Source organism: Macaca fascicularis, chromosome 19, assembly GCF_037993035.2.
Source record: "Macaca fascicularis isolate 582-1 chromosome 19, T2T-MFA8v1.1".
Lineage (NCBI taxonomy): Eukaryota > Metazoa > Chordata > Mammalia > Primates > Cercopithecidae > Macaca > Macaca fascicularis.
In genome coordinates, this window is record NC_088393.1 from 24,171,412 (window position 1) to 24,315,590 (window position 144,179).

The 144,179-nt window shown below is 41.8% G+C and overlaps 1 protein-coding gene, 1 long non-coding RNA gene and 2 pseudogenes across 2 annotated transcripts; 3 read left to right on the forward strand and 1 right to left on the reverse strand.

Moving 5' to 3' along the window:
* Positions 1-29,209: 29,209 nt before the first annotated feature.
* LOC135968416 (epithelial membrane protein 2-like) lies at positions 29,210-46,900 on the forward strand (annotated as a pseudogene).
* Positions 46,901-65,240: 18,340 nt separating this feature from the next.
* On the forward strand, positions 65,241-65,628 carry LOC102118188 (non-histone chromosomal protein HMG-17 pseudogene; annotated as a pseudogene).
* Positions 65,629-72,465: 6,837 nt separating this feature from the next.
* LOC102117820 (uncharacterized) lies at positions 72,466-108,895 on the reverse strand. The gene is given in 9 exon segments (XM_074025081.1): positions 72,466-84,882; positions 84,884-84,989; positions 84,992-85,153; positions 85,156-85,221; positions 85,224-85,347; positions 85,349-86,982; positions 102,876-102,971; positions 103,752-103,878; positions 108,784-108,895. Coding segments are annotated over 9 exon segments (2,457 nt in total). The 5' UTR covers positions 108,787-108,895; the 3' UTR covers positions 72,466-84,743.
* A 1,343-nt stretch (positions 108,896-110,238) lies between these two features.
* On the forward strand, positions 110,239-115,042 carry LOC135968655 (uncharacterized). Its single transcript, XR_010583575.2, has 2 exons — positions 110,239-110,761; positions 113,946-115,042. It is a non-coding gene; the product is annotated as an uncharacterized lncRNA (long non-coding RNA).
* Positions 115,043-144,179: the final 29,137 nt, after the last annotated feature.

The window sequence follows — 144,179 nt, forward strand, 5'->3', positions numbered from 1 at the left end:
GAAATCACACACCTTCTCCATCGATCTCGCTGGGAGTTGCAGACCAGAGCTGTTCCTAATTGGCCATCTTGCCAGCCCCTCTGCTAAAGATGTTTAGCAGCTTAAGAAGCTTTGGGACTGAGACTATGAGATTTTCTAGATATAGGATCATAGCATCTGCTATCCAGCATAGTTTAACTTCCTCTGTTTCTATTTGAATGCTTTTTATTTTTTTCTCTTGCCTTATTGCACTAGCCAGGACTTCCAATACTATATTAAAAAGAAGTGGTGAGAGAGGGCATCCTTGTCGTGTGCCAGTTTTAACAGTGAATGCTTTCAGCTTTTGCCCTTTCCGTATGATGTCATCTGTGGGTTTGTGATGTATGGCTCTTATTATTTTGTGGTATGTTTTTTCAATACCTAGTGTATTGAGAGTTTTTAACATAAATGGTGTTCAATTTTATTGAAAGCTATTTCTGCATCTATTGAGATAATCATGTGGTTTTTGTCTTTAGTTCTCTATATATGATGAATCACATATTGATTTGTGTAAGTTGAACCAACCCTGCAACCCATTGATGAAGCCTACTTGATTATAGTGGAAAAGCTTTTTAATGTGCTGCTGGATTTTGTGTGCCAGTATTTTGTTGAGAATTTTTGCATCAATGTTCATCAAGAATATTAGCCTGAAGTTTTCTTTTTTTGGGTGCCCCTGCCAGGTTTTGGTACCACTATGGTGCTGGCCTCATAGAAAGAGTTAGGAAGAAGTCCCTCTGTTTCAATTCTTTGAAATAGTTTCAGTAGGAATTTCACTAGCTGTTCTTTGTAAATCTGGTATCATTCAGCTGTTAATCTTCCTGCTCCTGGGTTGTTTATTATTGGCAGACTATTTATTATTGCCTCAATTTCAGAGCCTGTTATTTGTCTTTGCAGGGGTTCAATTTCCTCCTAGTTTAGTCTTGGGAGGGTGTATGTGTCCAGGAATTTATACATTTTTACTAGATTTCCTATTTTATATGCACAGAGAGGTTTACAGTATTCTCTGATGGTTACTTTTATTTCTGTGGAGTCAGTGGTAATATCTCCCTTATTATTTCTGATTGTGTTTGTTTGAATTTTGTATCTTTTCTTCCTTATTAGTCTATCTAGTAGTATATCTATATCATTAGTTTTTTCAAAAAAACAGCACCTGAATTTGTTGATATTTGCATGGTTTCTCTTGTCTCTATCTCTTTCAGTTCAGCTCTGATTCTGGTGTTTTCTTGCCTTCTGCTAGCTCTAGAACTTCTTTGCTCTTGTTTCTCTAGTTATTATAGTTGTTGTGTTAGGTTGACAACTTGAGATCTTTCTAGCTTTTTAATATAAGCATTTAGTGCTATAAATTTTCCTATTAACACTGCTTTAGCTGTGTCCCAGAGATTCTGGTATGTTTTGTCTTTGTTCTCATGGGTTTCAAACAATTTCTTGATATATGCCTTAATTTCATTATTTATCCAAAAGTCATTCAGGAGGAGATTATTCAACTTCCATGTAACTGCATGGTTTTCAGTTAATTTTTTAGTCTTGAGTTCTAATTTGATTGTGCTGTGGTCTGTGACACAGTTTATTATGATTTCAGTTCTTTTGCATTTGCTGAGGAGTGTTTTACCTCAGACTATGTGACCAATTTAGAGAAAGTGGCATGTGGTGATGAGAAGAAAGTGTATTCTGCTGTTTTGGGATAGAGAGTTCTGTAAATATCTATCACATCCATTTGATCCAGAGTGAAGTTCAGATCCTGAATATCTTTATTAATTTTCTGTCTCAGTGATCTGTCTAATATTATCAGTGGGGTGTTAAAGTTTCCCACTATTATTGTGTGGGGGTCTAAGCCTCTTGAAGACCACTAGAAACTTGTTATATAAATCTGGCTGCTCCTGTGTTAGGTGCATATATATTTAGGTAGTTAGTTCTTGTGTAATTGAACACTTTGCCATTATATAATGCCTCTATTTGTCTTTTTTTGATCTTTGTTTGTTTAAAGTCTGTTTTGTTGGAAACTAGGATTGCGACCCCTGCTTTTTTCTGTTTTCCATTTGCTTGGTAAAATTGCCTCCACTTCTTTATTTTGAGCCTATGTGTGTCATTGATTGTGAGATGGGAGTCTTGAAGACAGCATACCAATGGTTCTTGGTTCTTTATCCACTTGTCACTCTGTGTCTTAACTGGGGCATTTAGTCCATTTATATTTAAGGTTAGTATTGTTATATGTAGACTTCATCCTCTCATCTTGATGCTAGCTGGTTATTTTGAAGACTTGTTTATGTGGTTGATTGATTTATGATGTCGTTGGTCTGTGTACTTCAGTGTGTTTTTGTAATGGCTGGTAATAATTTTTTCTTTCCAAATTAGTGCTTTCTTCAGGAGCTCTTGAAAGGCAGATCTGGTGGCAATGAATTACCTCAGCATTTTCTTGTCTAAAAAGAATGCTATTTCTCCTTGGCTTAGGCTTAGTTTGGCAAGATATAAAATTCTGGGTTAAAATTTCTTTTCTTTAAGAATGTTAAATATTGCCCCACAATCTCTTTTGGCTTATAGGGTTTAAACTGAGAGGTCTGCTGTTAGTCTGATGGGCTTTCCTTTGAAGGTTACCTGGCCTTTCTCTCTGGCTGCCCTTAACATTTTTTTTTTTTTTTTTCATTTCAACTTTGGAGAATCTGACGTTTATATGTCTTGGGTATGATCTTTTTATGGTGTATTCTACTGGGGTTTTCCGCATTTTCTAAATTTGAATGTTGGCCTATATATCAAAGTTGGTGATGTTCTCATGGGTGAGATTCTGAAATATGTTCTCCAAATTTGTTACCATCTCCCCAACTCTTTCAGGCACACCAAACAATTATAGATTTGGTCTCTTTACATAATCCCATTTTTCTCAGAGGTTTTAAAATTTCTTTTTATTCTTTTTTCTCTATTATTGTCTGCCTTTCTTACTTCAGAAAGTCAGTCTACAAGCTCCAAGATCCTTTCCTCTGCTTCATCTATTTCTTCTATTAATACTTGCAATTGCTTTATGAAATTCTTGTATTGTGTTTTTCAGCTATACCAGGTTGGTTTGGTTGTTCTCTATCCTGGCTAAGTTGTTTGTCAGCTCCTGCAATGTTTTATTATAATGTTTAGCTTTCTTGCATTGAGTTAGAACATGCTCTTTTAGCTCAGTGAAGTTCATTTATATCCATATTGTGGGGTCTACTTCTGTTATTTCAGCTATCTCAACTTCAGCCCCATTCTGAATCCTTGCTGGAGAAGTAATGTGATCATTTGGAGAGGAGAGGGCACTTTGGCTTTTTGAGTTTTTAATATTCTTGTGCTGATTCTTTCTTACTTTTGTGTGCCTATCTACCTTTAATCTTTGAGGTTGCTGACCTTTGAATGGGGGTTTTTGCTTGCTTGTTTTCTTTTTAACTGTTTGGCCATTTTTTGTAGAACTGCTACAGTTTATGGGGCATCCTCCCCAGTTTCTAGTTCTCAGATTTTTCAGTATCTGTAAGTTCACCAGCAAAGGCTGTGAAACAACAGATATAGCAGCCCACTCTTTCCCCGGAGAGCTCCATCCCAGGGGAGGTGCAGACATGTTGCTCATCCAAGCACATCTGTAGGAGGTGACTAGAGATCCTGGTTAGGATGTCTCACCCATTCAGAGGAACAGGAATGAAGACCCACTTAAAGAAGCAGTCTAGCCCCACTTTCACAGAGCAGCTATGCTGTACTGGGGTACCATTTCTGCCCCTCTCCATGTTGGGCTCCCCAGGGCCTGGAGGCTGAAACAACTAAGTTGCTGAAACAGCAAAGATGGTGGCCCACCCCTCTCTCTGGGAATTCTGTCACAAAAAGTTTTCAAGCCTCTGTTGGCCAGAAAATATCAGTGGGAGTAGCTGGAGGCCCTGGTTGAAAATTACCATTCAGAGAATAAGACTCTGATATGCAGGGTCCCACTTAAAAAAGCAGTCTGGTCACATTATGGTAGAGCCACTGTGCTGTGCTGCGCTGAGAGATTCCTTCTGTCCCTTGATCGTTTGCACTCTCTTAAGTCCACAGGCTGGAATGGCTGAGTTGTCCAAACACCAAATGTGATGGCACACTCCTCCCAGTGGGCCCTGCATCCTAGGGAGAAATCAAAATTCTGTTTGCCAGGGAATATTGGTGGGGGCGGTGGCTGGCTAGAGGCCCTGATGGGAGGCCCCACCCTGAGTTGAAAACTGTGTCAGGGTTCCACTTAAAGAAGCAGCCTGGCCACATTTTGTAGAACCACTGTGCTGTGCTGGGGGCTTCCTTCCACCTACTGTCAGTTTTGTTTGGAGTTTCCTAAACCCACAGGCTGAAATGGCTGAGTCATCCAAACAGCAAATATGGCAGGCTGCCCCTACCTCCAGGAACTCTGTCCCATTTCAGGTAGGTGCAACGTTGTTGCTAGGGAGTGGCTGGAATTCCAAGCCAGTGGGTCTTATCCTGTGAAGTGCCATGAAAGTGGGGCCCACAGACTGATGCTGCTCAGCCCCATGGATTCATCTCCCTTCCTAGGGTTGTTTATTTAGGTCCAGACTCCCACATTTTCTGAGTTGCTCTCACCTTTGCCAGAGATCCCAAAGCCAGAGTATCTAAGGCTCTTGAGATTCTGTTTGTGCCTGAGCAGTTGCTCTGCCAAGACCATGCAGCTCTGTGTGTCAGACCAAAGGCCCTTGTGGAAGGGGTTCAGGAGAAAATCTCCTGACCTGAGGGTTTCAAAGATCCACAGGAGAAGTGTGGTTTTTCAGGGTCACACATTCACTCATCACTTCCCTGAGCACAGTAGGTTCCCTTGGCTCTGTGTCACTCCTGAGTGGTCAGTGGCCCTGCCTGCTTTCCTCCATTCTCCATGGGTTGAGCTGTTTCATTCATGAGTCCCAATGCAAATACCTGGGTGTTTCAGTTAAAGGTGCTGCATTTACTCTCCTCTTTTGTTTCTTTCCATGACATCATAGCTGCTTCTAGTCAGGCATCTTGACACCCTTCTCTGCTACAATATATTGGTAGATGGTTTTTATCCTGTAGGCTGCCTCATAGCCCAAGATGGCTGTAGGAGCACCAGTCTACACCAACAACCATGTGCATTTCAAAGAGCAAGGAGGAAGAAAGATGCAAAGTCAAAGTGCCTCACACAGCTGTGTTAGTTCCATCTAAGGAGTCTCCCCAAGGTTCCATCAATACTTCTGGTTACATCCAATTGTCCTGAACGGCCTCTAGTCATTGTTAGCTTCAATAGGGGTCAGGAACTATAACCTTTGTGTTGGTAACTTGCTGTTTGAATGAAACCAAATCTCTGATTTTAAGAGTGAAAGAAAAATTACAACTGTGGCAATGACCAGCGCTCTTCTGCTACACTAAATTCAAAGATAAAGAGAAGAAGATGGCGTTACATAAAGAGAAGAAGATGGCGTTATTCTCAGGTGAAGTGGGCACTTATTCTCTAAACAAAGCCTCTTTTGGTGTTTATTTATTTTTAGATTAGATGGGGAAAAATCTTTGTTCTGACAAGCACTCCCTTTATGACCAAATGTTAGTCCAGCTTAACCGAACCCTCTTTTTGACTAAGCCAACCTTATCTTACTACTGTACCTTCTGATTTCAGAAGCTCATTTTCAGAAATCCTGATAAGATTGCTTAGTAAATATCCACACATTCTTTACATTGACTGCAGGTGCACACCTGTAGTCGGTATTTCTGCTAGTCTTGGCGAAACATTGCTGAGGTTACTTTCCTGATAGATAAATATGTTCTAGCACATTTATATTTCCCTGGGTTCACTAGAAAGACCAAGAGGTCAGGCCATAATTTGTAAACCTATTTAAGCCTAAACTAAAATATGAACACGTTCTAAGAATTTTTTAAAATAGCCTGTTTATTTGTAAACACTATTGAAAGAATTAAAATGATTATTTAATTTCTAATTTGGACAAAATAAAACACCAAACACTGTTTTTTAATTAAGGTGGTAAGAAAAGTTTATTGATGTCTTTCAAACTTGGTCTTAAATTTACTTGTGTCTTAAAATGGAAACTTACTTTGAAAATTATATATTCTGGTAATAAGCTCACTGCCCATGCATGAAAAGTTATTAACTCTTCCCCAATGAGGAAGGAGCTTCTTAAATGGGGCTAAAATACTTGAAATAAATGGTTTCCAACAACTCCTGCAGCTTTGCCAAGTCCATGTCAAAAAATTACATGTATGAGTTTATTTACTGACCCCTAATTCTATTCCAGTACTGTGTATGTGTTGATCTTGTATCCTACAACTTTGCACAATTTGATTATTAGCGTTAACAGTTTTGTGATTATTAATTAGGATTTTAATTATATATATAAAATTCTAACATCTATATATAGAAATAAGCTTATTTCTTTTCCAATTGAAGTGTTGCTTTTCTTGCATTGCCCAATTATTCTGGCGTGATTTCTATTACAAAGTTGATCAGAAATGATGAATGCAAGTATCCTTGTCTTGTTCCCAATCACAGGCAGAAAGCTTTTAGTCTTTCATTATTGCATATAATGGAGTTTTGAGGTTTTTATATGTATTTTTTGTTATGTTGAGGAAGTTTTAGTCTATATCTAGTATACTAGATAAGTGTTCTTATCAAGAAAGAGTTTTGGATTATGTCAAATTTTTTTTCTATCAATTGAGATGATTATGTTGTTTTCTAAAATTCATTCTATTGAATGGGTGTATTGCATTGATTGATTTCAATTTTTGAGGACTTTCAGAAAAATTGGAGTTACAACTTTAAATGTTTAAAACAATTCATGAGTGAAGCCACCTGGTTCTGGACTTTTCTTTGTTAGTATGTTTTTGATAGCTTTTATGCAGTCTTTTACTTGTTATAGGTTGGATTAGAAGTATTCAGAGAAATAGAAGCAATAGAATGAATGTCTACATCTATATCTATATCGTGTGTGTATGTGTGTGTGTGTATCAACATAGATGTTAATATATAGAACAAGCCCTTTTGAGTCGCCATAGTGGTGTCTGGCCAACGGGCCTTCCTCAGGCATCTGTGGCCTCTGCTTTGGAGAAACTTCTGCTCTTCCACTCACCTCATTTAATGGTGGCCCTTGTTGGCAGCAGCAAGCTTCTGCCCCTCAGCAGAGGAAACAGAGTGTTATTCCATCAACACCTTTTTGCCAATCTCCTGTGTGGAGCTTTGCAATGACAGTAACTTGCTGAAAGGTCTGGAAGCCTCAGAGCTGTTCCTGGCCATCACTGCTGCCCCTTACATCCCATGCAACCTTCTGCTCCCCATATCAGACACAGAATTATGTCTGCACAGACCTCCAGCCTGGGATGGCACCAGATAACAGCTCTAGAGCTCAGAACAGTCATTGGAGTGTATGGGTAGTACACCAGCACTTGCCTCCCTACCTTGCCAGCCCTAACCTGGTGTGTAAACACAATGAGCCCACCAGGATTCTAACCTCCCAACAATCTGATCCTGCTCAGAATGGGCCAGCCCAATCTGGATACAGAAAAATACATATATATGTATAAATATGTGTGTGGTGAGGTATAATTTGTAGAATTATGTTATCCATAATTCTAAAGCAACAATATTGGAAAATTGTACTTTAAGAAATGTAGAAACAATATTAAGTATAACAATGTCAAACTGCATTAATCTTAATGTCTATTTTATCTAACATATTACCATCTTTATAATTAATTTGTTAAAGTTACATAAAATGTATTTTTAATTTTTATACATTAATATTTATCTTTTAGTTTTGCATCTTGTAAAAATATCCAATTGAGTAAAGTTAAACAATATTTGACTTTAACAGGAAAAATGAAGCTATATGTTTAATATTATAATGGATATATTTTGAATTGGATTTACCAACCCGTGTGTTTTTCAGAAGACCTATTTTCTGATTCTTTCTATTTTAATTTCTTCTGTTAAAATTGTTTAGAAATCTATAACTTACTCTACATTTTGGAGATTGTATACCATTATGTTTCAGTTTTTAACCTAGAAGTTACAGCAGGCTTTTAAAAATTGATCACAGTGTAAAGATATTTAATACCTTCAACCTCCACTTTTACATCTTAAGACATTAAATTACTAATTTATTCACACTCTCCAAACTATTAGTTGATGATATGTATTTTTTATAAATTCTGGGATGCTTCCAGAAGTGCACAAGTGAATTAAATTTTAAAACCTGAACACATCTCTGAATGTAGTTCTTAGATTAGAAAACAGAGGCTTGGAGCGGTGACTCATGCCTGTAATCCCAGCACTTTGGGAGGCGGAGGCCCGCAGATCACTTGAGCTCCGGAGTTCCAGACAAACTTGGCCAACGTGTCATAAACCCATCTCTACTAAAAATACAGAAATTAGCCGAGGTTGGTGGCAAACACCTGTAGTCCCAGCTACTCGGGAGACTGAGGCATGAGAATCGCTTGAACCCGGGATGCGGAGGTTGCAGTGAACCGAGTTCACGTCACTACACTCCAGCCCGAGTGACAGGGCAAGACGCTCTCTCGAAAAGAAAAGATGAAAAGAAAAGAAAAGAAAAGAAAAGAAAAGAAAAGAAAAGAAAAGAAAGAAAAGAGAAAGGAAAGGAAAGAAAAGGAAACAGAACATTGTCAAACCACCAGTGAGCTCCTTGTGCCCTTCTCAGGCAAAAGTCCTAGGAGAAACCACTAGCCTGACTTCTAACAGTATAGGTCACCTGTATTTCAACTGCTTTGTAGTTTATATACGTGAAATCATGGATTATTTTGTATGCAGATTTTAAATTCTATGTTTAATAAAATTAGTATTATTGCATGTTGTTGTGGCTCATTAAATTGGTGATCATATTCCATTATTTTACCATCAAACAATTAATTTAATCATTCAACTTCAAAGACTCATGTGAGTAGTATTTATTTTGGAACTATTAGGAATAATAATTGTGTGTAAATTATACAGTGTGCTTCAATGACTTATGAGCAAATTTCTGTGGGCTATATACCCAGTAATCAAGTCATTGGGTCATATGTTTACATTTGTTAAACTTTGAAAGGCAGTGCAAGTTTCAAAAATGCACAAATGTTTACACCACAAGCAGTGTATATGATGTTTGACTTATTCACACCATTGTTAACTATTGATATTTCTTTTCATTTTTATTTTAGCCTTTTGGTTGGTATGTGGATTGTAATAGGTAACAACTTTACTTGAATGTTCTTAGTTTCTACAGGTTGACTATCTTTTCACCTGTTTATTAGTCATTACATATCTTCTGTTGATTTTACTCATTTGTTTTTATTGTGTTTTCCATTATTTTCTTATCAATTAGTAGAAGTTACATGTGCTGGATACTAGATTTTTTCTCATAATTACATACACATATGTTTGTGTATTTTTGTCTCATTTTTACTGTCTATTCATTGATCATATAGGCATCCTTGATGAGAATGACCTCTTAACTTTAATATATAATTAAATTTTGCCATTATCTCTTTTATAGTAAAATGTTTTTCCTGATGAAGAAATATTTTGTTATTATAAAAATGGAGAGGTCTTATTTCTTTGTTTTATTCTAATAAAATCATTTTTATTGTGGTAAAAGCACATAACATAAAATTTACCATTTTAATCATTCTCATTGTACTATTCAATAGCAGTAAGTACATTCATAATGTTATACAATGTTCACCACTATGCATTTCCAAACTTTTTATCATTCCAAACAGTCCATTAAGCAGCATTTTTCAATTTCACCCTCCTTTCAGCCATTAATATTCCCTGTTCTACTTTCTCTATCTTTGAACTTTCTAAGTATGTATCTCATATTAGTGGAATTATCCAATATTTATCCTTTTGTACATGGCTTACTTTACATAATATAATGTCTTCAAGGTTCATCCGTATTGTAGCATGTATCAGCATTATATTTTTTTGAGACAGTCTCATTCTGTCACCCAGGCTGGAATCATCACTAACTGAAGCCTCAACCTACCCGGGCTCAGGAGATTCTTCTGTCTCGGGTGATCCTCCCCTGTGGTTAGGACTACAGGCACACACCATCAAGCCAAGCAAAGTTTTGTATTTTTTTGTAGAGATGGGATTTTGCTGTGTTGCCCAGGCTGGTCTCAAATTCCTAGACTCAAGAGATCCTCTTACCTTGGCCTCCCAAGTTTCTAGGACAAGAAGCATGAGACACCATGCCCATCAGCATTGTATTTGTTTTAAGGCTAAATAATATTCCATTCTGTGTATATACCATATTTTCTTTATCTGTTTATCTCTTAGAAGATATCTGGGTTTGTTTCCACATTTTGTGCTGTAAATGATGCTGTTATAAAGGCTGGTGTGAAAGTATCAGCTTAAGTCTCTGCTTTCAATTATTTTGGATAGACACCTGTGGTGAAATTGCTGGAACACATTGTACTTCTATTTAGAACTTTCTGGTAAATTGCCAAACAATTTTCCACAGTTGAGAATCCATTTTATATTCTCACTAGTAATGCACCAGTGTTCCACTTCCTCCACATCCTATCCAATAGTTACTTTTCATTTTTGTTGTTTTGGGTTTTTTTATATAGCCAGCCTAATAGGTGTAAAGTGGCGTTTCATTGTGGTTTTGATTTGTATTTCTGTAATGACAGGTAATGCTGCACATTTTTCCTTATACTTATTGACCCAATGTAGATTCAAATCCTCTTCCCTTTTATAAATGCTGTTGTTATTTTATTGTTGAGTTTTAGGAGTTGTTTATATCCTCTGCTTATACCTTATGTACCTAATCAGATACATGATATGCAAATCTTTTTTCCCATTCAGTGGCTGTCTTTTCACTCTGCTTTTCTTGTTTTTGATACAGAAAAGTTTCACATTTTGATTAAGTCCAATGTATCTGCTTATTTTGTTGCATTTGCTTTTGGTGTCACAGTCAAGAAACCATCACCAAATTTAATGTCATACGATTTTTGCTTATGCTTTTTTCTAAGAGTTTTCAAAGTTTTAATGTTTTTAACTTTTATTTTAGGTTCAGGGTTACATGTGAAGCTTTGTTACATAGGTAAACATGTGTCACAGGGATTTGCTGTACAGATTATTTCATCACCCAGGTATTAAGCCCAATACCCAAAAATAGTTATCTTTTCTGCTTATCTCCCTTCTCCCACCCTCTACCCTTAAATGGGCCCCAGTGTCTGCTGTTTCCTTCTTTGTGTTCATAAGTTTTTATCATTTAACTCCCACTTGTAAGTGAGGACATGCAATATTTGGTTTTCTGTTCCTCAGTTAGTTTGCTGAAGATAATAGCCTCCAGCTCCATCCATGTTCCCACAAAAAACAAAATCTTATTCTTTTTTTATGGTTGCATAGTGGTGTATATGTTCCACATTTTCTTTATCCAATCTGTCATTGGTGGCATTTAGGTTGACCATGTCTTTGCTATTGTGAATAGTGCTGCAATGAACATATTGTATGCATGGGTCTTTATGGTAGAATAATTTATATTCCTCTGGGTGTATATACAGTAATGGGAAGGCTAGTAGAACTATCAAATGGTAGTTCTGCTTTTAGCTCTTTGAGGAATCACCTAACTGCTTTTCACAATGGTTGAACTAATTTACACTTCCTCTAACAGTGTATAAGAGTTGCCTTTTCTCCACAGAATTTATTCTCCAGCAGAATTTATTTTTTGACCCTTTAATTATAGCCATTCTGACTGGTATGAGGTGGAATCTCGTGGTTTTGATTTTCATTTCTCTAATGATCAGTGATGTTGAGCTTTCTTCGGTATGCTTGTTGACCGCATGTACACCTTCTTTTAAGAAGTGTCTGTTCATGTTTTTTTGCCCACTTTTTAATGGAGTTGTTTGTTTTTCTCTTGTCATTGCCAGGGACGCAGCTGCTGGGTGGGGGCTTACCCAGTGGCCGTGTGTATTGTGTGTGCTGCGCATGTTGGGTTCTGTGCTGTGGGCGGTGTGCACACCCATGTGGTGAAACTTTCCAACCCCTCTGAGAGTCTGGTCTCCTTACTCTCCCACTGGCTAGCCGGAGGCAACGCCTCTGGGGATGTGCTGCGCCAGGAGGGCCTCCCTGTGTTGGGCAGCCCTCACCAAGAAACCTTGTACAATTCTTAGTGTTGGATCACTCAGCTTGTGCATTGATGAGGAACGCAGCCAGCTGTGAGAATTAATGTGAATTACAGGACACACTGATTATCCCTTCCAATGCGCTTGCAGCTCCCTGTTTCTCCCAGGGCTATGCCTGTCTAAGTCGTCACTTGCTGATCTGTCACCACCAGGGGTGCTTCTGGCCTCCCGGGAGTTCATGGCAGGGGGTTCCCTGGCAGGGCCGGTTGGGCCCTCTGTCCGCCCAAGTGCAGACCTGGTGGTGCCCGCCTCCTCTTCCATCCACACCTTTCCCTCCCCAACCCTCCATGCAAGCCCTTGGAGGGACAACGTGGTAGGGGAAGGGGCCTTGGTTAGGAGGGAGCCCACTGCCTGTGAGAGGGAATGAAAAGAGAGCCAGCTGTGGCCAAGTTCCTGTGGCTGCCACAGTCTGGGGTCTTCTCGGGAGCTCCCTTGTGCTGCAAGTGGTCCAGGGTTCGCCTGGGCCTGGGTAAAATGTTCCGTGCTGTCGTGCACTAGTTGGTGGGGATGGGGGATGATTGTGGGGGTGGAAAGTGAGATTGCTTCCTGGTCACCACAGTTCACCACCCGCCTCCAGTGGCAGCCTGCTGTCCCACCTTACTGCTGCTTCTCCCTGCACCCTCCCCTCTCCCGCCCAGCCTGCTGTGCGCTCCCGGGGCCAGAAATCTGTCCCGAGTGAACTTCCGGTCGGGGTCGGGGCCCAGCCACGTGCTTGACCCTGCCCCCAGCGGTGACCCATGGGAATCTGTGGCGCTGTCCGCCATTGTGTGCTTGCCTCTGGTTCATCGCTGTGCCCTGCCTTGTGGCCCCCCTGAGCTTCCGCACTGGGGCAGGGTGGAGCCACATTCTCAGCCCCGGTCCTCTGGATGTTCAGGGCACTGTGTCTCCCCTGCCCCCAGTTCTTGCTCCTCCCTTCCATGGTCCAGCTCTGGTGCCATCAGCCGCGGCTCTTCTCTCTCACCCCGGGTTCCCTCCCTGGGCCCATCTCCCGACGGAGTGCCCAGTCTCGCGTCCTCTTTTCCCACCGTTCCTTCCTCCCCTCCTAGACGTGACCTCAGTCTAGACTTGGCGACCCACTGAATTTAAGCATATTAGTCAGTGGAAGAAAAAAACTAACCAAGATTCCTTTAGTAAATGTGAGTCAACCAGGAGCCCAGTGCCAAATCCCTGCCGCTTGATGGGATGTGGGAAATGTGGCGGTAAGAAAGACTCACTCCCCAGCGCCACTTGTGGGGGCCCAAGTCCTTCTGATTGAGGTCCAGCCAGCCTGTAGACGGTGTGAGGTTATTAGCAGCCCTCAGCTGCCAGGCCTGAGTCTTCCCAGAGTCGAGTTGCTTGGGAATGCAACCTAAGGAGGGTGGTAAACTCTATCTAAGGTTAAATACTGGCACGAGACCACAATTGTCGAGTACTGTAAGAGAAAGCTGAAAAGAACTTTGAAGATGCAGTTCAAGAGGACGTGAAACAGTTAAGACTTAAATGAGTAGGGTCCATGCAGTTTGATGGAGGATTCAAACGGGCAGCGGGTGGGGCTGTGCCAGTGGTCTGGCAGATCTTTCCTACCTCCCGTTCCTCCCAAATCCTCCAATCACCGTCCCTCCCCGGCCACCCCTCCTCCTCCTTAGAGGTGGTAGGTCCCAGCCTGTGGGGGGGGGGAGGGATGAATGGGTGGGCTGGTGGAGAGAGTTGGTGGGGGACTGTCCCCCAGTCGGCGACTGACCACCGCTGGGTGCATTTCCACAGTGGTGCTGCGCCCTGACTGACTTTGGTACGACTGGGAAGGCCGGGCAGGGAAGGTGGCATAGGGGGCCCTGTTCTCCCCGTCCCTCGGGAGAGGGGGTGGGGTGGGCTCTCCCGAGTGTTACACACCCCCAGCAGCAGCACTCCCTGAATCCCATGGATGAGAGAGTGAGACCCGTTGCCGTGCTCGCCCCTTTCTGGCACCCACTCTAATGGGGGCTACCCATGAAGGGTTCCCCAGTGGGGGTGTGACAGCGTCCCTCTAGGGGGCTGGGTCACTCCTCCCACGGTATAACTGCTCTTCTGCCCCTTCCCTGCCCCCAGCGAGGAGGCCGCATAGGAGGGGGTGGGGCTGACGGTGGTGTGCCCCAGGCTGGTTGTCCTGTCGGACCTGCGAGGTTTCTTCCACCATGCACTCCTCCCAAAAGAACAGTGGAACGAGTTGGAATCCCGAGGCCTCTCCAGTTTGCCGAGGGTGTATCACAGGCCAGTCTTGTCGGTCGCACTGCAGAGGTGGAGCAAGAGAACATGTTGTTAGGCACCAAGAGATGATGAACTATGCCTGGGCAGCAGGAAGCCAGAGGAAACGCCGGTGGAGGTCTGTAGCGGTCCTGACGTGTAAATCGGTCGTCTGATCTGGGTATGGGGCAAAAGACTAATCGAAACATCTAGTAGATGGTTCCCTTTGAAGTAATTCCTAAGGATAGCTGGCGCTTTGGCAAAAACCCCATGCCACGCAGTTATCCGGCAAAGCGAATTGATTAGTCTTGGGGCGGAAACAATCTTAACCTATTCTCAAACTTTCAATGGGTAAGAAGCCCGGTTTGCTGGTGTGGAGCCGGTCATGGAATGCTGGTGCCTAGAGGGCCACTTTTGGTCAGCAGAACTGGTGCTATGGGATGAACTCAACGTGGTGTTAAGGTGCCTGATGCTGATGTTCATCATACCCCAGAAAACAGTGGACAGCAGGACAGTGGCCATGGAAGTCAGAATACACTAAGGAGTGTTTAACAACGAATCAACTAGCCCTGAAAAATGAATGGTACTGAAGCATTGGACCCATATCTGGCCGTTGCCAATGGTTAAGAGTGGACGGGAGTGGTGAGGGTTGTTGCCCCCGCTTATGCTACTATGAGTAGGAGGGCCTCTGTGGCGAGACTTGAAGCCTAGGGCCTGAGCCTGGGTGGAGCTGCCTCAGGTGCAGATCTTGGTGGTAGTAGCAAATATTCAAATGAGAACTTTGAAGGATGAAGTGGAGAAGGATTCCAATTGAACATGGGTCAGTCGGTCCGGAGAAATGGGCGTGTGCCCTTCCGAAGGGATGGATGATGACTTCCGTTGCCCTCACCGATGGAAAGGGAGTCAAGTTCAGATTTCTGAATCCAGAGTGACAGAGATGGGCGCCAGTGAGGGGTTCAGGGAGGTAATGCAACTGATCCTGGAGAAGCTGGTGGGAGTCCAGGGGAGAGTTCTTTTGTGAAGGGCAGGGCACCCTGGAATGGGCTTGCCCTGAGAGGGGCCTGTGCGTTGGAAAGCAAGGTGGTTCAGGCCCTTGAAAATCTAGGGGAGAGGGTATAAATCTCACACCGGGCTGTAACCATATCCACAGCAGATCTCCAAGGTGAACACTGTCTGGCATGTTGGAACAATGTAGGTAAGGGAAATTGGCAAGCGGGATCGGTAAATTCAGGACAAGGATTTGTTTGCTCCGAGGGCTTCGCTGGTCCTGCTGGGGTGTGAAGCGGGGATGGGTGCAGCCCTTGGCTGGATGAGGCAGTGCTGCTCCTCCTCAGCACTAGGGGCACCCCTCTGCAGCCATCCCCCACCCCACCCCACCTATCTGCCTCTCCCCCATCCCTCCCCCTTGCTATTGCCAGTGCCTAGCAGCCAACTTAGAATTGGTGCAGACCAGGGGAATCCGACTATTTAAAACAAAGCATGATGAAGGCCAGTGGTGGCTGTTGACACTATGTGAATTCCGCCCAGTGCTCTGAATGTCAAAGTGAAGAAATTCAGTGAAGCCACTGGTAAAGGACAGCAGTAACTATGACTTTCTTAAGGTGTAGTCAAATGCTTCCTCATCTAATTAGTGAGGCATATGAATGGATGAACGAGATTCTCACTGTCCCTACCTGCTATCCAGTGAAACCACAGCCAAAGGAATGCGTTTGACTGAATCAGCAGGGAAAGAAGACCCTGTTGAGACTGACTTCAGTCTGGCACGGTGAAGAGACATGAGAGGTGCAGAATAAGTGAAAAGCCCCCAGCAGCCTTCTGTCACTGTGAGGGGATGGGGTGGGGTCCACCCGCCTTGTGGGCTGCAGGTGAAATGCCACTACCCTCATCATTTTTTCACTGACCTGGTGAGGGGGAAGGGGATGAGCTACAAGGAACTCTCGCTTTTGGCGCCAAGCACTTGGCCACGTGCTGGCTTGGTGTGACCTGCTCCAGGAATAGTATCAGGTGCAGAGTTGGACTGGGGCGGTACACCTGTTGAATGGTAATGCAGGTGTATGAAGGTGAGTACAGGGAATACAGAAACCTCCCGTGGAACCGAAGGGCAGAAGCTCGCTTGCTCTTGATTTTCAGTACAAATACAGATGAGAAAGTCAGAGCCTCACCATTCTTCTAAACTTTGGGTTTTAAGCAGGGCATGTCAAAAAAGATACCACAGGGATAACTGCTTTGTAGCGGCCAAGAGTTCATAGCGACATCCCTTTTTGATCCCTCAATGTTGGCTCTTCCTATTGTGAAGCAGAATTCACCAAGCATTGGATGGTTCATCCAATAATAGGGAACCTGAGCTGGGTTTAGAACATCATGAGACAGGATAGTTTTACACAAGGTTCTTTTAGACAAGGGTCTTCCCATCTTGGCCTCACAAGTACCTGGGACTACTGGGACCTTCTTTTTCTTTTTCTTTTCTAACCACAATTTCAGTTTGTTTCCACAATACTTAGAGTAACTTGCTATAATTTTTCTTTGTTCTTTTCTCTCTCTATTCTCATATGCTCCTTCTTACACGCTGAAGTTGACCTTTGGTTTATTTTTTGTCACAATTCACACTGGTTGTAACAAACACACACACATACAGAGAAGTTCTTAATTGTGATATTAATTACCTTTTATTATTGTTCACTCCCACTTAATTATTTCATCTTTAACATTGTTGTTATTTGTTTGATATTGTTACATACTTACTGTTGGTTTATTTATTTTGATACAGTTGTTGGCCACAAGACTTGGACTTAGCCACCAGCTTTACATGATTAAGGTCAGCCAGATGGCTCTTGCCTTGCCATGTCTAAGGTCAGCCAGATGGCTCTTGCCTCCTATGCGTTAGGTCAACATGATGGCTCTCACCTTGCCATGTCTGCGGTGGTCAAGATGGCTCTTGCCATGTCATGTCTAAGGTCGACAAGACGACTTTTGCATTACCATGTCTGAGGTCTTCCTGATGCCTCTCACCTTGCCATGCCTGAGGTCGATGAGATGACTCTCACCTTGCCATGTTTGAGGTTGACCACGTGGTTTTCACCTTGACATGTTTCAGGTATACCAGATGGCTCTTGCCTTGCCATTTCTAAGGTTGACAATATGGCTCTCACCTTCTCATGTTTGATGTCAACCAGATGGTTCTTGCCTTGCCATGTCCGAGGCTGACTAGATGGCTCTCACCTTGCCATGTATGAGGCCAACCAGATGCCTCTCTGACATGTCTGAGGTTGACCAGATGGCTCTCGCCTTTTCACATCTGAGGTTGACCAGATGGTTCTCCTCTTGCCATGTCTGTGGTTGACCAGAAGGCTCTCACCTGGTCATGTGTGAAGTTGACAAGAATGCTCCCATCTTTCCATGTCTAAGGTCAACGAGATGGTGGTTATCTTGCCATGTGTGAGGATGACCAGATGGCTCTTACCTTGCCATGTCTAAGGAGGACCAGATGGTTCTCCTTTTGCCATGTCTGAGGTCGATCAGATGACCCTGACATTGCTATTTCTCAGGTTGACCAGGTTGTTCTTGCCTTCCCCTGTCTCAGGTTGACAAAATGGCTCTTATGTTACCATGTCTGAGGTTGACTATACTGCTTTCACCTTGCCATGTATGAGTTTGACTGGATGGCTCTCACCTTGCCATGTCTGAGGACAATGAGATGGCTCTCACCTCGCCATGTTTAAGGTGACCAGATGGCTCGCACTAGTGCAATACTGTTCAGGTCCAGCAGAGGGATGCAATCATGATTCACTGTGGCCTAGATCTTTAGGGTCTCACTGAGGTGATCTTCCCATCTGAGACTCCCAAGTACCTGGGACGACATGAACCTTCTTCCTTTTTTTTTTTTCCTAAGCCCAATTTCAGTTTGTTTCCACAATACTTAGAATGACTTCCTGTTGTTTTTCAACTTCCTTCTTTTCTCTCTGTATTCTCATATGCTGCTTCCTGCATGTGAAGTTGACCATTTGGTTTATTTTTTGCCACAGTTCACCCTGGTTGTGACAGAGAGAGAGAGAGAGAGAGAGAGAAAGAGAGAGAGAGAGAAAGACCTTTTATTATTGTTCACTCCTACTTATTTATTTGGTTTTTACTATTGTTTGTTATTATTTATTATTGTTATATATTTACTGTTTTTTTTTTTAAATTTATTTTGAGACAGATGTCAGCTGTGAGAGTTGGATCTAGCCCCTAGCTTGCCTTGTCTAATATCGACCATATGCCTCTTGCCTTGCTATGTCTTAGGTGGACCAGATGTCTCTTTCCTTGCCATGTCTAAGGTCAACCAGATGGTTCTCGCCTTGCCATATCTGATGTCAACCAGATGGCCCTCGCCTTGCCATGTCTAAACTGGACCTTGTGTCTCTCACCCATGGCTCTCGCATTGCCATGTCAAAGGTTGACCAGATGGCTCGCACCAGGGTCAGTAGTCTTCAGGTCCAGCAGATATACTGCTTCCTTGATCTTCCCAGTCTCACCCAGGTCATCTTCCCATATTGGCCTCCTGACTACCTGGGACTACTCAGACCTTCTTCCTCTGTATTTTCTCTAACACCAATTTCAGTTTGTTTCCACAATACTTAAGGTGAATTGCTGTTGTTTTTCTTCCTGTTCTTTTCTCTCTATATTCTTATATGCTCCTTCCTGCAAAGTAAAGTTGACCTTTTGGTTTGTATTTTGTCACACTTCAACCTGGGTTTGACAATAAGAGAGAGAAAGAGAGAGAGAAAAAAAGAATGAGAGAGAGAGATGAGTTCTTAATTTTAATATTAATTACATTTTACCATTTTTCTCTCCCACTTATTTATGTATTAGTCTTTAATATTGTTATTATATCATTTTTATTGTTATATATTTACTGTTTTTTATTAATTTTGAGAACGATGTTGCTGGAAGTGTTGGACTTAGCCACCAGCTTGCCATGTCTAAGGTCGACAAGATGGTTCTCACCTTCCCATGTCTGAAGTCAACCAGGTGGTTCACCCCTTGCCATGCCTGAGGTAGACAAGATGGCTGTCATCTTACCATGTCTGAGGTCAACCAGATGGCTCTCCGCTTGTTATGTCTGAGGTCGACCTTGTTATGTCTGAGATTATGTCAAGGTTCTTGCCTTGCCATGTCTAAGGTTGATAACAGGGCCCTCACCTTGCCGTGTCTGAGGTGGACAAATGGCTCTTCCCTTTTCATGTCTAAGATCGACCAAATGGCTCACACTGGTGGCAGTACTATTCAAGTCCAACAGAGAGATAGGATCGTCATTCACTGCAGTCTTGATCTTTCCAGTCTTGCCTAGGAGATCTTCCTATCTTGGCCAGAAGCATTAGAAAGAGTCCCCAGTTTGCATGCCTAAGATCAACCAGATGGCTCTCACCTTCCCATGTCTAAGGTCGACCAGATAGATGGCTGTCACCTTGCTATGTCTGAGGTTGGACAGAAGTTTCTTGCCTTCCCATGTCTAAGGTCATTCAGGTGGTTCTCATTGGTGGCAGGATCATTCATGTCCATCAGAAAGATGCGATTATGATTCACTGTGGCCTTGATCTCCCTGGTCTCACCTGGCTGGTCTTTCCAATTGGACCACCCAAGTACCTGAGAATACTCCGACCTTCTTCCTGTGTTGTTTTTCTAACCCCAATTTCAGTTTATTTCTACAATATTTAGTGTGACTTGCTGTTGTTTTCCTTCATCGTTCTTTTCTCTCTCTATTCTCCTATGCTTTTTCCATGCTGAAGTTGACGTTCTCATTTATTTTTGGTCACACCGCAGCCTGAATGTGACAAATGGAAAGAGAGAGAGATATCTTAATTGTGATATTATTTTTTATTATTGTTCACTCCCACTTATTTATATATTTGGTCTTTAATATTGTTTGTTATTATTTCTTTGTTATATACAGATATAAGATATGTAGATAGATAAATATATTCAAACACATGGGGTTATATAAACATATCTATGTATAGCCTATCTATGAGTTCATCTTGTAAAAAACGTCCCAAAATATAAGTAAATATAACTAAATCAAATATAAGTAAACCAGTCCCAAAATGTAAGTAAATCAGTCCTACACAGCCCCCTCAGGATAGGTGAATACAATCAGCAAATTAGCTCAGTCCATGTATTTCCAATCAGTAAACTACCTCAGCCCACGTGATTCCAACCAGCCAATTAGCTCAGCCCAGATGATTTCAACCAGCACATTTGCTTTGTTCACATGGATTCAATCAGCCAATGATGTATGTGGTGACTAAGTATTCATCAACGCAAGCCCAGGAAGGTAGATGTGAGTGGCACATGCATACAACAAGAAGAAAATAAGTGTTCTTAAATTCTAATGTGGACAGAAAGTATTACATGGGTTTACTGTCAGCTCACTTCCCAGTTCTTGACCCTAAAGATGAAGCATTGCTTATGTTTATACAAAAACGTTTTATAACTCTGCTCCATTATGGCATTCTACTGAGCGAAAGAGAAGAGAATTCTACATATGCATTCTTAGAATATGCTATGAGATTGAAAATGTCTTTTGGAGTACAATTTTTTGTATACATAAATAATTACATAGACATATTTATATAATTCTGTGAGTGTTTTTGTATCTGCCTATGTATGTCTGTATACAGATGTATTAATCTTTGTATCTATATTTATACAGTATAAATTTATAGAAAGTGAAAGTATTGATAGGTATTGATACTAACAGGAATGGAAGAAACTTACATACAAGTATAAACTTTTTTGGCTTATAAAGTGTATCTACAAGAGTAAAAAATAAAGATGATAGTCTTGCAAACATTCTGCTACATTTATCATATACAAAGAAAGCAATGGTCTTTGTTGCTCGCTTCTGAGAGATGAAAATGTCATTCATTGCCATTTCCAGTTTGACTTTTTGCTTTATCTTGTACATAGGGACAGAGTTGAACCAGCCCCAGTCCGAAGGTCCTCACCTCAATTTGAGAATACTGATTATTTCTCATTATGGCTTCAGTCAAGACAGGGGCTGTTTTTGTTTTTTCCAATGTATGTGTGATGTAAAAGTACACTTTTGTCTTATCATCTCTGAGGCTGAAGTAGGGTTTTTGTGTAAGAGAGAGAAAGTTTAGGTCACATTTTAGAAAATAGATTGTGAAACTGAAAGCAAATATAATGGTACATGGTACCCGGCCACATTTTAATCAGGAAATAGTGAACATTCACTGAAGTGCCAAAGGTAATTCTTATTGGCTAGGCCAAAGCTTCTTTGTGAGGAAAGCTAGGTGACTGGTGTAGAGTATTTCTAGATATTTCTAGCTGGATGTACAGAACCACTTTGGGTTGGCTTAATGAGACCCAGTATGAAAAACCTCCATGTGCCAGGTAACAAAAAACATTTTCACATTTATTTTTAAAACATGATGTGGTGAGTAGCTTGAATTGAATACATCATCACTGAACTAATTGGTTGATTGCATTCAAATGGCCTGAGAAAAATGAATATAACCTCTGACCATACTTACTTTGTGATCATTTTTCTACATACATATATATTGATATAAGTGAGGAAATATATATATATATATGCACACACAGTGTGGACCCCATGAATATGGCTATTTAATGTCCATTTGTGCATGTGTCTAGTCAAACAGATCAGAAAATTCTAGATCAGAAGTCATCTTCATTCACGAGCACATCTTCATTCACTAGTTTCCTTAGCACAGTTCAGGGTTATCTTTCACTGTGAGATGGTATGGAGCTATACAGGTGAGAAGTAAGTCTTCATCTGTGTTTCTAAGATAGGCTGGGAAGTTGACAATGTCTCCTGATGAACATCTTTTGCATATACAATTATTTACATAGATAAACTCATATAATCCTGTAGGTACATGTTTATCTACTTATATATAAGAAACATGGCTGTGCTGTAACCAAGCAGGCATAGGGCAGCAGGCATAGGCTGAGGTAAACAGCCTGGATGACTCAGCAGGTTTGTGGCACAGGTGCACAGTCTTGTATAATCGTAGCCATGTAGACATAACACAGAGAAGCTCCCCACCTGGCTCTCAGCCACTGTTGTTTGTGTAGTGTATAAATATAACACTGACCCTGTGAAGGGGCTGCTGAATAAAGCCATGTCTCATTTACCTGCTGTCTCTCGAGTGTTCTTCCAGCTCCCTGCCCCATGTCCACCCCTCCCCTCAGCCCTCAACTGGGGCTGAAACCTGCCCCTGAGCATGACATTTGGTGTGGTCATTGGCCACACCAAAGTGAGTGGGTCTTCAGCCCCTGAGGCTGCCATGTTGGCTATGTGGCCGCAGCATGGGCTCTGGTACCCAGTGGCTGAGGTGCTGCTTGGATGGGCCACAGTAGAAATGTGGGAGGCAGTGGACAGTTCTTCTGCAAGTGTGGAGAAGGCACTGAAGCAGCTGGAAGTCATAGCACCAAGAAGAAATGCACCTTCACCAGCAGTCGGATGGGCATTTCTGACTGCACTACGTGAAGTACATCCTCAGTCCCTTTGGGACACTGTGCAGGTAAAGGACCTTCAGACACAAGTTGAGCACCTGGGGGCCCAAATGCACAGCTTGGAGTAAAACCTGGAGGTGAAATCAGGGCACTTAGAGGTTCAGATAAATAGCTTGGAGCAGGAGTTGGAAACAGCTGTCAGCGCAACCTTGAACCCATCCTCCAGGCCACACACTCCTGCTGGGTCTGATGCTGAGGAGGAGGAGGCTCCTCTGCTGCAAGGTTGTCCTGTGATCTGACAGAAGGTAGAACATGAGCAGCCAGTGGGACCCTAGGAAAGAGCCCCTGGACCCCTCAGAGCGGCGAAACACACCTCTTATAGTGCTTATACCCTCATTGAGTTATGGGAGTCAGGTAAGCAATGCAAGCAGCATCCAGGGGAGCCCCTCCCAGCCTGGTTACTCCATCTTTGGGATGAGGGGGATGACAGCATTTCTTGCTCCACCTCCAAGATAGATAAGCTGGCTTCTCTCACAGCTCACCTCTCTCTTCATCAGCGGCTGCAACTGTGCTGATAGTTGACACAAGGGCAAAGTGACCACACATTAATCAAGTGGCTGATGGCAGCCATATGAACTGTTTGGGATGATGCTGGGGGGACACTAGGAATTGTTAGTAAATGGCAATCATAAACTGATTTGGTGCAGGTACTCTGGGAGGTGGGTATGCGGCAGGCTATGTTTGATCTGAATACCCGGGGTCAGATGATGAATGCTTTATATCCACTTGAGGGATCTTGTGCTGGATCTCTGTGGAGGCAACTGTCCCCAGAGCAGCAATTCTGGAAAATGCTTAAGAGGGGCAAAATACTGTTGCTCAACCCAGCTCTGCCTAGACACTTTAACTCAAAGACTATTTGCAGATGAGCAAAGATATAGGACTTTCCTGTTTAATTAATTAGGGAACTGGCAGAGGCGCTTGGCTTGGGGATGAAACGGGGAACTGGATGATCGAAGGCAGCATGTGGAACTGGCAATAAACTAGTCCCCCACCAATGTACAGCAGGTCTTAGCACTGGTAGATACTGGTGCAGACTGCAGTATTGTTTATGGGAACCTGGATAAGTTTCCAGGCAAAAGTGAACTTATTGATGGTTATGGAGGCCTGTCAGTGAAAGTGAAACCTGTGTCTTTGCATCTTAGCATTGGCAACTTGGCTCCCTGCCTGTACACAATGTACATTTCACTTATATCTGAATATATTCTGGGGGTGGACATTGTGGATGATCTGGACTTACACACCATGACCAGAGAATTCAGACACCAAGTCAGCGTAGTAAAGCTGGGACTGTGTGGACATACACATAACCAGGCCCAAGTTTTGCCAAAACCCTGATGGGTTACCTCCACATGTCAATACCATTTGCCAGGGGTGCATACAGAGAAAACTGAGACTATTAAGAAGTTAGAGAAGGTGCAAATAATGCATGGAACCCATATCGCCTACAATTCCTCAGTATGGCCAGTCAGAAAACCTGATGAGGCTTGGCGATGATAGTGGATAATCAGAAACTGAATAAAGCAAACTGAATTAAAGTAACACCACCTTTGCATGCAGCTGTACCTTCTGTCACGGACTTGATAGGCCACTTGACAATGGAAGTGGATGCTGCCACTGTGCGGTGGATTTGGCTAATGCTTTCTTCTCAATTAACATTGCTCCAGAGAGCCAGGAACAGTTTGACTTCATGGGAGAGTGTCAATGGACTTTCATAGTGTTGCTGCAGGGCTATTGTATAGCCCCAACATGTGCCATAATCTTGTTGATAATGTTATGTTAACCTCTGATTTTCTTACAAATCTGGAAGTGGCAATGCCCCTCTAGCCTGCGAATTGGGATGATGTGGCTGAGACAGCCTTTCCTAGTAGCCAAGCAGGCTATTCAGCAGGAACAAGCCCTACCGGTAGTTAGTCAGGGGTGCCCATTTGAACTAAATGTGCATGTGACCACAGATAGTATGCCAATAGGCTTTTGGCTCTAGTTATGGAAGGGAGCTGAGCTCCATTATCCATTAATAAAGAAGCTGTTAGCAACCGCTTATGCTGCCCCTCAGGCTCGTAAGAGCATGGCAGGATGGGCTACATCGTCGTGCGGATGACTTACCTGAAAGCATGGCCGGGTGCATTCATGGGTAATGACGACCCCCCATGGACTGGGATGGCACAAACATCCCCTTTAGTGAAGTGGGGTGCCTACTTGGAGCAGCGGAGTACGCTGAGTACAAGTCCCTTAGCAGCAGAGTTTCAAGAAGTCTTGGGACCTGGAGTCCTAATACAAGATAAGGCCAGGGGGCTTAAGGCACCCCTAGATCCTGAGCCTTCACCAGTAGGAAGGGCATCCCCCCATTTCTAATAGGGCATGGTACACAGCTAGGTCTAGCTGAGGTGCTACTGCTGCCTGGATTACTTGTGCAGTCCAGCCTAGTACTGACACTGTATGGTTTAATACCAAGTGTGAGCAAAGTAGCTAATAAGTTAAACTCAGGGCAGTGTAAATAGTGATCACCAAGGAGGTAACACCCATGGCAATCTGCAGCAATAGCTGGGCAGTTTATTAAGGCTTCACTTTGTGGTTAAATACCTAAAAGTTACAGAATTAGCTAGTTAGTTACCAAACCATGTAGGGCCAGGCTATGTGGCCAAATCTATAAAAGGAAGGATGACCTTCTCCAACTAAATACAGGAATGAATAGCAATCTGTTATTGCCTCCCCCGGTGCCCCTTAAGGTAGGGAAACAAACAAACAAACAAAACCCTGGTATTAGCCACGGACCCTCCAAGCCCCTCATTGCAGGTGGTTGGCCATTGTAACCCCTTGGAGGGTCTGCAGTATGACCAATCTTTTACTTTTTGAGTATTTAATGTGTGGCCTCCATGACAGGCCATCCATAGTTGAATGGCCAGAGAAGGGACCCTCCTCCGGGAGACATGTGTACTGTCTACGCGGCTATCATGAGCTCCCCTGTAACTTTAGCACAGGTAGAGGATCCGAAAGAACCATGGAGAGCAGATAAGGTGTGGTACCATCGCCCAGGGCAGAAGCCCTCAGTGGCTGCATCGTTATCCAGAGATAAAAAGTTAGCCTGTATTTTGCCTAAGGAATGTGACTTGCCCCTGTTAGTACCTGTGCCTGCTTTGTCGTACCAGTCATAGGTTGGCATGCTCAAACAGCATCGTGAAATGGGCCCACACCTACACCAAGGTGACCGATGTCTCCAACTGTTGGATCTGCACTGCCTTTCCAGCAGCAGCTGCAGACAACTTGCCCTGGCACATGCATCTAGCTTCTATGCGGAACTAGACATGGCTAGAGGCTTGGGGTCCCACGGACATCAGTGGGATGCAACACAGAAGGCTTTGGACAGGGGATGTCTCAGAACCCATGGCCAGCCTGTCCCCTGGCTGACTCATAGCATCCATAATGGATGGGGCTGGCTAATGGGAAAACACGTGGTGCCCCTAGTTCAGGTTCCACGATGCACAGAGCTGCACTGGGGTAAAAACACTGTGGGATGGTTGTCTGCTGAGATTTGTGCAAACATACTTGTCACCAAACCAAGGGTGTGGTGGAACAAGAGCCCTTACCAAGGCTGGGCCCCCATGGACTTTGTGAGCCCTGGGAGTTTATGGTTGTGTGGGACACAGGATGGCCATATCTGCCAGTCAGTTGAACTGGATGTTGTACCTGCGGGAGGCCCTATGTGCCTGCCACTGTTCTTCCCACATTGCCTAGTCGTCCATATAACTGGGAGACACTGCATCCTGCTTTTTGTGAGTGCGGTGGGCCCCTGGGTGGTTCTATCCCTTAGCAACAACTATCCCTGGACCAGGTGCCATTACTGTAGAAAAGCAGGTTGCAGCCTTTGCGGAGGACACAGCTCAGGCGCTGAGTTATACCTGAGTTATACCTCTTTTTGTTAACTGATGAAGTTGATCCGATCAGGAAGGTGGTGCTGCAAAACCAGATGGCCTTAGACATAGCCACAGTTGCCCAAGGTGGCACCTGTGCCCTTATAGAGACACAATGTTGTACATTTATCCCTGACAGCCACTGGAACATAATGACAACTTTACAATGGGTGTCACAGGGGATTAAGACAATTGAACACCTTACTGACGAATCCCTGCAGAGATGATGGGTGTCTTTGGGCTCTGGCTTATTTTGGACTCTCATAATCACGGGTAGCATAACAGGAACATTAGTGGTAGGTTGTTGCTTTCTGTGTGAATCACTACCAAAGAGGATCCCCTTGGCCTAGGGGAGTGGAGTATAAGAAAGATGACTGTACTGCAGCCAACCAGGCATAGGGCAGCAGGGATATGCCAAGGAAAATATTCTGGATGACTAAACGGGTTTGTGGCACAGGCACACAGTTTCATGTTTTCTATAATCATAGCCATATAGACATAACATAGAGAAACTCCCCAGCTGACTGTCAGCCACTATTGTTTGTGTAGTGTGTAAATGTAACACTGACCCTATGAAGGGGCTGCTGAATAAAACCATGTCTCAGTTACCCGCTGTCTCTCGAGTGTTCCTCCAGCTCCCTGCCCCACATCCACCCACTCCCCTCAGCTCTCAGCTGGGGATGGAACCTGACCCTGAGCATGACAGTATTTTTATATCCAGGTCTATCTGTCATTATTTCAATATGTATACAGAATAAAGATATAACATTTCAAAGTTTTAATAGGTATTTTTACTGATAGTAATATAAAAATAAACTTCCTTACCTGTAAAAATAAACTTCCATACCTTATTTGTTCTTTAAAGTATACCCACAAGAGTAAACAAATGGAAGAATACTCTGACATAAATTTTGCTGCACTTAATGTGTTTAAAGAAAGTATTTGTTTGCTCGGATGTGGTGGCTCATACCTGTAATTCCAGCACTTTGCGAGGCCGAGACTGGCGAATCACTTGAGGTTGGGAGTTCAAGACTAGCCTGGTAAACATGGTGAAACCTTGTGTCTACTAAAAATACAAAAATTAGCTGGGCATGGTGGTGGGTGCCTGCAATCCCAGCTACTCAGTAGGCTGAGGCACGAGAATCGTTTGAACCCAGGAGGCAGGAGTTGCAGTGAGCCAAGATCGTGCCACTGCACTTTAGCCTGGGCAAGACAGCAAGACTCTGTCTCATAAATAAATACATACATACATACAAAAAGAAAATACTTTTTTGTTGCTCCAATCTGTGAGCAAGAAATTTACTAAAACCACAGGTGACATTCAACGCCAAGTCAAAACTGTTTCTTTTCTTTCTGATTAACACAGGAACCCAGATAAACTAGCTTTAAATTAAAGGCCCAAACCCAGGTTTGAAAATGCTGACTAATTCCATTGAAAGGTTACATCTTTTCAGGAGCTCTTTATTTTGAACATGTGACATTGGAATACAATCTGGTAATTAGTTAGGTTGGCTGAAGAAGTGACTTATTGGATGGGGTAGAAAAGCCAAGGTCTAAGCCAGGTGTGGTGGCTCACGCCTGTAATCTCAGCACTTTGGTTGGCTGAGGTGCGTGGATCACAAGGTCAGGAGTTTAAGAGCAGTCTGGCCAATATGGTGAAACCCTGTCTCTACTAAAATACAAAAAGTAGCCAGGCATGGTGTGTGCATCTGTAGTCCCAGCTACTCGAGAGACTGAGGCAGGAGAATCACTTGAATCTGGGAGGTGGGGATTGCAGTGAGCGAAGATCATGCCACTGCACTCCAGCCTGGGTAACAGGGGGAGATTGCGTCAAGAAAGAAAGAAAAGAAAGAAAGAAAGAAAGAAAGAAAGAAAGAAAGAAAGAAAGAAAGAAAGAAAGAAAGAAAGAAAGAAAGAAAGAAAGAAAGAAAGAAAGAAAGAAAGAGGGAGGGAGGGAGGGAGGGAGGGAGGGAGGGAGGGAGGGAGGGAGGGAGGGAAGGAAGGAAGGAAGGAAGGAAGGAAGGAAGGAAGGAAGGAAGGAAGGAAGGAAGGAAGGAAGGAAGGAAGGAAAGTTAAGGTCTGTGAATTTAAGATAGCCTGCAATACTGAAAGAAAATTTCAGATTCCTTTGCACACTTTAAAGATTTATTAACAGATATATGTAGCTAGATAAACATATGCAAATACATACAGATATATAAAGATATCTATGTAATATCCATTTATGAGTATGTTTTGTAAAAAAAATAAATAACCAAATTAAAAGTAAGTCAGGAGAGAGCTTCAAAACAGCCTGGTGGCCTCACTTCATATCCCAGCCTGTCCATCTGTCCAGCAGCCAATGCAGCCGTCAGAACTGGCACATCCTGCTCTGGGCTTTAAATATGACCACTTGCCCCCCATGCCCTGTGAAAATGTTGGTGCTTTTTGCTTTCATCATCACCTTCCACATCAACTCTGCAGCCTTGCGGGTTCATCGCCACCATCAACAATGCCTGGTAGGTAGGAGATGAGTTTTTGCAGATGTCTGGAGATTATGTACCAACAACATGAATTATACAGTAATCAATGACACGTTTAAAAAGTACTCCATACTCCGGGTGGTCCAGGCCACCGTGATCCTCTCCACCATTCTCTACCGCATTGCCTTCTTCATCTTCATGCTCCAGCTCTTCCGCCTGAATCAGGGAGAGAGGTTTGTCCTAACCTCCATCATCCAGCTAATGTCATGTCTGTGTGTCATGAATGCGGCCTCCATTTATACAGACAGGCGTGAAGACATTCACGAGAGAAACATGGAATTCTATTACCTGACCAAAGAAGGCAGCAATGGCTACTCCTCCATCCTGGCGTGGGCGGCCTTCACCTGCACCTTCAGCAGCGGCGTGATGCACCTGATACTGAGGAAGGGCAAATGGAGTTCCGGAGCTTGGTTGCTTCTGCTGCAGTACAGAATCCACATTCAGATAACCATTTTGTATATAATCATTATTTTTTTGAGGTTTTTCTAGCAAATGTATTGTTTCTTTTAAAAGCCAAAAAAAGAAAAAGAAAAAATTCCAAAAGGAGAAGAGTTTTTGCATTCTTGAGTTCAGAGACTAGACTCTGAAGGCTGGTATTCAGAACTGCTGTGCACTCGAAAATCTCAAGACACAAGCAAAGCTCCAGCAAAGCTCAAATCCAAAAGTGCTTGGCGGGACATTTCTTAACCATAGGGTTGTGAAGGGAGGAGATGAGAGGCTGGGAAAGCCAGGTCTCTGGGGATGTGCTTCCTATAGGTTTTAGCTGGCTCAAGCTCCTCCCAAATTGCTCTGCTAGTGGTAGGTGAAAGGGGGTGAGGTGGGTTGCAGGAGAGGAATGACAGTTTCCTGAAAGGTTTAGCCCAAGTTCCAAGTGAGAAGAAGGTATTGTCCCTGACATTCTGTCTGTATCCAAACCAGAGCCCAATCAACCCTCCTGTATAGGGGCGGGTCAGAAAAAGTTTCACCTAAATTTGCTGACAGTGTCACCTGCTTGCCTTAGGAATGGCGATCCTTTACTTGCATGCCAGATTTATACTCACCCTTTGGCAAAACCTACAGTCCCCCTGCCCCCCCCCCAGACCTACAGAATCAGTCTTCAAGGGATGAGGCCAGTGAATCTGCTTTTCTAACATGCTCCCTGGGCAACACTTCAGATGCATTGAAGTTGGGGACCACAGTCCCTGGGCCAAGTGAGCAGAGCTGCCTCATAAATGCTAGGATGTCATCATGTGGAGATGGGGAGGTGGGTGTAACCCCCACAGCAGGCCAAAACCTTGGCCTCCATCACCACAGCTGTCTACATCCAGGGTCACCAAACTCCATTCCTGGGCCATGTGAACTCATAGACACCTTCAGGGAGCGGGGTGCAGCCTCCTTCCCATCCTATCCCACAAGCCCTCTCCCTTCTTGTCCAGCCCTTCATGCTACACCTGGCTGGCCTCTCACCCCTATTTCTGGAGCCTCAGAGGATGCATCCACCATTCATTCATCAACATAAATCATGACATGCATGCATGTACCAGGCACAGGGGATACCCTCTCAAGACAATCTCCTTCTAGGGCTCATGGCCTAGTGGAGGAGACAGATTAATAATTAATTAGAAAAACTAGCAGGGCACAGTGGCTTACACTTGTAATCCCAGCACTTTGGGAGGCCAAGGCGGGTAGATCACCTGAGGTCAGGAGTTCAAGACCAGCCTGGCCAAAATGGCAAAATCCTGTCTCTACTAAAAATACAAAAGTCAGTTGGGCATTGTGGTGCATGCCTGTAAACCCAGCTACACAGAGGTTGAGGCAGGAGAATCACTTGAACCCAGGAGACGGAGGTTGCAGTGAGCCGAGATCATGCCACTGCACTCCAGCCTGGGCAACAGAGCGAGACTCCATCTCAAACAAACAAAGCCCCAAAACACAAGAAACTAATTACATACTGTGATGAGGCTGCAAAGAACACCACTAAGAATTCAAAATCAACCTGGCACAGTGGCTCACCCCTGTAATCCTAGCACTTTGGGAGACCGAAACAGGCTGATCTTGAGGTCAGGAGTTCAAGACCAGCCTGGCCAACGTAGTGAAACCCCGTCCCTACTAAAAATACAAGAAAATTAGCTGGGCATCATGGCAGGTGCCTATAATCCCAGCTACTTGGGAGGCTGAGGCAAGGAGAATCGCTTGAACCTGAGAGGTGGAGGTTGCAGTGAGCCGAGATCACGCCACTGCACTCCAGCCCAGGCGACAGCCCAGCCCAGCCCAGAGACTCCGTCTCAAAAAAATAAATACATAAATAAAATAATTCAAAATTGAGGCCTGTGGCATGGAAGGGAGCCTGCTTTATGTGTGCCTATTTTTAAATGCTCCTGGAGGCATTTAGATCAGTCTAAATGTAGCTCCATTCAGTTCGTGCAGGTGGCATTTATTGGGCAGTACCCATCTGTGTAACATTCAGAAAACACGTCCATGGAGGGGCCCATGGTCCTGACAGCAAATGCAGTGAGAGGATCCCATAGAGCCAGGGTTTTCAAGCTTTAGGGGTTCCCTTGCTGCTTGGGACAGGCTATTTCAGTGAGTCTGGGGGAAGGATTCCCAGGTGATTCTAAGACTATGCTGAGAAATAGAGCTTTGGGGGGCTTGTCCTTCAGGATCAAAGCATGATGTGCTATGCAGCAATGCAGGTCACCCAGGAACTCTCCCAGGCTAGAAGCTCTTTGCACCTCGTTGTCTTTTTCTGCTTATGTTGGAGCAGGAGGCTGGGAGCTGTCCTGGGATGGGGTGTGGGACCTTGTGCTATTTAAATACTTTTGCACTTGACCTTGTGCTGAGTGAAGTGATGATTTGCCATCAGCTCAGTTCCAGTGGAACTGAAGAGACACCTGGTTTGGGTAGTTTTAGGGCAACTGTGGATATCTTTTCAATGCAGGATTTGTTCTTTCCATCTACTCTTTCATTCATTTTTGACAAATGGTATTAAATGTTTACCATGTTCCAGGCAGTGTGTAAGGCTCTGAAAATGCAGGGGTGAGCAAATCCAGATAGCCTCCCTGCCATCGTGAAGTTTGCAGTCCATGAGATAGGACCCCCTCCCTATGGAGAAGCCACCAACGCAGTACAGGGTGGCTTGGGGCCACACACAGGACAAATGACACCTTCTGCCTCAATGAGAAACTATCATTGGTCATGTGGGCAAGAACATGTTTTACACCCCCAGGGTTAACAGGATGCTACCCAAGCTCATGGAGAAAGTTGAATCTTAAGTTTCCTTGAAACTTGCTACCTTGGTGGCTTTTCTATAATTTTCTGGTAGTCACAATGGAAACAAACAAAACACCTTAAAACCAGAGATCAGCCCCCAAGCAATACATGAATTCCCTTCACAAAAAATGTCAGGGCTGCATGAGTATCTGTGTTGAATGCAGTCTGAGATGACCCTGTGGATTTTCCCGGCTGGTTGCCACTACTGTACAACATTCAGTGCCCACATCCACCGGTGCCAGTAAGGTTTTATGAGACATGAGAAATGCCTCCTCCCTGCTATGTGACTTGCATTTGGGAAGTTGGAAAGAAATAATGACATCAGGGAGAAAACATTCAACCTTCTTACCTGTAGGTAGAATCAGCCTTCACTTGGTGCTTATTACCAGTTATTCAAGAACAATAACAATAACAAAATTAGTTGACATCCAAGAAGCAGATATTAGGACCAAAGATAGCATCAACTTTATTTGAAGGAACTGTAGTTTGTGCATTTTATGGCACTTTTATAAAGTACTGTAATTCTTTCATTGAGGGGGCTATGTGATGGAGACAGACTAACTCATTTTGTCATTTGCATTAAAATTAGTTTGGGTCTCTGTTCAAATGAGTTTGGAGAATGTTTGACTTGTTGGTCTGTGTGAATGTGTCTACATATACCTGAATACAGGAACATCGGAGACCTCCTCACTCCCACACTGCTATAGTTTGCATGCATTTGTGCACACCCCTCATGCACAGGTTGAAATTCTAGGATGCTCTATGTTAGCTGATGATGAAGAAACATAAAACTCCAAGCCTGTTTGTAAACACGATAAACACAGTGGCCTAGATAAAAGCTGTATCATAGTTTAAAATCTGCCTTAGGGGATATTACTAAATATCGCTAATAGTTATCGCTAACTATTAGCGGTAATAGTTATCGCTAATAGTTATCGCTATTATCGCTAACTATTATTTATTACTAAATATCGCTAAAAGGTTACTTACAACAGAGCAAGTTGGACAGTTTTGTGGTGGTGTGGAAATGCTAGGACAAGGCTAGAGGTTAATTTTGAATCTCGGTTTGGGGATAAATGTGAATTTAGGGTAGTTAGAAACTTTCTACTTAATGTACCTTCAAAATAGTCAATTTTCTATGTTTTGCATAATCTGCAACTGTACATGGAAAATAAACTTTAAAACCAAAAAAAAAAAAAAAAAAAAAAAAAAACTAAGTCAGAAGTCATTTCCCTACTTACTCTTCTCAGGCGAGGTGAATACAATCAATCCATTTACTCAGCCCTGATGATTCCAATCAGCCAATTAGCTCAGCCCAGTTTATTCCAATTAGCCAATTAGCTTGGTCTGGGTAATTAGCTCAGATCAGGTAAATCCAGTCAATTACCTCATTCCAGATGATTTCGATCTGCCAATTAGGTCAGCATTTTTTATTTCAATCAGCCAATTAACTCCAATCAGGTAATTACAATCAATTAGCTGATCCCAGGAGATTAAAATCAGCCAATTAGTTCAGCCCCGGTGACTACAGTCAGCCAATATTTGAGTCCCAGATTATTTTAATTGGCCAATAAGCTCAGCCCAGGTGATTTCAATCAGTGAATTAGCTCAGCCCAGGTGGATTCAATCAGCCAGTTCTCTGAATATCAATTGTAGATTAATCAAGATGGACCCCCAGTGGTGGATGAGAATAGCTCATGCATATACTGAGAAGAAAATCAAAGTCCAGAAATGCTAACCTGGACAGAAAGTGTTACATGGCTTTAATATCAGCTTATTTCCCAGACCTTGTCCCTGAAAGTGAAGCTTAGTTTGTCTATACAAACAACATTGTATAGCTACGTTCCATTCTGACATGCTATGGGGACAGAGAAGAGAAATAATTCTACATCTTCACCCTTAGAATATGCTAAGAGATTGAGAAACGTCTTGAGGAACAATTTTTGTGTCCATATTTACATAGAAATACTCATATTATCTTGTATATGTATCAGTCTTTGTATGTACATTCATACAGGACAAAGATATAGATTGTGGAAGGATTAATATGTACTGTAACTAATAGTAATGCAAAAAGAAAATAGGATCTCACACATGGATCAAGTCAGTTGTTGAGATTGTGACTCATCTATTTGGATCCAATACACAGGTGTTGACTCTCATACCTAGAACTGGGACATGCATGAGATTGTTAATCTCATTACTGGGACTTCCTGCAGGTGTGATTGTGACATGCACCTCACAGAACCTTTGTGATTTGACACATCTGCCTGGGCCCAACCCAGATGGAATTGTGACATATCATTGGACTCAGCCCCTAGGTGATGTCACTCTATTCTTCAGATTTACCACTGCTCACAGGGGATTGTAACATCTCACTGGGCCTTATATCCAGGTGATGTGAGCCTCCTTTCCCTCTTTGTTGCTGCCAACAGGGGGCATTTTGACGTAAAACTGAGCCCCACACCCAGGTTATGTGACTCTCTTGTCTGTGTCTGGCCTATACTGGCCATTGTGACATGTTGCTTAGTCTAACACCCAGGTTGTGTAACTCTTTTGCCCTGGCCCTGCCTACAGAGAGCATTGTGAGGTACCTCTGTGTCCACCACAGAGGTGATGTGATTCTCTATTGACTGTTCCCTTCTCAAAGGGGTTACTGTGACATATCGCTGGGCCCAGCACCTAGCTTATGTGACTTTTCTCTCCTTTTTTACTTTTCTTTTGAGATGGAGTCTCATTGTGTCATCCAGGCTGGAGTGCAGTGGAGCAATCTTGGCTCACTGTAGCCTCTGCCTCATAGGTTCAAGCGATTCTCCTGCCTCAGCCTCCTGAGTAGCTGGGATTACAGGTGCCTGCCACCATGCCCAGCTAATTTTTGTATTTTTTGTAGAGATGGAGTTTCCCCATGGTGGCCAGTCTGGTCTTGGACTCTGACCTCAAGCGATCTTCTCTCCTTGGCCTCCTAAATAGTTGGGATTACAGGAATGAGCTACCGTGCCTGGCCAACTTTTCCCTTCTTTATAGGTTCTGCCCACAGAGAAAGCTATAACATATTGCTACACTCAACACCAAGATGGTGTTACTCTTTTGGCTCTGCTCTCAAAACGTACTGTGATATATTTCTTTTCCTACCACCAACGTGATGTGAGTCTCCTCCCTGGGCCCTGTCCACAAGGGGCAATATGATATATCTCTGGGCCCATCAACCACTTGATGTGACTCTGCTCTCTTACCTGAGCATTGCCCAAAAAAGAAATTGGGACATATCCGTGAATCCAGATCTTAGGTGATATGACTCTTCTCTCCTGCCTGGGCCATGCCTAAAAAAGAGAGAGTGACGTGTTGCTTAGTCCAGCACACAGGTTGTGTGATACTTCTTCCTGACCTCTGCCCAAACAAGTAACTGTGACATAACTCAGGTTTTGTTACCTAAATGATGTGATTCTCCTCTTTTTCTGGAGACCCATCTTCAGTGAAGGTTGTGACAAATTGCGTGGCCCAGCACCTATGTGGTGTGACTCTACTCTCATGCCTGGGACCTGTCCACTGGGTGATTGTAACATACAGCTGGGCCCAGCTTCTAGATTATGTGGCTCTCTTCTTTTTTCTGAGTTCTACCCACAGGGAGTATTGCGAGATATCTCTGGGACCCCTCATGTAAGTGATGTGATTCTCTTGCCTGTACCCTCCCCTCAGCAGGTATTGTGACACGTTGCTGGACCCAGCACCTAGGTGATGTGACTCTCCTCTACTACTTGGGCTGTGCCCATAAAAAGGATTGTATAGCTTGGCCCAACAAATAAGTAAAGTTACTATCGTCTCATGCCTCAAACCTGTACACATTGTATATTGTGACATATTTCTGGGTCCAACACCTAGCTGATGTGACTCTCCCGCATGGGTCCTGCCCACAAAACTATTATAAGATGTATTTTCATTCATCACGTAGGTGATATAACTTTTCTTTCTGCCTGGGTCCTGCCAAAATAGAAAATTGTGATATATAATTGGACCCAGTACCTAGGTGATGTGACTCTCCTATTTTGCCTAGGTCCTGCATAATTTGGGTATTGTGACATATATCACTGGGCCCAAACCCTAGCGAACAGAAGGCTTCTGTCCGGACCCTGCCCACAGGAGACCTTGTGACATATATCTGCATCCATCACACAGGAGATATGACTCTCCTCTTCTGTCTGCATCATGCGCACAGGAAAGATTGTAGCATATCATTAGGTTAAGCAACCAAGTGATGTATTTTGACTGCCTGGGTCTTTCATAGGTGGGCCATTATGACATATCTCTGGTAACACCTACTATCTGATATTACTCTTCTCTTTTGCCTGGGTTTTGCCCGTGTAAAAGATTGTGACATATCTCTTTGCCCAGCACCTGGGTAATGTGACCGTGCTCTTCTGCCTGGGCAATGTCCACAGAAATGAGAGTGACTAATCACTAGGCCCAGCACACAAGTGATGTAATTCTTCTGCCTAGTCTCTGCCTAAAGAGGTCACTGTGACATGTCTCTGGGCCTATCACCATGGGGATTATGACGTATCACTTTGCCCAGCACCTACATGATGCGACACTCTTCTCTCTAATGGACCTGCCCCTAGGGTGATTGTGTCATAGAGCTGAGCCCAGCTTCTAGGTAATGGGACCTTCTTGTTTTTTGTGAATACCCAAAAATGGAATTGCCACATATCTCTGAGATTCTCACGAAGGCGACACTCTTTCCTGGGACCTCTTCTCAGGGGGTATTGTGACATATTGCTATACCCAGAATCTAGGTAATGTGACTCATTTTTACTGCTTGAGCTTTGCCCAAGAAGTGATTGAGATGTATTACTGGGCCTAGTACCTAAGTGATGTGATTCTCCTCTCTTTCTAAAGTGCTGCAGACATTGTGATTTATTTTTGAGTCCAACACCTAGAAGACGCAACTTTTCTGCACAAGCCCTGCCCACAGGGGAATAATGACATATCTTTTCATTCATCACATAGATGATGTGATTCATCTCTTCTGCTTGGGCCCTGCCAAAAAAATAGAAAAAGAAAAGGAAAAGAAAAAGTGGTTATTGTAACGTATCATGGGATAGATTGAGCACCTAGGTAATGTAACTGTTCTCTTTTATATGATATGTCTCTGGGCCTATCACCATGGGGATTATGGCATATCACCTTGCCAAGTCCCTACATGATGTGACACTCTTCTCTCTAATGGACCTGCCCTACATATGGATGGACCAAATAATGGACCTGGACCTACACATATGTTAGGTATTGTGACCTAATACCGATCCCAACTTATACTGGATGAGAGACTCCTGCCTGGGGTATGAGTATCAGAAGACTTGTGACATATCTTTGCATCCATCACCTAAGAGATGTGACTCTCCCCCTCTGCTTTCATGCTGCTTATAGGAAAGATTGCTACACATTGTGGAACCCAGAAACCAGGTGTCTTTTATGCCTGAGTTTTACCCAGAGGTCACAGTGTGACATTGTCACTGAGCCCTGCATCCGAGTGATGTGTTGCTGTTTTCTGTGCCCTGCTTTCAGTGGGGAATTGTAACATATCCCTGGCTTAGAACCCAGGTGATATGTCTCTTTTTTCTGGTCCCCTCTTTCAGAAAAGATTGTCACATATCTCTGGCCCAGCACTTAGGTGATGTGACTCTTCCGTTTCCTCCCTACCCACAGGTAGGATTCTGACATATATATTGGCTCAGTGCACAGGCGCGATAATGACTCTAATATTTTGAACCAGCCAAGAGGACGAATACTGTGTCTCATAGATAGGGGTAGACAAATGGGTAAGATCCTAGGTTTCCTTTCTGTACAAAGGTTATAAAAGGTTACCACTCTCTTCCATGTTGTATAAAACCCTTGGGTGGTAGAGAGAGTGGAGTGTCATCACAAGGCCCAGCATGCAGATGAGATTGTGTTGCTTGTGTGCTCACCCTGACAACCATTAGGACTGTCACCCTCACACATGAGCAAAGCCCACTAGTGAGGTACTTAATCTCACACACTACTGGATGCAGTCCACAGTTAAAATTGTGACATTCATTTGTGAATTCTGTTCAGAATTGTGATGGTGACTCATTTCTAAACCCAGCTCTGACAGGTGAGGTCTCTCCTATGTGGACCCAGTCAATTAGGAAGATGTTGACTGTCACACATGGGCTTAAAGCTACAGACATCATCATGGGTCCATACCAGCACAAAGGATTTAGAGGAAATTGTGACTCCCATGCATACCATATAAAGCCCTTGGGTGATACAGAACGTGACTTCACATGGCCCTAAAAGAAGGTAAGATTGTGACACTCTTGCACACACAAAGCAAACAGTAAAGATGATCATCCTTTCACAGCCCACCATTGAGGTTCTGAATCTCATACCTGGAGACAGTCAAAAGTTGGAAAATTGACTCTCATTAGTGGATCTGGTCTGCAGGTTAATTGGTGCTTCTCAGGCCAAAATCTAGCACACCTGTAAGATTGTGATTCTAGTAAGGGAACACGGTACACAGAAAAAAATTGAAGCTCTCATGAGTGGATTCAATCCGTTGTAGAGATTGTGCCTCATGTGTTTAGAAGCAACATACAGGAGGCATTGACTCTCATACCTAGAATTTGGACGTGTGTGGAATTTTTAATCTCATCCTTGGACTTTCTTGCAGGTGTGACATGTGCCTCTTCCCAGCACCTAAATGATTTGACTCTCCTTGTTTGGGACCAGCCCACAGAAGGGATTGTGACATATCACTGAACTCAGAAGCTAGGTGATGTGACTTAACTCTCTTTCCTTGACAATGTCCACAGGGGCATTGTGACATAGTGGTAGGCCTTGCTCCTAGGTGATGTGAGTCTCCTGCTCTGCCTTGGTGATGTCTACAGGAAGCATTGTGACATATTGCTGGACCTGGCACCAAGGTGATGTCACTTTTTTGCCTTAGTGCTGCCTTCAAAAGGCATTATTACAAATTGCGTGGACTATTACCAAGGTGATTTGAGTTTCTTGCTTGGACCGTTCCCACAGTAGGTGTTGTGACATATCACCTAGGAAATGTGACTCTTCACTCTGCCTGCACCCTGACCACAGAAATAATTGTGACATATCACTGGATCCAGAAACCAGATGACGTGCTTCTTTTGCCTGAAACTTTGTCACAAAAAACATCATGACATATCTCTAAGTCTCTTACCTTGGTGATGTGATTCACTCTTCTGCCTGGAGCCTTCACTCAGAGGGTATTGTGACATATTGCTGGACCAAGCATTTAGGTGATGTGACTCTCTCAACATCTTGGACTCTGACCGATAAGGAATTTTTTTTTTTTTTTTTTTTTTTTTTTTTTTTTTTTTTTGAGACGGAGTCTCAGGCTGTTGCCCAGGCTGGAGTGCAGTGGCGCGATCTCGGCTCACTGCAAGCTCCGCCTCCCGGGTTCCCGCCATTCTCCTGCCTCAGCCTCCTGAGTAGCTGGGACTACAGGCGCCCGCCACCGCGCCCGGCTAATTTTTTGTATTTTTAGTAGAGACGGGGTTTCACTGTGGTCTCGATCTCCTGACCTCGTGATCCGCCCGCCTCGGCCTCCCAAAGTGCTGGGATTACAGGCTTGAGCCACCGCGCCCGGCCAGGAATTTTTATGTGTTGATGTGTACTCTGCATCTAGGCGATGGGACTCTCCTCTCCTGCCTGGGCCCTGCACATATTGTGTGTTGTGACACATTGCATGTTATCACGCCTAGGTGATGCTGCTCTCTCACATAAGCCCTGCTCACAGAGGCATTATAATATATTTCTTGTCTGTTTCCTATGTGATGTGTCTCTCCTCTTCTGCCTGGGCCTTGCCAAACGCGGGGATTGTGACATATTACTGGACATAGATTCTAGTTAACATGACACTCCTCTTTTGTCTGGGCCCTGGATATTTAGGGTATTGTGACATATTTTTGCACTAAATATCCAGAAAATAAAAGGCTCCTGCCTGGGCCCCGCCCACAGGAGACCTGTGACATATCACTACATCTATCACTTAGGAAATGTGGCTCTCCTCTTCTGTCTGCATCCCGTGCACAGGGGAGATAGTGACATATCACTGAGTCCGGTAAGCAGGTGATGTAACTCTCCTCTCCTGCCTGGGCCCCACATGTATTGTGTATGGTGAAATATGGCTGGGTGCAACACCTAGGTGATGTGACTGTCCTGCATGGGTCCAGCCCACAAGGTTATTATTGTGTGTCTTTTTGTTCATCACCTAGGGTGTTTCAAATTTCCTTTTCTGCTTGGGCCATATCCAAAACAAAAAAAAGTATTGTGACACATCACTGGAGCCAACACTAAGTAATTTTTAGTACTTAGTACATGCCTTTGCTGATTGGGCCAAGCCACAGAAGACATTGTGACACATCATTAGGCCCAGCAACCAGGTGAAGGGACTCTGCTGCCTTAGTCCTGCTTTCAGGAGGGGATTATAACATACCGCTGGTTGAAAACACAGGTACTGTGACTCTCTTGCCTGGTTCTTACTCTCAGAACAAATTATGACATACTTCCAGCCCAGCAACAATGTGATGTGACTCTCCTGCCTGATCACTGCTCTCAGAGAAGGTTGTAAATATCTCTGGCACAGCACCCAGGTGATGTGATTCTCCTGCTCACTCCCTCCTTACCCGGTTGTGGGATTGTCACATATATCTTAATTCAGTTTACAGGTGTCACAATGACTCTCATAACTTGAGCCAGCCAATATGAAAGATACTGTGTCTCTTAGTTGGGTTTAGGAAAATGGGTCAAATCCTAGGTGTCATTTTTGTATGAAGGTCATAGAGAACTACCCCTGTGTCACATTTCATAGAAAGCCCTTGGGTGGTACAGACAGTGTCAACACAGAGCCCAAGACGCAGGTGAGGTTGTTTCTCATCATTTTCTCACACAAACAAAGCCCATTATTGAGGTCCTGAATCTTACATGCGGACACAGTCTACAGTTGAGATTGTGGCTATCATATGTAAACATATAAACACAGTTGGGATGGTGACTCATTTTAAGCTCAGCTCATAGGAAGGTGAAGATTCTTCATTCTGGACTCAGCTAATTGGAGAGATGTTGACTCTCATACTTGGGCTTAAGGGCCCAGGTATAATCATAATCCATACAGCACAAATGCCTGAGAGCAGATTGAGAATTTCATGCATAAGGTATAAAGCCCTAGGGTGATACACAGGTGAGATTGTGACACTCACCAAGTTGACAGAAAAGATTGTCATCTTCCCACATGAACACAGCCCATTGTTAAAGCTCTGGATTTCACAACCAAAAGCAGTCAGATGTTGGAAAGTTGACTCTCATCTGTGAATCTGGTCCACAGATAGGTTGGTGATTATAAGACCAATATTCAGCACACCCGTGAGGCTGTAACTCACTCAGGTGAACAGCACACGGGGAAGTTTGCGCCTCTCATGCACTGTTCCAGTTTATTGTTGAGATGAACTCATGTAATTAGACCCAGCATACATAAGGCATTAACTCACATACTCAGAAACAGGACACGTGCTGAATCATAAATATCATTCTCTGACCTTCCTGCAGGTGTAAATGTGATATATGCCTCTGGCCAGCACCTGAGTGCTTTGACTCTCTAGCCTGGCCCCAGTCCACATACAGGATGGTGACATATCGCTGGACCCAGCACCTAGGTGATGTGACCCTATTATCCTGCCTTGGCGCTGCCCACAGGGGACACTGTTGGGACTCACTTCTCCTGCGTGGTTCCTGCTCACAGAGGGGATTGTGACCTATGACTGACCCAGCACCGAGCTGATGTGACTCTTCTTCTTCTTTTTCTGTTCTTGCCTCAGGGGAGATCGTGATGTATCACTGGGCCCAGAAGCCCAGGTGATGTGTCTCTCCTTCATGTTCCTTGCTAACAGAGAACACTGTGATTTACTGCTGGACTCAGCATCCAGGTGAGGTGACTTTGATGCCCGTGCCCTGCTTTCAGGAGGGGATTGTAACCTATCTCTAGTCCGGGTGAGATTGTGACACTCATGCACACAAAGCTCATAGTAAAGATTTTCATTCTTGCACAGAAAGTCAGTGCACTGCTCACATTAGGAGGAAGTTAAAAATTGGATAATTGACTCTCATACTTGTATGTAATTTACATGTGTCTTGGTGAATCTCAGACTAAGATTCAACTCAACTGTGAGGCTATTACTCCACAAATACGACACAATCCACAGAAGGAATTGAAGTTCTCATGCGCAGATTCAGTCCACTGTTCCTATTGTTAATTTTGGACTTAGACCCAACATACAGGACATGTTTACTCTCGTACCCAGAGTAGGAACATGTATGGGATTTTTAATCTTATCCTTGAACGCACCTGCAGCTCTGATTGTGACATAAGCACCTGAGTGAGGATGTCACAATGAAGGCATATATCCTAGGTGCTAGGGGCAGGGATATGTCACAATTCCATGTGACATTCCTGGACCTAACACCTAGGGCATATGTTTTATATTCTTCTGCCTTAACATTGCCCACATTGCATCTTGTGACATACTGCTATGTCTAAAACCCAGGATGTGAGTACCCTGCCTACATTCTGCCTACAGGGGGACTTGTGACATGTTTCTGGACCCATCGTCTATTTGATGTTACTCTACTCTCTTACTTGGTATTTGCCAACGGGCAACCTTGTGACATACCTCTGGGCCAAACACCTAAGTAATGAGCCTCTCCTTTTTTTCCTGGGCTCTGATCACAGAAGGGAGAGTAACTTATCCCTGGACACAGCCAACAGGAGATGTGATGATTCTTCCTGGGTCCTGTCCATAAGGACAAGAGATACATAATTGTGATGTATCTCTGCGATCATGAACTAAATTATGTGACTCTCCTTTATTTCCAGAGAACTGTCCATAGTGTGAGTTGTGACGTATCACTTGGCACAGCATCTATGTTATGTGACCCTCCCCTCATACCTGGACCCTGCTCACTAAGGTTGTTGTAACATATGGCTGGCCGCAGCCCCTACGTTATTTTTCTCTTCTCTTATTCCTGAGCCTTAACCAAAGAAGGCATTTTGACATATTTGTGGAACCCTCCCCAGGTGAGGTGACACTGCTGCCTGGGCTCTTTCTTCAGGGTGTATTGTGCCATATTTTGGGGTACAACAGCAAGGTAATATAACTCTCCTGTACTGCTTGGGCTGTGCCCAAGAAGAGATTGTAATGTATTGCTGGGCACAGCACCTAGGGGATGTGACTGTCCTCTCCTTTCCGGGCTCTGCATATATTCCGTATTGCAAAATATGCAGCACCTATGTGGTGTGACTCTCCTCTCATGTTTGAGCTCTTCCCACTAGAGTGATTGTGACATATAGATCAGCCCATCTATTACGTTATGTAACTTCCCTCTTCATTCTGATCTTTACCCACACAGATAATTGTGACATATTTCTAAGCCTCTCACCTAGATGATGTTACCTTTTTACCTGGGCCCTCCTCTCAGGGGTCAGGTATTGCTAGAACTAAAGCAGATGGTGTGACTCTCCTCTGCTGCCTAGCCTTTGCTCAAGGAAAAATTTGTAATGTTTCAATGGATCCAAGACCTAAATGATGTGACTATCATCCCTTGCCTGAACCCTGAATACATTGTGTATTGTGACATATGGCTGGGTCCAACACCTAAGTAATGTGACACTCTTGCATGGGCCCTGCCAACAGAAGGCATTATGACATATCTCTGGGCACACCAATTATTTGATGTGACTCTGCTGTTTTACCTGGACTTTGCCCATAGAAGAGATAGTGACATACCTCTGGGTCAAGCAGCTAGGTGTTGTGACTCTCCTCTTTTGCCTGTGCCAGGCCCACAGAAGGAATAATGAGTTATTACTAGACCCAGCACACATGCAATGTCATTCTTCTGCCTGGATATTGTCGACAGTGGCCACTGTGACACATCTCTGGGCCCATGACCTGACCTAGGTGATGTGTTTCTCCTCTTCTTTATGAGACCTGCCCACAGTGGTAATTGTGACATACTGCTTGCTGCAGCACCTACATAATACTACTCTCTACTCTTGCCCAAGCCCTGCCCATGGGTGTGATTGTGACAGATAAGTGAGCACTGACTCTATGTTATATGATGCATTTCTTTTTTTCTAGCCCTGCCTACCGGGGACATTGCTACATATTTCTTGTCCCCTCACCGAGGTGATGTGACACTTCTGCCTCGGTCTTTCAGGAAGTATTGACATTGTGGCAAATTGTTTCACCTAGCACCTAAGTAATGTGACTCTTCTTTCCTTTTTGGGCTCTGCTCAAGGAGGCACTGTGATGTATCCCTGGACACAGCACCTAGGGGATGTTACTCTCCTCTCCTGCCTGGGTCCAGCATACATTGTGTGTTGTAATATATGGCTGGACTCAACAAGTAGGTGATGCGACTCCTCCATGAGCCCTGAAGACAGGGGTATTAGATGATACAATTTACTCATCACCTAGGAGATGTGACACATTTTTATTGCCTGAGACCTGTCCAATAAGAAGATTGTGATGTATCACTTGACCCAGCATTGAGGTGAGGTGAGTTTTTGTTTTGTTTTGTTTTTTGTTTTGATTTGTTTTGTTTTGTTTTGTTTTTGCCTGGCCTTGCCCACAGAAAGCATTTTGACATATCGCTGGGCCCATTACCGAGGTCATGTGACTCTGCAGCCTGCACCCTGCTTTCAGGAGGAAATTGTAACATATTCCTCGCTGAGTACCCAGGTGATGTGACTCTTCTGCCTGGTCCCTTCTGTTAGGGAAGATTGTGAAATATTCCTGACCCAGAACACAGGTGATGTGACTCATCTCTTTGCTCCCTATCCACAGGTAAGACTGTGACCTATGTCTTGGTCCAGCTAACAGTCACAATGAAGACTCTAATACCACACACTAGCCAATAGGAAAGATACTGTCCATTTTAGCTGGGATTAGAAAAATGGGTAAGATCCCAAGTCATCACAGAGCCCAGCATCCAAATGAGATTATGTTTCTCATATTCCCACCCTACCATCCATTAGGATTTTCACCATTACACGTGGACAGACCCCACAGGTGAGGTCCTGAATCACACAGTTTGACACCATCCACAGCAGGAATTGTTTCTGTCACATGCTACAGTTGGGATGGTGACTTATTTCTAAACTTAGCTCATAGGTAGGTGAGGACACTTCTATTTGGACCAAGCCAATTGAAGAGAAGTTGACTCTGAGACAAGAGCTTAGGGTAAAAATTATAACTATGTGTCCCACCAGCAGGGAGGTCTCAGAGCATATTGAGACTCTCATGCAGAAAGCCCTCAGGTGCTACAAAGAGTTTCCTAACAAGGCACAGCAGAGGTGAGATTTTGACACCTGTATGCACATCCAGTTAACAAGAAATATTGTCATACTGCCACATGAACATGGTCAACTTTTGAGGTTCTGAATGTCACATTTGGAGGCAGTGGAAACTTGAAAGAGTGACTGTTATATGTGGATCCAGTCCACAGGTGGGCTGGTGACTCTCAGACCAAGATTCAGCCCACCTGTGAGGCTGCGACTCTACTAAGGAGGCGTAGTGCACAGAAGAAAGCGAGCTTCTCACGCACAGACCCAGTACAGCATTGAGATTGTGACTCATGTATTTAGATCCAACATAGAGGAGGTGTTGACTCCCATACTTAGAATTGGTTCACGTGCAAGAATTTTAACTTTATCCCTGTATTATTCTGCATGTGAGATTGTGTGACATATGCCTCTGTCCAGCAACTAAGTGACTTGACCCTTTTGCCTGGGCCCAACCCACAGATGGAATTTTGACATCTTGCTAAACCCAGCACCTCCATGATGGGACGCTAGTCCACTGCCTTGGCACTGCCCACAGACAGCATTGTGACATATCACTGTCACTAGGCCTTACATCCAGTTAATGTGAGTCTACCCTTCTCTTTTGTCACTGTGCACATAAGGCATTGTGACATATCACTGGGCCCAACACCCAGGTTATATGGTTCTCCCACCTGTACCCTGCCCACATGGCCCATTGTGATATATCGCTGGGTCCAGAACCCAGGTAATGTAACTCTCCTGCCTGGGCCCTGCCTACAGGAGGCATTGTGACATCTCTGCACCCATTAGCCAGGTGATATGACTCACTTCTGCCTGATCTCTGCTCACAGGGAACATTGCGACCTATCACTGGGCCCAGCATTGAGTTGATGTGACTCTTCTATTCTTTTTAGGTTCTTCTTGTAGAAGAGGTGGTGACATGTCTCTGGACCCAAGAGTAAGGTGATGTTACACTTTTGCCTTGGTTCTGACCTCAGAAAGCTTTGTGACATATTGCTGGGCTCAGCACCAAGACGATGTGAGTCTCTTGCCTGGACCCTACCCAGGGCGGGGGGTGGGGGGGTGGCATTGTGACATATCTCTAAATTCATGAACTATTTGCTGTGACTCTTCTCACTTACTTGGGCTTTGCCATTAGAAGAGATTGTGACATGTCTCTGATTCCAGCACCTAGGTGTTGTGACTCTCCTCGTTTGCCTGTGCTATGCCCACAGAAGGTAGAGTGAATTATCCCTAGACCCTACACACAGGCGATGTCCTTCTACTGCCTGGCCATTGCCCACAGGGGTCACTGCAATGTATCTCTGGGCCCATTACCTAGATGATGTAATTCTCCTTATTTTTCTGCTTCTGACCCCCGTGGGGATTGTGACATATTCCTTCACACAACATTTATGTGATATGATTCTCCTCTCATATCTGGACTCTGACCACTGTTGTAATTTTGACATAGGCCTGGGCTCAGCTGTCTAGGTTATGTGACTCTCTTCTTTTTTCCTAAGCCCTACCCACAGGGAGCATTGGTACATAGCTCTGGGCTCCTCACCAAAATGATGTACTCCTCATTCTTGGGCCCTTCCCTCAGTGAGTATTGTGACATATTGATGGACACAGCACCTAGGTGAGGTAACTCTCTTCTACTTCTTGGGCTCTGACCAAGGAGGTATTGTGATGTATCGCTGAGCCCAGAACCTAGGTAATGTTACTCTTTTCTCCTGCCTGACTGAGCTCAGTATAAATTGTGTATTTTGACATATGGCCTATCTTAACAACCGTGAGATACACCTCTTCTGCATGAGCCCTGCCCACAGGAGTGTTATGCCATATCTTTTTGTTTATCACCTGGGTGATATGACACATTTATTTTTCTGCCTGGGCCCTGCTAAAGAGGGTTATTATAACATATCACTTGGCCCAGCACCTACGTGATGTGACTCTCCTTTTTCCTAGGCTCCAAATACTTGGTGTATTATGAAATAACACTCGGTCCAACACCTAGAAAATAAGAGGCTCCTGCCTGGGCCCTGCCCTCAGGGGGCCTTGTGACATATATCTGCATACACTACCTAGGAAATGTGACTTTTCTTTTCTGCCTGCACCCTCCTAACAGAAAAGATTATGACATATCACTGGACCCCGCAACAAGGTGATGAGGCCCTTTTGACTGGGTCTTGAATACACAGATCACTGTGACATATTGCTGAGCCCTCAGAGAAGATTGTGACATACCTCTGACCTCAAACCCAGGTAATGTTACTCTCCTGCTTACTCCTAATCCAGAGGAGTGACTGTGACATATAGCCTGGCCCATTTCACAGGTGTGATGATGACTCTCATACCTTGAACTAGCCGATGAAAGTGATACTGTCTCTTATAGCTAGGCTTAGGGAAAAGGTAAGATCCTGGGTGTCCTCTTTGTATAAAGATCACAGAAGTTTACCACTCTCTTGCATATTGTGTAAAGCCCTCATGTGGTACAGAGAGTGTCATCACAGGTCCAGGGACACAAGAGATGCTGTGTTTCTGGTATGCACACCCTGCTAATCCTTAAAATAGTCATCCTCACACATGCACACAACCCACTGGTGAGATGCTGAATCTCACACGTAGACACAGTCTACAGATGGAATTGTGTTAGTCATATGTGAACATCTGGCCACAGATGGGATAGTGACCCATTTCTAAACCCAGCTCATAGGCAGATGAGTACTCTTCTATTTAGACCCAGCCAATTGGGGAGGTGTTGACTCTCATACCTGAGCTTAGAGTGACACGTACAATCATGGGTCCATATCAGCATGAAGGTCTTAATGCAGATTGCAACTCTCATGCATATCATATTATATTAGTTCATTTTCACACTGCTATAAAGAACTGCCCAAGACCAGGAAATTTAGATAGAAAAGAGGTTTAATTGGCTCACAGTTCCACATGGCTGAGAAGGCCTCAGGAAATTTATAATCATGGTAGAAGGGGAAGCAGGGACCTTCTTCACAAGGTGGCAGGAGGGAGAAAGTGAATGAAGGAGGAACTTCCAACACTTAAAACCATCAGATCAAAGATGGCCGAATAGGAACAGCTCCAGTCTCCAACTCCCAGCGCGAGCGACACAGAAGACCGGTAATTTCTGCATTTTCAACTGAGGTACTGGGTTCATCTCACTGGGGAGTGCCGGACGATCGGTGCTGGTCAGCTGCTGCAGCCCGACCAGCGAGAGCTGAAGCAGGGCGAGGCATTGCCTCACCTGGGAAGCGCAAGGGGGAAGGGAATCCCTTTTCCTAGCCAGGGGAACTGAGACACACAACACCTGGAAAATCGGGTAACTCCCACCCCAATACTGCGCTTTAAGCCAACAGGCACACCAGGAGATCATATCCCACACCTGGCTGGGAGGGTCCCACACCCACGGAGCCTCCCTCATTGCTAGCACAGCAGTCTGTGATCTACCGGCAAGGCAGCAGCGAGGCTGGGGGAGGGGCGCCCGCCATTGCTGAGGCTTAAGTAGGTAAACAAAGCTGCTGGGAAGCTCGAACTGGGTGGAGCTCACAGCAGCTCAAGGAAACCTGCCTGTCTCTGTAGACTCCACCTCTGGGGACAGGGCAATAACAAACATAGCCGAAACCTCTGCAGACGCAAACGACTCTGTCTGACAGCTTTGAAGAGAGCAGTGGATCTCCCAACACGGAGGCTGAGATCTGAGAAGGGACAGACTCCCTGCTCAAGTGGGTCCCTGACCCCTGAGTAGCCTAACTGGGAGACATCCCCCACTAGGGGCAGTCTGACACCCCACACCTCACAGGGTGGAGTACACCCCTGAGAGGAAGCTTCCAAAGCAAGAATCAGACAGGTACACTCGCTGTTCAGAAATATTCTATCTTCTGCAGCCTCTGCTGCTGATACCCAGGCAAACAGGGTCTGGAGTGGACCTCAAGCAATCTCCAACAGACCTACAGCTGAGGGTCCTGACTGTTAGAAGGAAAACTATCAAACAGGAAGGACACCTACACCAAAACCCCATCAGTACATCACCATCATCAAAGACCAGAGGCAGATAAAACCACAAAGATGGGGAAAAAGCAGGGCAGAAAAGCTGGAAATTCAAAAAATAAGAGCGCATCTCCCCCGGCAAAGGAGCGCAGCTCATCGCCAGCAACGGATCAAAGCTGGACGGAGAATGACTTTGACGAGATGAGAGAAGAAGGCTTCAGTCCATCAAATTTCTCAGAGCTAAAGGAGGAATTACGTACCCAGCGCAAAGAAACTAAAAATCTTGAAAAAAAAGTGGAAGAATTGATGGCTAGAGTAATTAATGCAGAGAAGGTCCTAAACGAAATGAAAGAGATGAAAACCATGACACGAGAAATACGTGACAAATGCACAAGCTTCAGTAACCGACTCGATCAACTGGAAGAAAGAGTATCAGCGATTGAGGATCAAATGAATGAAATGAAGCGAGAAGAGAAACCAAAAGAAAAAAGAAGAAAAAGAAATGAACAAAGCCTGCAAGAAGTATGGGATTATGTAAAAAGACCAAATCTACATCTGATTGGGGTGCCTGAAAGTGAGGGGGAAAATGGAACCAAGTTGGAAAACACTCTTCAGGATATCATCCAGGAGAACTTCCCCAACCTAGTAGGGCAGGCCAACATTAAAACCATCAGATCTCCGAGAACTCACTCACTTTCACAAAAACAGTATGGGGGAAACCGCCCCACGATCCAACTACCTTCCTCCCTTGAGGTGCTGCACACAAGGGGCATTGTGACACGTTGCTCATTCTAACACTTAGGCGATGTGACTCTTCTGCCTGGGCACAGCCTAAAAAGGGGATTGTGACATCTCCCTGCACTCCTCACCCAGGTAATGTACTCTCATCTCTTGCCTGGAGGGATGGTGACATATCTCTGGGCTCAGCACCTAGCTAATGTGACACTTCTCTCCTTCCTAGGTTCTGCCCACAGGGGAGATTGTTACATATATCCTGGGCCCAGCTCCGAGATGTTACTCATTTGCCTTGGCCCTGTCTTCAGAAGGTAATGTGACCTATTGCTGGGCCCGGGACCAAGGTGATGTGACTTTCTTGCCTTGACTCTGTCAAAAAGGGGGCATCTGTGGGTCCATAAATATTTGATGTGTCTTTCTTTTCTTACCACGGTCTTGCTTATAGAAGAGATTGTTCCATATCTCTGTTCCCAGCATCTAAGTGATGTAACTCTCCTCACCCGCCTGGGCCATTTCCACAGATGAAAAAGTGACTTATCCCTGGGCCAAGCACACAGGCAATCTGATTTATTTCTCCTAGTCTCTTTCTACAGGGGGCATTGCAAAGTATCTATTAGCCCATCAACTATTTGATGTTAATCTCTTCTCTTACCTGGGTTTTGCCCATAGGGAGGTTGTAACATATCTCATGGGCCAGCATGTAGGAGATGACACTCTTCTCTGATTGTTACATATTGCTTTGCTCACCACCTATTTGATGTGACTCTCCTCTCATGCATCGTCCCTGCCCCTTGGGATGATTGTAACATATAGCTGGCTGTAGTCCCTAGGTTATGTCACTTTCCTCTTCTTCCTGATCCCTACCCACAGAAGGCATTGTGCCGTATCTCTGGGGCTCTCGCCTAGGTGATGTGGCTCTCCTGCTTTGATCTTCCTCTCAGAAAGTATTGTGATGTATTGCTGAACCTAGAACCTAGGTGATGTGGCTCTCCTCTACTGTTTGGGCTCTGAACAAAAAGAGATTGTGACATATCACTAGGCCCAGCACCTAAGTGTTGTGGCTCTCTGCCCTCTCCTAGGCACTGCATACATTGCATATAGTGACATACGGCTGGATCCAAAACCAAAGTAATGCAACTCTTTTGCATTGGCAATGTTGGCAGTGTCCACAGGTGTATTACCATGTATCTTTTTTTTAGCTCTGAAATTGAGCTCTGAAATAATCTGGATCTTTGATCTTTGTTCTCATCTCTATTGAGTTTAAACTTTAATCCAAAAGCCATGACAATAGTCATAATTACTGAATGTCACAAAGTGATAACTTTCTTCTCTTCCTCCTCCTTTTCTCTTTCCCTTTTCCATCAGCTCCTTTCCTCTTCCTCCTCCCCCTCCTCTCCTCCTCCTCATCCTCCTCATTATCTCCTGTTTTTCCCCTTCACTTCCTTCTCTCCTCCTCCTCTCCTTCTCCTCCTCCTTTCCTCTTCCTCTTCTCCTCCTATTTTTCTCTTCCTCCTTCTCCTCTCCTCCTCCTCTTCCTCTCCTACTCTTTCTACTCCTCCTTCTCCTCTCCTCCTCCCCTCCTCTCCTTCTCTTCTTCTTATGCTTTTTCTCCTCCTCTCCTTCTTTCCCTGCTCCTCTTTCTCCTCCTCTTGTCTTCCTTCTCTTCTCCTCACCTTTCCCTGCTCCTCCTCCTCATCATCTCTTCCTGCTCCTCCTCCTCCTTCTCAGTTCCTCCTTATTCTTTTCCTCTTCTCCTTGTCCTCCTCTCCTCCTCCTTTTTCTTTTTCTCTCTTCATCCTTCTTTTCATCTCCTCCTCCTCCTCCTTCTCCTCCTCTCCTCCTTTTTCTTCTCTTCCTCCTTCTTTCTTCCTCCTTTTCCTTTTCTTTTTCTCCTCCTCCTCCTCCTCTGCTCCTTCTCCCCTTTTCCTCCTCCTCTTCTTTCTCCTCTCCACCTCCTTCTCTCCTCCTCCTCCTTCTCTTCTCTTCCTCATTCTCCTCTCTTCCTCTTTGTCTCCTCCTCCTTCTTTTCCCCCCTCCTCATCTTCTCCTCCTCCTTCTCCTCTGTCTCCTCTCCTCCTTCTCATTTTCCTTTGATCCTCCTTCTCCTTATCCTCTTCTCCTCCTCCTCCTGTCATCCTTTGTCTCTCATGCTTCTCTTCCTTCTCTCTTTCTCCTCCCTTTTTTCTCCTCTTCTCTTCCTTTTTTTTCCTCCTCCTCTCCTTCTCCTCTCCTCATCCTTCTTTTCTTTTCCTCCTCCTCTTCTTCTCCTCCTCCTTCTGTCCTCCTCCCAGCTTTGTTTTTCTCTTCATCTATCCTGGTTCCCTTGTCTTCCTCTCCTGTTTATTTTCTCCTCTTCCTCTATTCTTACTATCTTCTCATTTTCTCCTCCTCTCCTCTTCTTCTTGTTTCCTCCTCCATTTTTCTCTCTACATTTTCCTCTTTTCCTCCTCCTCTTTCTCCACTCCTTCACTCCTACTCCTCCTCTTTCTGAGCTACTGGCCATGTCAAGCAGCACCCAGCACGTGTAGTGACGGTCTCTGCAGTGCTGCCCAAGAAAGACCTGATGTGCATCCATATTAGCTTTTGGAGGGTAGGAATCCGGCCCAACCCAGGCACAGAGTTTATTTATATATTTATTTATTCTATGAGAAAGGGTCTTGCTCTGTCACCCAGGCTGGAGTGCAGTGGCACAAGCTTATGACTCACTGTAATGTCAAGAGAGCCTCTCACCTCAGCCTCCCGAGTAGCTGGGATTGCAGGCGTGGCCCATCACCCCTGACTAAATGTCTTCCGTAGTGACGGGGTCTCACCACGTTGCCCAGGCTGCTCTGAAACTTCTGGACAAAAGTGCTTCTCCTGCCTTGGCCTCCCGGAACACTGGGGTGAATTTATTTGTTATAGAGCCGCCGGGACTCGGATGGTGCAAGCCTTGTAGGCCAGAAACATCTTCCGGACGCTGCTCCCCACCTTCTGCCCTCTCTTTCCTGGCATCCTTCCCCTGTGGAATGAGGAACTTTCCTTCTATGGCCTTTCCAGTCCCTCTCTGGCAGGGAAGCCTGGACACTAGGGCTCCTGCTTTCCCCCGCAGCCGCAAAGCATCAGGGGTGCTGGCCAGGAGGTGGCCTCCCGGGGCGCTCTCGCCAGGGTGTTTGGTGGAAGCGCCTGCCGAGCCCTGCTTTGCGGATTTGAAATTTCTGGGCAGAGGACACTGGCGTCGAGGGGGCAGCAGGCAGCCCTGCGCCCTGGCCCTTTCCTGGCTGGCGGTTTTGGTGTGGCCGACTACCACCTAAGGCCCAGGAAAGAACAGGGTCAGGGCCCTGCCATGGGTGCGCTTATCGTTCCTCTCGCTTCCGTTGGCGGGGTGTGTGTTTTACAGGGATCCGTCAGTGTGGAGTGCACCTTCCTTGTGCGAGTATGGGACTCCGTGCCGGGTTCCATCGTGAGTCCAGGAAAAAGGCAGGGGCGGGGTGGGGGGGCTTCTCCAGCTGGAAAAATCTGTGGCTGTTTCCGGGGCTTCCTTTTTTCCTCCACACCAGCCTGCAACCTAGTGTCGCTTCCTCTGTCCCCAGCACCAGCCTCTGCCTGGTCCCCCCTCCCCTCATCCCACTAAGGAGCAGGGGAGGTCCTTCCCGTCACCGACGCCCTCCCTGGGAAGCGGCGCGTTTTCTGAACCGAAGGCACATCGAGGATGTCACTCACTCCGTGGCCAAGGGTGAGGACGGGACGCTGTGCCCGATCCCACTGCCTGGCGGGGCCGCTTCCTTTCCTGGCAGGGCGGACACCTGCAGGGCGCTGGGATCCGGCCCAGGGCAGAACGCGCTGGCCAGTGGGCCGCTTGTCAGGCGCCCTGGGCACCTGGCGATCCTCTTCGGCTCTGCATCAATGAGAGGTTATAAATGAGGAGTAAAGTTTTGTTTGTTTGTTTTGTTTTGTTTGTTTGTTTTTTCTGCTCAGCGGATTTGTCCTCCTTCTCTCCTTAGTGGTTAGGAGATAGAACACGAGCCCAGATCCGGGCCAGCAGTTCACACTCCATTACAAAACTCTATAGAGCTTCGGAGCTAGCAGCAGTAAACATTCGGGGAACATGGGAGGGATTTTCTTCTTCTTTTGTGGGTGGTGATGTTAGTGGTTGTGGAGAGAGAGAGAAGGGTGAATAAAATTGTAACGATTTGGTAGGTTGAAAAAGCTGTCTGGGATTTTCATTATTAGAAAATTGAACCCTCGTTCTTGCTTAAGAGTTTAGACTCAAGCTTATCCCTTTCAAAGTCAGTGGAAACTAAGTTTGTCTGTTAGATGAGAATGCTGAAAACAGTGAGACACTTCCATCTGGAGGAAAAAAAAATGATTTCTGCAAAGGCAGTTACCAGACCATCCCCATATATTTGAAGGTTTTGTTCCTTTTTTTAGATATGTAGTGGTCCCTGCACCTGTGCACAATGATGCTGAAGTATATTTAATAGAAGGGGAAAGTGAGGGAAAGGGAATTGCAGAGAGAACAATGTGATTTTGTTTTCATTTTTCACGCCCATGAAAAGCATTCTTTAGTTTTGATGCTTTTTCAAGTAGGCAGGTAGAATTTCTAAGCCATATTTTAATCAGGGAGTCTGTTAGAGGCCAAAGTCTTGGCTAAAACCTCTTTGGAAACACACACAAAAGAAACGCTTAGTTCTGTGGTACCTTCAAGAGTCGACAATTTTTGCAGGAATGGGTATGAATTCCTTTCAAAGGGTCTTGTGCTCCATTTCAAGTGAATGAAGTTGCACTGTTTATCATTTCTTAAAATACTGCTAAACTGCTTGCATGTTAGAATATCTTGTTTTTAAAGGACTTGTTGGATGTTTGATAATTTTTAGAAATGCTACTAATGCTTATGGATATAAGCATTCTCTGGGGTTGTCTAGATACCACTTTATTTCTCATCAGCAATTCAGACTGTAAGCCCTGAGCGTGGCAGACAGGTGTTTGTTATGTGATGTAAACATGCATCTCACTAAGCTAGTACAGGTGATACATTCATACCTAACTTATTACACTATCCAAGTGACTATTTGATGTTCCTGCAACTAAACGTTCCCATCTAGGGGAACATTTTTTATTTTAAGTCACTTCAGGCAGACCCCTGAGGTCTTATTTGCATCTGAAACAGGCACAGCATGTTGAAGGGAAAAAAATAAACCTTATCTTATTAGTCCTGCATTAGATCAATAGCTGTTAATTAACAACCTGGTGTATGCCAGGCACTGTACAACATAGGTGCCCTGGTAATAAATGACTGGTAATAAATGTAGTCAGAAGAACACTGTGGCTCAGGCCCGTAATCCCAGCACTTTGGGAGGCTGAGGCGGGTGAATAAACTGAGATCACGAGTTTGAGGCCAGCCTTACCAACATGGTGAAACCTCATCTCTACTAAAAGTACAAATTAACCGGGCGTGGTGTCACATGCCTATAATCACACCTATTTTGGGAGACTGAGGCAGGAGAATTCCTAGAACCCAGGAGGTGGAGCTTGCAGTGAGCTGAGATTGCGCCATTGCACTCACCCACTCACTCACTCAATCAATCAGTCAATGTAGTTGCCCTTCATCAGGGATCCTCAACACCGGGGCACAGACTGATACTAGTCTGTGGCCTGTTACAAACCAGGCTGCACAGCAGGAGGTGAATGGTGGGTGAGTGAGGCTTCGACGTTATTCACAGCCACTCCCCATCACTTGCATTACAGATCAGCGGCAGCATTAGATTATCATAGGAGGGCAAACACTATTGTGACCTGCGCATGTGAGAGATGTAGGTCGCACACTATTTCTGAGAATCTAATGCCTTAAGGTCTGTCACTGCCCCTCATCACCCCCAGTTGGGAACATTTTAGTTGCGGGAAAATAATCCCAGGGCTCTCACTGATTCTACATTATGGTGAGTTGTTTAATTATTTCATTATGTATTACAATGTAATCATATTAGCAACAAAGTGGACAGTAAGTGTAATGCGCTTGACTCATCCCAAATGAAAACCATCCCGCCACACGTGCGGAAAAATTGTCTTCCGCAAAACCAGACCCTGGTGTCAAAAAGATTGGAAGCCACTGTCCTACACTGTATAGTGCCTGCGGGTAGCCAAACATTTCTCAGTGGGGTTAATTAGATAGAACTTTTAAAAGCTGTATTTGTCTTTCGATAGCTTGCTTTGTATTCTTCTCTTTTTTCCCTTTTCTCAGAGACAATGGGGTAGGATTATATATTGGATATTTCTGGTGGTTTAATTACTTTAAGATATTCCGTATTCATTTTGGTGTACCTTCTTGGACTAAGTTATTTTCACCCTGGTTTTTTGAAAGCATTCAGCAAAGATTTCACATTTCTACTCAGAGCAAAACTATTAGGGTCGGGTGGATATATTGACACCTGTTATAGCTGCTTTATGATCGACCCAAGGGCTGGCAATAAATGAAGCTCAGAATCCACAGTTCCTAACTACCGCTTAGCCCCATGGAACAGCTGCTTTATAGAGTCAGCTTGATCTCAAAACTATGTAGCTTTAAATACCTGCTTATTTACCTCTGTGTAGCTTTAAATACCTGCTTATTTACCTCTGTGTATGTGTGTTGTTATTTTTAATAAAGAAGACCATATTTTTTTTTTCAAAATAAATTCGGTTGATTTTGAAGGTATAAGGGAATTTAAAATGAAACTTTAGCCTTTGGTGGCATTACCATTGATAAATATGATGACAGGCATCTTGTCAGTAGCTTTTCTACCTCATGGCTTTGTTGTAAGGATAATATAACTGTTCCAGAAACTCAAAACCTACATATGGAATAAAGTGGCATATTTTGAGATCAGGAAGCTTTGTGGGTGTCCACTGTGGATTTCCTTTCCAGAATGATAAATTTTTTACTGTCTTGCTTTGGGAAAGAGTGCTACTGGCATTTAGTGTACAGACACCAGAAATGCTGCTCCTCATATTACAATGCATAGGACAGCCCCAAATGTCAGGAGAGCTGAAGACAACGAAGCCTGCTTGAGAGGTATAGTAGTGGCCTTTATTGCATCCACAAGCACACTGGGTGCATTCCCTGTACTGCATGTGCTATATTTAGAAATCTGAAATTCCATAAAGTAGGTAAGCTTTTATCTGCCTCTAAGGTGCCATGGTTGGCAGGGTCAAAGTTTTACAAGAAGCTTGGGATTGAGGAAAACATGAAGTGCTGTTGAATGTATTTGAAAACTCCATAGTAAATAAGAGTTCTAGAACTCATCAGCTTCTACAACAAATGAGATGCATTGGCTCTGTAAAGCTGTTTTGGTAGGTGGCTCAGTTTTCCCAGTCACCGCCTCAGTTATTGAGGAAATGCGCTGTGATGCTGTCATCTGCCAGTCTTCCTCATGCTTTCAGTTATGTGGAGCGTATCTTTTAAAAAAATTCTTTGAATCAGCTCTTATTTGCTTGACAGTTAATGTTTTTGCATTCATAGTCTCTCTTATTTTAATTTCTCAAGTTTTTGCAAAATTCTTACATAACTATCTGCCCTTTTCATAGAGCAGTGTTTGTGAGCCAGGTCTTCTATCCATACATGTCCTCTTGAGAGGGTGGATGTCAGCCAGCTGCTATGGCTGAGAGGGATGGGGATAATACAGGGATGCAATAAAAGAGAGAGTGATAATTTTTATGTTCTGGGATCCCAGGCCTCAGACCAGAACTGTCTAGTATAATGAAAGGAGTGCTCTTTTAGCCAACCAGTGCCACTGGTCTGAACTTTGTCCTGCCCTCCCATGTTCCACCCTATTACACAAGCAGGAGGTATGCAAGGGAGAAGGCAGGAAGATGAGGAGACTGAATTCCAGAAAAGAAAGGGCTGCCTGCAGTAAGCAGACAGTTGCCCCCAAAGTGCTGTGGGCTCCCTCTTACCTTAGAGACATGTGCAACACTTGAGAATAGTTGTTTTAAAATTCTTTTTTTTTTTTTTTTTTTTGAGATGGAGTCTCGCTCTGTCGCCCAGGCTGGAGTGTGGCGTGACTTCAGCTCACTGCAAGCTCCGCCTCCCAGGTTCAGGCCATTCTCCTGCCTCAGCCTACTGAGTAGCTGGGACTACAGGCGCCCGCCACTACACCCGGCTAATTTTTTGTATTTTCAGTAGAGACAAGGTTTCGCCGCGTTAGCCAGGATGGTCTCAATCTGACCTCGTGATCCGCCCATCTCGGCCTCCCAAAGTGCTGGGATTACAGGTGTGAGCCGTACCCTGCCTAAAATTCTTAAATCAGTGGACAGATTGTAAGCATCCCATTGGTGCCAGTGGCCAGGTACCCAATGCCTGTTCTCTGCAGCAACCTTTGCAATCTTATACGTGGGAGTGAGTTCTGTTCCTGCAGAATGCCCTGTGCATTTTCTGACCTGTCCTCTAACCTACAAACTGGCAACTCCAGCTCTATATTTTCACTTATGACTTATCTGAAGTTGTAACCTTTTGTCATCGTGATCACTGTACGATTCCCTCATCCTGCAAGTACTTGTAAAGATGAAAGTAATCTCCATCTCCTCTGGAAGGTGATTGCCAGGCACACAACCTACTAAGCCAGGAACATTACTACTGGCTGTCCTAATGCATGTCTCTCTCACTCCCATGTCCATCAGTCACCAGGCTCTCCCCAAAACCATGCTTCAGTCACTGACATGGGCTGTTTAATCACTCCTGACCTAAGGACCTCATTGAGTCATAAACACCTCTTAATTTTCTGCCACCAGTTTATCCCTACTGCTGTTAATTTTCTACCCTGCTGCCAGAGGCATTATCCTCAAAACCTAAAGCTGCTCTCATTGTTTGCCTGCCTAATAACATCTTTTGGCTCCTTGTTGTCTACAAAAAGAAAAGTCCAAACTCCTTGACTTGTTTTACAAAGACCCTCATCTGCTTCCAAACCAAATTGCTAGTCTTGGCTCTTGTCTCTATCTTCCACATCACTGCCACACTGAATAATTCTTTACTGCCTCTGCTGCTGCATGGGTTCTTTTTGTTGTGTCTCCATCCCCTTCCCCCAGCAAAGAACATTCACTCTTCTGTTGAGACCCATCTCAAACACTACCTTTTCTAGAAAGAATTAGGCCTTCTGTTCCTAATAACTTTTACCCCCATGTGTCAAGTCTGTCTGCTGCAATTTATCTGTTAACATGTTTCTCCCACCTCAATACTATTTTTTCTATCTCTTGTACCTAGTACAATTGCATTGCATGGTTGGTGCTCACTGACTATTGCATGTTGATTTCTTTTTTTTTTTTTTTTTGATAGATTTTTTTTGACAGATTTCTTGTAGATGACCTGTCACCCAGGATGGAGTACAGTGGTGCAATCTTGGCACACAGCAACCTCCGCCTCCCAGATTCAAGCAATTCTCCTGCCTCAGCCTCCTGAGTAGCTGGGATTACAGACACCCACCACCTCATCTGGCTAATTTTTGTATTTTTAGTATAGACAGGGTTTCGCCATGTTGGTCAGGCTGGTCTCGAACTTCTGACCTCAGGTGATTGGCCTCCCTCAGCCTCCCAAAGTACTGGGATTACAGGCATAAGCCACCGGGCTTGAACTTGCATGTTGATTTCTGATATAAACATGAGATTTTTTTAAGATCTTGGAGAAGAACCACATGTAAATTGAAAACTAAGGCCTTTCACTACACATTCAGTAAAGGAAGTGGACATAAACTAACAACTTTGGCATATCTGTCATGTAGTCATTTGCAGCTACATGAAAAAGATTTAGGTGCTTTGGTGGGAAAGAATGTTAAATTACAGAAATTCTAAAATAAAAGTTGGCTCATCTTAAAGAGAAAAGAAAATGCTTCTTAATGCCTGGTTGCACTAAAAGCTGTCATACTGTGGCCTTTAATAATTCTAAACATTATTAGTGGATTTTGGTTTGAACTTTAAATTCAATAGGAAAAATAAACGCACAGATAAAAGACCCAGAACATTTCAGAGCTTCAGTGTGTGAACTCATTTTCTCTACTTATTTAGAGTTTTGTTTCACTAGTGGTATGAGTTAATAGAAGTGTTTGTTTATATATAATTTAACTTCCCTTCATTCCATTACTTCTTGGTTTTAAAATTGATTCAAAACCAGAAACCGGCAGGGTATAAATCTTGCTTGATGTGTGTATGTGCAATGCACCCACTTGATAATAATTGATTATATATCACACTCACAAAAAGAACCATTTTTACTGTTTTGGGGGAAGTTATTTTACCCTGGTACTTTATTGTTAAAAACAACAACAAAGCACTTCTCTAAATACACACAGTCAAAATTTTAACTTTCTTTTAATAGAGGTACATATATTTTTATAAATAAAAGAGATACCCAGAAGATAAGGTGGGTATTCTGAAACACAAGGTGAACCATTGACCATTCTTTTCTTTTCAAAGATTAAATTTTTAACAAAGAAAATGCTAGCATTGTGAGTGAAAAATTCTTAATATCTTTTATACAAGATGAAAGCCTGATTGATTAAGGATACATTACTAACTGTAAATGTCGATTAATAAGTGCTTGTGTGATAACTAGAATTTAGATTCATACCTGGCAGATACATTTAGATATAATATTCTAACTTAGTTTTATTTCTGAAGAGGCTTCTATATTTTCCTCTGTGATACAGAAAATAGATTTTTTAGGCTATTTTATCTTTCACTTTAGAGCTTTTAATTGTTGGTTCAGTGGATTGTTTTATAATGGTTTAACATCTCAAACAGGTTTTCTGTAATTTGGTCAGTTAAATCTATATGTATTTGGTTAAAACACTCAACTTAAAAGTTGTAAACCAAGAGTAACTTAAGGGAGGCTTAACTTGTGTTTCTCTGGATTTGATTTGTATTTAAATCATAAAAATAAGTTTTCCAAGGGCCATTTTTGTGTTCAAAAGCTTATTAAGGTTTTACAATTTATTTTTTCTAAGTACAGTTCTGTATCAGATTTAGCCTCTTTTTAAAAGAGACAGTTTTTCACTATCACATTTACCATTCCCATGATTTTTTTTACATTTACACATTTTTATTTATTCCATAAATATCCAATTATCTGCTTGTGAAGATTCTGTCTTTACAACCAAGCTTACTTGTATTGCAAAGATAGACAGTTGCTAATATCAGAGAGTATATATCACATTGAAAGAGACTCATCCAGCCATGAAAAGCTCACTTATATCAGTGTTAACTGCTCAAAGTCAAGTATGACAAGAACTTATGAAGTAAAGTTTGGCTTTTGGGTATGGGAGAGGAATGGAGGATGTCGGGATGCAGGTCAAGGAAGGCATCCTGTGGAAGTGATATTTGAACTAATATCTGAAGAATGGTGACAGGAAGAAAAACAATCCTTCAGAGAACAGCAGGTACAGAAGCTGAGGTTGAAAAGGTGGATGTGTCCAGGGAAGTGGGAGAAGTACAGTGTGTTTGGAAGAAGAAAAGACACTGAATGAGGGGAATGGCAGGAATGATGAAGTAGGCGGGGGCTAGAGTAGGCTTGTAAGAGCTCTGGAAAGCTGTAAAAAGTGTTGGGTCCAGAAGTACCATGGTAAGATTTGAATGTTATGAACTATTTTTACCCGTAGTAGTAAATCGACCTGGTAGAAGGAAATAATGATTGGCCTTCTGTTTGGAAGAAGATCAGTTAGAAGGCTGGTTTATGAAAAATTGGAAAAGCACTGGTGGCCTGAAGCATAGGGACAGTAGAGATGGGACCTCAGATGGATCTGATAGAGGTTTAAGAGGTAGGAGAGGCTTGCTGGTGGGATGGTGTGGGGAAGGGATAGGTGACTTCCTGATCTTGGATTTTATAGCTGGGTGGATTGTGGTGCCTTACTGAGATTGGAATGCTGGATTAAGCAATGTATATGAACTGAGCATGTTCTCTACCCTTTAAAGAGTTATGTATATGTTTTCCACGTTTTTAGCTATTTCTCCACTTGTAATGTGTTCGAGTTGGTTAAAAATTAAGTACCTGGCATGGATGAAGCATGAAAAATACTATGTAACTGATAAACCAATGTTATGTTCTTACCTACAAAAATAATTAAATGGCTTTCTCTTATTCTTTTACTGCTTTCCTTTTAGTTTACTGATACTAAAATGCAAAGGACAGATTTCTTGTAGATGACCTGACCTTTTCAATGATTTTCAGATGAGATTTACACCTACATGTTAAGAGTGTTGAAGTTTGTGTTTGACGTAGTGATGCTTTATCGGTTTGACTTTTAAGCATAGGATTCATGAGAAGAGACTCTGGGTAGGAACCAAGCTAGGACTTTCACAATGGCTTAAGCCCATCAGAGCAGTTCAGATGCTAATTAAGAGCATCAGAATTCCTTTCATGGACTTATTTTTCATGTAATTTCTTAATTGAAACCCCATGAAGAACATAAGTGGTCTTGTGATACCTTAATGTTATATCAATAATTTGCTTCACCTGTAATCTGTGAAAATAAAGTTTATTTAGTAAACAGAAGTTGCTGTTTATCTATTGTATGGTAGGATCTTCGCTAGATCTGTCAGTGCCCAAGAAAAAGATTTATTTTACCCCTTTCACAAAGAGTGAACCATTTCCACAGAGTATTCATCTAGCCAGCATTTAAATACTTCTGGTGATGACAGACCTGCTACCTACCCCTAGGCAGTCCTTGGGTTGCTACTATATTAATTCACTTTTTTCATGGCAAACAAAGTATTTTTGAAACAAAATAGATAGGGATGTGTTTTCTGCTGAGTTGGTACACACTAGAAGCCGGAGTGCAGATATGCTGTTCTGTGCTTTATGCAACTCAGGGAGACAGTGTGCAATGCGACCCCGAGAGAGTTCCATCAGGGCATGCTTCGACTACTCAGTGAGTGGCCATCTCCTACATTAAGATTTCTGCTCCTGAGAAAAAAATGTCAGTCTCCCTTGGATGCACAGCCATCCTCTTCTGTGTGAGCTGGGCCACCATATTCTAAGACAATCTTATATGAGAGTCTTATAAGGACTCTAAGTTCGGGTAATGCTTGTCTCTGATGTCATCCACATGACTCACCAAAATCTCACTGGGCTCAAAAGATGACTTTCTCTTATGGTATCAGTCCTGACAGATGTAACCTGAACATCTCTTTGGGCCCCAGGTAACATGATTTTTCGTCTCTTGCTTGGGAGCATAGACATTTCTGCATCACCGCAACATAAATTTGGTTAGGACAGACACCACGCTTTATTCCATTTATGTATAGGATAAGATAAACTGAATAGAAAGGAATAAAACATTAAAAAGCCCTCCCCACTTCTTACTTTTTAAAATTAAAATAGTTGCTGGGTGCGGTGGCTCACACCTGTAATTCCAGCACTTTGGGAGGCCGAAGCAGGTGGATCACCTGAGGTAAGGAGTTTCTGACCAGCCTGGCCAACTTGGTGAAACCCCGTCTCTACTAAAAATACGAAAAACTAGCTGGGCATGGTGGCACATGCCTGTAATCCCAGCTACTCAGGAGGATGAAGCAGGAGAATCGCTTGAACCCAGGAGGCGGAGGTTGTAGTGATTCGAGATTGCGCCATTGTACTCCAGTCTGGGCTACAAGAGCAAAGCTCCATCTCAAAAATAAATAAATAAATAAATAAATAAATAAATAATAAAATTCATATAGTTTAGTGAAGAGATGCTGAGAAGAATACTTCTAAGACTAAGCTTACGTACGTGTTTGGAAAATGCCAACAGAAGGGAGTCCCAAAGAAATCAAAGGCCCCTAAAATACCCTCTCAAGAATGCTGGTGATTCGGCAAAGGTAAGCACTGGGCTAATCAGTGAAAATCAAAATTTGATAAGGATGGACACCCATTATCGGGAAACAGGAAGAGGGGCAAGACCTCCAGCGCTCAGAAAAATCCATGGAGGAACACCAATTCCCAGACTTGGGAAATGACTTTCCTTCCTAGTCAGGACCAGAAATAGCAACCATAACCTCTTTTCAGCCACCTCTGGCAGCACAGGGCTGGACCTCGGAGTCATAACAGACATGGTGCTTAAAGAGCAAGATGGGGTCCAGCTATTTTCTATTGGAATCTATGGCCTATTACCCAGAGGAACATTTGGATTGATTATCAGAAGGTCTTATAGTACACGTAAAGGAATTCAAATTTTCCCTGGAGTCATAGATTCACACTATTTAGGAGAAATTAAATTATGGCACAGGTGTCAGGGGTCCACACCGTCTCTAAAGGAACTTGCCTTGCTCAGATTATTCTTATTCCTTACCTTCAAGGTAATGCTCAACAGAAGACCTGTGGGGCCTCGGGATTTGGCCACTCAGGTATGAAAGTTTTTTGGAGTACTCCAGTGTCATGTCATAGACCATACTTGGAAGTAACAATTAATGGAGTTATGTTTATGAGAATTATTGATATAGTGGCTGATCAAACTATAACAGCTAAAAAACAGTGGCCTTCAGATTGGGCCTCTCCTGCCTGATATTCTATCATGGGTGTTGGAGGGTATCAACAGCCATTAAAAAGTAGCCATATTCTGAAGAAGAGGCGAGAACGACCCCCAGACCGACCAAAGCCCGCGCGCCGCTGCATCCGGCGTCCAGCACCTACGTCCTGCTGCCGTCGCCACCATGCCCAAGAGAAAAGCTGAAGGGGATGCTAAAGGAGATAAAGCCAAGGTGAAGGACGAACCACAGAGAAGATCCGCGAGGTTGTCTGCTAAACCTGCTCCTCCAAAGCCAGAGCCCAGGCCCAAAAAGGCCCCTGCAAAGAAGGGAGAGACGGTACCCAAAGGGAAAAAGGGAAAATCTGATGCTGGCAAGGAGGGGAATAACCCTGCAGAAAACGGAGATGCCAAAACAGACCAGGCACAGAAAGCTGAAGGTGCTGGAGATGCCAAGTGAAGTGTGTGCATTTTTGATAACTGTGTACTTCTGGTGACTGTACAGTTTGAAATACTATTTTTAATCAAGTTTTATAAAAAAGCAGAATTTTGTTGTTGTTGTTGTTGTTTTAAAAAAAGTAGGCATATTCATCCACTTTTGGGCCCAGAAGGCAAGATCACCCATGTTAAGCCCTTTATCTGAAGAGATTCCATTTTCTCTGTGGGGATGAGATGCCCTAGAACACTGGGGCTTAAACCTCTCTGTCCTGCCGCCTTTTTGGTAGGGCCACTGCTCCTTTGAAAATTATCAAACACCAAGTGGAAAACTACTAGCCCAGTATGAGCGGGTAAGTGGCCCATTAAGAAGGAAAAATTGCAACACATCCAATGTCTTGTACAAGAACTAGACGCCAGCCACATTGAGCCTAGGACTAGTCCCTGGAACACTCCTATTTTAACATTCTTAAAAGGTCAGGAAAGTGGAGGTTATTGTATGACCTCTGTGCTATTAATGCTGTAATGTTTCCTATGGGGCCTTTGCAACCAGGATTACCTTCTCCGGTTATGATCCCCAAAGACTGGCCTCTTATTGTAATTGATCTAAAGGATATTTTTTTAAACCATACCCTTGCATCCTGAGGATCGAGAAAATTTTGCTTTTATTGTTTCCACTTATAATACTCTGCAACCAGTTTAATGTTATCAATGGACAGTTCTACCCCAGGGGATCATGAATAGCCCTACTATATGTCAGCTTTATGTACGTGAAGACTTACTTCCTGTGCATCAATCCTTCCCCTAGGCAAATATTTTCCACTATATGGATGATATTTTGATAGCTGCTCAGCATCAGTCATTACTGCATCAACTTCATGCAATGGTAGTACAGCATATGTTACAATATGGTCTCGTTATTGCACAAGAAAAAGTCCAGCTGATGGTTCTGTGGCTCTATATAGGAAGTCTTATTTTATCTACTACGCTCAGGCCACAACTTACGAAAATAATTCTTCCACAGCACTTAACCCTTAATACATGACAGCGAGTCCTACGAACGATTAGTTGGATACGTCCCTATTTAGGTATTCCTGCAAATTACTTGACTAATCTTTTTGACACCCTGAAAGGTGACTCTGCTTTAAATTCACTGCAAGACCTCTCTTGGCTAGCACAGGCAAAGCTTATGGCTGTGGAGCAAGTCTTGGCCCAATGGTGCATATTGGGTTTAGATCCTGACAGACAGAAAAAAATCAAAATCTTTTGATTTTTTAATACCCCTCAAAGCCCTACAGGAATGCTTGGGCAAGTTGGAACAAATGTTTCTCCTTTGGAGTGGCTTTATCTGTCTTGTAACCCCCTCAAAACACCTAAAAAAGACCACAGATTTAATAGCTTCTCATAAAGGGATGCCAACATTGCATCCAATTGTCAGGATATGACCCTGCTACTCTTTTCTTACTTTTAAGCAAGGGACAGTTTCATACTCTCTTAGCCTGTGATCTTGATTGACAAGTTGCAATGACCAACTTTATTGGTAATATCAGTTTCTATTTACCAGCCTCTAAGCTCCTGAACTTTTTACAAACTGTGCCTGTTAAATTTGCATCTATTGTTGTCTCTGAGCCCTTGCTTCACGCCACTACTGTCTTTACAGATGGTTCAAGAAAAATGGGAAAGTCAGCTATAGTGTGGCAAGATGCCATGCAAAATTGGCAGCACAAAATCCAGGAACACTTCAAAACTACACAACAGGCTGAGTTAGGTGCCCTAATATTGGTCTTACAAACTTTTCCTTACCAAGACATGAACATAATTAGTGATTCTGCTTATGCAGTGTATAGTATTACTCATTTAGATCTCGCACATTTAAAAGGCATTACTAAAGAACCCCTACTAACCCTGTTTCTCACAACACATGAGCTCCTTTGTCCCCATTGTCACCTTTTTATATCACACATATTCGCTCTCATTCTGGGCTACCTGGTCCCTTGTCAGAAGGGAACACTCAAGCTGATGCTCTGGTACAAACACAGATGAGGTTTGGAGACTCTCCTGCATTTTTGTAAGCTCAAGCTGATCATTCCTTCTTTCATCAGAATGCTCACAGTCTTTTTTTTTTTTTTTTTGAGATGGAGTTTCACTCTTGTTGCCCAGGCTGAACTGCAGTGGTACGATCTCAGCTCACTGCAACCTCCACCTCCCAGGTTCAAGCGATTCCCCTGTGTCAGCCTCTCGAGTAGCTGCGATTACAGGCTCATGCCATCATGCCCAGCTAATTTTTGTATTTTTAATAGAGACGGGGTTTCATTATATTGGTCAGGCTGGTCTCGAACTCCTGACTTCAGGTGATCCACCCACCTTAGCTTCCCAAAGTGTTGGGATTACAGGTGTGAGCCGCTGTGCCCAGCCTGCTCACAGTCTTAAACAACAGTTTCATTTAATGCTCGATCAAGCTTGCATGATTATTAAAACTTGTCCTGATTGCCAACAGCATTCTCTGTCCCTTTTATCACTGGGACTTGGTGCCAGCCCGTGAGGTCTGGTACCTAATGCTACCTGGCAAACTGTTATTACTCAGCATCCACCTTTTGGACGCTTTAAATTTCTCCATGTTACTGTGGACACTTATACGGGCCTGATATACGTGACTCCATAGACTGGAGAAGAAACTAAAGATGAATTGCTTATCTTTTTGAATCTATTATGACCTTAGGCCCTCCACAGACTATTAAAACTGATAATGGTCCTTGCTATCTTAGCACTAGTTTTTATATGCATTGCAACTTTGGCACGTACAACACAAAACTGGTATTTCTTATAACTCGACCTGTCAGGCCATTGTTGAACAAGCTCATCAAACCCTTAAAGTATATCTTAATAAATGAAAAAGGGAATATGGGAGCTCTCTCCTTGAGAACAGATAGCAAAAATCTTACTCTCAATTTTTTGAATATTGGACAAGATGGCCAGATGGTTATTGATTGTAGGATGAAACTGGTTGAAGTCACAAAACGAAAGATGTTAATTTGAGACGTTTGTACAGGGAATTGGGAGGGACTTTATGAGGCATTGCAATGGAGTTGAGGTGCGGTTTGTGTTTCATGAAATACAGGACTAGAATGGATCCCCATAAAATGAGTGAAGCCATATTATGAGTTAGAGACCACTGAAGAAAGCCCCTCCTGATAATGAAGGACCTGTCGTTGGAGAATCGACCAAAACTGACAGTGATGATTTGGAAGGCACCTGACATTACCTGGGGACAGCACCTGACATTACCCAGATAGGGACCAACAGGGAACTATCTGGCTTGCATCCATGGGAACCCCTGCAACTGCAGAGAACCAATTTCTTATGTATCTGGCGGTAATTGGGGAAGCTTCTGAGAAAGTAAGACAGACATGGATGTTGGGGTGGCTGGTAATTCTTGTTCTTTGCCAGGTGGGCTTAGCTCAAGAACATCTTTATTGGAGTCATGTTCTGAATCCCTTGGTTTTCAATGTTATTACGTGGTGGGATGCTGACCCGCCTTTGTCATCTAATAATACTTCTTGGATGGGAGGTCGATGGATGCCCCTTACTCCCTCACTGAAAATTTGGGATGGATTAAACTTAATGACTCCTTGTCTTTATTGTCTAGCAATCCTCCCCTTTGTTTCTCTACATTGGCACATAAGTGTATTACTCACACTCCTCAGGAGTATCTTTACTATCAGCTCAAAAGGGATGTTAAGCCCACAAACTTGACTTTTATTTCTGCCATTACCAGTAATCTTACTGAGGTTTCTAATGAAATTATACAAATGCCTGATCTTCCTATATGCCATCCGAGAAAAGACTGGCGATATAAGTTTGAGGGTGTCCAGTGGTCCCCATGCAGACAACCTGTGCCGCGTCAAGGACCTGTTTGATAGTGGCACCTTACTTGATTGGGGACCCCTTGGAGATCCCATGTCTGCACATCAGACTATTGGATTTGGGAGTCCAGCCAATAGTTCCATCACCTGGTCAGAGTGTGGGCTTTCAGGACGAATATTACAATCGAAAGGGGAACAAGTTTTAGGCCCTGTGCATATCCAAATTTGGAAACTAGGTCTTCCCTTTTTTGAATGGGTTCTTTCATAATAAAAGTGATTACATTTATAGTGGTGACAACTACACCCTCTCCTTGCACAATAATGTTACTGATACAGTCCTGATTTGTGCTATGCACCCCTACATACTTTTGTTTGGGCAGGGTATTCCTAACATAGAACAGAATCAATCCTTTTATAGTATTTCTGTTTCTTCCAGTAGTTGATATGCTACATGCTTGTCTCATCAAAACGTTACACAATTAAATATAAACGATGCCATGATTTTCTTTTTTTTTTCTTGAGACAGAGTCTCGCTCTGCCACATGGGCTGGGGTGCAGTGGCATGATCTCAGCTTACTGCAACCTCTGCCTCCTGGGTTCAAGCAATTCTCCTGTTTCAGCCTCCCAAGAAGCTGGGATTACAGGCATGCACCACCACGCCCAACTAGTTTTTGTATTTCTAGTAAAGACAGGGATTCACCATGTTGGTCATTCTGGTCTCAAACTCCTTACTTCGTGATCTGCCTGCCTTGGCCTCCCAAAGTGCTGGGATTACAAGCGTGAGCCACCATGCCCGGCCCTATGTCATTATTTTAAAATGGTGGTCAGGATTGTGGCTCCCTGTATATCCAACCCAGAACTGGAAAGGGGATTCTATTTTGCAGTTATTTAGAAAAGCATTGTCTCATATTAAAAAAAAAAAAAATGCCTGGCCTCTCTAATTGCCTTTTTAGTTTCAGCTATTATTATACTAACAACTGCTGCTACTGCAGCTGTCTCTTTGATGGAATCTATTCATACAGCCTCAGTGGTGAACCACATGGTATACAATGTAACCCATGAATTTTAAGAACAAGTAAATACTGATAAAAATATTTAATCTCACCTAGTGGCCCTTGAAGCTGTCATTGAATGGCTAGGGGATCCACAGCAGGCATTCATTACCCGTCAAAATTTACATTGTGATTAGCAATATAATTCAATCAGTGTCACACTTATGCCATATAATAGCTCCCAATATACCTGGGAGAGTGAAGGCACACCTACATGGGGCTTACCACCACCACCTGTCTTCTTAAGTTTCTACTCTTTAGTGTAAGTTAAATAAACAGCCTAAGTGATGGTCTCAGCAATTACAAACAAATACCCTTCAGTTATTACAAGAAGACTTTCAGTTGTTGAACCCAAATACTTGTTTGTCTGGGCTAAACATACGCATTGGGGTGGTGGTCGCTATGTTTATTCTTTTGTGTATCTTTTAGGCATCTGCAAATGGCTTTGTGTGGCCACTCAACCCAACTACGACCAGGGAAGAAAGATAGAAGTTTACTTTACATTGGATAATCAGCACATTCTAAGAATTAAAGAAGGGGGAAATGTGTGGAGTGTACAACAATACATTCAAGCTTATCTACAAGGCATTTGAGGTCAAGGCATGGAAAAATACTCAGGCACTGTGTGTATGTTTGTGCATGAGACTAATTCCTTGACCCTGAAAATAGGACAAGGAACAGAATGTGTGATAAGGAGTGCTAAACACAGCCTCCTAAGAATGTGGTTTGAGTGCTTTTAGATGTAATAAGGCCATATGTGCCTCATGACCCGACCCCAAATAGCCACATGGTGGATGTTTCTTGTTTGTCTAAACTGTAATTCAACTAGCCTTCTCAATAAGTACTTGGCAGATGAATCTTAAAGCAGCACTCTCTTGGAGGAGCTGCTCCCCTCCCTGTTCAGCTGTAATTGTCTGAATACTTATTTCTTGGCATTCACTGCAGAGCAAGCTGCAGCATGGCTGCCGGCATTTATTCATGCAAGCTTCCAGCTTGCTTATCTATGTCTGCAGCTCAATTTTACAGGCTGCTCTTTGTTAAAAATATATATATAATAATAATTTGTGGACTTCTTTTTATTGAAAAGAAAACTTTATCAAGGACTGTTTTGCTCTATCTGCCTAAATAATTTCTTTTCAACTCCTGTAACAATAATAGTTAATGTCATAGCAAACATTTGTAAAGTATTTTTATGTATGAATAAGCAAGATAGCAAACTCTTAGTAGTGGCTGTTTTTAATTTATTTATATAAATGTGTTGGGTACAAGTGTAATTTAGTTCCATGCATAGATTGCAGAGTGATAAAATCAGGACTTTTAGGGTATCCATCACTCAAATAATGTACATTATAACTCTTAAGTAATTTGTCATCATACACCCCCTACTACCTTCTCACCCTTCTACATCAGGAGTACGTGGCCCTCAATGAACAACACAACATAGATAAATTGTTTTCTGAGACTTACATTTAAAAATCAACCTAAGAGAAAAGATGATTCCTAAGCCAATACAATGTTGGTTATATATATATACACACACATATATATACACACACACATATATATATATGCTTATAATCAAGAAACTTATACAGTCTTTCCTATGCACAAACCCAAAAGTAAAGCCAAATGGCTCCATGCAATAAACATCATGGTAATAACGTAAAAAAAAAAACTTTCTCCAATGAATGTAAATTCAGAAAGAAAATGAAGGAACTGTTCCTCTAGATGTATGGAAATCAACATAAAGATGCACAAAGACATAGGAAACACAGAAAAGCAAGGTGTATGATACTTTCAAAGAAACACAATAATTCTCCAGTATTTCAGCCTTTTTTTTTTTTTTTTTTGAGATGGAGTCTCACTCTGTTGCCCAGGCTGGAGTGTAGTGGTGTAATCTCTGCTCACTGCAACCTCTGCCTCCTGGGTTCAAGAAATCCTCCTGCCTCAGTCTCCTGAGTAGCCAGGATTAAAGGCACCTGCCACCACGCCCAGCTAATTTTTATATTTTTAGTAGCAACGGGGTTTCAACATGTTGGCCAGAGTGGTCTTGAACTCCTGACCTCAGCTGATCTACCTACCTCGGCCTCCCAAAGTGCTGAGATTACAGGTGTGAGCCACTGTGCCCGGCCCAAATTTTCAGACCTTTAAAGAGGTTTTTATTTTTTTGCAGTACAAGATATAATAGAGTGAAAACAGAGCTTCCATAAAATGGGAGGGGACCCAAAGGGGGTTGCCATTGCCTGCTTGAATGCCTGGGTTTATATCCCGATCATTATCCCTCCCGCTGTGCTCTCAGGTGATAGATGATTGGCTATTTCTTTACCTCAGTTTTTGCCTAATTAGCATTTTAGTGAGCTCTCTTTACTACCTGATTGGTCGGGTGTGAGCTAAGTTGCAAGTCCCGTCTTTAAAGGTGGATGTGGCCACTTTCCCAGCTAGGCTTAGGGATTCTTAGTCAGCCTAGGAAATCCAGCTAGTCCTGTCTCTCAGTCCCCTCTCTCAACAGGAAAACCCAAGTGCTGTTGGGGAGGTTGGCTGATGACCGCTCTAACTGCTTCCTGCTGAATTGGGGCATAGTAGGGGTTGTGCAGTTGAGATTTCCTTGGGACGGGTGCCTTCGATGTCATTAACATCGGAGCATGGGCTAGCAGGCCAGTCCAGGGGTCCATGGTAGATCTTAGTCATGGACCGTATCTGGGGCTCCATTTGAAGAATGATTTGTAGCTTTACAGCTTTGATTCTGGAAAAGACAAATTTAACAAGGATGTTAAAGATACAGAGATTGAAATGTATGGCCTGCAGTGCAGGGGATTATTTCTTGGCACACTTTGCAGGCCCTGACTATCTGCTTGATAGTTTTGAAAAGGCCTGGTCCAGTAAATAATAAGTTGGCCATCTGATGGGTGCTATCAATGCCTAAGTGAAAGGTTTGGTGAAGGGTTTTAAGTAATTTCCATTGATTAGCTGTAGGCAAAATTATTTTTCCTTCTTTGGTGGCTAACAATCCTGAGGGAAGGAAACTATGTCCTCGTGAGATTCCCCATTCTATTTCTTCTGCTGACTACTGGGGCTTGGTTTCCCAGAGGGGATTACCCCATACTAGGGGTCCTTCTATAAGCATTTCTAATGGAGGGTCCTGCCTTGCGGCTCTTTTTGCTTCAATATCCGCTTGGCGGTTCCCTTCTATTTCCCTTTCCTTTTTGATGACCCCAGCAGTGTAAGACTGCCACCAAAGAGGTTTTTAAAAAAAATCTACTCAGACAAAAATAAGGAGAAAAGAATAAAAAAGAATAAACAAAGACTGTGAGATGTTTGCGACTATATAAAGTGACTAAACTTAAAAATTATCATTATTTCTGAGGAATAAAACACATCAAAAAGTTTAGAACAACTATTTAAGAAAATAATTGATGAAAACTTCCCAACTTTACCAATAGAATTAGACATACATATACAGGACGCTCAGCAATCACCAGCAAAATACATTGCAAAACAGACTTCATCATGGCACATGATGAATATCTAAAGTAAAAGTGAAAGAAGTAATTATGAAATAAAGAAAACCACATCAGACAAAAAGCAGACTTCTCAGCAGAAACTTTACTGATCAGGAGAGAATGGGATGGCACTTTTAGAGTGTTGCAAGAAAAGTGCCAGCCAAAAATTTACATCAAGCTAGATTAACCTTCACAAACGAAGAATATAAAGTCTTATCCTGACAGACAAATGCTAGGGAAACCAATTACCACTAGACTGGGCCTATAAAAGATGTTCAAGGGATTTCTAGTATAAAAATAAAGTTTAATATTCACCATCATTAAAACATATAAAAGTATAAAACTAACAGGTCTTATAAAACAAAAGAGAAAAGAAATAAATCAAATTACAACATGACAGAACTTTATTAAACCACAAAGGTAGATAAAAAGAAAAAAAACACACAAAAAAATTAACATTATGACAGTAACAAAACCTTACATATTAATATTAACCTTGAATATAAATCAATGAAATCCTTCATTGAAATGTACAGATTTATAAAATGAATAAGAAAAAATGATCCAACTATATGTTGCCTATAAGAATCTCACCTTACTTGTAAGACACATGTAGATTAAAAGTAAAGGGTGGAAAATAGTAATACAAATTAGAAACCAAAAGCAAACTGCAATATCTATACTTACATCAAGTAACACAGACTTTAAATAAAAAGCAGTAACAAAAAGGATAAAGAAGGTCATCATCCAATAATAAAGAAATCATTTCAGCAAAAGGATATAACAATTCTAAATATCTATGCACCCAACATCAAAGCACCCAGATTTTAAAAGAAATATTATTAAACCTATAGAAAGAGATAGACAGTAATATAATAATAGTGGAAAAATTTAACATTCTACTCACAGCGCTAGAGAGACCATTGAGATAGAAAAGTTGGCAAATCAACAAAGTATCCCCAGAACAAAATTATATCAACTACCTAGACCACAGAATAAAACTATAAATCAATATCAATAGAAATTTCAGAAACTATAAATTTACAAAGAATTTAAACAACATACTCATAAACAGTCACTGTGTAAATGAAGTAATTAACATGGACGGCCAGGGGTGGTAACTCACACCTGTAATCACAGCACTTTGGGAGGCTGAGGCAGGTGGATCACCTGAGGTCAGGAGCTTGAGACTAGCCTGGGCAACATGGCAAACCCCATCTCTACAAAAAATACAAAAAAATAGCTAGATGTGGTGGTGCGCACCGATGGTCCTAGCTACTCGGGAGGCTAAGATAAAAAGATCGCTTGAGCCTGGAAGGCAGAGGTTGCAGTGAGCCAAGATTGTGCCACTACACTCCAGCCTGGGTGACAGAGTAAAACCCATCTCAAAAAGAAAATTAAGATGAAAATTAAAAGTTTGTGGGAAAAAAAGATGAAAATAGAAACACAATATAATAAAATGTGAGATACAGTAAATATAGTACTAAGAGGGCAGTTTATAGCCTAAATGCCTGCACCAAAAAAGTAGAAAGCTTACATATTAAGGACCTGGCATCACACTTCAAGGAACTAGAATATTAATAACAAAACAAATTCCAAGTTAGAAGAAGAAAAACATAACAAAACTCAGAACAGAACCAAATGAAATACAGACCAAAACAATAAAAACGATCAACAGAATAAAGAGTTGGTTTTTCAAAAAGACAAAATTGATAAATTGCTAGCTAGATTCATCACAAACAGAAGACGGATCTAAATAAACAAAATCAGAAATGAAAGAATAGACATTACAATGGATACAACAGTAATACAAAAGATCACTAGAAATGATTATAAACAACTAGACAGTCACAAACCTGAAAACTTAGAATAAATAAATTTATGGAAACATACGACCTCCCAAGATAGAGCCAGAAAGAAATAGAGTACCTGAACAAACCATTAATGAATAGCATGATTGAGTCAGTAATTAAAAATGTCTTGACAAAGAAAAGCTTAGGACTAGAAAAATGCACAGCCAAATTCTAACAAATGTACAAAGAGTAATAATCCTCTTGAAACTCTTCCCAAAAATTGAGGATAATGAAATTCTTCCTAAGTCACTCTGAGGTCAGTATCACCCTGATACCAACATTAAGCAAGAACACAACAAAGAAAACTATTATTGTAATATTATTTATTATGTTATTATTAAAAATAGACAAATGGGACTTTAAAAAGTTTTGGCACAGCAAAAAAAAAATCAACAGGCTAAACAGGCAACCTACAGAATAAACGAACATATTTGCAAACTATGTGCCAAAATGAAAGTAATATTCAGATTTTACAAGTAACTTGAACAACTCAAAAATATCATAATAAAGAATCCCATTGAAAAATGGGTAAATAACATTACTAAGCATTTTTCAATAAAGACATGCAAATAGCCAACACATGACAAAAATGCTCAATCTCAACTATAAATAGAGCTAGCATTTGATTTAAAAGTCTCATCACTGGGTATCTATTCAAAGAAAAATAGTTTATTATAAGAAAATGATACCTATACTTGAATATTTATTGCATGCTCACAATAGCAAACCATATATACAAGAAAAGCTTAATATTCAAACTATACAGGAAATTCAAAGCAAAGAGAAGTATAATAACAATAAAAATCCAACTGAAAAATGGTCAAAAGACTCAAAAAATATTTTGCCAGCAAATATATACACATGACCAATAGGTATATAAAATAAGTGATTAATATCACCTACCAACAGGCAATTGCAAATGAAAACAATGATGACCTATCACTTGAACTGTGTTAGGATTGCTAATATCAAAAACAGAAAATAGAGAAATAAGTAACATCTGTCATTGTTGTTCCTGAGATTTCTGAAACAAATCTTAATATCACCACTGCTCTCACACATTTCAGACATGATGGGAAAACTTAAGACATAACCTAACATGCAGTTCCTCAAAAATACTCAGAGATATTTTTATATTCCCCCAAAGCAATGGAAGAGCAGGTATACCACGCAGTACGTTATAAGCCATAAAGAGGAGTTTAGTTCTCACGGTACCCTCAAAGGAAAATCACTAAATAGGAAGTAGAGTCCTTAGAAAGAATTTAAGGATATGGGACAAAAATGTTCCTACTTGAGAGCTAGAGAAAAAAAAATGGCTTTTTAGGAAATCTTTGCACTGAAGCAGAGCATCCCATACCACATTTTAAGGTCTGGCATTCTTTTTGACCTTTGAACCTCTTATCTGTGTTATCTGCTTCATTCATGCTTACCTACCTGAGTTTTAGACTACTGTCTCATGTCTCTTCACATTCTAGGGCTCTTTTATTTGCTCAAGGCAGGAGATCAGATCAGAGTTAGAGACAGTAAGGCCCGTTTTGTTAGAAAAAAGTAACATGACTTGCTAGGATTCTCCAGTTACCAACCTAGTACCATGTTCAGTAGAGAAAATATTATGAAAGATTCTAGATATTTAATTCCAAAATACTGTTTTATGATAGAACCTTTAGAATATTTAGAACATATTTTACATTTCTGGGTCTGTAGCTCTGCTATCCAATACTACTGAATTTAAAATTGGTCCTGGATATTAGATTTTAATATTTGGGCAACAATATTTATTGCCATTGAATTTCTAGAGATGGGAGTGAAACCCCATCTCTACTAAATATACAAAAATTAGCTGGGCGTGGTGGTGCACATTTATAGTCCTAGCTACTCAGAAGGCTGAGGCAGGAGAATCACTTGAACCTGGGAGGCGGAGGTGGCAGTGAGCCGAGATCAAGCCACCGCGCTTCACCCTGGGCGACAGAGTGAGAATCCATTCCCCTCCCCAACCAAAAAAAAACACCGAACTATCCAGGCAACAAAAAGCATGATGAATGTAATTGTACCTCACATTTCAATACTAACACTAAATGGAAATGCTCCACTTAAAAGACAGAACTGCAGAATGGATAAGAACTCACCTGCTGTCTTCAGGAAACTCACTTAACACAAGGACTCAAATAACATATAGGGATGGACAAAGACATTTCATGCAAATGGACACCAAAAGCAAGCAGGGATAGCTATTCTTATATCAGACAAAACAAATTTTAAAGCAACAGTGGTTAAAAAAGACGAAGAGGGACACTATATAATCGTAAGTGGCCTGATCCAACAGGGAAACATCACAATCCTAAACATATACGCACCTAACACTAGAGCTCCAAAATTTATAAAACAATTACTAATAGACCTAATAAATGAGATAGACAGCAACACCATAAGAGTGAGGGACTTCAATACTCCCACTGACAGCACTAGACAGGTCATTAAGACAGAAAGTAAACAAAGAAACAAAGGATTTAACTCTACCCTGGAACACATGAAGTTAACAGATATATACAAAACATTTAATCCAACAACTGAAGAACACACATTCTATTCAACAGCGCATGGAAGTTTTTCCAAGATAGATCATATGATAGGCCTTAAAACGAGCCTCAGTAAATTTAAGAAAATTGAAATTACATCAAGCACTCTCTCAGAGCACAGTGGAATAAAACTGGAAATCAATTCCCAAAGGAACTTTCAAAACCGTGCAAATACATGGAAATTAACCTGCTCCTGAATGAGCATTGGGTCAAAAACAAAATCAACATGGAACATAAAAATTTTTCAAACTGAATGACAATAATGACACAACCGATCAAAACCTCTGGGATACAGCTAAGGTGGTAAGAGGAAAGTTCATATCCCCAAATGACTACATCAAAAAGTCTGAAACAGAACAAACAGACAATCTAAGGTCGCATCTCAAGGAACAAGAACAAACCAAACCCAGCAGAAAAAACAAAATAACCATGATCAGAACAGAACTAATTGAAACTGAAAGAAAAAAATAAAAAAGGTAAATGAAACAAAGAGCTGCTCCTTAGAAAAGATAAATAAAATTGATAGGCCACTAGCAAGATTAACCAAGAAAAGAAGAGAGAAAATCCACATAACCTCACTGAGAAATGAAACAGGAGATATTATAACTGACACCACTGAAAGGCAAAGAATTATTCAAGGTTACTATGAACACCTTTACACACATAAACTAGAAAACCTAGAAGAAATGGATAAATTGCTGGAAAAATACAACCCTCCTAGCTTAAATGAGGAAGAATTAGATACCCTGAACAGACCAATAACAAAGAGTGAGATTAAAATGGTAATTTAAAAATCACCGAGAAAAAAAGTCCAGGACTAGACAGATTCACAGAATTCTACCAGATATTCAAAGAATTGGTACCAATCGTTTTGACACTGTTCCACAAGATAGGGAAAGAAGGAACCCTCCCTAATTCATTCTGTAAAGCCAGCATCACCCTAATACCAAAACCAGGAAAAGACAAAACCAGAAAGGAAAACTACAGATTAATATCCTTGATAAACATTGATGCTAAAATTCTTAACAAAATACTAGCTAACCAAATCCAACAACATGTCAAAAAGATAATCCACCATAATCAAGTTTGTTGCATACCAGGGATGCAGGGATGGTTTGACACACACAAGTCAACAAATGTGATACACCACATAAATAGAATTCAAAACGAATTCACATGACTATTTCAATAGATGCAGAGAAAGCATTTGACAAAAGCCAGCATCCCTTTATGATTAAAACTCTCAGCAAAGTTGGCATACAGGCGACACAACTTAATGTAATAAAATCTATCTATGACAAACCCACAGTCAAAATAATAGTGAATGGGGAAAAGGTGAAAGCATTCCCTCTGAGAACAGAAAAAAGAAAGGATGCCCACTCTCAACACTCCTCTTCAACACAGTTCTGGAGTCCTATCCAGAGGAATAAGACAAGAAATAAACAGCATCCAAATCAGTAAACAGGAAGTCAAACTGTACCTGTTTGCTGATGATGAAATCATTTACCTTGAAAACCCTGAGGACTCCTCCAGAAAGCTCCTCAAACTGATAAAAGAATTCAGCAGTTTCTGGATACAAGACTAATGTAAAAAAATCAGTAGCTCTTTTATTCACCAACAGCAAGCAAATGGAGAAATAATCAAGAACTCAACCTCTTTTACAATAGCTGAACAAAAATAAAATACTTAGGAATATACCTAATGAAGGAGTCGAAAGAACTCTACAAGGAAAACTACAAAACACTGCTGAAAGATATCATAGATGACACAAACAAATAGAAACACAGCCCATGCTCATGGATGGGTAGAATCAAATTTGTGAAAATGACCATACTGCCAAAAGCAATCTACAAACTCAACAGAATCCTCATCAAAATACCGCCATCATTCTTCACAGAGTTAGAAAAAACAATTCTAAAATTCATATAGAGCCCACATAGCCAAAGCAAGACTAAGCAAAAAGAACAAATCTGGAGGCACCACACTACCTGATTTCAAACTATAAGGCTGTAGTCACCAAAACAGCATGGTACTGGTATAAAAATAGGCACATAGACCAAAGGAAGAGAGAACCCAGAAATAAACCCAAATGCGTACAGCCAACTGATCTTCAACAAAGCAAACAAAAACATAATGTGGGGAAAGGACACCCTTTTCAACAAATGGTGTTGGGATAATTGGCCAGTCACATGTAGGAGAATGAAACTGGATACTCATTTCTCACCTTATACCAAAAATCAACTCAAGATGAATTAAGGACTTAAACCTAAGACCTGAAACTATAAAAATTTGCAAGATAACATTGGAAAAACCCTTCTAGGCATTAGCTAGGCAAAAATTTCATGACCAAAAACCCAAAAGCAAATGCAGTAAAAACAAAGACAAATAGCTGGGACCTAATTAAACTAAAGAGATTTTGCATGGCAAATGAAACAGTCAGCAGAGTAAACAGAGAACTCACAGAGTGGGAGAAAATCTTCACAATCTATACATCTGCCAAAAGACTAATATCCAGAATCTACAGTGAACTCAAACAAATCAGTCAGAAAAGAAAATCCCATCAAAAAGTGGGCCAAAGACATGAATAGACAATTCTCAAAAGAAGATATAAAAATGGCTAACAAACATTTAAAAAGTTCAACATCACTAATGATAAGGGAAATGCAAATCAAAACCACAATGCCATACCACCTTATTCCTGCAAGAATGGCTATAATCAAAATATCAAAAAACTGTAGATGTTGGCTTGGATGCAGAGATCAGGGAACACTTCTACACTGCTAGTGGAAAGGTAAACTAGTACAGCTGCTACGGAAAAAAGTGTGGAGATTCCTTAAAGAACTAAAAGTAGAACTACCATTTAATTCAGCAATCCCACCACTGGGTAACTACCCACAGGAAAAGAAGTCATTATTTGAAACATAGACCAATGGAACAGAGAACCCAGAAATAAACCCAAATACTGACTACTTGAAAAAGATACTTGAACATCCATATTTCTAGCAGCACAATTCACAATTTCAGACTCGTGGAACCAACCAAAATGCCCATCAATCAATGAGTGGATAAAGAAACTATGACATGTACATATATGTTGGAATACTACTCAGCCACAAAAAGAAATTAACAGCATTTGCAATGACCTGGATGATATTGGAGATTATTATCCTAAGTGAATTAACTGAGGAATGGAAAATCAAACATATATTCTTGCTGATATGTGGGAGGTAAGCTATGAGGATGCAAAGGCATAAGAATGATAAAATAGACTTTGAAGACTTGGGGGGAAGAGTAGGAAGGGAGAGGGATAAAAGACAACATATATGGTGCAGTGTATACTGCTCAGGTGATGGGTCCATCAGGGTCTCACAAATCACCACTAAAGAACTTACTCATCTAACCAAATACCACCTGTACCCCAATAAATAATGGCACAATGAAATTAAAAAAATTATTATTATACTTACAGACCAGCTCACATAATGAATATTCCATAAACTATTACACAGGCTGGGCACGGTGGCTCACACCTGTAATCCCAGCATTTTGGGAGGCCGAGGTGCGTGGATCACCTGAGGTCAGAAGTTCGAGACCAGCCTGACCAACACAGTGAAACCCTGCCTCTACCAAAAATACAAAAATCAGCTGGGCGTATTGGCGGGCACCTGTAATCCCAGCTACCTGGGAGGCTGAGGCAGGGGAACTGCTTGAACCCGAAAGGCAGAGGTTGCAATGAGCCAAGATCACACCATTGCACTCCAGTCTGGGCAACAGAGCAAGACTTCATCTCAAAAAAAAAAAAGAAGAAAGAAAAAGAAAAAGAAAAAAACTACTAAACAAACAAAAAAAAAATTATGGGTCTAACATGAGTAACAGTCAAATTAAAACAGGTATTTTGCATGGGGAGACTCTGAAGCATAAACCAAAAAGTTATACCGTAATAAATTTAATACAAAGCAGAGAGCATAGACTTACTTTCAGTAATTTTGAGAATTTTTGTTTTCTCTCTAGTAAATTAGACACCTTCTTAAAATGATTTATTTTGTTCCAATATTACTTTTTTTTGGCTAAAAATAGTTTCAAACATACACTAACACAAACACACTACATAATTTATTTACACCTAAGATTTATCTTTAGACTAATAGATCTGTATATTTAATTCCATGTAAATCAATACTAAGAGTTCATATATGCTTGCAGCCAGAGGCCACATGTTAAAATAAAAATATATTAAAATTTTAAAAAATATTTATTCAGGACACAGAAATGTATGGATTTTACTTGGGTTTGTATATAATTTTCATTATGACCATAAAAATGACCCTGTAGTCAATAACAACTTAATTGTACATTTAAAAATAACTAAAACTGAAGAACTGAATTGCTTGTAATACAAAGAATAAATGCTAGAGGTAATGGATATGTCATTTCCTCTGATGTGATTATTACATATCACATGCCTGTATCAAAATATGCCATATATGGCATAAACATATACACATATTACATATCCACAAAAATTAAGAAAAATAAATTTGAATGTAAAAATAAGAATAAAATTTAACCTATAGGAACAATATTTTTTAACTTATTGGCAATTTAAAGCCACTGGCAAAAAGATTACTAGAGATCTCAGTCCATTATCTTACCAAATAGTGTATTGTTACCATCTTTTACCTACACCACTGAATAAGGTGGAATAGGTTAAAGTTAGTGGCATAATGCTTCAATGAATTCATGATAGTATTTAACATGTTAAAAATGCTGAATTAAAAAGTTCACACATAATTTATAATTTTAAAATATAATGTATATTATTCCATCAAAGTACAATATTACTAACTTAATGTTAACTAAATAAGAAAGCTTTTCTTTCATAATGATGCAGAAAAATATTACTCTGAACACCTACCTCATGCATAACTCAATATTATGTTAACCCAAAGAGCCTCTTTACTTAAATTTTCATCATGTATCTTACATTTTAAGGTCCTTACCTTTCCATAGAAAAGGTCACAAATAATACCTACCTAATAAAAAAGAATCTCTCATATCTTTTATGCAGCAACAATTAGTCACGTTTTCACATGTGAATACACTAGGAATGGTGAAACAGCATGAAGTAATTTAAGAGTTTAACTCCATTATTATTCGCTTTTAAAAAATTCTGTATTTTCAAAAAAAAAGTATACTTTGAATGTAATTATAATTCTCCAAAAAAATTCTACTTCTTTTAAAGTTATACACAATTAATGCTTACACAAACTTTAGTTTGTATTATTTCCTACACTCAGCACTCTGATTTAGTGTAATGTCTAAAGTTTGAGTGCCCTAGATATTTCTACCGTGAATTATTCCCTGATATTTACATAGACTTAATTTTGGATTGAACATCTTTCATATTTAATGCATCTGCAAAAATATATTTTAGTATGAACTCTTTGGTGTTTTATAATTTGTAGTTTTTGAAAAAATGTTTTTCCAAATTCAGCATATTTGTAGGGTTTTCTTCAATATAAACTCCCTGATACTGAACAAAATTTTAATAACTCCCTCAGGGTTTTCCTGTAGTACAAAATGTGTACAATAAGCTCTGTGATACAAGTAAAGGTATTACAACCCTCTTCATATTTGTAATGCTTTTTCAAAATAAATACTCTTCTGCACTTTAAAGACATACGTTCTTATCTTTTGATGGTAATTAGACTTTTAATGCTTTTATTTAGTATGAACTCTTTGATTTTGAGTAAGATGTGAGCAGGTATTAATGGTTTTTTTACTTTGTCTATATTTGTACATTTGTTTTCAAATATAAACGCTTTCTGGTGCAATAAGCTGTAAGCATTGGTTAGAAGCTTGGCCACATTGTTCACAGTGGTAGTTTTTTCCAGTATGAATTATCTTACCCACAATCAATTGTTGACAATCATTTAAAGTCTTTGTCACATTCTTCACATTTCTAGGATTTGTCAGGAGCATGATTTTCTTTGTTTAGAAAAGTTTGAGGTGCTGTCAAAAGCATTGGCACATCTTTCAGATCTGCAGTTTGTCTTCAGTATGAATAATCTTATATCTGTTAAGAATTGAGGACTTTTTTAGGCTTTCCATATTATTCACACTTGTAAGATTTCTCTCCAATATGAGTTATCTTATCTGTAGTGAGATGTAAGGACTGGTTAAAGGCTTTGCCAATTTTTTCCCATTTGTAGGGTTGCTGTCCAGCATGAATTTTTTTATGTTTAGTTAGGGCTGAGGACTAGAAAAACACTTTGCCACATTCTTCACATTTGTAGGGTTTTACTCCAGTATGAAATTATCTTATGTTTAATAAAGGTTGAAGACAGGTTAAAAGATTTCCCATATTTCTTCAGATTTGCAGGGTTTCTCTCCAGTTTGAATTCTCTTATGGTTACTCAGGATTGAAGACTGCTTAAAGGCTTTGCCACATTTTTCACATTTTTAAGGTTTCTCTTCAGTATGAATTATGTTTAGTAAGAGTTGAGGAACATTTAAAGGCTTTGCCACATTTTTCACATTTGTAAGGTTTCTCTCCAGTGTGCATCCTCTTACGTCTACTTAGGGGTGAGGATCATATGCTTTGCCACATTCTTCACATTCGTAGGGGTTATTTGCACTATGAATTATCTTATGTGTAGTAAGATTTGAGAATCGATTAAAAGCTTTCCCACATTCTTCACACTTGTAAGGTTCCTCTCCAGTGTGAATTATCTAATGTTTAGTAAGATTTGAGGATTAAAAGCTTTTTCACATTCTTCACATTTGTAGGGTTTCTCTCCAGTGTGCATCCTCTTATGTTTAGCATTGAGGACCATATACATGCTTTGCCACATTCTTCACATTTGTAAGGTTTCTCTCTAGTATGAATTATCTCATGTTCAGTAAGGGTTGAGAAACTTATAAATGCTTTCCCACATGCTTTACCCTTTTTAAGGTTTCTCTCAAGTATGAATTCTCTTATGCTTAAAAAGGGTTGAGGACCAGATAAATGATTTACCACATTCGTCACACTTGTAAGGTTTCTCTCCAGTATGAATTATCTTATGCGTAGCAAGATTTGAGGATCGATTAAACGCTTTGCCACATTCTTCACACTTGTAAGGTTTCTCTCCGGTATGAATTATCTTATGTGTACTAAGATTTGAGGATTGACTAAAAGCTTTGCCACATTCTTCACATTTGTAGGGTTTCTCTCCAGTGTGAATCCTCTTATGTTTAGATAGGGTTGAGGACAATATAAAAGCTTTGCCACATTCTTCACATTTGTAGGGTTTCTCTCCAGTATGAATTATCTTATGTGCAGTAAGGGTTGAGGATTGGCTAAAAGCTTTGCCACATTCTTCACATGTGTAGGGTTTCTCTCCAGTGTGCATTCTCTTATGTGTAGTTAGGGCTGAGGATCGGCTAAATGCTTTACCACATTCTTCACATTTGTAGGGTTTCTCTCTAGTATGAATTTTCTTATGTTCAGTAAGGTTTGAGGACCATATAAATGCTTTGCCACATTCTTCACACTTGTAAGGCTTCTCTCCAGTATGAATTATCTTATGTTTAGTAAGATTTGAGGATCGATGAAAAGCTTTGCCACATTCTTCACATTTGAAGGGTTTCTCTCCAGTGTGAATCCTTTTATGTTTACTTAGGGTTGAGGGCCATATAAATGCCTTACCACATTCTTCACATTTGTAGGGTTTCTCTCCAGTATGAATTATCCTATGTGTAGTAAGGTGTCCGAACTGTCTAAAAGCTTTGGCACATTCTTCACATTTGTAGGGTTTCTCTCCCGTGTGCAGCCTCTTATGTCTAGTTAGGGTTGAGGACCATACAAATGCTTTGCCACATTCTTCACATTTGTAGGGTTTCTCTCCAATGTGCATCCTCTTATGTATGGTTAGGGCTGAGGGTTGGCTAAATGCTTTACCACATTCTTCACATTTGCAGGGTTTCTCTCCAGTGTGTATCCTCTTATGTATGGTTAGTGTGGAGGATTGGCTAAATGCTTTGCCACATTCTTCACACTTGTAAGGTTTCTCTGCAGTATGAGTTATCTTATGTGTAGCATAATTTGAGGATCGATTAAAAGCTCTGCCATATTCTTCACATTTGTAGGGCTTTTCTTCAGTATGAGGCTTCTTATGATTAGTAAGGGTTGAGGACCAATTAAAGGTTTTTCCACATTCTTTACATTTGTATGGCTTCTCTGTAGTATAAATGCTTTTATGGTGGGTTTTGTGTGAAAGCATGCAAAATGATTTGACACAATTTTTACATTTGAAAGGTTTCTTTCTAGTATGTCTTATCTTATATCTGTTTAAATTTATAAATTTATAAAAGACTTTCATATATTTACCACATTGAGATACTTTGCCCTGGGTAGTTGTGAAACACTGGTTAAGTACATTATAGCCTTCTTTGTGTACCTTACACTCACCCACACTTTTACAACCTTTTCTTAACTGTAAGTTCTCATGTCCACATTTTTCAAATCTTCTTAGTATTACTTTTTGAAAAGAATCTTCCATGCCCTGCTCTGGCCAAATGTCTTGAGCAAAATGAGGACATATACCTGGAAAAAAAAAATTAAAATAATTTACTCCACTTACTATATAAATATAGTTTAAAAATCTTACCTATAAAATTATACAACCTACATAAACAAGATGGTTTTGCAAAAATACCACAGACCCTAATTCTTTCACAGACATTTAAATGTAAGAAAAACATACAAACCAAAATACATCTGTGGGAAATTTATAAATCAGTTAAGTGTGTGCAGTGTTCCAGATGAGCACAATGCAAAAAACCACATAGAAGAAAAAGAAAAGTCTAAATTAACCCAACACAGCTTTTCCTGCTTCCCACTATAACATAGTGCCTTTAGAAGTAAATTGCAAACTCTTGATTTCTGTTTTAAAAGAAAGGTAAGATACTGGCACATTCATTGTCATTTCTGGCTTTTAGGGGCTTTTCTTGACACTGTTTTCTGTCTCTCATGACATAAAGTGCTGACAGAAATGGTGGTATACTTTGGAATGAGAGTTTCAGTCTGCTGAGATCAAAGAAAAATGTTCCAGCGGCAGCGAGACTGCAGTGCCACAGAAAAGGAACAAGTGTAGCAAGTGATTACTGACTCCTACAAAGTAACATGAATAAACTCTAACTAAAAAATAAACACAAAATTTCAGGCAACACAGGTCCTAAGAATATGTCTGAAAAACTCCCATAATCACGAGCCAAGATCATTGTTTTCAGACTATGCCAGGAGCTACATTATAAAAATTTTGACAGGTAGTTTTTTTAATGTAAAAAACTGAAAACTTATAATATATACAAAATAGGGCAGTATCATCCCATCAAAAATATCATAAAATTTTCTGAAATATAAAAAACTAAGATTTATACATTAATTTTAAGAATTGTTAATAAATTGAATACTGATTAAAACAAGAACAGAGACAAGTATGGAAAATCAGAAAAATGAGGACGAGAACAAAAATATTTAACATTTCAAAAAAAGACAGAAACTGTGGATGTAAAAAATACAAAAGGAAACTAAAAGATCCTAAAAGTTAGAAAAAAAGATGTAAAAATAAAGGAGCTCTGTTGAGGTTTTGGCTGGGGGGCGGTGGCTCACGCCTGTAATCCCAACACTTTGGTAGGCCAAGACAAGCGGATCATGAGGTCAGGAGATCGAGACCATCCTGGCTAACATGGTGAAACCCCATCGCTACTAAAACAATAGAAAAAATTAGCCGGGCGTGGTGGTGGGTGCCTGCAATCCCAGCTACTCTGGAGGCTGAGGCATGAGAATGGCATGAACCTGGGAGGCTGAGCTTGTACTGAGCCAAGAACGTGCCACTGTACTCCAGCCTGGGCAACAGAGGCAGACTCTGTCTCAAACAAACAAACAAAAAAAGAAGCTCAACAAATATATATGCAAATACACAAAAGTAGAATTTCTTAGCATTATCCTAGTGGTGCAGAAAACATTTTTAATTATTCTCTGAAATTTGAAAGATAAAAGCAGAGAAATCATTATAAACATCTGTTAATGAATATACAATATAAAAGATATAAATAGCAACATAAATGACAAGTTTTAGAGATGATGTAATAAAAAAGAATTTTTGTATACAGCTTAAGTTTTTTTTTTTTGCCAGATTAAAATATATTATTGTATTTTTTACACGTTATATGTAATCACCAATGTACCACAAAAATATTTGTATAAATACACAAAACAGGCTGGGTGTAATTGCTCATGCCTGTAATTCCAGCACTTTGGGAGGTCGAGGCGGGTGGATCATGAGGTCAAGAGATTGAGACCACCTTGGCCAACATGGTGAAACCCCGTCTATACTAAAAAAGGAAAAATCAGCCAGGAATAGTGGCACATTCTTGTATTCCCAGCTACTCAGGAGGCTCAGGCAGAAGAATCACTTCAACCTGGGAGGCAAAGATTGTAGTAAGCTGAGATACACCACTGTACTCCAGCCTGGGTGAGAGAGTGAGACTACATCTCAAAAAAAAAAAAAAAAAATTTGTATGCAACTTAATTTATTTTTTGCCAGATTAAAATAAATTGTTGTATCTTTTAGAGGTTATATGTAATGCCCAAGGTACCACAAAAATATTTCTATAAATTCACAAAAGAGGCTGGGTGCAGTGTCTCACACGTGTAATTATAGCACTTTGGGAGGCCGAGGTGAGTGGATCACCCGAGGTCAGGAGTTCAAGACCAGCCTGATCAACATGGAGAAACGCTGTCTCTACTAAAAATACAAAATTAGCCAGGTGTGGTGGCGCATGCCTCTCATACTAGCTACTCGGGAGGCTGAGGCAAAAGAATCACTTGAATCCGGGAGGCAGAGGTTGTGGTGAGCTGAGATCACGCCATTGCACTCCAACTTGGACAACAAGAGTGAAACTCCACCTCAAAAAGAGAAAAAAAAAAAAGAGAGAAAAGAAAACAATGAAAGCATATAAACACAATCTTCAAAAAGACAACAATGGAAGAAGAATAAATGAGAGACACAGACGTAAAAATCAAATAAAATGCTTAATAACAAAGTTTCTTTCAGAAAATTATTTAAATACATAGAAAATTAACTTTTAAATTGAGACATATTTTCAATAGATAGATTTATTAAAACATTTTAAAAAGCCAAGATACATTTTGCCTTTCTACAAGAGTCAGTTGAGATCTAATTTTAAGGCCGGGTGCAGTCGCTCACATCTGTAATCCCAGCACTTAGGGAGGTTGAGAAAGATGGATGACAAGGTCAAGGGTTCAAGACCAGCCTGGCCAACATGGTGAAAGCCCGTCTCTATTAAAAATACAAAAATTAGCAAGGTGTCGTGGCAGGCACCTGAAATCTTAGTTATTCGAAAGACTAAAGCAGAAAGTCACTTGAAACCGGAAGGCGGAGGTTGCAGTAAGCGGAGATCACGCCACTGCACTCCCGCCCGGGTAAAAGAGTGAAACTCTGTTTCAAAAAAACAAAATAAATAAAATAAATCTAATGATTAAAAAAGATTGGAAGTGGCAGGATGGAAGTAGACATTCCATGCAAACATTAATCAAATGAGAGCAGAAACAGTAAAAATAATCATACACAAGCTACATCTTAAGTCAAAAAGCATAATATTTTATAAAATATACTTGACATCGAAACTCCAAAGAAACAAAGAAGGACATCAAAAAACATAGATTAATTCACTGGAAACCTATGAGAAATCTCTGTGTGTGTGTGTGTGTGTGTGTGTGTGTGTGTGTGTGTATGTGTGTGTGTGTGTCTCACATTAGGGTTCCAAATACATAAAGCAAATTAGTAGAAAGGAAGAAACACAAAGAAAGCAATATAATTAGATGAAGATATTTTAATAATACACTTTCTGTAACAAAAACTAAAACAAGAAAGAACGTTAACAAGGGAACAGACTACTTAAAGGTTGTATAAAACAATCACTCCAAACAAAGCTATGGAGAACACTCCTTAACAACATCAGAATACACACCCTTCTCAATAGCTCATATGTTTTCCTTGATAGACTGCATCTTACGCCAAAAAGGAAATCTTACCAAAATTTTTATTTTTATTTATTTATTTATTTTGAGATGGAGTTTTGCTCTTGTTGCCCAGGCTGGAGTGCAATGGCACGATCTAGGCTCACCACAACCTCTGCCTCCCAGGTTCAAGCTATTCTCCTGCCTCAGCCTCCCGAGTAGCTGGGATTATAGGCATGCGCAACCACGCCTGGCTAATTTTGTATTTTTAGTAGAGACAGGGTTTCTCCATGTTGGTCAGGCTGTCTCAAACTCCCAACCTCAGGTGATCCACCTGCCTCGGCCTCCCAAACTGCTGTGAATACAGGTGTGAACCATGGCACCCAGCCTTCAAAATGTTTAAAAGTAAAATTTTATGAACTACTTTCTATGACCAAAATGGAATGAGTGTACAATGACAAGAGAAAAAAACTGAAAAATTTACAAATACACAGAAATTAAACAACACATTACTGAGTGTGCTCTTATGCAGAGATTGAAATAGTTAAATTGTGAAGAGGTCCATCCTGCTCAATGCAATCTACATATTTAATGCAATGTTTTCCAAATTCCTCATTGCATTTTTGAAGAAACAGAAACAGCAACCCCAAAAGTATATAGAAGCTCAAGAGACAATAAAGTACCCAGGAAACTTAAAAAAAAAATGCTGGAGGCATTAAAGTTCTTAATTCAAAACACGCTACAAAGCTACAGAATTAAAACAATTTGGTACGAACATAAAGGTAAATAAGTAGACTATAAAATAGAATGCAGCACGCATATAAACTTTTACATAGATTATCATATAAGGAGTCATTTACATACTCCTAATTATAGCGGCATTGTTACTGTAAGCTAATAGGTGAAAGCAATGCAAATTTCTTTCACTAAATAATTCAGTAGATATAATTTGAAATATAAAAATTCTGAGGCCAGGCACAGCGGCTCATACCTGTAATCCCAGCACTTTGTGAGGCTGAGGCAGGCAGATGACCTGAGATGAGGAGATCGAGGCCAGCCTGACCAACGTGGAGAAACGCCATCTCTACTAAAAATACAAAATTAGCCGGGTGTGGAGGCACATGCCTGTAATCCCAGGTACTTGGAGGGCTGAGGCAGTAGAATCGCTTGAACCTGGGATGCAGAGGTTGCGGTGAGCCAAGACTGTGCCATTGCACTCACTGCAGCCTGGGCAACAAGAGTGAAACTCTGTCTAAAAAAAAAAAAAAACCAAATTCTAGAATATAACTCAGTATTCAAAAAGCAGGAAATATTCTACGAACTATAAATATAAATCTTGACAGCATTATGCAAAATGAAATGAGCCAGCCACAAAAAGACAGAGATTGTATGAGATATATGAAGGAGTTACACTCTTAGAAACAAAGAACAGCGTGGTTTTTGCAAAGTGCCATAAAACAGAAAAAACTGGGGCCAGGCATGGTGGCTTACATCTGTAATCCCAGCACTTTGGGAGGCCGAGGCGGGTGTATCACCTAAGGTCAGGGGTTTGAAACCAGCCTGGCCAACATGGCGAAACCCCAGGTCTACTAAAAATGTAAAAATTAGCCAAGCATGGCGGTGGGCACCTGTAATCCCAGCTACTCAGAACGCTGAGGCACTAAAATTGCTTGAACATGGGAGGTGGAGGTGGCAGTGAGCTGAGATCGCACCATTGCACTCCAGCAAGGGTTGACAGAGCAAGACTCCATCTCAAAAAAGAAAAAAAGAAGGAAAAATTGGTAGTTGTTTAATATGTATGAAGATTTAGCTTTGCAAGAGAAAAACATTTTAGCAATATGTTGCATGACAATGTCAAGGTAACTAATATGACTAAACTGAATATTTAAAATATTTTGTGGTAAATTTTGTTGTGTTTTTTGGACAAGTAAAAATAAACAATAATACCTAAAAGAGATACAGAATTATGATTGTTTTAAATTATACTCAAATCCAAGTGTTTCTACCTCACAAAAATTATATAGATTCACAAATAAATAGGATGTTGAAATTACAAGAATTTTATGACTTCTCATCTACACAGGATTAGAAAAACATTCACAACAAACTTACACAACAAATATACATGTTATTAAAAAAATACAAGGATAACATTTATACAGGCAAACAAACATAGAGATAATTCTATTAGAAAAAGACATATGGCTAATTCATATATAATTTTGCTCCACAAGGTCTTAAATTGTATAAAGTTAAATATTGGCATGCACAATTATAATATATACTAAAAAATCAAAACACAATTAACGGATGTGTGATGGCATACCCTAAAATATATAACAGAAAAATATAAAATTCCAAAACAAAATTAAAACATGGAATGTAAAAGTTATTAGATACTATCAACTGTATCAATATATTAACTAAGAAAATCTCAGAAGAAGAATATGGAAAAAAAATAACATAGAGATTACTTGAAGATATAAAAGGGTGAGAACTTCCCAAATTTTGATGTAATAAAAGGAAAAAATATTTCTAACCAATAGTATTTGATTTAAAGTTATTTCTCTTTAAAAGATGAAAATAAAAAAAACCAAAATAAAAGATGAGGGTGTTCACCAGTAGCAGTCCTACCAAAAAAAATGGTACATGGTGGCCAGGCACTGTGGCTCATGCCGGTAATTTTACAGTTTTAGGAGGCCAAGGCTGTCAGAACACTAGAGGCCAGGAGTTTCAGGTCAGCCTGAGTAATACAGTGAGACTCTACATATAGCAATAAGAATTGTTATAATGAGTCAATTTTGTTTAAAAATAAAATACTACTGGACAGCATCATAAAACCATATATAACATAAAGCTCTCTATTAAATGTAAATATACAGACAAATATAGAAACTTTTACTATCATAAAGATGATGCATATAACTCTTAAAGCTATTCTGTAGAATATTTAAAACAAAATAAAAACCTGCATGAATGTTAATAAATACACAATATGAAATAATTTTTAATATTAATGACAAACTGAAAAATATAGAGGTATAACCTTTATATTCAATCGAAGTTGTCATGAGATAGAAATATACTGTTTTAATTTTGAGATGTTTCATGTAAACTCCATTTTTAAAGATGATACGGTTTGGCCATATCGCAACCCAAGACACATCTTTAATTCCCACATGTTGTAGGAGGGACGTGGTGGAAGGTAATTGAATCATGGAGGCAGGTCTCTTCTGTGCTGGTCTCATGATAGTGAATAAGTCTCATGAAATCTGAAGGCTTTATAAGGCAGAGTTTTCCTGCACAAGCTCTCTCTCGTCTGCCACCAGGTGAGACATGCCTTTCACCTTCCACCATGATTGTGAGGTCTCCCCAGTCACACAAAACTGTAAGTCCAATAAACTGCTTTCTTTTCTAAATTGCCCAATCTCAGGTATGTCTTTATCAACAGCATAAAAACTGACTAATACACAAGATGATTATGAAGATAATATTTATAGAAACTATGCAAAATGAGATATAAAAAACAATTGAAGCACATCACTACACAATTAAAACGAAATTTAAGGCAATAAACCAACACATAAAAAACTACCACTGAGGAACACGTAAAACAATAACAATAAAAGTAGTAACTTCATTTTTAATAAATAATTTTAAATATAAATTAATTAAACTACTTAATAGAAACAAATGTAATCTCAGGACTTTGGGAGGTTAAGGTGGGCTGATCACTGGATCTCAGAAATTTGAGACTAGCCTCGGCAATGCGGCAAAACTCCATCTCAACCATAAATACAAAAAAACCAGCTGAGTGTGATGCTACACACTTGTAACCCAACTACCTGAGAGGCTGAAACGAGAGAATCTTCTGAGTTTGAGAGGTTGAGGCTGCTGTGAGCCATGATCACCACACTGCAAACCAGCCTGGTTGACAGAGTGGGACCTATCTCAAAAATAAATGAATAAACAAGTAAATAAATGAAATTATAAAAAGAAAAAATAAAATGCTTTAGTGGCTTAAGAAAAAGTAAACAATATGCCACCTACAAGGGACTCATTTTAGCATTGAGTTAAATAGGCTGAAAATTACATAGTGAAAAAAAACCTGTATTTTATGAAAATAGTAACTACAGTTAGGTATTAGACATGTTTTAAGTCAAGTGCTAACGTGAGACAAACATTGATAGTATATATTGGTAATGTAGGTTGATTTATCACAAATATATAACTATTATATCTATCTATCTATGTATCTATCTATCTATCTATCTATCTGTATGTGTATGTGTATCAGGGTTCCAAAATATATAAAGCAAATATTGACAAAAGTAAAGCAAGAAATACATAGCAAAATAATAATTGTAGACATCAAGACCCCATTTTCCATAATAGAAAATTCATATTAAACAAAAAATAAGAAAACAGAAAATCTAGGCAACGTTATAGACTGTATCAATTATTTTGCATATAGAAGAATATCGGACAGTGGATAACTTATAAAGAAATAATATTTATTTGGCTCACAATTTAGCAGACTGTAGAAAAAGTGTGTGCCAGCATCTGCTTCTGGTGAGAGTGTCACCAAACTTAGAGTCATGGTTGAAGATGAAGAGTAACTGTACATATTACATGATGAGAGACAAAGCAAGTATGAGATGAAGGAGCCAGGTTCTTCTAATAAACCTGCTTTCATTTGAGTTAATGGAGTGTAAACATTTTGATTACTGAGAGGACGGTGCCAAGCTATTTATGAGGACTTTGCCCCCATGACCCAAACACCTCCCACCAGGTCTCACATCCAACATTAAAAATTACATTTAATCATAAGGTTTGGAGGACATGAACATCAAAACCATATTATAGACCAATTAGGTTTAACAGATGCGTACAAAACTTTCCAGTCAAAAGCAAGAGAATACATGATATTCTTATTTGCACCTGGTGTATTATGTTAGGACACATATTAAGTTTTACTAAATTTAAGAATGCCAGCTTGGTGGTGTAGCTCATGCCTATAATCCCAACACTTAGAGAGACCAAGGTGGGAGGATTACTTGGAGTCAGAAGTTTGAGGCCAGCCTGGGCAACATGGTGAGACTCTATTCCTACAATCAAAGAATTACTCAGACATGGTACTTCATGTTTGTAGTCCCAACTACATGAGACACTGAGGTGGAAAGATCACTTGAACCTAGTAGGCTGAGGCTGCAGTGAGCCAAAATCATGGCAGTACACTCTGGCCTGGGTGACAGAGTAAGATGCTGTCTCCTAACAAAAACCACAACAAACACAACAACAATAACAAATAAATTTAAGAAGACCAAAATTATACTTTGTGTTGTCTGATCAGAACTGAATTAAACTAGAAATTAAAAGTAAAATTTAAAAAAATCCAAAAATATATGAAAATAAAACATACTCTTCAACATATGTTTGCTCAGGAATCAAAAAAACATTAATTTTTTCAAAATGTCAATACAACCTACAGCGGTAGACACATTCAATATAATTTTTATGGCTGGGTGAATTGGCTCACGTCTGTAATCCTAGCACTTTGGGAGGCTGAGGCAGGTGGATTGCCTGAACTCAGGAATTCGAAACCAGCCTGGGCACCACAGTGAAACCCCATCTCTACTAAAAATACAAAAAAAAATTAGCTCGGCATGTAATCCCAGCTACACTGGAGGTTGAGAGAGAAGAATTGCTTGAACCTGGGCAGGCGGAGGTTGCAGTGAGCTGAGATCTCATCACTGCACTCCAGCCTGGGCGACAGAGCGAGACTCCATCTCAAAAAATAACAATAGCAATTTTTATATAAATCCAAATAGGAGTTTTTTAAGGAAATACTGTTTAAAATGTTAAAATTTTATTATGAACTACAGCCAAACACCCATAAAAAACAACAAAGAGACATTACATTTTCTGATTTTGAAACATACTAAAAGCAACAATAACAAAAACAACGTGGTACTGACACAAAGATGAAAGAACAGAATAGAGAGCCCAGAAATGAACCCTACTGTATAAGGCCAAATAATCTCCCACAAAACTGATATGAGCACACAACAGAAAAAAGATAATCTTTTCAAAAAATTATGTTGAAAGCTGAATATCCATACTGATAAAATGAAGGTCGATTATTGACCTATATCATATGTGAAAAATCTTTTAATTAGACGTAGGAAGATTAACATTTTTTTTTGGAGACAGAGTCTCGCTCTGTTGCCCAGGCTGGAGTGCAGCCCAGGCTGGAGTGCAGTGGCGTGGTCTCAGCTCACTGCAACCTCTGCCTCCTGGGTTCAAGTGATTCTCCCGCCTCAACCTCCCAAGTTGCTGGGATTACATGCACACCACCACGCTTGGCTAATTTTTTTGTATTTTTAGTAGAGACGGGGTTTCACCATGTTGGCCAGGATTGTCTCGAACTCCTGTCTTATGATCTGCCCACCTCAGTCTCTCAAAGCGCTGGGATTACAGGCATGAGCCACCACGCCTGACTGGATAACTTCTTAATCTCTTTAAAATATATAGGGAAAACACGACATTAGTCTTGGCACCATTTTCTTAGATACAAAATTAAATGCATGAGCATCAAAGAAAAAAACAAAAAATTTAACTACACTACACTTCAACATTTCTGCACATATAAATATTTAAAAGAGGGATAATGCCTCCTAGAAAATGGGTGAAAATATTTACAAATTACATGTGATAGGAGTCAATATTCAAAAACTACAAACAACTTTTAAAACTGAACAATAGCTGGGTGCGGTGGCTCACACCTGTAATCCCAGCACATTGAAAGGCAGGGGCAGGCGGATCACGAGGTCAGGTGTTCCAGACCGTCCTGACCAACATGGTGAAACTCCGTCTCTACTAAAAATATAAAAATTAGCCAGGCGTGGTGGCACGCACCTGTTATTTCAGCTACTCATGAGGCTGAGGTGGGAGAATCGCTTGAATTCGGAAGACGGGGGTTGCAGGGAGCGGAGATCTCACCATTGCACTTCAGCCTGGGCGACAGAGCAAGACTTCGTCTCCCAAAAAAAAAACTGAACAATAAAGTTGAATAACTTTATTTAGAAATAGACAAATTGAAATAAATTTTCATCAAAACATTTGAAAGGACACTCAAAACTAATTTCCAGAGAAATGCATAAACATCATAATGAAAAACAAAATCCCCTCACACTCATTTAAATTGCCAGTAACAATTTTTTGAAAACACCAAATCTGTTGATGACGCAATAAAAATGAAACCCTTGGCCGGGCGTGGTGGCTCAAGCCTGTAATCCCAGCACTTTGGGAGGCCGAGGTGGGAGAATTCCGAGGTCAGGAGTTTGAGACCAGCTTGACCAACATGGTGAAACCCTGTCTCTACTAAAAATACAAAAGTTGGGTTGATTGTCGGTGGAAAACAAGGATACACCCATTATTTTATAATATTATAAATGTACTTCAAATAATTAATAAATTATTAAATCCAGTGATTCCATTTATGTTTCTATATCTAAAATATCTAACATAGGACCTTGAAGACATATTTGATACAATGGAATATTATTCAGCCTTGAAAAAAAATCTTGTCACACTTAAAGATACACTCTGAGAATATTATGCCAACTGAAATAAACCATTAACGAAATGATAGATGTTATGATTTCACTTATACGAAATATATAAGATAGTCACACTTGTAAAAACAGAAAGTGGAAGGGTGTTTCTCAAGGGCTAAAGAGAGTACAAAATGGGTAAATGTTATTTAATGGATATTGAGTTTTAGTTTTACAAGATGTAAAATTTCAAGAAGTCTTTTGCATAACAATGTGAATATACATGACATGCCTGAAATAAAAATATATATATATATTTATATTTAAGACAGGGTCTTAATCTGTCACCCAAGTTTGAGTACAATGGGACAGTTATGGCTCACTGCAGCCTCACGCTCCCAGGGTCAAGTAATCCTGACCCTCAAACTCTCAAGTAGCTGGGACCACAGGTGCACACCACCATGCCTTGCTATTTCTTAGAAAAAAATATTTGTAGAGAGAGTGTCTCCATATTTGGTTGGTCTCAATCTTTTGAGCTCAAGCAATCCTCCTGTCGCGGCCTCTCAGATTCCTGGTTTTACAGATGTGAGCCACCACCATGCCTGGCCCTGACATGTACATTTAAATAGATTGAAGAAGCTAAATTATATGTTATGTGTTTTTAAAACAATAATTTTTTTAAAAACTGGCAACGATACAGGATTACAAATCTTTTTTAAAAATTACCTTCAAATCACAAAAGAATTATTCTCACACAAAGGAAATACATATTCATCATTAAATACATGGTGAAAATAAGGCTATTTCCAAGGCTACTCCCTTAGACAAGACAAAACCAACATTGAAAATGAGCTAAGAGGCCAGGCAAAGTGGCTCATGCCTGTAATTCCAGCACTTTCAGAGGTCAAAGTGGGCATTTCGCCTGAGGTCAGGAGTTCGAGACCAGACTGAGCAACATGGAGAAATACCATCTCTACTAAAAAAGATATATACAAAATTCGCTGGGTGTGGTGACACATGCCTGTAATCCCAGCTACTCAGGAGACTGAGACAGGAGAATCACTTGAACCCGGGAGGCAGAGACTACGGTGAGTTGAGATCGTGCATTACACTCCTGCCTTGGCAACAAGAGTAAAACTTCCTCTCAAAGGAAAAAAAAAAAAAAAAAGAGCTAAGAAAGAATATATAAGGTATAACCAAAATTGGGGTCATATTTGTAGATATAAACACACACACATATATATAATTTGATTGTGATAGACATGGCTCATTTATCTTTTAATTAAACTCCGCATTAAATTAAAGTATACAGAACATAATATATAAGTAAAAGCAGTAGGCACAATAAACTGACGTTAGGAAACTTACACTACATTACAAAAAATACTAATATAGAACTGCAACACAATAACAGAAATGTTTACTCATTACATCTAGTTGGCAACATTTATGTACATTAACAGATAATTTGTCTAGATAACTGCAGTGTTTGACTGTAACTGTGCATTCATGGAAGGCAGGCATTTAAAATTACTGGCATGTATTGTATGGCAATAAAATTTCAGAGAAAATGCAGTACAATCGTAAATAGGAGATGGTAATGAGAAACTTTTAATAGATTTAAGCATTTAAAAGAAACTAGTGTCCATTTTTATGTTTTAAACATATGCTATTTTTTCACAAAATAAAACTACTGTAATCCAAGTTTAGAAGCAAAGAATAGCCTTACGTTGCTAAATTATATATATATTTAGCAGAATATGGTCAGAGCCTCATATATAAAACAAATATTTGGGGAATAAATTATGTTATTATTTAGATATAGGCTGACAAAAGTGGTTGAAAATTCTATAATTCCTTTTTGCCTGCCTGCATATTAATTATCTAATTTAATTCAGGAACAACATGCAAATTCTAGAATATTGCCCTAAATGTCAGAAAGTAAAATTACAGACACATTTGAAGTAGAAAACAGAATGTAAAAATTTATATGGAGAGTGACATTAATAAGATAAAAAAATAAAAGGTGACCTATTTGCTTATCCCCTGACAGCAAGAAAATGTGTCACCCATTCCTCACAAAAATGCTTTTATGAGAAAACGAGGCATCATGGTTCACACCTGTAATGAAAACTATATGGTACATTACAGTTGAAGAATTGCTTGAGGTCAAAATATTAAGATTTGCCTGGATTATGTAGCAAGACCTCATCTAAAAGAAAAAGTGCCTTTAAGAGAGCTCTCAGATCCAGGAAAGGGGTTGTGAAACTCTGCTAAAGCCCAAGATTCAAGGTAATTCTGTTTAGAAGGCACGCCCCCATTCGGGCTGCAAACTACGTGCAAACTACTGTTTTTGGCTACAGACAAGAAAGTGCTCCACCTAACTTGGTTTCACGGAGAATTTTAAACTTAATTCTGTAACCAGCCCAAACTCTTCACAGCCACAGTCTTGGGGGCCAGCAGTGGGGAGCAGGGCAGGGGGGCTGCCCTCCCAGAGGCCTGGAGGAAAACCTCCATTTATAGCCATGATGGCAGGCCTCAGACCTTGGCCTTCACTGTGGTCCCTGAAGCAGTTTCATACCTCCAGTTCCAGCTCCCCTAGCCACAGTTCATGGCCAGTTCTGCCTGTGCAGAAATCCAAAGTGACCTGGGAAAATCCTCTCTTGTACTGGGTGAAAGCCATGCTCATCCACATCCTGATATAAAAAACACCATATACAGACCTGACTGCAGAAACCTGCCCTTGGGTCTGCCCAGCAGAGCAAAGTCCTGAAGGATATTCACTCTGTCTAAAATTTAAATGAGAATTACAACTATCCAAACCCAATTTAAGCAGACAACTAAAAGTGAACTCTTGTGCAAACCCAGCAGACTTAAAACCAAGCTACAACCCCTCTTCACTACAAGCCCAGAGGGCATTCTATCACCCTGGGGGTACAACAAAAACAGATTTTTAGTTTCTGAAACCAGTTTATAAAATCCTGAAGAGGTGTTTGCTCCTTCAAATTTACAGACACCAATGCAAAACTATTGTTTCTTGCTGTCAGTGCTTCTATTTTAACATAGCACTGAAAGTATGTGAAAGAAATAGTCAAAAGGAAAATTTAATCACTGAAATTGAAAACCAATAAGTAAAACGTTGCTGTTTGTAATTATGTAATCTTATATATAAAAAAGTACATTAAAATTTGTTTAAACTAATGAATACACTCAGTTGATTAGCAAAATATGAAATTAACATACAATTATGTTATCATTCCATACACTTAAAACCATCTCTGATAAAATAGAGGAAAAACATTCTTATTTACAATAGCAATAAAATAATCAATTTTAGAGCAAATATAACCAAGGAGCTCATAAGTCTTTTAAGTGAAAGATGTATCAATAAAAAAAATTAGAGAGGACACAAATAAATTTAAAACTATTTTATTTCTATTGAAAGAATAAGGATTGTGAAACTGCCATATTATCTAAGGTGATCTCTAGATTCAATAAACTCTGTATCAAAATTCCAGTTTTTTTCCACAGTAATGAAAAATATAATCCTAAAATGTACATGAAACTACAATAAATTTTGAATAGCCAAAGCAATCTTGAGGAAAAATAACAAAGCAAAGGACATTATACTTTATAATTTTAAACTATACATATATATATATAGAGAGAGAGAGTCTTGCTCTGTCACCCAGGCTAGAGTGCAGTGGCACGATCTCGGCTCACTGCAACCTCCGCCTCCCAGGTTCAAGCGATTCTCCTGCCTCTGCCTCCAGAGTAGCTGGGATTACAGGCGCCCACCAGGCGCCCAGCTAATTTTTTTTATTTTTAGTATAGATGAGCTTTCACCATGTTGGCCAGGCTGGTCTCAAATTCGTGACCTCGTGATTCACCTGCCTTGGCCTCCCAAAATGCTGGGATTACAGGTGTGAGCCACCACACCCAGCCCAAACTATATTTCAAGACTATAATAATGAAAACAGGATGCCCGTTGCAGCCAATGGAAACCGGACACAGCAGTAAAGTGAACATGTCAGGTTATAAATGACCCTGTTTCCTTTGTTCAGTGTACTCTCGTGGCAAAACTGCTGGCGAGTGTCCCCTTTCTGCAGGAAGTAAAATTGGTCATATTAAATAAACAAAAAAAAAAAAGAAAGAAAGAAAAAAACAGGATGACATGAGCAGAAAAACAAACAAACAAACAAAAAACCCAATGAAACAGAAACCACTACTCTCATGCAAAAAGAGAATTTAAAAAATAGTTTAGGCCAGGCACAGTGGCTCCCGCCTGTAATCCCAGCATTTTGGGAGGCTGAGGTGAGTGGATCACCTGAGGTCAGGAGTTTGAGACCAGCCTGGCCAACATGATGAAACTCCGTCTCTACTAGAAATATGAAAAATTAGCCAGGTGTGGTGGCGTGCACCTGCAACCCCAGCTACTCAGGAGCCTGAGGCAGGAGAATCACTCGAACCCGGGAAGCAGAGGTTGCACTGCGCCGAGATCATGCCATTGCACTCCAGCTTGGGCCACAAAAGCAAAACTCCATTAAAAAAAAAAAAAAAAATTAACATAGAGTGTCTCAAAATTACGCAGATATCTATCTGTCCACAAAAACAAGAAAAAGTCAGATTGCACGTTCTTTTATATGCCATGAACAGTACTTTGGCTGTCACTGTAAACGTTAAGGAAGATCATTGAAGGGAAAGTAGAATTCTTTGAGATTTTATAAGCATAAGCAGAAGATGCCCCTATGTGAGAGTATAATTTTTTTTTAATTTCAGGCTTCCCAGAAACTTATTTCCTTTGGAACGCAGCTTTCCAAATCACTTTAAAGACTGGCTTTCTTCTTGACGTTAGACCTCTCATCCATGTCATCTGTTGTATTTACTCTCACCTACCTGGGGGTTCATCCACCATCTCATGGCGCTTCATATTCCAGGGCTCTTTGTCTTTCTCCAGACAGATGATGAGGTCTGGCTTAGAGACAGCAACACCTGTTTTATTAAAAATAATTAACATGAATCTTGCTCATATTCTCCAATTACCAAGTAATGTGCAAAGTAAAAGGGATATAATAGAATATTCTAATAAATTTATATCATATACTAATTTATAACAGACATTTTTAAATATTTAGAGAATATTTTAATTGTGTAGGTTCTTAATTTCACTGCCTGGTACTACTGAATCAAAAATTGGTAATGGCAGGCCGGGCGCGGTGGCTCAAGCCTGTAATCCCAGCACTTTGGGAGGCCGAGGCGGGCGGATCACAAGGTCAGGAGATCGAGACCACAGTGAAACCCCGTCTCTACTAAAAATACAAAAAATTAGCCGGGCGCGGTGGCGGGCGCCTGTAGTCCTAGCTACTCAGGAGGCTGAGGCAGGAGAATGGCGTGAACCCAGGAGGCGGAGCTTGCAGTGAGCCGAGATCGCACCACTGCACTCCAGCCTGGGCAACAGCGTGAGACTCCGTCTCAAAAAAAAAAAAAAAAAATTGGTAATGGCGCTGAGATTTCAAGCTGTGAATAACAATATTTTATGCCACTAAGCTTCTGAAATTACCATTAATCTAAAGTGAAGAGCACAGATCAGCACAGGAATGAGGAAAGTTCAGGTTAAGATGAAACATCTTGAAGAAATTTTTTCTAAACAGACAAATCCCCAGGATTTTCTTGAAAACAGAAATATGAAAGCATAAATTACCAGAAAACACTACGAAAGAAAAATAAAAGCTTTAGTTTATATTAAAAATTTTGTATTAAAGTTATCCTCACCCAGGAAAGCCAGGTTTCTGTAGTTCTCTAACATCACATTCCTATATAAATTCTTCTGTGCAGTGTCCAGGCACTGCCACTCCTCCAGAGAGAATTCTATGGCCACATCCCTAAATGTCAACAGTCCCTGGAAAACACACACAAACACAAATATTTACAAAGTGGCTATGGGCAGAATTTTTCATTTGACTCAAGGTAAAATCAGAAAGTGAACAGAACTGATTCTAACTTATAAGAGGGACTGAAATTATCCAATAAAATAATTGTCAAAACACAAACGTTTTCTAATGTATTCTCTAACTCTGAGTGGCATAATATCCACATCAGTGTATATATGATACTTGTCTGAATGATAAAGTGTAAAAATGTACTAACATGTACATTTTTGAGTGCTGTATTTACATAATACAGAATGAGCTGTGTATATTTTTCAGATGAAAAAGACATAGCTGTTTATATTTTTCAGACAAAATAAACATGTTGAGTTAGAAGGTACCACTCAAATTTAAATGTGTACAATAAACTGGATATCTCGTTAATGCAGATTATTTTTTCAGGAGATCTGAAATAAAGTCTGAGTTACTGAATCCCTATCAAGCTCACTAGTAATGCAAATGTTTTGGCCCCAAAAGACTATTTTGTCAAATATCCAATAAGTGGAAGAGTCTGGTTTTTTTTTCAGTTTTTCTGGTCTGTAAACAAAGATGAGAGCTTTCATTTACCAACAAAAGATAATCAAAGAATACCTAAAAAAACTGGCAGCTGCCAATTAAATGTGATGGTTTATGCACATCGGCTGCATACTTAATGATGAAGAGAAAAATAACTCCATACAGAAAAAATCTGTGAGAGCTTATTAAGTGAGTTATTAACATCAACTGCACCAGGACAAGTTTCTATAGTGTGCTGATGCACCCAGGACACAGCATCACTACTGAGATATTGCCCCCACGAAAGTAAATTACAGTCTGAATTTAACCATAAGAAAATATCATTTTTATGGAAAGTCCAAGATACAGCTATCTTCCATGTTCTACAATTTTTAATAGTGATTTTAAGTAGTCTTTCTTTAGCACCCTAATAAGCAGGTATCTCCTGATAGTTTTTTCATAACTTCCTGGGTAATAAATGCCATCCTGTTTAAATGAGCATTTTCTTAATCGTGTAATGAATGCATAGATGTTGAATACTGTAAGAAATTCTTCTTCAAAAGTTTAGCTTACTTAAGTTTCTTTGCCCTTTTTTTCCTTGCTTTCAAGACGAGACGACTTCTTTACTCTCTGCGTTCCCCCTTCCCTGGTAAACAACCTTTTCCTCAGTTCTTATCTATGGAGTTCACATCCCCCATCTGCTACACACTCTGTGAATTACTCCTCCCATCGCAAGGGCTACTTCCGCTGAAACTGATCTTCCTGCCTTCCCACCGATATAACCGCATTCCTGCACTTTTCAAGTTAGCCAACTGGGTTTAGCCAATCGGATGGTGCCGTCCAACTCCAGCCAACGGAGGCAGGACACAGTAAGAAAGACAAGCTGCTTTAGAGGTAATAAAACTCCCCTACTTTGCTTTGTTCCTCATGGCAACCAGACCTATGACTTACAAGGGGCACCCTCCTGCAGCTTAAGCTTTAATTTCCATGTTAGAGTTATTAATTTCGTTTTTGAAACTAAAACTGTTAGAAAAACTCAGCAAAAGTACTCAAGCACAGTGTTCATATAACCAAAGAACATTTTAAGGTGCTTACATTTTATACCTCAGTAAGAAAAGCAAAAGTATGTATTCCTTTCAGGCAGTAAATGTATTATTATTTGTATTAAAAATCATGTAGTAAACAAAAAAGGATGTAGAACAAAGATACTCACTGTCAAAATTTTATCCTGCTAAGAAAAGGAACTGAAGTTTTCAGTAATACACGTAACTCACCAATTATCTACCACATTTTTTTGGGAAATGTATTCATTGTCTACAGCGAAACTGAAGAGAGATTTTTCTTTTTTTCCTTGAGCTACCATTCTAAAAGTGAGATGGAATTCTGTATTAAATCACTCAGCCATAAAAACGCATGCTTGAGAAAATTTCTAAACTCACTGAGAAAGATAAAGTAACAGTTTTCAACAAATAAATTATGAAATTTTTTTGAAACTCACCTTTTATGCCCTTTGTAAATATTTTCTTACCTTTCCAGCTCTATTAATAAAATGCAATATACAGTTAAAAAACTGAGGTCAGCTGAGCACAGTGGCTCATGCCTGTAATCACAGCACTTCAGGAGGCCAAGGAAGGTGAGTCACTTGAGGCCAGAAGTTTGACACCAGCCTGGCTAGCGTGGTGAAACTCCATCTCTACTAAAAATAGAAAAACTAGCTGGATATGGTGGTCCACACCTGTAATCTCAGCTACTTGGGAGACTGAAGCATGAGAATCACCCGAAGTGGGGATTTGGAGGTTGCAGTGAGCAGAGATGGCACCACTTTGCTCCAGCCTGGGTGACAGAGGGAAACTCTGCCTTAAAAAAATACATAAACCTTAGGTCAAAATAAGTGAACAAATCCTTTCAAGGCACGTCTTACCCGTGTGTCAAGTCAGGCCATTCGATTAGTTTATTGTCCCATCCCATCCTTCTCACTTATGTGCTCAATAACCCCTCTCAGGAGACTCTGAACTATGCCCCAGTGTGTGCCTCAGGCGCATTTTACACCGCAAGTTCTTACACCACCACAATGGAGTCAGTTTTTTGGTTTTTGGTGGTTTTTTGGTCTTTTGGAATGCTGATTTTTTTTCTAGAAATTTTTTACTATTTTTCTGACCCCTAAAGGAATCCAGGACGCAGAAATTATTTTTCTCCTCAATGCTTGTATCTATTGGCTGACCAGCAATGTGTCTCCAAGAAATGAAAGTTGGGTTGGGTGAAGACAATATTAATGTCTCAAGGAATTAAGGTTTTTTAAAAAAACAAAAGTGCACCAGGAAATGCCTCTTAGCCCCAAGGCATCCATCTGCACACTTGAGAAGCTACACTCAATACCTCAGGTTGTCCTATGAGAGAATATGACCCAGTAGCTGATATTCACTAGACACTCTAGCAGACATAGCCACAGTGGGTATCATTGTTTATCACCATGCAGTACTGAAACCCAGGTCCAAGCAAAAACTGAAGGGTGACTGAAGACATATCACCCTATAAACTTTCCAAAAAAAAAAATCTTGACCCAAAAACATTCTGATAAGATATATGTGACTAGGGAAAATAAAAGAAAAAAATACACAGAGATAGTTTACAATAGTGTCAGATTATTCTTTGCTTTATTTTCATAGGAAATATTTACCAAAAAAAAAAAATAAAATCTCTTTAAATGTGCCATCAAATGCTTTGTCAAAAAATAATTAATTCACCAGGCACGGTAGCTCACATGGATAATCCCAGCTCTTTGGGAGGCTGAGGAGGGTGGATCACTTGAAGCCAGAAGTTTGAGACCAGCCTGGCCAGCATAGTGAAACCCCGTCTCTACTAAAAATACAAAAATTAGCCAGGCATGGTGCCAGGCATCTATAATTCCAGCTACTTGGGAGACTGAGACAAGAGAACCATTCGAGCCCAGGAGGCGGAGGCTGCAGTGAGCCTAGATCATGCCACTGCACTCCAGCCTGGGTAACAGAGTAAGGCTCTGTCTCAAATATTAAAAAAAAAAAAAAAAAAAAAAAAAATTATTCATTAAAATAGGTATCAATATGTACACTAAAGGACAAATAGTTGATAAAGTTATTTAGGGAGGAGAAACTGGCATTTGGCAATGTCACGAAACTGAAAATTTAGTATCTTACTGCAAGCCAGTCAGGCTGGAGGAATAGGGGATGAGGGGCAGACTTGAGGCCCTGCTTGGGACACTAGTGAAAAATTCAGGGAAAAATCAGTCCCCTGTGGAGTGTGAAAATCATTAATTGGCAGGAAATTAGATTTAGGTGGCTCTATTTCCTGGATTTCTACTTCTAAAAAAAAAAAATCTAAACTGAAGAGCATTTTTTGATAAATTACTACATTGGCAGAAACAAAATCCAGGCTTAACCAACTATAAACTGCCAATTAAGCTCTGATTACACAACCAGGATATTTCCACCTTGATTGTAAAAATTAAGAAACTAGGACGGGCACAGTGGCTCATGCCTGTAATCCCAAAACTTTGGAAGGCCAAGGTGGGTGGATCACCTGAGGTCAGGAGTTCGAGACCAGCCTGACCAACACGGTGAAACCCCCCCCATCTCTGCTAAAAAAAAAAAAAAAAAAAAAAAAAAAATTGCCAAATGTGGTGGCGGCCCCCTGTAGTCCCAACTACTAGGGAGGCTGAGGCAGAAAAATCTCTTGAACCCGGGGAGCGGAGGTTGCAGTGAGCCGAGATCACACAACTGCACTTCGGCCTGGGCAACAGAGAGAGAAAACAAAACAACAACAACAACAAAACAACAACAAAATCTACATAACTGTACCTAGCCAATTATGGAATTTGGTTTTCTTTATCATGAAACTTTTAAAAGCCTTTCCTTCCATGGATTACAAATTACAAACCACAGCAATGTGCTCTAAAATTTTTGAATCACACTTCGATTAAATTATTTAATGTTTTTGCAGTGACGCTCATAAATTTTTAATAGGAAAAAAATGGCCTGAAAACCCCGCGGATCAAAGCTCTTCCCATTGATGAACCCGCACCCCGAGTCAGGATTCTGCCCTGACCTTTCTCCCGTGGTCCCTGCACAATCTGAGAGAGACGCGGGGCTACTGGTGCAGAGCTGCGCAGAGAGGGCTCCAGGACAGGGCACAGTCACTGCGCAGGGAAGAGACAGGACGCCCAGAGCCCGGCTGTCAGCGCCGCCGCCATCTCATGGCTGAAGGGGGCGGAGGCCGAGCTGAAGGAGAACTCGGGGCGCAGATTGTAAAGCTGATTGCGGGGAGGCCTGAGTCCCGCCACAGCCGCTTCCCAATGGTTCCAGCCAGCCCCGTTCCCTCTCTCGGGATGTCAGACCCGGCACTCTCACCATTTCTAGGCTTCCAGGGGGCAGGTCACAGGGCCACAGAGGCTGCGCCCCTAAAACCAGAAGACACAAAGCAGTGGGGACAAGACCTGAAGCTCCCGCTTCAGTTAGAGACAAAGGCCCCGCCAAATCCCGGAAGCCGCCCTGTTCTCTCCAGCTGTATGCCTGATTGGACAGTTCCCAGGACAGCGTCTCTGTTTGGATAACGTTTAAGACCCCGCCTTCTAAGGCCCCGAGTGACAGAAGATGTCATCAGACGTTGAGCTGAATGAAGAAAGATTGACAGCCTAAGCTCCAGCCTTTTCGGGCGGGGCTTCCTCCCTGAGCTTAACCAGGCCCATCCCAGAGCACGGAAAAATTCTGTCTCTTCTTTGCTGTCTCTTTTTTTCAATGTATTGAATGTGTGAATAATTTTTTTTTTTTTTTTTTTGAGACAAAGTTTCGCTCTTGTTGCCCAGGCTGGAGTGCAATGGGACGATCTCGGCTCACTGCAACCTTCGCCTTCAGGGATCAAGCGATTCTTCTGCCTCAGCCTCCAGAGTAGCTGGGACTACAGGTGCATACCATGACACCCGACTGATTTTTGTTTTTGTGGTAGAGATGGGGTTTCACCACGTTAACCAGGCTGGTTTCGAACTTCTGACCTCAGGAGATCCACCCGCCTTGACCTCTCAAAATGCTGGGATTACAGGCGTGAGCCACCACGCCTGGCCAACTCGATATTATTCTTAAAGCAAAATTAGGAATGCCTTTATTCCCCAGATGTTGGAATATCTGGGCATTCCTCCATCTGGTTCTGCTTAGTCAACATTATTAATTCGTTTCTTTAACCATAAACATCTAGAGGCTAGGAATGCCTAGTTTGCTGAGAATGCAGCCCAGCAAGTCTCAGCGTCATTTTCCTAGCTCTCTCTCAAAATGGAGTTGCTCTGGTTCAAATGATTCTGACATATTTTTCCCCTTCTTTTACAAGCGGACCCTTAATCCTAAGTGTTGCAGAGAGATTAAGATTCGTCTTCTGTAACTTTTTCAGGCTGATTAGGGGCGATAATATTCCTGCCTAACCATTGGGCTCTCTTGCATTCAGGGTAGAGAGAAACTCAGTCAGACAGTGTTGGTATGGTGAAGGTCGTTCATAACTTTGAGTTCCAAAAAAAGGTGATATCTGGAAGACTACTAAGTGTCCAATTTAAGAAAGCATTTAGTGAGCTTGTCTTGCATTTCTACACTAAGAGTACAACCACAATATATTCCAGAACAGCAAAATAAAATTAGTAAAATTATTCCAAGTAAACTAAACAGGAAGGCCTTTCAAGAAGTGGGCAGTTGTTGGAACCAAACTGGTATATGGTTGACTGATAGCACGTAAATGGCAGAGATATATGAGTGCCTAAAACTTTTATGACCTGGGTAATTGTCCGGAGCTGCACGCCCCGGCCATAGCGAATAATAACTGACGATTAAAAACGCCTGAGCTCTATTCATTTCCACCTTCTACCTCCTCCCTAGATTTACCTTTTTCCCTGTATTAATACCTCATAAAAGATGGCGCTCTTCCTGCTTCTTCACCCATTTTTCCCACGCCCGCGAAAATTACTACCTGACAGCGCAGGTGCAACATGACGTTCGACCAGAGAAACCAATACCTATCTGGCCACGCCTCCACTATGAGATCATTTTCGCCTTGGCCCAACCCCTTCCCCTCCAAGTGTATATAAGGCACTGCATTACCGCCATTAAACGAGACTTGATCAGAGCACTGTCTTGTCTCCATTTCTCGTATCTCTTGTTCCTCAAATTCCCACCCCCTCCTCCAGGGCCTGCTTCGACTATCCCTCGGGCTGGGATACGTGGCACCCGAACAGGGACCTGGAAATGAGGGACTCCGTGAGGAAGAGGACGCCAAAGGACGGTCGACCGCTAACAAAGACAAAAGGAATTAAACTGATCACCGCGGGAACCTGCCGCGTCTGAATCGAAGGTAAGTGACGCGTCCGAAATGGGACAAGAATTAAGCCAACATCAAATATATGTAGGACAATTAAAAGAGGCTTTAAAGATACGAGGAGTAAAGGTTAAAGGTAATGACTTGCTTAAATTTTTTGATTTTGTAAAAGATACTTGCCCTTGGTTCCCAAGGGAAGGAACTATTGATATCAAAATATGGCGTAGAGTAGGGGATTGTCTTCAGGACTATTATAATACTTTTGGGCCAGAAAAAATTCCTGTGACCGTTTTCTCTTATTGGAACCTCATTAGAGATTTAATAGATAGGAAGGAGGTCGATCCGCAAGTCATGGCTGCGGTCGCTCAGACAGAGCACATTTTAAAGGTGAGCTCTCGTTCTAACCTTGTGGGGCCTCCGCAAGATACGGAGGAGGGTCTCATTTCCCTCGAGGGTGATCGTGGGAGTGGATCCCAGTGGATGTGCGGATGGCTGGGCGGGTCTTGCATGTTTGCAGTTTTTGTAAATTTGTCGAGTACCATCTGAAAATAATTATTACTATTCAGTGATTCTCAAGCTTTCTCAATTTTGGCAGTGTATATGAACCACCTGAAGATTGTATTTTAATTGGTTAAAACAATGGTTCTCATTGAGTTTCAGCCTTCAGTGTGCATGAAACTCACCTGGGAGGCTTGTTCAATCACAGCTTGCAGAGCTCTGCCCTCCAAGTTTCTGATTTGCTGCGTCTGGGGTGCAGACCATTATTTACTTATCTACCATGTACCCAGGTGATGAGGTTTTTGGTCTTGTAGGCATGCTTTGCGCTTACAAGATTTAAGAGCAGTAAATATCACTATGATCCTTATGGGTGCCTTACAACCAGGATTACCTTCACCGGTTGCGATTCCTCAAAAATATTTTAAAATCATTATTGACCTTAAAGATTGCTTTTTTACAATTCCCCTTCATCCTGCTGACCAAAAAAGATTTGCCTTTAGTCTTCCATCTACAAATTTTAAACAACCAATGAAACGCTATCAATGGAAAGTCTTACCTCAGGGTATGGCTAATAGTCCTACCTTGTGTCAAAAATATGTAGCTGCTGCTATAGAGCCAGTCAGAAAAACGTGGGCACAAATGTATATTATACATTATATGGATGATATTTTAATAGCAGGAGAAATTGGCGAACAAGTCTTACAGTGCTTTGCTCAACTCAAACAAGAGTTAACAGCAGCTGGACTACAAATAGCCCCAGAAAAGGTACAATTACAAGATCCATACACCTATCTTGGTTTTCAAATTAATGGACCCAAAATCATTAATCAAAAGGCCGTTATACGTCGTGATCATTTAAAAACTTTAAATGATTTCCAAAAATTACTGGGAGACATAAATTGGCTTTGGCCGTACTTAAAACTCACTACAGGAGAGTTAAAACCTCTTTTCGATATATTAAAAGGAGACTCTAATCCAAAATCTCCCAGGTCCATTACTAAAGAAGCATTAATGGCACTCCAACAGGTAGAACATGCCATTGCAACACAATTTGTTACCAGTATTGACTATTCTCAGCCATTAATATTCCTTATTTTTAACACAACAATAACCCCTACTGGCCTATTTTGGCAGAACAATCCCATTATGTGGGTACACCTGCCCTCCTCCCCTAAAAAGGTTTTGTTGCCTTATTATGATGCCATAGCTGATCTAATTATCTTGGGAAGAGAAAACAGTAGAAAATACTTTGGAAAAGAACCCTCTACCATTATACAGCCCTACACTCAATCACACATTCATTGGCTATTACAAAATACGGAAGCCTGGCCAATTGCTTGCGCTTCTTATACTGGCGCGATTGACAACCATTACCCACCTAACAAACTTATTCAATTTTGTAAACTTCATGCGTTTGTGTTTCCCCATATTACCAGCAAAGAACCTCTCAATGACGCATTATTAATTTTCACTGATGGATCTTCCACAGGACTTGCCGCTTACACTTATAATAATGTAGTCGTTAAATTCCAGACCACTTATACATCAGCTCAGCTGGTCGAATTGCAAGCTATAATTGCAGCACTATCAGTTTTCCTTGTCAGCCACTTAACATTTACACAGACAGCACCTACCTGGCTCATTCAATACCCCTCTTAGAGACCGTGCCTCAAATTAAACATATTTCAGACACAGCTGACCTATTTTTACAATGTCAACAACTTATCCGAAAAAGGACTACTCCCTTTTTTCTTGGGCATATTAGAGCACATTCAGGATTACCGGGACCTTTAACACAAGGTAACGCAACAGCTGACGCGGCAACAAAAATCATAGCCACAGTCACTACAGACAATTTGCAACAAGCACAAAAAGCACATGCCTTGCATCATTTAAACGCCCAAACCTTAAGACTTATGTTTAAACTTACCAGAGAACAAGCTCGACAAATAGTTAAACAATGCGCCAACTGCATAACGTATTTGCCTGTTCCCTATCTAGGAGTTAACCCCCGAGGACTCATCCCCAACGAAATTTGGCAAATGGACGTTACTCACCACTTAGAATTCGGTCAGCTAAAATATATCCATGTATGCATAGACACCTATAGTGGATTCATCAGTGCAACTCTCCAAACAGGACAGGCCACCAAACATGTCATAGCTCATTTATTGCATTGCTTTTCTATTTTAGGAATACCCAAACAAATCAAAACAGACAATGGCCCTGGTTATATAGCCAAAACCTTTTTACAATTCTGTAATACCCTACAAATTAAACATACCACAGGCATTCCCTACAATCCCCAAGGACAAGGTATAGTAGAAAGAGCTCATCTGTCTTTAAAAACTGTTATCACAAAATTAAAAGGGGGGAGCTGGTACCCCGTGAAGGGTACCCCTAGAAACATACTCAATCATGCCCTCTTTATCCTTAATTTTTTAAATTTGGACAGTCATGGAAAATCGGCTGCCGATCGTTTCTGGCATCCTGAATCTCAAAAACAGTTTGCAATGGTAAAATGGAAAGATCCACTTGATAATTCATGGCATGGCCCCGATCCAGTTTTAATTTGGGGAAGAGGCTCAGTATGCATCTTCTCACAAAAAAATGATGCAGCCAGATGGCTGCCTGAAAGATTGGTAAGACAAATAAATCATAACCATTGTCAGTCCAGGGAAGATAAATCTCCCTGAGAAGTTCTTTCCTTCTTGTTTTTCAGAAAATGAAGCCTAACATGAGATTCCTTTGGAGAATAATCGCTCTATATAACATAGTGACAGTCTATGCAGGTTTTGGTGACCCTTGTAAGGCAAGAGAATTATTACGAAAACAATACGGCCAGCCTTGTGATTGCAGAGGGGGACAGGTATCTGAACCTCCGTCAGACAGAATCACCCAGGTGACTTGCTCGGGCAAGACAGCTTACCTAATGCCAGACCAGTCATGGAAATGAAAAGTGCTGTTTTTACGCCAACAAATCCGGAATCATCAGAGATAAGATAAAGACTTTACAGGAAGAACTAGAAGAGCGCAGAAAAGGTCTGGTCGCTAATCCCTTGTGGACTGGACTCGATGGACTTCTCCCCTATCTCCTGCCATTTCTTGGTCCTTTACTTACTCTTCTACTCTTTCTCACTCTCGGGCCTATAATCTTTAATAAGCTTATGGCATTCGTCAGACAACAAATCGAGGCCTTCCAGGCCAAACCTATACAGGTCCATTATCATCACCTTGAGATGACTGAAAATGGTGAGTCTTATTTGCCTTAATAAGACCACCTCCCCTGTGTGCTGAACTGGACAGTCAATGACGGGTAAGAGGACACTATCTCCATCGGAGCCTAAGACAGGAGGGCCGCCCTTGCTGCTGCCTTATCCCATGACGGGCCTAGAAGGTGGGGATGAGTTGACCCAACCTAAGACAGGCGCAGTTCCCGAGGGGTCGTTTTCTCATCATAAAATAATTAAAAGGGGGACCTGTCTGGAGCTGCACGCCCTGGCCATAGCGAATAATAACTGACGATTAAAAACGCCTGAGCTCTATTCATTTCCACCTTCTACCTCCTCCCTAGATTTACCTTTTTCCCTGTATTAATACCTCATAAAAGATGGCGCTCTTCCTGCTTCTTCACCCATTTTTCCTGCGCCCGCGAAAATTACTACCTGACAGCGCAGGTGCAACATGACGTTCGACCAGAGAAACCAATACCTATCTGGCCACGCCTCCACTATGAGATCATTTTCGCCTTGGCCCAACCCCTTCCCCTCCAAGTGTATATAAGGCACTGCATTACCGCCATTAAACGAGACTTGATCAGAGCACTGTCTTGTCTCCATTTCTCGTATCTCTTGTTCCCCAAATTCCCACCCCCTCCTCCAGGGCCTGCTTCGACTATCCCGCGGGCCGGGATAGGTAATGTTATGTAAATAGTCTGGAGCATACACAAAACATTTGGTTTTGATCAAAGCACAGGTTTCCTTTGGGTCTCTGTTAAAATATCTACATACCCAACAGTTTGTTTGATTATGCAGAGAGGATGAAGTCTGTGCCAACTCAGTAAATAAGTTACTCTCTGCATGATTCCAACTAATACCCAAGAGTAGAATGCCAATCCATATCTTTATGTTCCCCATCCCTTTCATTTCTTCTGAACAAGAGTTGGAGGTCACCGGCTCATGGGGATAAACAGGATCAGTCTCTTGTGTTCAGCTGGCCTTCATAAAAGGCAGGTTTAATTCGAGTTAAGTGGACCCAGCTATTTATTCCCAGAATTTTAACTGCAGTTGGGGTACTATAGAGAACTTGATAGGGTCCCTTCCACTTTGGGGAAAGTTGATCTGCTGGGGATCCTTCTTTCCAAGTTTTTAATAGGACCCAATTTCCTGGCTGGGTTGTAACAAGATTATATTCCTTAGTTGGGGAAGGGAGTCTTTGATTTCCATATTCAGAGTGTGTTTTGTACTTGTCACATACTTCTATAGCTTGAGAGTATCTGTGTCTACTAGAAGGTATGTAGCTAAAAAAGGCCTTCCATACATTATTTCAAAAGAGCTGAGCTGCAGATTTCCCTTAGAGGCCACTGGAATCTGTAGTAAGGCTACAGATAGTAAACACAGCCAGGTCTTTGATGTTTCTTGGCATAGCATAGCAAGAGTCCTTTTTTGAGTTTGATTAGCAATTTTTACTTTCACTGAAGACTGTGGCCTTCACACTGAGTGAAAGCAGTACTAAATTTCTAGGGCTCAAGATATGTTTTGTGTATTTGTCACTGTGAAAGATATATCGGCCATTATCTCTATGTAAACTCTTCAACAGCCCAAATATAGGAATTATTTCATTTCTTTTCTTTTCTTTCTCTCTCTCTGTCTCTCTTTTTCTTTCTTTCTGGCAAAGGAGTTTCACTCTTGTCGTCCAGGCTGGAGTGAAGTGACATGCTCTAAGCTCAGGGCAACCTCTGCCTCTCAGGTTCAAGCGATTCTCCTGCTTCGGCCTCCCAAGTAGCTGGGATTAGACATGCCCACCAGCACACCTGGCTAATTTTTTGTATTTTTAGTAGAGATGGGGGTTTCATCATGTTAGCCAGGCTGGTCTTCAACTCCTGACCTCGGGTGATCCACCCAACTCGGCCTCCCAAAGTGCAGGGATTACAGGCATGAGCCACCTCACCCAGGGGCGTAATTATTTCTTTTAGTAGGAGTTTGGGAATCTCAATTGCCTTTTCAGATTGGTTAGGAAAAGCCTCAATCCAAACAGTAAAAGTGTCAATGAATACTAATAAATATTTAAACCCTTTACATGGGGGCATCTAAGTATAGTCTATTTGCCAATCTTCACCAGGGTATGTTCTTCTATGCTGAACAGGCCTTACTAAAGGAGGAGATAAACATTGGTCATTTGGGTTATTTCAGGCACGTGGTTCACAGGCTCGAGTAACCTGGTTTACTGCTTTAAGTAATCCTTTTTCTATAAAAAGCCAAGACATTATTTGAAACAGGAAATCTCTTCCCAAATGGGTACAGTCATGCAAATGTTTAACTATTTTTCATTGATTAGCACCTCATGTCAACAGTTTATCAGGAGTGTCTGGGAAAATGCCTGCTATTTCAATAAGCCTCCCATTGTCATCCACTGGTGTGCTTTAGCTTCTATGACTCCTTATACTTGGTGTGGTTTAAACTTCCAGGTGTTATTGTAAAGCCAGTTTATTGGATTCATCTACAAAAGAGAAGTTGGTGCAACTGTCTGGAGTCATCCAGGCATGATAAGAAAGTTGTGTAAGAAAACCAAGGTCTCTGAAAAACAGCATAGAGAATAGGTAAAATGGCATCTATGGGCTTGTCATTCTACCCCTGTGGCCATACAGTTTTGGGGCAACAGATACTCATTATAATGGGTCAAAACAGAGTAAGCTGTCCAGAAGAAAGTTTTTTTTTTTTTTTTTGAGACAGAGTCTCCCTCTGTTGCCCAGGCTGGAGTGCAGCGGCACAATCTCAGCTTACTGCAACCTCTGCCTCTCAGATTCAAGTAATTTCCGGACTTTTTTTATTACTATTTTTTATTTTTAGTAGAGATGGGGTTTCACCATGTTGGCCAGGCTACTCTCGAACTCCTGACCTCAAGTGATCCTCCCACCTTGGCCTCCCAAAGTGCTAGGATTACAGGCGTGAGTCACTGTGCCTGGTGAAAGTTAATATTCTTGCCTGCCATGGCAAAGGTTACTGAGTCTTCTCCAGATATATGGCTAGTTGTCTGATGGAAGCTGTGGCAGAAGGTCTCAGGCCCCGTCATTCTTGGGCACTTGCCTGGCTGTTTCACTCATCATTAGTTTGGGTGCCAACAGCTCTCTTCAGAACACTGGATTAGGGCTGGGCGCAGTGGCTCACGCCTGTAATCCCAGCACTTTGGGAGGCCGAGGCGGGTGGATCACAAGATCAGGAGATCGAGACCATCCTGGCTAACACAGTGAAACCCTGTCTTCACTAAAAATACAAAAAATTAGCCGGGCGTAGTGGCGGGTGCCTGTAGTCCCAGCTACTCAGGAGGCTGAGGCAGGAGAATGGCATAAGCCCGGGAGGCAGAGCTTGCAGTGAGCCAAGATCGCACCACTGCACTCCAGCCGGGGCGACAGAGTGAGACTCCATCTCTTAAAAAAAAAAAAAGAACACTGGATTATCCCTCTTCCAATAGTCTGTTTTCTTACAGTGTGCACACTGATTTATGCCCAAAGCACAATGACTCAGATGCCCAGCTTTGGGCTTTTCACGTTTCAGCTTCCCTTGTTCAAGCCAAGACCTAGGAGGGCAACCCCACATGGGAGGTTAGCTTAAGGTTGCAACCAACAGCTGCACCTTGTGGAGGTCCTTCTTCCTCTTTCTCCTTCCTCCACTTTGTCCCTGTTATTAAAAACTAAAAATGCCATATCCAAAGCTGTTCCTTAGAAGTTTTGGGACCCATAGCTGCTTTTACTACTTTTCTGTGGATATCAGGGGTAGACTGGGTTATAAAATGGACTCCCAGAAGGATTTATCTTTACCTTGAGGCAGGATCAGTGTTAGTATATTTCCTGATCGACTCAACTAAACGCTATTGAAACAAAGCTGGATTCTCATCTTTGCCCTGAGAAACTTCCTTAACCTTTTCATTGTTAACAGGATTTTTCTTACATTTCTTCATCTCTTCCAACAAACAAGTGACCATATGATCTCTTCTCCCAAGTCCTCTCTGCCCTTTGATAGTTCCACTCTAGATCTTGATCTGGAACTGCTATACCTCCTGTCTGATATATATTATGGTTCAGGCTGCAAGCCAATAATGCATCTGCATGGATCCTAGCTTCCCCAAAATGCATTGTTTCTCTTCCACTGTACAACAGAGACAACAAAACATACAGATCCTGCCAAGATAAAGTACAGGCCAGAGTTAACTTTTCAAACTCATCTATGAATTTTTCTTGATCTTCAGAGAAATGATCAAACGTGTCTATTATAGAGCCAAACCAGACAGAGAAAAGGGTCCATGTCCTCTCACAGTGCCTTCTTCCCCATTTGCAACCTAAGTGGACAGAGATTTCCCTTTGGAGGTTGATAGGCAGCTCCATTATGAGTAGTACCCGCTGGGCTCCATTCTTCAGGGTGTGGTGGGTGTAGAGAGGGACTAGAAGGGTAAGGTGGAGGGACAAAATGTTCCCAATAGAACTTTCAGGTGGACTAGGGGCAGAAAGGACCGACACATCTGAACCTTCAGACCTGACAGAAAGAGGTTCCACTTCACCTAAAAATGCCCACTGAACCAAGTGGCAGGGGGGCTTGTCATAAAGGATCATCTTGTATGTCCAACTCTTTTTCTTCTATTTCCCTCATGAAACATGGACATGCCTGCTGCAGGGTTTTATTCTGACTGAGCAGCAAAAATGCTTGAACTTACGATATTTTATCCCATTTTCCCTACCACGTACAGGACAAATCAAGTTGAATTACTGTATAAGAAGTACTCATTAGAGGCATTTTTTCTTGTATCATTCTGAAGTTATTTGCTGATTTTCCATGCTTATCATCCTTAAGAAAGCGCACACTCTTAACCCAATCTGTAATCTCTGATCCTGAGGTTTTGGTAACCTGATGTTTCTGTTTTGTTGTAGACAGTCCTGAAGATGAGTTTTCACCCCAGAGAACAGAATGACAAAAGGCCAAGATGTGGTTGATACAGCTGGTGAGAGACATTGGGTGAGGAAAGACCAGGCTCTCCAAGCATTCAGACACACCTGTGCAACTGTCCTTGCAATTAGGAGCCAGGCCCCAATGAGCTTCTCACCACATGTGTCTTTGAACTTTCTAGGTCATGCTGTTGATTAGTTTCCTCTACTGAGCAGGTAGCTTATAGTCGGAGTATTTACAACCAGGAGAATATTCCAGGCCAGCCCTGAGTCAACTTAAGATAATCAAAAGGTTAAAATGTAATCTGAAATATATTTACTCAAGGTCAGATATTGAGGATGGCCACCAGGAGGACAGATTTAAGTTGCCCTGAATATATGTTTCAATTAACAGCCATTGAAAGTGAGTCTTTTCAAAAAAGTGAGAAGGCAATCCCTAAGTTGTTTACCAAGAATTCATATTTAAATGCATAAGCTATTGATTGGCTACATGTATTCTTTTGTTTTAGAAATTCCAGAATAAAGAGATAATGGGTGAGACTGCTAGTCAGAAACAAAATGTCTTTAAACAACTGTCCCTAATCCCAGCACTTTGGGAGGCCAAAGTGGGTGGATCACCTGAGGTCAACACTTCAAGACCAGTCTGACCAACATGGTGAAACCCCATCTCTACTAAAACTACAAAAAAAAGAAAAAAATTAGCCAGGCCTAGTGGCGTACACCTATAATCCCACCTACTCTGGAGACTGAAGAAGGAGAATCGATTGAACCCAGGAGGTATAGGTTGCAGTGGGCTGAGACTGTGCCATTGCACTCCAGCCTGGGCAACAGTGCAAGACTCCATCTCAAAAAAAAAAAAAAAAAAAGAAAGAAAGAAAAGAAGAAGAGTCACTATGTTGACTCTGGGGTCATGAACACATATGACAGTCAGAATTTTTACTGTGGACTGCACTCACCTGTGAAATCAGTATCTCTCCGGTGAGCACTGTCCATGTGTCAGGGTAACAGTGCTAACATTTGGTAGGTTGTGCATATGGGAACACAGTCTAACCTGTGTGCTTGGTCCTGTGATGACACTCTCTATACCATCCAAAGTCTTTATACAAATGTGAAAGAAAAGTAATCATTTATGACGTTATTATCTAGAGAAGACCCAGGAATATACCCATTTCTCTAAGTTTAGTTACAAGTGCCAGCATCTCTCCTTTTGGCTGATTCATGGTATTAGTGTCATTATCACAACTGTGAGCTTGGGTAAGGTATATGTCACAACCCAAACTGTGAGTAGAAAGAAAGCAAAAGACTAACATCACCTGGGTGCTGGGTCAGAAATATGTCACAATTTTTCCAGGGCACAGAGTCATATCACCTGGTTGCCTCGCCAGGGTTATGTTACAATTTTCTCCAGAAAGCAGGGCACAAACAGCAAAGACACATTACTTGGGTAATGGGCCCAGCTATATGTCACAATGTTTTCCGCAGTTAAGACCTGGGTACAAGAAAAACACCACCTTGTTGCTGAACCCAGGGGTCTATCACAATCTTCTGTGTGGGCATGATGCAGATGCAAGAGGAAAGTCACACCTCAAAATAATGGATGCAGAGATATGTCACAAGGCCTCTTGTGGGCAGGGCCCAGGCTGGAGCCTCTCACCTACTTGATTTGACCCACCAATATGTCTTAATACCTAAAACACACAGGGCCAATTTGAAAGAGGAGAGTGATAAGGGCTGGCACAGTGGCTCACACCTATAATCTCAGCACTTTGGGAGGCTGAGGCTGGCAAATCACTTGAGGTCAGGAGTTGGAGACCAGTCTGGCAAACATGGCAAAACCCCATCTCTACTAAAAATGCAAAACTTAGCTGGGTGTGGTAGCACACACCTGCAATCCCAGCTACTTGGGAGGCTGAGGCAGGAGAATCACTTGAACCTGGGAGATGGAGGTTGCAGTGAGCCATGATCACACCACTGCACTCCAGCCTGGGATACAAAGTGAGACATCTAAAAAAAAAAAAAAAAAAGAAAGAAAGAAAGAAAGAAAAGAAAAAAGAAAAAAGAGAGTGATACAACCAGATGCTGGGTCCAGTGATAGGTCACAATCCTGCCTTTATACAGGGCTCAGCTAGAAAAAGAGAGTTACATCACTTAGGTGATAAACAAAATATGTCATAATTCCCCTATTAGAATGGCTCATGTGGGAGAGTTAGGTCACCTAGGTGTTGGACCCAGCCATACACAGTTTTTAATATACACAATATACAATTTGTATATTGAAATGTGGCTGGGCCCAACACCGTGTGACTCTTGAAATATGCCCTTTTTGGACAGAGCCCAAGCACTAGAAGAGAGTAACATCACCTTATTGCTAGGTCAAAAAAATATGGGACCATACTTCCTGAAAAACGAAGAGCCCATGCAGCAGTCTACCTAAATTAGAACTTCAGAGATATGTCAAAACACCCTATGTGGGCGAGGCTCATGTAGAAAAGTCATAACCTAGGGCCTTCACCTAGTTATATGTCACAATCACCCCAGTAGGCAATGCCCAGGCATGGGAAAAATATTATGTAAATGCTTAGATGAGTGATCTGTCATAATCCTCACTGTTGACAGGTCTGAGACAAAAATAAAAAGTCATATAATCTAGTTTAGTGGGCCAAGGACATTCACTATGTCCTCTGTGGACAGGTATGAGACAGAAAAATTACATCACCTGTGAAATGTCACTAGGGATTAGTCACTCTGGCTTCTGTGGTCTGGGCCCAGATAGGAGAAAAGAGAAACATTACATAGGTGCTTGGCCCCGATATGTTACAATGTCTCCTAGGGAAAAGCCGGTGTAAAAGTAGAGAGTAACATCAAATAGATGGGTCCAGGAATATGGCAAAATGCCTCCTGTAGCCGGGGTCTGGGTAGGAGATTCATATCTCCTGGGTGTTAGACCCAGCAATATGTTATAGTAGCCAATGTGGGCAGGGCACAGAAAGGACAAGCACATTACCTGGGTGCAGGGACAAGTGATATGTCACAATGCCCTCTTTGGCAGCACCAAGGCATAAGTATAGAGTCACATCATCTACATACTGGTTCTAACAATATGTCCCAATCCCATCTGTGTGCTGGGCCCAGGCAGGAGAGTCAAATCACTCAGGTTATGAACAGAGACATGTGTCACAATCACATATGCAAAAAGGCTCAGGGATAACATGAATAATTTTTCACATATTCCCATTCTAGATATGAGAGTCAAGACCATTTGGAGATTGGGTCTAAGTACACAAACCACAATCTCAATGTGGATGAATTCATGAATAAGAGCCTCATTCTCTCCTTCAGACTGTGTCTCTCAGTAAACTCCATTGTTTCACAGGTGTGCTGAATCTTGATCTGAGTCACCAGCTGTGGACCAGATCCACATATGAGAGTCAATTTTGCAACTTTCCACTGCCTCCAGGGATGAGATTCAGAACTTCAGAATAAGACTGTGTTTATCTAAAAGGATGACATATTTATGGTTGACTGGTTGTGAATACCAGTATCACAATGTCACCTGTGTGCTGGACCATGTAAGGGTCTTTATTGAGGGTATGTGAGGGCTTTATTGCTGGGTCTGTCCCACAGACCCTGGTTGATGGATGAAATGAGTACTCAGACACAGGTATGCAGTGTAAGAGCAGCTAAGGGACTGCCTGGCTGTATTGGACAGAGTGCAGCACCAAGAAGCTGGAGCTGCTTTCTTTTATTCAGTGCAGGCACAATGCTGAAAACCTGAAGCCAATACAACCTGCAGGTAATTAACATTTATTGTTCCCCTTTCAAGGAATGTCATGTGTGCAAATGATCAAAGGTCAGTTCCTGGTCAACATAAATGAACAAGCCTGTTTAAGATAAATTTCCCCATATTCCCTTGTATTTACTCCTCACCCCCTGATTCAAGGTTATAGAACAGTTTGCCTTCAGCTATTCTGCCCTAGGGCTCTGCAGGACCTTCCAAACTTTCAGGAGGTTTGCATTTCCCTATAGATTTTTCACCACTCTGACCGATCCCCTCACTTCTCCCCCGTTTTTTTTGCATCAAGTTTTGATTATTGAAGCATACAGATGTGAGCAGTGACAGGTTTGACTGGCATAGTGGTTACAGCTTGTGTCCCAGCTTTGCATCCTAGAACCAGTAAATAATATAAAACAAACATGAGTATAATCAATAATATTCTTTTGCAATCAAGGAGTGGTATGTAGTGGTACTTGCCACCTCAGTCCAATGTATGCCATTACTGAGGGACCCCACCAGAGCTATGTCAATCCCTCCCAGTCAATCAGTCACATTTTTAGAGGCTAGAAAGGGGATCTCTGCCCAAGTAACAGTGTGGAAGAAAGGTGGATCTAGAAGATGGGCCCAATAGAATATAGCAGGTACAGGTTTCAGGCAAAGTGAGAGAATAAGAAGAATCAATACCCTACAAGAGTTGCAATGTACAACAGAAAGCATAGAAAGGAACACATTATCTGAGTGAATGGTTTCTTTTTCTGCAGCAGAATTCACTTAGCCTTCTGAGTTGTCTTCTTCAGCATCTCCCAGGTAATGTCGGTGGCCTGTGATGTCCAAGGAAGTGGCATTTTCCGGGGTTGCAGTTTCTGCAGGATCATTTCCTTCATTTTTGGTACTGGGTTGGGTCCTGGCCATGCTGTGGTAAGGTTTGGTGTGTCGCGCTGGAATCCAAAGAGGACTTGAGGGGACGTGAACACAAGCATATCCTCTTCCCCATGTTAACAAATAATTTGGACCACACTATACATTACTATTTGCCGATACCAGCTCAGTCATGGATACCCTAATCTAGTGGTGCTAGAGGAATTAAAGACACACACACAGAAATATAGCATGTGGAGTGGGAAATCAGGGGTCTCACAGGCTTCAGAACTCAGAGCCCCGAACAGAGATTTACCCACATATTTACTGACAGCAAGCCAGTGATAAGCATTGTTTCTATAGATTACAGATTTACTAAAAGTATTGCTTGTGAGAAACAAAGGGATGGGCTCTGGCTAGTAATCCGCAGCAGAAACAGGTCCTTAAGGCACGGATTGCTCATGCTATTGTTTGTGGTTCAGGAATGCCTTTAAGCGGTTTTCCCACCCTGGGTGGGCCAGGTGTTCCTTGCCCTTATTCCAGTAAACTCACAACCTTCAGCATGGGTGTCATAGCCATCACGAGCATGTCACAGTGCTGCAGAGATTTTGTTTAGCCAGTTTCGGGGCCAGTTTATGGCCAGATTTGGGGGCCTGTTCCCAAAAACTATTTACATCTTTCCATAACACTTAAGGTCTTATATTTTGAGAGGTTTTTGCAAAGTGCTTCTCTATGTCTGATTGAAATTTATTATCTAAATTTAAGAAATTAAGGGTAAATAAGGCTCATGCTAGTAACGTTATAGGGTTCCTACTCATATTCCCCATTTCTGTTTTTTTAAGCATACTGTTAAGGGTGGAATGGGTACATCCCACTGTTATCTGGGTTAAATAACTGATAAATTCAACAAATGGCTCCTGGGGCCCTTGTCGTGCATTTACAAAAGATCCCTGTTGAATTCTACCTTTGGGAATTCATTCCCAGGCCCTGTGAGTGCACAAAGACATATGCACATAAGCTTGGGGGAAAAATTTAATTGTTGTTATACATTAACATAGGGACCCCTCCCCTGGAGCATAGCAGCTGTTATGTTTTGCCTGGCCAACTGATTCTGGTTAACTTGCTGTTCACATAACTCATCATATTCTGCCCTCCAGAGGAGGTATTGACTGGCTTCTAAAGTTGTTTTAGCTAGTATTGACCAGTCCCATGGGGTCATATGGTATTTTTCTGCTATGCCCTCAAGTAATCCTCTCCTAAATGGGCTAGTGTCTTCATTTTCTCTAATGCTTTTTCTTATTTCTTTATAAGTCTTGAAAGTAATGGGTTCATGTACCTGACTGCCTTGTTGATCTTCCCTCATCGGGCAGACCAAGAGCTCCCCTTCTAATGCCACTTACCTAAGACAGGGTCCCATAACTATAATGTATCCCTTGTCTTTTCCCCAATTTATTGGGAGAGGGCTCAGGGAAAATCTCTGTCTCCTCTGTGGCACCTTTACCAGATAATGGTGGGGCTGGGGGGGGGGGGGGGAGGAGGAGGAGGAGGAGGAGGCAGCAGTAAGGTAGATGATGTTTCTTCCTCCTTTCCCTTTTTAGGCTCTTCTGTATAGAGCAGGACAAAAGCAGTCCTAACTAAGGACCATAACATTAAAGAACATTAAAGATGTTAGTCGGATTTGTTGCCTGTGTGCATAATGTCTAAGATTTCTTCTCACTTGTTCCCAGAGCTCTAGGTCTAGTGTGCCTTCTTCTGGGAACCACGGGCTGTGGAAAACAACAGTTTGCATTAGGTCTCTTAATTGAGCCTTCGAAACTGAGGCTCCACTAGCTTTTAACAGTTGTTTCAATATTTTTATATACTATTGCTGTTGAACTGATGACTGTTTTCCCATGATAAAATTAGCTTTAGTCTGGGCATGGTGGTTCATGCCTGTAATCCCGGCACTTTGGGAGACCTAGGTGAGTGAATCACCTGAGGTCAGGAGTTCAAGACCAGCCTGGCCAACATGGAGAAACCCCATTTCTATTAAAAAATACAAAATTAGCCAGGCGTGGTGGTGCATGTCTGTAATCTCAGCTACTCGGGAAGCTGAGGCAGGAGAATCACTTAAACCTGGGAGGTGAAGGTTTTCTTGAGCCAAAATTGAGCCATTGCACTCCAGCCTGGGAAACAAAAGTGAAACTCCATCTCAAAATAATATAATAACAATAATAATAATAATAATAATAATAATAATAAATAAAACCCTGGCTTGAAAAAATCCATCGGAACTTGGAAATCCCCAGCAGGCACCAATTACTTACTGTGCAGTCACTTCCCTTTCATTTTGGAGGGTTCTGTCATGATCCGTTGTGTCGCTCCCCACATGGGGCACCACCTGCCAGTCCTGTCCCACAGATCCTGGCTGACAGATGAAATAAGTACTAAGACATAGATATGCAGTGTTAAAGAAGCTAGGGAACTGCCCAGCTCTAGTGACCAGATTGCAGCACCGAGAAGCTGGAGCTGCTTGCTTTTGTTCATTGCAGGCACAATGTCAAATACTTGGAGCCAACACAACCTGTAGGTAATTAACATTTATAGTTCCCCTTTCAGGTAACATCACGGGCAGTTGGTCAAAGGTCAGTTCCTGGTCAACATAAGTACACAAGCCTGTTTAAGATAAATTCCCTTAAATTCCCTTATATCCACTCATTGCCCTCTGCCTCAGGGTTATAGAACAGCTGCCTTCAGCTATTCCTCCCCAGGGATCTGCAGAACCTTTTGGCCTTTCAGAAGGTTAGCGTCCTTTCCCTATAGTTTTTCCACCACTCTGACTGATCCCCCATACTTTATTCAATATGCATGTGAGTTGCAATCTACTCCAAGACATTTGTGATGGTATGGACCCATGATTCTACATGTGGCTCTAAGCCCAGGAATGACAGTCATCATCTTTCCAATTGGCTGATCCATTTAGGAAAGTCCTCACTTGCCTATGAGCTACATTTAGAAGTCAGTCATCATTTGTAGCTTTAGAAATGAGCCATTCCTGGCTGGATGTTTGCATATCTCAGTCACAATCCCAACTGTGGACTGCATCTGCATATGAGATTTAGGACCTCAACAGTGGGCTCTGTCCATGTTGAGGTTACAATTATAACAGGCAGCAGGATGTTCTTTTAAGAAACACAACCTTTGGCTGGGTGCAGTGTCTCACACCTGTAATCCCAACACTTTGGGAGGCAGAGGTGGGCAGATCACCTAAGGTGAGGAGTTCAAGACCAGCCTGGCCAACTTAGTAAAACTCCTACAAAAATTAGCTCAGCTTGGTGGCACACGCCTGTAGTCCCAGCTACTCAGGAGGATAGGCAGGAGAATCACTTGAACTCAGGAGGCAGAGGTTGCAGTGAGCCAAGATCGTGCCAGCCTGGGTGACAGAGTGAGATTCTGTCAAAAAAAAAAGAAAAGAGAGAGAGAGAGAGAGAGAGAAAGAAAGAAAGAAAGAAAGGAAGGAAGGAAGGAAGGAAGGAAGGAAGGAAGGAAGGAAGGAAGGAAGGAAGAGAGGAAGAAAGAAGGAAGGAAAAGATGGGCACGGGCCACAAGTCGCATCACCTAGGTGCTGGGCCTAGTGATATATTACAACACTCTCTTTGAGAAACACCCTGAGTGGTTAGACACACACCTGGTGGCTGATCCCAGTGATATGTTACCATCTTTTCTTTGTGCATGGTGCATGTAGGTGAGGAGAGTCATATTTCATAGGTGATGGATGCCAAAATATGTCACAAGACCATCTGTTGGCAGGCCCTGGCAGGAACCTCTCATCCCGTAATGCCAGACCCAGTAAAAGTAACAATTTGCAAAATATGCAAGGTCCAGTCAAAAGATGTGATACATCATCTAGGTGCTGGGTCCGGTGATACATCACAATTCCCTTGTGGCAGTGTAGAGGCTGAAGAAGAGTCACATCACTACCTAGGTGATGAATGAAAAGATATTCCAGAATATTCTTGTGGCCAGGGCTTATGTAGAAGATTCACATCACGTGGGTGGCAGACCCAGCTATATGTCACAATGCAAAATGTTTGTAGGGTCTAGACAAGAAAAAAGAGTCCCATCACATAGGTGCTGGGCCAAATGATACATCACAATCCCCTTTTGGTCAGACCAAGTAGTAGAAGTCACATCACCTAAATGTCACACCCAGCAACATGTCACAATAACCCTTCAGAGGACATACCAGAAAGAAAAGTCACATCACCTAGGTAAAAGGCCCAGAAATATCATATAATGCTATTGTTTTGTAGGACTCGGGAAAAAGATGGGGTCAGCTAATGCAGCAGCTGGGCCCAGCTATATGGCACAATTACATTAGGCAATGCCTTGGCTTGAGAGGAGACTCACATCGCATAGGTGCTTGGCCCAGTGATATGTCACATTTCCTACTGTGGACAGATCCAGAAAGAAGAGACCTATCATTTAAGTGATTGGCTCAGAGATACGTCACAGTGACCAGTTGGGCGGGAACCAAGAAGAAGAATCACATCCCCTGTGTGCTGGACCCAGCAGTAAGTCACCCTCGCTTCTGTTAGCGTGACCCAGGCCCAAAGATATATTACAGTCTAACCTATGGACAAGGTGAAGATGAGAGAGGAGAGTCACATAAAATAGTTGATGGGCAGAAAACTCACATCATCTTCGTGTAGGGCCCAGGAACATGACAAAATGTCTTACGTGGGCAAGACTAAGAAAAATAAAAGTAATATCTTTTTGGTGCCTAGTTCAGTAACATTGCCCAATCTTTCCTGCAGGAAAAACGAAAAACTAAAAAATAAATCAGCTACATGCTGTAAAATGTCTCAGTTCTTCCTGTGAGCAGAGACACGGTAATACAAGAGAGTCACATTATCTGTGGGATTGGTGCAAAGACATTTCTTTCTTTCTTTTTCTTCCTTTCTTTTTTTTTTTTTTTTTTTTTTTTGAGATGGACTCTCACTCTGTTACCCAGGCTGGAGTGCAGTGGCATGATCTTTGCAAACTCTGCCTCCTGAATTCAAGTGATTCTCCTGCCTCAGTCTCCCGAGTAACTGGGACTACAGGTGTCCATCACCACGCCCAGCTGTTTTTCATAATTATTACTATTTTTTTTTTTGTTAGTAAAGACAGGGTTTCACCATATTAACCAGGCTGGTCTTGAATCCTGACCTTGTGATCCACCTGCCTCATCCTCCCAAAGTGCTGGGATTACAGGTTTGAGCCACCATGCCCTGCCACAAAGACATTTAAAAATGTCCCTGTAGGCAAGGCCCAGAGATAAAAGTTACATCACCTGAGTGTTGAACCCAGCAACATGTCACAATGGCCCAAGTGGGCAAATCACAGGCAGAAGAGTCACAAATTTTCAGGGCAGGGCCCAGCAATATGACACAGTGTCGCTTGAAGGCAAAACCTAAATGAATAGAAGAGTCACATAAGCTAGGAGCTGGGTGGAGCAATATGCTACAGTTTCCCTGTAAGTAGGGACCAGCAGAAGAAGAGATTCACATCACCTGGATGCTGGGCTCAGTAATATGTCAATCATCTTTCCTGTAATAAAGACCCAGGCAGGAGAACTACATCATCTGGTTGCTGACAACAGCGATGTGCCACAAATTTCCATGTAGGCAGAGTGCAGGCAAAAAAGGAAAGTCACATCTGCTGGGTGAGGAATGCAGATACATGTCACAGTGTCCCCTGTAGGAAGGTCCCAAGTAGGAGACTCCCATCCCTTAGGTGTTGAGCACCTAAGCAATATGTCACAATATCCAAATGTGTGGAACCTGAGAAAAAGAGGAGAGTCACATCACCTAGCTACTAGGCCAGTAATGTGTCACAATTTCTCTGTGATCAGAGACCAGGCAGGAGAAGAGAGTACATTACCATGGTGATGGGCATTGAGTTATGTCACAAGGTCCCCTGAAGGCAGGCCAAGGGGAAAAAAAAGTTATATCACCTAGGTGTTAAACCCAGCAATATGTAACAGTGTCTAATGTGACATATTGAGCCCCAGTATGGCACAACATGTAAGGCACATTTGGAAGAGTCACAAAACATGGCTGCAGAATTCAGCAATAATTGACAATATACAAAATGTGTGGGGACCCCCAGAAAAAGGAGAGTCAAAGCACCGAGGTGCTGGATCCAGTGATATATCACAACTTTATCTTCGGACTGAGACCAGGCAGCAAAATCAAATCACTCAGGTACTGAACATAGGCATATGTAACAATCACTCCAGCAGGAACATCCAGTAATGAATTAGCAATCCCACACAGGTCCCAGTTCTAGGTATGAGAGTCACCACATTTTCTATGTTGGGTCTAAGTAAGGTAGTGATGAACTCACCAATGAACTGGATTGTGGATTTGGAGCCTGAGACTCTTCATTCCTCCTGTAAACTGTGTTCACTCTAGCCCTAAGCCCAGGTAGAATTTTCAGGGGTTCAGATAGAATTCTCACCTGCCAATGTATTGGGTTTATAAATAAGTCATCATTTCAACTCTGGCTGGATGTTCACATACGAGGGTTCACAATTTCTACTGTGGACTGTGTCTGTGTGAAATTCAGGGCCTCACCAGTGGGCTCTATCCGAGTGTGAGGGTGACAATCCTAACAGTTGGTGGGGTGTGCACATTGCACATAAGAACCACAATCTCACCTGTGTGCTGAACCCTGGAATGACATTCTCTGTACCACAAGGGATTTATATAATATGCAAGAAAGTGGTAATTCCCTATGACTTTGTACAAAAAGGAGACCCAAGATTACAATCATTACCATAGGCCTAGCTATAAAAGACAGCATCTGTCCTGTTAGATGGATGGAGGTATGAGAGTCACCATTGTACCTGTGAGCTAGGCCAAAATATATTTTACAATCCCACCTGTGAATAGGCAGAGAGGAGGAGAGTCACATCACCTGGGGTTTTGGCCAGGAACACACCACAATTTTTACTGAGGGCAGGGACCAGACAGGACTGTCACATAACTTTAATACTCAGCCAGGAATACGTTACAACCTTCTCATGAAAGCAAAGCACAGGGAGCAGAGTCACATCACCTGGGTGCTGAGCCCAGGAATAGCTAATAACAATTTCTATAGTCAAGGCACATGCAAGAGAGACACATCACCAGGTACCTGGGCCTAGTGATAATTCGTAATTTTTCTTGTGAGCAGAGTGCGGGCAATAATGGAGAGTCACATCTCCTAGGTGATTGACGCAGAGATATGTCACAAGGCCCTCTGTAGAAAGGGCCCAGGAAGAAGCATCCCATTTTATAGGTGTTGGGCCTGGTAATATGTTATACTATGCAAAATATTCAGGTCTTAGGCAAAAAAAAAAAAAAAAAAAAAAAAAGGAATCATGTAACCTAAGTGCAGAATTTAGGAATATGTCAGAATGCACCCTGTGGGCAGTGCCAAAACAAGAAAAAACACTCACATTACCTAGGTGGAAAGCCTAGTCATATGTCACCTTGACACCTGTGGGCAGCACCAAGCCTGGAAAAGAGAGTCACTTCTTTGAGGTGCAGAGTACAGAGATATGTCACAGTCTCATCTGTGGGCTGAGCCAAGGCAGGAGAGTCAAATCACTAAAATGCTTAGCAGGCACAATCACGCCTGAAGGAAAGTCCAGGAATGAGATTAGAAATTCCACACATGTCCGTGTTCTAGATATGAGAGTCAATACCTCCTGTATGTTGGGTCTAAGTTCATGAATAACAATCTCAATAACTGATAGAATTTTTGCAAAAGGGCTACCATTTCTTCTGCAGACTGTGTTCTATTAGTGCAGTCACAGCCTCATATGTGTGCTGAATTCTTGGTCTGAGGGTCACCTGCCCACCTGTGGACCGGGCCACATATGAGAGTCAATTCTCCAACTTTCACAGTCTCCATGTCTGGGATTCAGAACCTTAACAGTGGGATATGTTTATGTGGGAGAATGACAATCTTTATTGTCTCCTGGGCATGCATTCAAGAGACACTGTCTCACCTGTGTGGTGTGCAACTCCTATGACACTCACCGTGTTACCTGAGGGTTTTATTCAATATACAAGAGTGGTGATCCTCTGTGACCTTTGTTCAAGAAGGGAATCCAGAATCTTGTCTGTTGTTCTAAGCCCAGAGTCAACATCTCTCTAATTGGCTGAGTCTAGAGGAGAGAGTCCTCACCTTCTTATGAGGTGGGTTTAGAAATGAGTCACCATCTCAACTGCGGCCAGATGTTCACACATGACAAAGTTTCAACTGTGGAGTGCATTCATGTGAGATTCAGGACCTCACCAGTGGGCTCTGTCCATATGTGATGGTGACAATTCTAAAGGTTGCTTGGCTGTGCATAGGACAAACACAATCTCATATGCATGGTGAACTCTTTTATGACGTTCTCTGTAACACACTGTGGCCTTATATATGTGAGAGAGTGGTAATTCTCTATGACTTTCATACAGAAGGAAGACCCAGGATTTTTTGTTTTCCTAAACATAGCTATGAGCAACATTATCTCTCCTACTGGCTCTTCGAGGTATGAAAGTCATCATTACATCTGTGTACTTGACCAAGTTATATGTCACAATTCCACCTGTGAGTAGAGAACAAGCACAAGAGTCACATCAACCGTGTGCTGGACCAGAGTTATGTCACAATCTTCCCTGAGAGCATGCACCAGCCAGGAGAGTCACATCACAGGGTCCTCAACCAGAGATGTTACAATCCTCTCCTGGAAGCAGGGCACAGGCAGAAGAATAAGATCACCTGGGTGCTGGCTTCAGATACAAGGCTCACCGTGGGCAAAGCCCAGACAGGACAGATGAAACACCTGGTTGATGGGCCCAGCAATATGTCACAATCTCTTCTATGGCAGATAAGGTGACAATTCTAAAGGTTGGCAGACTGTGCAGATTGCAGGCAGAAGTAGAGAGTTTCATCTCCCAAGTAATGGATAAAAAAATACATCCCAAGGCCCTCCGTGGGAAGGGCTCAGGCAGAAGCCCTCTAACCCCTAGGTGTTTGTTGTTTCAGTGGTATGTCACAATAACAAAATACACAGGTCTCAGGCAAGTGAAGAGACTCACATCACCTAGGTGCTGGGTCCAGTGGCTAGTCACAATCTTTTCTTTTGGCAGTGCTCAAGCAGAGTAGAAAAGTCACATCACCAAGATAATAAACAAAAACATGTGTTAGAATATTTCTGTGTGACAGCCCATGCAGGAAAGTCACATCACCATGTTGTTAGACCCACAGATATATTGAAATACATGATGCATGCAGGTCTCAGGAAGGAGAGGACAGTAATATCACTTAGGGTGCTGGATGCACCTAAATGCACATCACAATTTCTTCTTTTTTGTTGTTGCTTTGTTTTGGTTTTTTGAGACGGAGTCTTGCTCTGTTGCCTAGGCTGGAGTGCAGTGGCGCGATCTCGGCTCACTGAAAGCCCCGCCTCCCAGGTTCACGCCATTCTCCTGCCTCAGCCTCCTGAGTAGCTGGGATTACAGGTGCATGCCACCACGCCTGGCTAATCTTTTATAATTTTAGTAGAGACAGGGTTTCACCATGTTAGCCAGGATGTTCTCAATCTCTTGACCTCGTGATCCACCTGCTCAGCCTCCCAAAGTGCTGGGATTACAGGTTTGAGCCACTGCGCCCGGCCCACAATTTCTTCTTAAGCACACTCCAAGCAGTAGCAGAGGGTCACTTCACCTAGGTTCTTGGTCCAGCACTATTTCACAATACCCTTGAAGGGAGGGCCTAGGCACAAAGTCACATTACCTAGGTGAGAAGCCTAGAGATATGTCACAATGCCCCTTGTGGGTAGGACTCATAAACAAGAGAAGAGATATAGCCTAGGTGCTGGGCTCAGCTTTATGTTCCAGTCACCCCAGTGGAAAGAAGCCAAGAATAAGGAAGAGTCACATCACATAGGAGCTACATCACGTGGCATATCACAATTCCCACTGTGGACAAACCCCAGAAGAAAAGAGTCACATCATCTAGGTGGGAGGCCCAAACAAATATCACAGTGACTCCTGTGTGCAGGGACCAGGCAGAATAATTATATCATTGTTTTGCTTGTTTCAGCAATAAGTCACTCTCTAATCTGTGACCATGGACAAGGCAGAAGAGAAATGTCACTTCACGTAGGTAAAAGGGCATTTACCTGAGCTTTGCTCATAGGAGAGATTGTAATGGGTCAAGAAATATGTCACAATGCTCTCTGTGGTCAGGGTTTAGGCAGAGAACTCACATCAGGTTAGTGGTGGGCTCAGCCATATGTCTCAATGCCTTCTAAGGGCACAGCCCAAGCATAAAAGGCAACATTACCTGCTGAGCATGGTGGCTCACACTGGTAATCCCAGGACTTTGGGAGGCCGAGGTGGGTGAATCATGATGTCAGGAGTTCAAGACTAGCCTGGCCAAAATGGTGAAACCCTGTATCTACTAAAAATACCAACAATTAGCTGGGTGTTGTGGTGCATGCCTGCAATCCCAGCTACTCAGGAGGCTAAGTCAGGAGAATCGCTTGAACCCAGAAGGTGGAGGTTGCAGTGAGCTGAGATCGTGTTATTGCACTCTAGCCTGAGTGATAAGGCAAGTACCGGGTCTGTCCCACAGACCCTGGCTGATGGATAAAATGAGTACTCAGACACAGGTATGCATTGTAAGATCAACTAGGGGACTACCTGGCTCAAGTGGCCAGAGTTCAGTCACGAGAAGCTCAAGCTGCTTGCTTTTAGTCAGTGCAGGCAAAATGCCAAAGCCTGGAGCAAACACAATCTGTAGGTAATTAACATTTATTGTTTCCCTTTCAGGGATGATCAAAGGTCAGTTCCTGGACAACTTCAAACAAGCCTGATCAAAATAACTTCCCCTTCACTCCCTTGCACATACTCCTCACCCTCTGCCTCAGGGTTAGAGAAAAACTGCCTTTAGATATTATACCCCAAAGCTATGCAGAGCCTTCTGACTTTTCAGAAGGCCTGCTCCTTTCCCTATAGTTTCTCACACCACTATGACCGATCTCCCACATTTCCCCCTTTTCTGTTTTTTGCCTCAGGTTTTGTTGATTGAAGAGTACAGGTATGTACAGGCACAGGTTTGACAGGTGCAGTGGTTACAGCTCATGTTCAGGCTTTGCATCCTAGAATTACTAAATAACATAAGACAAATATGAATATAATCAGTATTATTCTTTTCCAATCAAGGAGTGACCCCCAGGAGAGGGGGTCTATTTAGGAGACATGTTCTTGCACATCCTTCCATATGACTGCTTGTTGGGCATGTAGATTTATGGTGTTTAGGGATTCTTGAACTGTTGTTTTAAGTTGCTTTACATCTGCTGTTACATTATCATGTAAGGTTCCCCAGAGTTGTTGTTTCGTCTCATCCCAACTATGTATTGATCGATTCCATGGTAGAGAGGTAACACAAATATGCTTACGTTCCCAGTGTTATTGCTGTCAGAATGCCAGTGCATCTTGTCGTTTTCCTACATATGCCAAGGGAGCCTCAAGGGCTTGCAGATGTGCAATAATTTTTTTTTAATCTATTCCCTGCTATAGGAGAAATTCATTACACACATTTCTGGCCAGGCTATCCACAAAAATCAAACAAACAAACAAACTGTTTTTACTATTTCAGTAATAGATGGAACAGCAACACTAGCAGTGGCTAGGATGACTATGCCTGAGACTATAAAGGCTATTGGTGGTGCCCCATGTGAGGAACATGGCAATGGATCATGACAAAACTCTCAAAAATGGAAGTGAAGTTACAGCGCATTAAGTAATTGATGTCCACTGGGGATTTTCAAGTTTGAAGGGATTTTCAAGCTAGGGTTTTATCATGGGACAACAGTTATCCACTCAACAGCAACGGTACATAAAGATATTGAAACAGCTTCTTAAAGCTAGCAAAGCCTTGGTCTTGGAGCCCCAATTAAGGGACCTAATGAAAACTATTGTTTTCCATAACCCATGGTTCCCAGAAGAAGGCACACTAGACCTACAGCTCTGGGAACAAGCGAAAAGGAATCTTAAATGACATCATGCACAATAGTAACAGCTCCCAGTAGCATCTTTAACATTATGGGCCTTAGATAGGGCTGCTCTGGCGCCGCTCTACACAGAAAAGCCTAAAAAGGGAAGGGAGGAAGAACTGTCATCTACTTTACCATCTCCTCTTGCTCCCTCAGCCCTACTGTTACCAGGTAAAGGTGTCACAGATTAGACAGAGATTTTCTCTGAGCCCCCTCCTCCAATAAATTGGGAAGAAGGAAAGGGAAACACTACAGTTATGGGGCCCTGCCTTAGGCAAGCGGCATTAGAAGGGAAGCTCTCGGCCTGCTTGGTGATGGGAGATCAATAAGGCAATTGGGTACATTTATGAAGAAATAAAAAAAGTATTAGAGAAAATGGATCCACTAGCCCATTTAGGAGAAGATTAACTGAGGCAATATCAGACCCCTTTCTAGTAACGGCCACTCTTTTGATTTTTCCCCTACCCCTGACATGGCTCTCTCAAAATCCTATGTGGCTAGAACAGTGGCCTTTAAAGGGAAAAAAATTACAATGAGCCCATGAATTAGGTGAGGATCAATTTAAAAGCTGGCCACAAAGAACCATCAAACAGCTATTGGAATTTGCCCATTTTCATCATTCACAAGAAGTCTAATAAATGGAGACTTTTTCATGACTTACTTGCTGTCAATGCTAATTTACAACCTATGGGGCCCCTTCAACAGGGGCTCCCTTCCCCCATGGCAATTCCTTGAGATTGGCCTTTAGTCATTATTGACTTAAAAGACTCCTTTTCTACTATTTTCCTTGCAGAACAGGACAAAGAAAAATTTGCATTTGCAATACCAGCTATCAATAATGAAAGGTCAGCTTGCTGAGTCATTGGAAATTACTTCCTCAAGGAATGCTGGACAGTCCTACCATGTGTCGGTATCATGTAAATCAGGATTTGCTCCCTAGTAGAAAAGAATTTCCTAATTGCAAGATCATCCACTGTAGGGATGACATCTTACTGGCAGCCCCAATGGAGCCAATACTTTTGAGTTTATATGACTCTTTCAAAAGGAATACCCAGTTTAGATGTTTACTCATAGTACCTGAAAAGATACAGATGTCCTCCCCTTGGAAACATTTTGGATACATACTAACTTTCTGGTCAGTAAGACCTCAAAAGGTTACATTGAATAATAACAACTTACACACCTTAAATGATTATCAAACATTACTACTGGGTGATATTAACTGGCTTTGCCCCACCTTGGGCATAACTACTGATAATTTCCAGAACTTGATTTCTATCCCAAAGGGCAATGCAGCCCTGGACTCACCCAGGTATTTGACCTCCCACTGCAAAAAGGAAAATTGAGGAAATAGAGCAAGCTATTACTCAGATGCTACTAGGTTGAATAGACCTACGATATTAAGTCCAATTATTTGTATTTCCTACTAAACATTCCCCAACAGGATTAATAGGATAGATAGCCCCAGAGCTGCACCTCCTAGAATGGGTTTTTTGCTCACATACCAGGACTAAAACACCATATCCCTATGTCCAGCTAGTAGTAAAGTCATCTATACAGGCTCCAAACAGTGCAATCAATTGCAAGGTTATGACCCGGATTTCACAAAAACACCCTTAAGTAAAAAACAATTCAAAACAGTCCTCCCCCTATCTCTAGACCTTCAGATAGAACTCTCTATGTGGGCCATGTAGAACATGCCCTTCTCAGCTGGGTGCGATGGCTCACACCCGTAATCCCAGCACTTTGGGAGGCTGAGGCAGGTGGATCACAAGGTCAGAAGATCAAGACTATCTTGGCTAACACAGTGAAACCCCATTTCTATTAAAAATATGAAAAATGGCCAGGTGTGGTAGCACATACCTATATTCCCAGCTACTCAGACAGCAGAGGCAGGAGAATTGGTTGAACCTGGGAGGCGGAGGTTGCAGCAAGCCAAGATACGCCACTGCACTCCAGCCTGGGCTACAGAGCAAGACACCATCTCAAAGAAAAAAAAAAAAAAAAAAAAAAAAGAAAGAAAAGAAAAAGAACATGCGTCTTTCTCACTGATAAACTGCTTTATTTATTGCAAAACCTCAAAACAGCCTTCATTAAGTCCACTGTTGAGCTCACCCTGTGTGCCCTTTTTTTTTTACTTCAGTGATTGCTGGTTCAACAAACACATCCTATTTTTATTACAAAGATTCAGGCCCACAGCTCACTGTCCAGTCCACTAGTTCATGCCTATGATCAAGCAGACCTGTAGGTTATGATGTCACTGCTTGACCAAGACACCCAATCACATCAATTTTTTCACCAAAATTGGAGAAACTTAACTAAAGAATTTTAACTTACTAAAAAACTGGCTATACAAATTATTTTACAATGCCCAGATTGCCGGCTCACAGGCACACCCCCTCCTTCAAAAGGTGTTAACCCTAGAGGACTAGAACCTAATCAGATATGGAAAACAGATGTTGTGCACGTCCCTGAATTTGAAAAACTAAGATATGTACAAGTATCCATTGATACCAATTCCCACCTAATTAGCACTCATGCTGTTTCTGGACAGTTTGTCCGATATGTTATTAAACATCTTCTTTTAACGTTTGCGTTCATGGGGTGATCCAAAAAATTAAAACTGATAATGGTCCAGCTTACACCAGCTCACAATTTCAACAATTTTGTCACAAACAGAACATCCAACAGTCCATGGGTGTCTCGTATAGCTCCCAATGAGAGGCCATGGTAGAACGTGCCCATTCCACCCTTAAAAATATGCTCAGAAAACAAAAAAGGTGGAATGTGAGTAACAGCCTTGCAATAATATTGGCACAGGACTTACTTACCCTTAATTTCTTAAATTTGGATGATGAATTTCAATCAGCTATAAAAAAGCACTTTGCAAAAATCATTCAAGATATAAAACCTTCAATTTTATGGAGATGTAAATAGTAATGTATGGTGTGGTCCAAATGATTTGTTAACATGGGGAAGATGATATGCTTCTGTTCACTTTCCCTCAGGTCCTCTTTGGATTCCAGTGTGATGCATTAAGTCATACTATGGTGTGGCTGAGACCAAACCTGGTACCAAAAATAAAAGAAATAACCCTGCTGGATCCGCAGCCCCAGATGATGTGGCTTCCTCAGACAACCACAGGCTCTGGACATTATGCTGAAAAAGACAACTCAGGAGAATGAACAAATTCTGCTCCAAACAAAAACATCATTCACTCCAGATAATCTGTTCCTTGCTATGCTCTCTGTTGTACATTGCAACTCTCACAGTGTATTAGTTTTTCTTATTCTCTCACTCTGCCTGCAACCCTTACCTGCTACACTCTATTAGGCCCATCTTCTAGATCCGCTTTTCTTCCACCCTGTTACTTGGGTGTACACCTCTTTCCCAGCTTTTAACAATGCGACTGCCTGGCTAGGAGGGATTAATATACCCATGGTGGGGTTTCTCAGTAACAGCCCTATAGAACAATGTGCAAAAACACCTCTCCTGGATAGATCCTCTCTCCTGGGGGTCACTGCTTGATTGGGAAAGAATATTACTGATCATACTCACTTTTATCTTATGCTATTTACTAATTCTAGCATGCAGAGCCAGAACACAAGCTGTAACTGCTGCTTCTGTCAAACCTGTTGCTGCACACATCCATACTCTTCAATCAACAAAACCTCATGCCAAAAAAAAAAAAAAAAAAAAAAAAGAAAAGAAAAAGAAAATGGGGAGATGTGGGAGATCAGTCAGAGTGGTGGGAGTAACTGTAGAAGAAGGAGCAGGCCTTCTGAAAGGTCAGAAGGCTCTGCATAGCTTTGGGAGAGACTAGCTGAAAACAGCTGTTCTCTAACCCTGAGGAATAAAGTGAGGAGTGTGTTCAAAAGAGTGAGGAATAAGTTTTCTTGATCTGGCGTGTTTGTCTGAAGTTGTCCCTGAACTGACCTCTGAACATCCTCATGTGTGATATTCCCTGAAATAGGAACAATAAATGTTAATTGCCTACAGATTGTGTTTGCTCAAGTCTTTTGGCATTGCGCCTGCACTGAGTAAAAGCAAGCAGCTCAAGTTTCTTGGGGCTACACTTTGGCCACTAGAGCCAGGCAGACCCCTAGTTGCTCTAACACTGCATACCTGTGTCTGAGTACTCCTTTCATCCATCACTCAGTCAGGGTCTGCGGGACAGACCAGGCACTCCCTCTCTTTTCCTCCTCCTCTCCTCTTCCTCCTCTGCTCCTCCTCCTGCTCTCCTCCTCTCTTCCTCCTTCTCCTCTGCTCTTCCTCCTTTTCCTTCTTTTTTCTCTTTTCCTCCTTTTCTACTCCTCCTTCTTTCCTCCTCCTCCATATTCTCCTCTTCACCTCCTCCTTCTCTTCTCCTCCTCTTCCTCCTGTTCTATTACACCTTTTCCTTCCCTCCATTTCCTACTCCACCTGTCCTCTTCCTCCTACTTCTCTTCTCTTTCTCTCCTCCTCATCCTTCTCCTATCCTCTTCCTCTTTTTTCTTTATCTCCTCCTCCTTCCTTTCTCATCCATCTTCTCTTATCCTCCTCTCCTCCTCTTCTCCTCCTACCCCTCTGCTCCTCCTCCTTCTACTCTACTCTTCCTCCTTTTCCTTCTCCTTTTCTCCTTTCTTTCTCCTCTTACTCTCCTCCTCCTCCTTTCCACCTCCTTTCCCTTTTTCTCCTCTCTTCTATCTCCTTCTTTCTCTCCTCCTCTTCCTATTCTCTTCCTCCTCCTTCTCCCCTCCTCTTATCCTTTTTCTCTTCCTTCTCCTCTCCTTCACCTTTTCTTTCTCTTCTCCTCCTAGCCTTCTCTTCTCTTCCTTTCCTTTTTCTCCTCCTCTCCTTCTCCTTTTCTTCTCCTCACCTCTCCCCCTTTTCTTCTCTTCCTCTTTCGTTTTTCTTCCTTCTCTTATCCTCCTTCTCCTCATCCTCCTTTTTCTTCTCTCCTTTCTCCTTTTCTTTCTCCCTTCCTCCTCCTCCCCTTCTTCTCTTCTTCTTCTTCTGCCTTTTTCTTTTTTCTGCTCTCCTCCACCTCCTTTTTATCCTCTTCTTCTCTTCCCCTTCCCTCCTCTTCCTTCCTCCCCTCCTCTTCTTCCTCCTGTTCTTTTTTCCTCTCCTACTCCTCCTTCTCTCCTCCTCCTTTTCTTTTTTCTTCTCCCCTCTTCCTTCTTCTCTCCTTTTACTTCTCTTCTACTCCTCTACTTCTTACTCCTCCTTCTCTTATCTCCTCCTCTTTCTCCTCCTTCTCTTTTTTCTCCTCCTTCTATCCTCCTCCTACTCCTTCTCCTCCTTTACTTTTCCTCTCCTACTTTCCTTCTTTTCTTCTTTCTCCTCTCATCCACCTCCTCCTCTTCCCTTCTTTCTCTTCCTCTCCTCCTACTTCTTTCCTCTTCTCTTCCTCCTTTTTCTTCTTCTTCTCCTCTCCTCCTTCTCTTTTTACTTTTCCTTCTTCTCCTCTCCTTCTCCAACTCTTTCTCCTCCTCCTTTTATTGCTCCTCCACCTCCTCTTCCCCCTCATCTTCTCCACCATTTACTTTTCTCTCTCTTCTGCTTCTGCTCCTCCTCCTTATTCTCTCCTCCTCTTTTTTCTTCTCTCCTCCTCTCCTCCTCCTGCTCCGTTCCTCCTCTCATCCTCCTCCTCCTCTCCTATTTCTCCTCTCCTTCTTTTCCTCTTTCTTCTCCTCCGTATTTTCTTCTCCCTTTCTCCTTTTCTCCTCTTCCTCCTTTTCCTTCTTTCCTCCTTTTTCCTCTCCTCCTCTTTCTTCTCTACTTGTCTTCCTTTCTCTTTTCTGCTCCTCCTTGTCCTCCTTCTCTACTCCTCCTCTGCTTTCTCTCCTCCTTTTCCTTCTGCTCTCCTTTTCCGCCTCCTCTTCTCCTCCAGATTCTTTTTATCCTCTCCTCCACTCCTCTTCCTCCTATTTTCCCCGTCCTTCTCCTCCTCTCCTTCTCCTTCCCTTTTCATTCTCCTCCTCTCTCCCCTTTCTCTCCTCCTCCTCTACTTCTCCTTCTTTTCTCCTCCTCCTCCACCTCTCCTCCTCCTCTCCTCCACTTCTTCTTTCTCCTCTTCTCCTGCTCGTCTACTCCTCCTCCTCCTCATCTCCTCCTCTTTTCCTTCTCCTCTGCTCCTCATCCTAATTCTCTTCTTCTCCTTCTTTGCCTCCCCTCCTCCTCTAGCTCCTCTTCTTATCCTTCTTCTCCATTTTTTCTTTTCTCCACCCCTCCACCTCCTCTCATTTTTTCTGCTCCTTCTTTTTCTCTTCCTTATTCTCTCCTCCTCCACGTTTTCCTCCTCTCCAAGCCCTCCTTCCGTCCTCCTCTTCTTCTCTTTCCCTCCTCCTTCTTCTCTTTTCCTCCTGCCCTCCTTATTCTTCTTTCTCCTTTTTCTTCTTCTCTCCTTTTACCCATTCCTTTCTTTCTCCTCGCCCTCCTCCTCTTTCCCTTCTTCTCTTCCTCCTGTCCTTCTTTCCTTCGTCTTTTCTCCTCCTCTTCTCCAAGTCCTTCTCTCCTACACCTTCTCTCCTCCTCCTCCTTCTTCTCCTCTCCTCCCCCTTCTCCTCCTCTTCCCCTCCTGCTCTTCTCCTTCTCTTCCTCCTCCTTCACCTATTTTCCTTCGCCTCCTTCTCCTTCTTCCTAGTTTTTTCTCCTCCCCCACCTCCTCTCCTTTTTCTTTCTTCCAGCTCCCCTTCTCTTATCCACTTTCTCCTACTTTTCCTCTCCTCCTCCTCCTTGTTCTCTTCTCCTCCTTCTAATTTTCTTTTTTCCTTTTCTTTCTCTCCTCCTTCTCCTTTCCTTCTCTTCTACTCCTCCTTTCCCACACCTCCCTCTCTTTTTTCTCCTGCCCTCCTTCTCTTTCTAATTCTTCTCCTCCTCCTTCTCCTTGCCTTTTGCTTTTTTTGTCCTCCTCCAACTCCTCTCCTCCTCCTATTCTCCTTCTTCTCTTCTTTCTTTTCCTCTGCTCCTTCTTTTTCCTCCTCCTCCTCCTCCTGTCTCCTCTCCTTCTCTCCTTCTACTACTCCTTCTTTATCTCTCCTCCTTCTCCTCTCCTCCACCTGCTAGTCCACCACATCCTCCTCCCCACTGTTTCGCTCCTCCTCCTCTTTTCCTCTTTTTCCTTCTCCTCCTTCACTCTTCTCCTTTTCCACCTCCTTTTTTGTGTTCCTTCTTCTCCTCCACTCATACTCCTCCTTTTTAACCTCCACCTTCTCTTCCTTCATTTCTCTTCTTCCTCCTTTTTCTTTACTCATCCTCTTCATCTTCTTCTATCCTTCTCCTCTCCTCCTCTTCTCCATTCCTCCTATCTTCTTCTTCCTTCATCTCCTCTCCTCTTTTTTCTGTTCTCTTCCTCCCCCTCCTTCTCCTGTCTCTTCTCTTTTTCCTCCTTTTTCTTCTGTCCTCCTTCTCCTCCTCTCCTCCTTTTGCGTTTCCTTTCCTGCCCCTACTCCTCCTCATTTTCTTCTCCTCCTTTTCCTCCTCTCCTTTTTCTCCTTGCCTCCTCTTACTCCTTTTCCTCTCCTTCTCTTCTCCTTTTTTCTTCCCCTATGTTTCCTTTACTCTTCCTCCTTCTTTTCTCCTCCTTCATCTCTTCTCCTCCCCCTCTGCTCCTCCTCCTGTTATACTCTACTTTGCTTCCTCTTCCTTCTCCTCTCCTCCTCCTCCTCTACTCCTTATTCTCTTTCTCTCCTCCTCCTATTTTCTTCTCTTCTCCTCACCTTTCTCCTTTTCCTCTCCTCCTCCCTCTCTTTTTCTCCTACTCTTCTCCTTCTTCCAGGTATTTTTCTCCTCTTTTCTCCAGTCCCGTTGTTCTCTTCTGTTTTTTTCCTCTACTTTCTCTCTTTTATCTTCTTCGCATTTTTTCTTCTCTTCTTCACTTACTTCCTCCTCCCTTTATGTCTCCTCCTTTCCCACTTCTCCTTCTCTTCTACTCTTCTCTTTCTCTCCTCCCTTTTCTCCACTCCTACACTCTTGCTACTCCTCTTACCGAGGAACTGGCAATGACAAGCAGCACCCGGCACACGTTGTGGCAGTCTCTGCAGCGCTGTGCTAGCAAGACCTGAAGTGCGTCTATATTAGCTTTTGGAAGGTAAGAATCCAGCCCAACCCAGGCAGCCGA